Below are 126960 nucleotides of genomic sequence, written 5' to 3'. Positions count from 1 at the left end.
ACAGGAAAGTCAACACCATTTTCTCTCTTCCAGGCATTGTGGAAGTCCCAGGAAAAAGGAATCATAAGAACACTCATTCTGCCAGCACAGCAGCACTGGGAGGACATTGCCTGTGGTCAGCACTAAGAGTGAAACTGAGTATCTGCAGCCAGTTCCCAGCAGACAAAATCTGAGCAAAGCCAGGACCCATGTCTTCAATTCACTTTTTTAATGTGAGACCAGGTGAGATTTAATAGCTCTGTGTTTTCCTGCCTCTTTTAAGAGGCAGTCTATGCTCTAGCATGAAATAAGTTACCAAAGCAAAAGGACTGGCTCAGAACCCATCCAAATGAGAGAAGAACACCACCTTGCCATATGCCAATAATGTAACATAACATTAAAGCCTCAGAAACTGAATTCTCCCCTGAACCAACAACTTCAGTGCCTCCCTGCAAGGCTAGAGCCCATGCTGGCACAGCAGCTATAGGCAACTTCCCCTCAACTCTTCCACTCGTGGCAGTTCTCCACTCCTGAGAACCAAGAGGCAATCTGATTTGTGAGCTGCCAAACCTGGCCTGAGCCCCAAACAGCCATGCTTAAATGCAGACCACCAGCTGTCTTCATTTGCTAAGGGACCAAATTCAATGCCATGTCTTTTTCCTCAAAAAGGTTTGAGTGGGGGGTCGTAAATTTGCTTAAACATTTAGTAGATTCTTTCTTCCACCTTCCAAACACCTCTGCCAAAATAATAATGCACAGAAAGAATTAATTTAACAGTGTGGGGGAAGAGGGTCACTAATAAAAAGAAGCGTGTAACACACGGCGTGGAAAAACTCAGCGGCTGAGCTGGCCAGCGCAGACCACGCTGGTGTAGAACTGGTCTTCACAAAGCATCACAAAGATGCAGAGCCCTTGGGCAGGGGCCCAACAGGTAATATTGCACCCAACAGGTGCAATATCACAGGCAGGCCTTGCTGTTGGCAAAGGCTGGAACCAGGAGAGAGGGACAAATCCCTGCAAAGGTACCCGTGCAACAGAAGAGGAAATTGTCTTAGGAGCAGCAGTGGTTTTCTTGAATTCAAATCCCAAAGCCCCACTGAGATACAGACCTTCTTTATTAATTTAACACCATGGGCTTTTCAGAAATGTTTTGAAATTGTTATTGATAACAATAATGCATGTGGTGGGAGGCAGCTGTAGTCCTGTTGAAATGGCTGCATTCCTTCTCTGTCCCCAGCCCTTTTTGTGGAGGGAATCCACCTCCTTTCAACATCAGAGAGTGGATTTGGCCCCACAGTTTCTAGGAAACAAACCCTGTCCCCCTCTAAAGCCAATGTTTTATTTTTTTGCAATTTTAAATGTATTTCAAGGAAGCCAAGTTTCATGGCCATTATTGCACAGTTAATAACCCTTTGGAGACTGCAGACATGTGTTATATACATCTTCCTAAGCAGTCATTTGGCTCACTGCCTGGAAAATGCCAGCATGTGAAGGGTTAAGTTGGCTGTTATTCAGCCTTCTCTTCAGGCACCCCTCTCTAAACCCTTCTTGTCCTGGTCCTGAGGGGCAATGATGGCCTTGCAGGCAATGCTTTCCTGCCCAGTACACTCTGATGACTTCCCCACTCCCTGCAGCTCCTCACCTTGCTGCAGAAACGTTTTCCTTTCCTGCTGCACCAGCACTGCTGTTGCAGAATCTGGCCAGGTTGATCAGGCACAGGTTTAATGGGTGCTGCTATTATTTATGTCAATGCCCTACAGATAAAAAAAAAGAGTTTAATGGCAACTAGGAATTGAGAAAAGCTATTTTATCACCTAAAACAATCAAATAAATAAATAAAGTAGCTGTAAAAAAAAAATAGGTTTCCTACAGATCAGGTTTTCACAGTCAGCTAGGGGCTTAATCAGTGTTTCTTCCCTGGACAGAGGGTATTTAATGGTGTGCTCCCTCATGCAAATTCTCCACTGTGTATTACCATTCAGGTAGTCCTCAGCAGAGGTTCTTGTAAGGACTCTCCTTCCACTGCATGAATTCTCCTGAACTCATGCAAGAAAAATCCTTCTGGGACTCCTCTACTGAGTCCAGTTGAAAATGACAGCCCATTCCTGAGCTCTGGGGATAAGGAGCAGAAAGAAGTGACTGACAGTGGAGATGACCAGGGACAGCTGAGCCTCTGACACTTGTGTACGTTCAGGAGAACACAGCCTGCTTCAGTTAAGGTAAATCTGTGACAGCTTTCCTGGCCCTTTCTTTCCTCCAGGATGGAGCTTGAGGAAGATACACAGCCTGGCAAAGGTTCCCTTTAGTCCCTTTAGAGAGTTTGCTTCTGTTGACGTACACCTGTCTCACAAACAGCAAGTACAGCACTGCAAAAGACCTCCTGCAACTTCCTGTTGCCTTGGTACAGACGTTTTGAGGGATCAGGGCACAGCAGTGTCTGGAACAGGAAATCAGATTGCTCACATGCCATTGTGGGTGAGAAAAAGCAGGAAAAAAAATAAACAAAGTTCTCCCAATCAAGTAACACACCTGCAGAATGCTGGAAAATCTGCTCCCTCCCTGCAGGAATCACTTTATGTAAGGAGATTGGAAATGTAAATGTACCACCATGTCCACACAGACCATGCTGGGATTTTGAAACACGGAGACAAGGCCAGTCCAGGGCCTGTTTGGTATCTGAGATCGGTGTACAGATAGCCATCACCCAGGCAATAATAATCAGCCACACGTCACCCCCCAGGCATGCAGGAACAAACGGACAAAGGAAAGAGCTGTCAGTTTTTGAGCCTGACCTTAAAGTTCAGCAAGGCTTTTAATGAAGTCCAGTGTTGCCACCTCGGTTGACGTTATCAGGAACACAGGAATAGCTGGCACTTTCTTTTGTTCAGCTTTATGGTTTGTTTGGGTTTTTTCCTCTCCAGGCCGTGGCTCCCTCAGTCATGACTCTTATTTCTCATTTAATTGTTATCACACTGTGTTTGACCCCATAACAGGCTAGGAAATGTGAGCTGCAAGAGGCCTACAGGCTCACTGACCAGGAACAAATGAAGAGGGTCCCAACCACAGGATTATTTTAAACAATCTTTTCTCCAAAATTGCTGCGATTTCTTTTGTGTGTGTGTTTGTGTAGAGAGATGTTCTGCATGCTTGGAGTTGACAACAGCAGACACTTTCATGCAGATGCCATCTTCTTTTCCTGGTTGTCCTTCAGCTGGTTACATCCATAGCTGGTGTCCTCCCTCTCACACATCTCCCCTCCTGCCCAGCGCCTGCCTTGGACACCGATTACCCCTCAGAATAAATATTTCATATGAGGTTCTTCATTCTCCATATTTCCTTGCAGCAAGAGCAAGCAGCCAGAGGAGATTTGTAACTCAAGAAGGCAGTGCATGGTTTGGAAGACAAATAGGGGTGATGCCAAGGGTTTGGTACTGCCATCTGTGTGCATGTGTACAGGGACCTGGATGTGGTGGCCCAGAGCAGCTGCACAGATTTAAAGTGGCTTCTTTCCATCGTGAAAGTACTAATAAGGGAAACTGTCAACTTAGAACACTCTTAAATAATGTTTTCCTATTTCTTTAACACCTCTCCCCAGAGCGCTCTCTCCTCCTTTCACAGCGTCTTGGCCAATTACACTTACAAAGCAAACAGAAAACTCAATATCCCCATGAGCAGGGATTACCAGCAGTCAGGGGCCGTCAGCAAGCACTGTGGTGGGGGCACCGAGGTGGGTCAAGGCAGGAGCCTGCTTTCCTCCAGCCACGGAGGCACTTTCCCCTGCTCCTGTTTTGCAGTCACAAGGGCTGCAGAAGAACACAGCAGGATATGAAGCAGTGTGGTGTGCCAAGACAGCGTCCTTCAAGGACAAACATCACTTGATGGTGGCACGGAGGTGAGGAAGGACTGTGCTCCAGGCCAAGCTCCACCATCCCCCCAGCCTAGGTCAGTAAATCACCTCTCCTCTCTTGTGGGATTGAAACAATCCCAACCCCATGTGCTCATGTTATCACTGCTCTTGATGGCTGTCATCTTCTTTTTCTATCTCATATTGAAGTTGCTCTCAGGGCCCTTCACATGTATGAGTGGTGATGGGACAAACAACGTAACAGCACTGTGTTACCTTTCCTTACTGGAATGAACCCACGTTAGTGCAAGTTTTCTTAATTACTCCCATTTTGGGTGCAGAGCTGTGCACGAGCATCGCTGTAACACTGCTCTCAGAAGGAGTGCAGAGTTCACAGCCTAAAACCTCCAACAGCCTGGAGCTAGGCTTAAAGAACAAAATCAGCAATACAATTTTGCCTGAGCTCTCTCCACCCTTGGCTCTGCTACAGTTCCCCACTCCGGACAAGCCAGCCCCTGTGCTCCCTTTCCATCACTCTCAATCATATCAGCAAATTCCCTAGCACTGTCCCAGAAGGATGAGCACTGCCAGCAGGGAGGGATCTGTACACAATCCTGGCCAGATAGCCTCCAGCATGCCATCTCACAGGCTTTTGAACATGCTCCACAGCCTGGAGATGCAAACTGTGGCTTTTGGTCAACTATTGTCACATATTTATTTGTTCTCTGTCCAAGGGGTCACTTTAAGCATCTACTTAGAAAAAGTCCTGTGTTTTGGGCTCCTGAGGTGACCTGAAGCAACAGAAACATCCTTATTCTGATGAGACAAAGGAGCAGGACAGGCTTGAGGTGCTGTGACCATTCCAGTGCCAGCAAGAGCTCTCTTTATACACAGCAAGCAAGGAAACCTGATTGCCCACACCTGCAAAGTCTGCTCAAGAGTCTCTTAGCTAAGAACTAGTCAGAGGGCCAGTGCGAGGGAGCAACCCTTCTGGAGACTGAGACACATCCTGCTTTTTAATCAACTACCAATACCTCATCTCAGAGCGTTTCTGGCCAAAATTGTTATCACTTGCAGTATAATCAATGGATATCAAGATGTTACAATCACAAAATAAACAAGAGAGTTAGGTGAAGTGGACTACAATAATAAGAGAGAATAAATGGAAGGCTTACCCTTATGCTGGGCTCACCACAAAACACCAGAAGGAGGGATCTCCAGCTCTTAAATAGGTCTAGGAGCCTATTTATATATATTTATATATATATTTATATATATATATAATTGCTTTCACCTGTGCTCCTCTGGCTGACTCATGGCTCGCCTCAGGTGATCAATCAGAGGTTCAGGCCGTGACTCAGTAGTTCCCATACACTTGCAAAGTCATACAGTGAATCAAGAAAAAAATCAAGATCCTTCTCTGACACCAGATCCTCTGCCAGCAGAGCTGACAGTTGACTTCAACTTGATAGCAAGTATTTGTTCACAAAGGCAAACATATTTGGAAGTACTGTAGGGCAATAGCAGCTAGACTCCTACAGGGATTGAGAGGAGATGTGCTTTGGTCAACCTGGCGGCAATTAGGAGTCCTAGCGCCATCTGTGAGCTGCGATGGAAAAAACCTCAAGCAGCTGCGTACCAGCACGTGGCAAACCTCCATGGGCAGCACGTACTGAGCAGGCAACCTTGACACTTCAGTCCCTGCCGGGACAAAGTGAAACCCAGCTATCTCCAGCTCTGACAGAGAAGCCTGGGGAGGAGATGGGGTCGGGTGGGAACCAGGGAGGCTGCCATCTCTGATCTACAGCGTTTGAGCACAACCACGCGCTGAGAGATCCTGGGAAAATGCTTCATTCCCATCAAAACAAATCAGCTCCCAGCTCTCTATGCAGCTATAGCTGAGCACAGCCTAACCAGAAGGTTGTGTTGAAAAGGATTAAAGACGATTGTTTATCCCAACAGATCCCATTTTCCTGCTGACAGTTGAGGCAAGTGTGGCTGCACGCAGGCCGTTTGCTTGGCTCAGTGGGTCATTTCAGGCAGGGCTCAGCACAGCTGTGGAGCCATAGGTTCTTCATCACACCTGCTATTGAGCCCTAGCCCAAAATTTCCTCCTAGCAACGGAGGAAAACTTCTACAATAGTGGTAAAGGAAGAGATACAGACCCTGAGTTGTACTCTGATAACAGTGCTTGGGGGATGACTCCTACAGCTCTTAGATTTTGGTCTGACTTGTCTTTTCTTTCTGCTCTGTATTTAATGAAAAGCACAATTTCAGTTCAGCATTTGACACTGCTTAGTCACTACTTCAACCCGGGGTGACAAACTCCTTATTTACTTTAAACAAGTCTGGGACCAGCTTCCTACAGGCAGCACTTTTCAGCAACACTTCCTGACAGTGCACTGTGGTGGTTCTGGAGGTGTTTTAAGGTACTGTTCTTGGACCACAAAACTGAACGTTCAGTCCATGGTTCTGTACAGCATATCTGTCAGTGATACAGCTCTCATTCACTCAGCAGCCTGTCACATACCTTGTCTTTTCCAGCACACAGGCAGCAGCCAGGCAGCTTGTCCTTCTGCCCTGGTAAAAGTTGGTGGTAGGTCTTCTTACAGAAAGCCATTTCAAGGCATTCACAAATCCTTGACTTGCTCTGACTATGAGATTTAAGGGATACAATTCATCACAGCTCCTCAGTTTCCATCTGCTTTTGTTTGAAAGGTGCCATGCCATGCCCAAACCCTTGTACCCTTAAACTTTTGCTTTATTTTTAGCAAAGAAGATCCTTTATATACTTGAGGTGGACCATCTGTCTCCTGAGAGGGGATGTCAGAATAACCCTCATGACCAGGGAGCTTTATCAGCCTTATTTGCATTGCAGGCATTAAAGATCCAGGTGAGCCTGGGGCTTCATTCGTAGGCAGCTGCAAGCTCTGTGTCTTGACAAATTACAAGTTTAAATAAACAGTACAAAAAAGTACAAGCAGCAAAGCGGAGATGATTAAAGATCCTTCCTTCCTATTTCCAGGTACAGCTCTGCTGCTAGAGAAGTCGGCAGGGTGGCTCTGCACATCAGCTCAAAGCTGTACTGGTGACAGCCGCTTATACGCCAGTCCTCAGGCACCGGCTCACCAGCCCTCCATACCGGCCCCAAACGCTGTCGGTAAGTTTTGTAGCGGTCGCTCACTAGCGATGTGCCGGGCACGTGTGAGACTGACCGAGTAGGAACTGCCAGCTGCAAGCAACATTTTTGCACCCCAGTCTTTAACAAAATCTCCGTGGTTTCAGGGGCAAAAAGACGGACAAAAAAGCTCAGCGGGAGCCCCGTCTGAGCAGGGAGCAGCGTCCTGCTATTGCCACCTCGTGGGCCCTTGCAGCAATAACCAGGTAACCCAACACGTGTTTCTTCAGTGTTGCTTTCTCATCCCTATTGCAGCCTGCGGAGACCAGCAGTGCTGCTCTGGGTTTTTTGAAGGAAGCTGTGAACCACGAAGAAGACCTGAGACATACTTACATCCTGTACCTGAGGTGTTTTCCTGCTGCTCCCTGTACTGTCTGTCATAGACTGGAGACCAGCGGTGGTATTTGCTGTGCATTTCACACTAGTGCCTGTGGTTCTATCATGCAACAACAGAGAGGAGCACTCATTCCCACAGCAGGCAGCAAAAGGTGTAAAATGAAGAAACCAGAGTCCAGTAACTGGAGATGAACCAGGGGATCACTGCCACAGCCTCCTGGCCTTGATGTGTGGCTGCTGAGGCCCAACCTCTGCTGAATCCCTCCATGGACCCTCACTTGCTTACTAGGACCCTTCTAAGGACTGTTTGAACAAGAAAGACATCTGCCCAGGTTTCCCAAATCCTGCTGCCTTCTACATCAGAACTCATCAGCGAAACCCCGACTGCTTAGGGAAAAGAAGTTATCCTGGCTGCAGAGACTTTGTTGAGAGTCAAAGACTTTTTTTTTTCCTCCAGCTTTGTTATTCCTTTGCTTTGTGATTATTAGTAATGTCGGTTCTGTGTTTTAACTGCTGCTGTGCTGCCCCAGCCCTTTTTCTTCATCTTCTCTGTCTTTGCTCCCTTTTCTCCTCTGGCTCAGCAGCCCTCTCGCTCACTCACACAAGCACAAGGTGATTATGATAACCACAGCTCATCATTTGCCTCTTCCTGGAAAACTGGGCCTCAGATTGCAGGCTTTAGCATCAGCAACTCAGCCTTTGTGAGATTTTGAACACTGCGGTAGGACAGGAGGCAGATTGCTTGCTGAAAGTGAAGCTCCTGGTTGAATGGAAGGGCACTGCTTTTGCAGGGTACATTTCAAGATGTACGTGCCTGGTTTGGGCAGAGGCAAAGGCAGAGCCGTATTCAGGTGAGCATCATGCAGACAGGAGGTTTTGCTTCCTGGAGACAGTTTTACCCTGGGCTACAAAAGGGGAGACACTGAGTTGTGCCCTGCTCCTGGCAGAACGCAGCTCTTGCTGTATGGCAGTGCCATGCTGCCGTTATCCTTTCATCCAGTCCCAAGAAGTCTGGATCCTTTTCTCATCTGCTTCACAGGGAAAGGCCCCTGTAAACTTCAGTGGGAATTTAGTAATCTATTTCACTGCTCAATTTTAACTTATTTTTAAACCAGGTTCTTTTGTGTTAGAAATATGGACTTTCCACTGCCTGAAACAACTGTGGGAGCTGCCACCCCAGCTCAAAGCACAGTAATATTCTATGGCTACAGGGATGTATTTCTTGTGCTTCAAAGTCAATGCGAGTAGGGTTTATCCTTGTTATTGCACTTAATGTTTCTGACTTTGAAATGATTATGGGGTCTCCTCTGAATGCTTTATGGGGTAACAAAACTCCAGAAGAACAGGATTATTTCCAGCTGCGTAAATAGAAGATATTTTCATAAATCTTCAGACCATTGGAGTATCAACAACATTATCCTACACGGATTGTTATGACTTTGTATTTGCAGAATCATATGTTGAAGCTTAGACCTGTGCCTTCAACCTTATCTTCTGCTGAACTAGAGACTTGAAGTAATCCTACAGAGGATGCTTCAACTAAACAAACTCTCTGAGCCCTGCTGGAAGCCCTCTTTAGTCAGCCATGGTGAAGATCACGTTACTTTGATCCCCTCCATTTCCTTGACTGGGAATCCTGTTCTCTGAGAAGGGATTAATGTCAGGGCTTTTACCTTTCTTCTGTCACTTACGATCTGAAAGTGTGGATGACAGGATGGAAAGTGAGATTGTTGTTCTTCCTTCAGGAGCCCTACTTTTTGGTCAATGATTTCCCCTCTCCCCTGTTATATCCCAGCACTTTGTGAAGCTTTCCCTTGTGTGATGAACCAAATAGCTTACACCTCAGCAGACGTGCTGCTTTGGCTTTACACTGCTTCTGCCACAAGTTTGGAGCAGAGATGTGGCGTGGAAAAACCTCTGCTGGCCAGGTTAAGCAGCCACGCACGTAACCAAAACCTGCAAGTTGCAAGCAGGATGGAACACAAGATGGGCAATGGGCATCCAAAGAAATGCTCCAAGTTCCTCACCCAAGGTATGCCTAAATCCTGCAGCACAAAGCAGCTGGTTGTTGCACGTGTGAGCAACAAGAACATCTGAGCTGTAACTTCATGGTAACACCCTTCCTCCTTCAAAATGTGTTTCAGAACACAAACCTGCCTCTGCTTTATAGCAAAATGGGAGAATGATTTCCTTGGGCTGCTGGCTTCATAATCACCTCTCAAGTTTTTGGCACTGGCTGCTCTCAGAAATGGGTGACAACTGCTCTGGCCATGTTTGGGAATTTCTGTAAAGCAGAAGCAACATCGGGCAGAAACATGGAGACAGAGTGAGAAAATGTTCTCCACTACAGAGCCGGAGAAAGCAGCCTTTAAATGAATTTTTCATTCCTACTGTAAGAGAAGTTTACGTGACGAGTTGTCAAACCCTCTGCTGACATTTCTTCTCCTTCTTCAGAAGGAAAGATCACCTCCCTTGCCAAGGTGCTGGTCAGTCACGTGCCACTTTGCTGTGATACACACTGCTTACTCTCTGTCCTCTAAAGCATGGGCAATAGGTAAGTTTTGTTATTTTCATACACAGAAATCACTCTCTCAGTGGAAATACAGATGTCCCATCTGTCAAATCAGAGGTGTTTACCTTCTGACTGCTAGGTCCTCACCTTGGGCAGCCAAATCTCAAACCCTACAGGCAAGAAACAAAAGCTTGGCTCATATAGCAGAGATAGAGCAGGAGGGAGCCTATAAAACTTACTGGAAAATGAGAACAGACATTTTCAGTGATTTTGAACACGACCAATGAAATCAGCTCAGAGATGCATTCTTGGCTCCTTTGCTGTTCTATGTTGAAAGGCTCCCCAGCTCTTGGGCAGCTATCAGCCATCAAACCACCTCTCTTTGGCTGTTTTACAACCAGGCTGTGCTCTTATCCTCAGCATGGACCTTCATTTCTGCCTGCTGATTATCTGTTGTTCTTCTAGCCCACAGCTGAGGGAAGTGCCTGTGGAGATGGTGTTTTTCTTTCTAAATCAGCAAGATTTTTTTATTATTATTATTATTCTCCACAGTTTGCAAGCTGCTTGTAGCCAAAACTCACAGATCTCTGCTTGATTTGATTTCTATCTACTTTGTTCTTACTCATAAGCTTAAAAAAAAAAATAATAATAATAATAATAATAAATCCAAAGTATTCTGCCACAGTTCATTATCTGGGCTGAAACACCTTCCCTTATGTTTGTCTGCAAAGAGAGGCACGGGAAGAGATGGCAAGTCAGACCCTCTGATCTCTCCAACTAGGGAGACAGAAATGGCAAGAACAAGAAATATGGAACAGCTCTTCAGCTGGCACTAATTATCACAGCTCCCTGCTTTCAGCAGAGCTTTTCTGCTTTTTTCAGGTTAAGATCCATGCCTGAGTTATCTGAAGTGTGCTTCCGACCAGGCTTTTGGGCAGCAGTCCCACTGCAGTCTAACTTAGTCTAACTGAATTTTGTTTTGGGATTCCTGTCAGTGCTTTCTCTGTGCTTGTTTGCTATGCAGATTTACCAAGCTGCTCTGGATTTGATTTACAGATCTCCCTTGCTCCACAGAGCTCATTTTGTCAATTAGTATCATTCAGTATAGTTACCTTTTTTGTCTTTAATGTCACTGAATTTGGGTTATATGGGTGCAGTCTAACTGCACCTCAAACTGTGTACGAACATAGGGAGCAAAAAAGATTCTGGTCATGTCTGCATTTATCTCTGTATTTCTCAAATGCACATAAATTCAAAATCGGTCCTACTGTGCACAATAACAAGAAAATGAGGAACGATGTAAAAATGCTGGCATTATAGAGTAGCTCCTGCTGCACACAAGATCACTGTCAAGTTGAAGCATAAATCTTGAACGATAAAAACGATGACGTAGCCATCAGATTTGCTTCCTCTCCATTTATGAATTGTCCCAAAAAAGAATTCTCCAATTTACCTGTAATTAAAACATCACTTAGCAAATGCCTCTATCTGTGCCATAACACACTTTGCCCAGTTTGCCCTGTGGGAAGGAAGCCTGACTTGCTGTACATCCTGCAAACTTGCTCTTAATCTCTGACCTGCCAGGTCAGAAAGCTCATGTAACAGTCACTGTTATCCCTTAAGAGGTGGGTGGATTGTCCAGCTGCTTGCCAGGCCTGCTCAGGAGCAAGATTCTTCCTACAAAAGTGGTTTGAAAGCCTTTCCCAGCCTATGGAAAAAACTTGAGAGAAAAGGGAAATCCTAACTGGGTGCTGACAAGAATGCTAGGAGGGAACAGAAAGCAGAGAGGACACTGCAAAGCAGGGACAGCAAGGAAATCCCCAGACAGATACCTGCTTTAACAAAAGGGTTTTATTTGTAGTGTGCAGCCTAAGTGACTGGGCAAATTCAGTGACATTAAAGACAAAAAAGGTAACTATACTGAATGATACTAATTGACAAAATGAGCTCTGTGGAGCAAGGGAGATCTGTAAATCAAATCCAGAGCAGCTTGGTAAATCTGCATAGCAAACAAGCACAGAGAAAGCACTGACAGGAATCCCAAAACAAAATTCAGAGGAATTAAATGGAGCAGAGGTGTTTCTGCTAATGCTGATGGGCTACAACTTCATGTTCTAGTTTACAATTCTATCATAAATATTTTGCATGGGCAAAGAGACACTGCAAACTCAAATGCCCAGTGTGAAGCATTAAGGCAGGCCTCACTTTGTGAAATGCTCAGGACGATGTGTGACTCTGCCATCTCCTGTTGCTGTGCATTACCTCCCACCGTTTCGCGCTGGCTTATTGAGGCAGTAATATTTCCAAAGGATGTGAAGGGCACTGAACAGATTGAAAATCTCAAAGCATCGAGGCATTCATTTCTTTAGTCGATTAGTGGGAACTATTTTCCATTATCTCAGCTTCTTGTTTCTGAGTTTCTATCAGCAAACAGCAGAAAATTACACCTGTGTAATTTCAGGAACAACCAGTGTGATGTCAGCACAGCACACAGCGTCCTGTCCCACGGCCACAGGCTGCTCCCGTTTCTGTATTTATCTGCAGCACCTGGTGCTTTGTGCCAACAACTCGGTTGGCCAGGAGATGAACGCCCCGATGGAATTCCATGGCCTTCCTACTTCCTGTACCCCTGGATGCAACGCCATGGAGTTTCTTGGTTGTTTACTGCACTCATAATCTTTGCCTTCCGGACATTCTTTGCTTTCATATTCTTCCGTACTCACTCAAAACATGCCTCAACGTTTTAAGTTTAAAGGTATTTATCTGCCTTTTACTCTCCCTGTAAGACCCTAATTTCAAGTAGGTTTAAAACAAATGTAATTACGTTGCCTGTCTGCAATCCAAAATTTTATCTAGGCTAAACTCCAGCAGAGCTAATTGGCTTCAGTGGGAGACTTGTCTGAGTAAGAAGGGCAAGATTTGGCCTCGAAGAAACTATAAATCCTGGTTTAAAATTCAGTAGTTGTACAGAGGCTCGCTCCTGTGACAGCACCATTCTTCGTGTTTCCTTCCCTGAATTCCTTTCCTATTCATAGTAGGAAAGCTTTCTGGCATCAAAATCAAATGATAATATCCTGGCCACCTCCCAAAATCCCGTTGTGTCTTGTGGAAAGCATCGTTGTCTCCGCTGCTTTGAACGGGAGTGTAAATCCTCCAAGACATTGGATTTCTACCCTTTTTTTTTTAGGAAAGGCCATTTCTTTTCATGTATGCCATAAACAGGTCCCGATAAGCAGCTGTGACCCTGCCAAATTTACCGGTTGCTTTAGATGATGTAATAAGTACTTAAGCTTCCAATAAATCCACACTGCAGCATTTAAGGTATTCTCTACAGCTGTGTAAGGAAACACGATGCTGTGCAACAACTACTGAGGGAATTTTGCCTGCTCCACATGAGCAGCTCTACTTATCTACAAGTGCTGCACAGCTTCCTTCCCACTACTGCCCATCTCCAGTCCTTCTCAGAAGCTGTGGCCATACTCCTTTCTTGGTGTAATTGCCTTTGTGGTAAACACAAAGATTTGGGGAGTACATTGTCCAAAATGTAAGTAAAAACTTAAACACAGCCTAGTTCAGCACCTCAAGAGATATTTCCAACTGCACGCCCCTCTAACAAAGCAGTCCCATAGTTTTTTTGCAACTGTTCAGAAAAAAACCTTTTTTCTTTGTATCTGAGATCCCAAATGTTTCCAATTCTTACAAATGCTTCAGTTGCTGAATTATATCCCCATTTTCTCAAGATCTCCTTGGCAAAGAAGTCGCTCATATTGTGCTTCCTGTAGGTCACCAAGTGCCTGCTGAGCAGCCTTAAGGGGAAAGGAGCCTTTCCAAACCGAAGGCTCTGCACTGGGGATGTTTTAGCTGTGGTCTCCCCAGTCTCACAAGCTACTGGATTTCTTCCACCAGACGGTCTCAGCTACTGTAGAATCAAGAGCTCTTCTCACCTTTAAAACTTGTGACAAATCAATTAGCATCCAGTAAGCCAAATGCATCAGGTACCACTGTTCAAGGGAACACGGGTCTCCTTGTAAAGCCCCGGCTCTAAAAACTCTGCACTAGCACTAGAACAAAAGTGCAAACTGATGAAGTGTGTGTGGTAAGGGGAACCGAGACGCCATGCTCTGTTCTTACACTTCTCACAGACTCACGATGCTCTCAGCCACCTGCCACGCTTGGCTCCAGCTGATGCAATTCACTATTTTCCAAAAGGGCAGAGATGGACAGATTCTGAAATCAGATGAATACACTGCACTGATGATGTGACATTCCTCGCTCGGCCCACACTCTCCCAGTGACCAGATACATGCAGTGAATGCACAGCAGCCACAAAACAGACTTGCTCCAAGGCAGTCATCCGACGTCACTGTGAGACAAACTTACACAAAACAGGACAGAATAATCCTTAATCTTCTGGGCTGTAAATGTGTTGAGATCTCGGGTGTTCAGCCACGCTGCGAGCAAATAAGAAGTACAAAAGAACCTGTGAGAAGAACCAATTTTCATTCACTGCACCTTCTGTTCTAACATTCAGGATGGCTGTGATGAAAGACATTTATGAAACCTGGAGCTCAGGGGAGAACTGCTGTGTGATTTTCTTCACCGGTACGTTTCAAAACATCTCTTCATACGGTATTTGAACTACATACAGCAGGCTCTAGAGATAAACCATGCTTCTACAGTAAAGCAAACTCTCTGGAAGCAAATTGCTTGAATTCCTCCACATTAGCTTCCATCAAGATCAAAACAAGATCAAACTCGTAAAAAATAGCCACTTTAATGAGATTTTAAACTGAAAAGTAAAGATACAACGTTAGCCAACCTACACCGCTGTCATTTTTCCCTGCATCGAGTAACTCTGTCTCCTGATGCAGTTCACACTAGGTACCTCCCATGAAGCACCTATGAATGAAACTGCTTGATGAAATTGACGATCAGACTGAAAAACAGTTAAAATCAATGGGACACTAAACGATCTGACACTTCCACCTTGTAGAGCACTGTGAGAGTGGAGCAGTCTGTGTCCAAGCACCTTTCCAAATGCTAAGCAATGATTCAGAAAGTGGGTCATTAACACATTTTGTCATCTTATGCAATTTTCCCCTCCCCGTTTACTGGGCTTTTTTCCAGGCCCAGTAGCCAACAATAAATCAATCAGTGTCTCCTAAGCGTGTTGACTTAGGTTTTATCCCATAAGTTGGGTTAAAAACAGAGTAGAAATCGCTGCAGGAGGTGAGGCACGAGGGGGCTAGTGGTGACTGCTGGTAAGGAGATGTTTGCCTGAGCCACAGCCATTCTTATTGCCGTTCTTTGTGGACTCCTCTTCATTATCCGTTACAGAATCTTCTTCCTCTTCATCACTCCGGTCATCTTTCAAGTCCTATGGAGAAGAAAGCACCATGAGCATATTCTGTAATTGCAGTATTTACTGTCAGATAAGCTGCCAGATTGCTATTAGTGCAATCAAAAGGCCTGTGAGTGCCACACAAGCAAGTTACTTCTTACAATCAGAACTGTGTGTCTGATCTTTACGAAGACTTTGCAAAAGCAGTCAGTTAGCTTCATTAGTCAGGAGCTGCCATTTGTAATTGCAAGATGAAGAGATGGTGCAGAGGAGTTTCAGAAAACGGAACATTCTGCCTTCTTGGAAATTTCCCTCATCCTCTGAAGACAAAACTCCTCAATTTCTTCAGAAAATAATGCGTGAGAGGAAACAGATGAAAGGGAGTTCTCAATACGAGCCTAGCAAAATTGGCCCCCCAGGCCACCTCCCAAGAAGATGGATGTGATGCTGGAGGACAGGCCAGCTAACACCAATTTAATCTCACAGAACCTAAAGTTCCTCAGACAAAATTACCTCTGTTGGCCTGGCCCAGCCATTTGACCTCTTCCTGCTTGTTTTTGCTTTCCCTTGTAAAGCATTACTAGTAATCCCTGGGTGCTGTGGGATTAATTAACGATCGTGAAGTGTGGGAAAGATGAAAAGGGTATTGTATAAAAGCTAATCATGATGAATGGTCTCACTCAGACACAGTAGTTCAGAGGCTGCCTGCTTCTGACAGGTGTAAACTAAACAGTGACTGGCTGTGCGAGCATCTCCTGGTATTAACGTCACTCAGAGAGACTTACTGACCCTAAAATGCTGTATATATCACACCAGTGTTTGTAAAGGGAAAGCCATGTCTCTACACAGCTTTGGGTACACCTATACATCTTCGCCGTATCATCCTGCTAAGGGAATTGCCAGGGAGGAGGGGATGGTTGTTTCGTTAGCAGGGATGAAAGGGGGGCCAGAGGCAGCCCGTCCTTGAGCAAAGTAATTCTGTGCAATTTGCATGGTACATAACATATCCCATTCCTCTCTTTTATTTCTCATTTTCTGCTATATCATAAGACCTTACAATACGTTCAGGACTTTGGTCCAAACAATCAAGGCTTTGGCATTTAAAACAAACTCCCTGAACCAAGCTCACAAGAGCACTGCCTGCCTCACGGAAGGAGTGATAACTGCACTGCTGCCTCCAGGTAAAGATGCTCGAAGTCAAATAAATGCTTCCTTCTGTCCATGCGGGTGACCGAGAGCAGGAACAAAGCAGGCACTTATGAAATCTCCCCTAACTCCCACAGTTTCCTATGTTTAGCAGCCACCACCAGTGGCTTCTTTCTGTGACTTGACTCACGTCTCTTAGATTCAGTGCAGCGTTTGAACACACACAACACTCCAGGAGAAAAAAGACACACAGAACACACTGCTCCTTTTGCTGGCTTTGAGTTTAGCAGCTGATAGACTCACACAAAGCCCTCTAGTTCTTGAATTGGAAGAGATGGGTAATCACAGTCTTCCCCTCCCCAGCATCTCACGATTTAATAGATGACTTCTCATTTAAAGTCAGGAGTTTCCTGCAGCCGAGGATCAGACCCTAACCCCTCACACTGTGGCTCACACTCTAAGCATGAACACCAGGGTATCCAGCACGTTCATGGAAATTCCAAACTCTAACAGACAGCTATTGGTGGTGCCAACATTCACATACTGAGGACTGCAGATCCTGTGGTGCCTTTTTTTCATGCACAGGTATTCAGCCTGCAGTGCTGTCTGGTGAAGGATGATCCAAGGCTTTTCTTCATCACAGAGGAAGCTGCCTCTAGAGCCACATGCTGGATGCGCCAGGTACGTCAGCTCTTGCACAGACAACCTGCAGGCTGCCTGTACAGCTACACTGCAGACCACTCCTTTCTGGACAAATTTATTTTCCTTGCCATCCATCCGGATCTCAACCTCACACAGGCTCAGACTGCATGCTCTTCCTGCTCCTGGAGTGGCGAGATGCAGAAAAGAGAAAGCAGTGCTGCCCTTCTATCTGCTCCCTGAATGAACCAGCAGCTTCACTTAGCCTGCTGGTCTGGAGGTCTTTCTCCTCACCAAATTCATACAGAAAAAATAAACGACAGCTCAGTAATAACTCACCCCATTGCAATCTCATAACCCTTCATATATTACATTTCTAGTAAAACATATAGGACTAGAAAGAAAACTAAAGCTCCAACTGTCTCATCAGAAACTATAAACCTCCTGGAGCTTTTCTTTTTCCTTTTCCATAACAGCATACAAAGGGTATCAAAACAAACAAATCTTATTGTAAGTACTGTAAAATAAACTTGGCATGCCATCAGTTAGAGAAAAGGAAAGACAGCCTTTCTCACACAAACAATTTATGAGGTTCTGCCTCTTTCAGATCACCTCTGTTACTCCTGCTGGTTATGTGTTTTGTATTTACAGTTAAAGACAAATGCCTGGGGTGGGGGAAGTTACTTTTTTGCCATCAGAAACATTTCAGTAAAAAGTGCAAAGCAAAGCAAAGCACACAGCAATGCAGCATCTGCTGGACTCCCCACAAGTATTCTCATCTCCTTGAACATTCTCCAGCTGCAGCAGAAAACACACAGGATGACAAGGGGAGGAGTGCTTTTGTGCTCAGTGCAAGTGGACTTGGAGTCCATAATGTTCTTGAAATCATAGCTCATTTGGAGCACCTTGCTGTGGCCCGCAGAAGTTGATGGAACTCAAGAATGTGCTTAACTGGCAATCTGCTTTACCTTGAGTGGTAGCTGATATGACACTGACTCCTGTCTTCTATAGGAATGACCTGGTATTTCCAGCATGGAAGTGGAAGCTCAGGTAGGATTTACTTTCCAGGTTTAATACCATCAGCGTGGTTGCTATCATAAAAGGCACAATGTGTAATAATTAAAAACATGTAAACATCACCATCCAGCACACTGGAAATCCTTGCATTTGAGACGATCTCTTATTTTGAAGAAGCAGGAATTGAATTTCTTTGTCATCTGAGACAATCATTATGGAGCAAGTTTGTTTTTATCAGGGCAAGAGTTCTGAATCCTAATACAGATCGAGAATAAAAGCTTCTAAATAGAATCTACGTTTTGTTTCCTTCAGTCACAACCCTGCTTCCTCACCTGGCCCCTCTGAAACCTGCTTTAGAAGAGTCTGGCTGTTTTTGTTTAGCTTGTTTAAGCAAGGGGAATGCAACAGAAGTCATGGCAGAGCAGAACTTGACATTTCTGTAGTTTCATCTGTAACTGCAAGGCCTGACGTTGCTGTGTATGCTACTGTGTAGCACAGCATTATAAGCATATTAAGACACCAAAAATAAAGTTTGTGCCCCGACCTTCTAAGAATGAAGAAATATGTAGCATTTCTAGGATTGGGCCTTGCTTTAATACTAAGATGTTTTCTCTGACATTCTCACATCATAAGTTAGCGCTGTGTTTTCCAGCACAACACTGTGCTGCCTGTCCCTGAGCAACAACAGATGAATGTATTACCAGAAACACAAGAACTGGAAAACTGTAAATGCAACTGAGGCCATCAGTAATACTCAGTGCTTTGGTTTAATGGCACCAGCTGAATTTATTACACTTTAAGTGGTTTGAGGTAACAAACAAAATGGATGTGCATATTTTATGTTCTGGATGACTAACCAATTTAATCTTTCTAAACGGATGAATGGTTTCAAGGTTTATGAGAAGCAACACTAATGCTATAAAGTCTGCAAGAGAGCCATTTGTAGTGAAGCCAAAGCTGCAAACTTTTATAATCTTTTTCCTTTTGTTTAACCCTTCCACCTGCTGCTCAGTCTGCCTCTTTTAGTTAAATGAACCGTACGTGCTAAGGTAGTTTTGGCTTCTTGCATTTCACTTCTGCTACAATGTGCATCATTCAAGCCATTAGCACTGCATCTTATTACACAAACAGGAAGGGATCTTCTAAGAGGATTCACCAAGGAAAAAGGCTTGAAATCAAGCTAGAGGTAAACTTAAAAGGCTATTTCCCAGCCTCTTGTAGGCAGAACAGCATTGGTCGAATCTCAATCTAAGCTAGCTTTGCAAGAGTGTCTCTCAATAAAGCATTCAGAAATCACTTCCCTCTGACAAGCTTTGGTGCTGATCTCTTTCTACTACAGCTGCTAAGAATGCCAGGAGAAAGACACAGCAGTGCTGGAAGGCAGACAGCATTGCAGCTTCGTGCTCCCACGTGCTGCTGCTAACATCTGGTCCTGAAGCTCACTGGGCAGACACCATCCTTCTCTCCTGCTCTGCCTCACTGAGGCACCCAGCACCTCCATCCACAGGCATGATGAGATACGCAGCCATGGCTTTAGATCTGCTACTCAGTAGTTAAAGTGAAAAGTGTTAAGAGCAGAGGGAAAAAAAAACGTGCCAAACAGTATAAAAAAAAACAGGCAAAAAATATATTGTAGCTACATGGATTGATCCTACAAACAGTGAGGAAGGCTTAGCAACATGCCTTCTACGTTCTCAGAAGGGACGGGGCACTTAGTAGTAAATGCACTGTTAGCTCCATGCAGGGTAGTACAGCCCATCAAGTGGAGATCTCAACGTGTCAGCAGTTCCTAAAAGGACACACTCCAAAACAGACAGATCCACTGAAGCATCGCGGAGAAGAATCTGGTAACCTTGCACGCTTTTGCAGCACATTCAGATCCGAGCAGAGGAGGTTTCTGCAAGGAAGTTCAGCTACTACATTTTTTTCATCCAGCTTTCAACCTGGCCTCTCCCTGACAAAGGCACGTACTTTTTGGAGGCATTTGCAATAGCTTAATTTGGCATTATGAAGGCAAAGTCTCTGCTTTACAAATTCAAGGTGTAGGCTTGGGCGTATCATGGGGGGAATGTCTGTTCGTCTCCTTGTTCATCTGAACAGAAGAAAAGGACGATAAGAAGGCTTGCTGTGCCATACATCACACACCACTGGGCAGGGACATGCCTTCAGCCTGAACTGGCTACAGCTAAAGCCATCAGGAATCCCTCAGTAACTTCTGACAAACTCCGTGAACGACATCAATCTCAGCACTGTAATACCTGCCACCAAAAGTCCACTCAGAGTGAAAACCCCTGCAGTACATGCGTACCTGGACAGAAACATTATTGAAAATACTAATAAATAAATAACTGGCAGTGACTAAATCCTGAGCCTTTTACTCAATCATTTGCTTCTTGATGCAGAACTTGGCATGGAGGAATCCTGCCAGGTACATTGGTGTCCTCATTTTTTTCTGATTGTGTTAAAAAATAAAAAAAGACATGCATTGACTCTAGAAACCCTCTGACTCCCATTAACACCTAAAACAGTCATAATCCACGAGCAGTTACACTATTACGAGTGGTATTTCTTAGTACAATTGGCAGACTTAAATCCTAGATTTCTATACCTTCAAAATGCCACAACGTTTCAACGTGTCCAGTAAATCTTGATTACAGCTTTTATTCCTAACGTTATCAGCACGTTCCAATGTTCAATGGCTCCACAGAAGATCCTGTATGTGAGTAGCACGTAAATCACAACACAAATGCCAGCTTCTCCCCTACAGCTCCACCCAGCAGCCAGATCTCCCCAGGCCAACATACTGTGCAGAGGCAGAGACCGCCATGAGGTCCAACAGCTGCCTTGCCCTGAGCTCATCCACACTGCTGTAACTGCACCTGTTTGAGGGCACCACTTTTTCACTCCGCCAGCACAACCCCAGCTGCCATCCATCCCTTCTGCAGCTAACAGACCTCACCCTGTAATGCAGGCTGCCAGTCAGCTCGCTGCAAATTGGCCTTAAGAACAGCCCTGTACCTGAGATCAGTTGGATCGTATCCTTACACAGGCATATGCTAATGTGATTAAATGCTAATGTGATTAACGCGTGCCAGGACAGACATCTTTCCTCCTTTTATTGTTAAAATACAGATCACAGCAGACGGTTCTGATAAGCACCAAGCCCACAAGCAGCCCATTGGATCTCATGAACAGCAGGAATGGTCTCTCACAGAGGTGGTAGGGCTGCAGGAAATACATTTGGGCCTCTCAGGTTAAGGTAATTTACTTCCACACAGCTGACTGGATTTCTTCAGCCAGGTACTGCCATATAAAAAGCAATTCACAGCTGACCCTGGGATCATGGTGTTCTGATTCCTCTACTCTGCCCTGGTAAGACCTCATCTGGAGCACTGCGTCCAGTTCTGGGCTCCCCAGTACAAAAAAGACAGGGATCTCTTGGAAAGAGTCCAGCGGAGGGCCACGAAGATGGTGAAGGGCCTGGAGCATCTCTCCTATGAGGAAAGGCTGAGTGAACTGGGTCTGTTCAGCCTTGAGAAGAGGAGACTGAGAGGGGACCTGATCCAGGTCTATAAATATCTAAGGTGTGGGGGGCAGAATGGCGAGGCCGGACTCTTTTCAGTGGTGAGTGGAGACAGGACAAGGGGAAATGGCCAGAAACTGGAGCATAGGAAGTTCTGCACAAACATGCGCAAGAACTTCTTTACAGTGAGGTGACGGAGCACTGAACAGGCTGCCCAGGGAGGTGGTGGAGTCTCCTTCTCTGGAGATGTTCAAGACCTGCCTGGATGCCTACCTGTGCTACCTGGTGTAGGGAACCTGCTTTGGCAGGGGGTTGGACTCGATGATCTCTGGAGGTCCCTTCCAACCCCTACAATTCTGTGATTCTGTGATTCAGTAAAATTTAGATTTGTGAATTTTCAAATATTTATTTTTCTCCTTCAGTCAGTATTTCCCAATTCTCAAATGTATGCTTTGTTAAAATCAGGGTGCCCTAATTCTCATACTTCAGGAATGGTTTCATTTAAACATCTACAGCCACACTGCCTACATCTTGACTTTTCAACATAACCACAATAAATTCCACAGCACCTGCACACACGGGAGCAGCCTGCACTACGGAGATGAAAGCCATCAGCAAGGTCAGCAACCACTGGCTCAAATCAAAGAGATAATAAACAAGAGAGATAATAAAAAGTGAGTCCAAATAGATAGAAGGGAGCTACTTTCCTAACAAATAATACCATAAAGTTGATGAATCTCTAAGATCAACACATTTAATTTGACTTCAGCTGACATGACTTAATAAGCCTTTACTTTCCTGTGGAGTCTAAGCAATATATATTTGGATTCATGCAAACTGCTCTAAATTTCCAGCCTGGAAGACTTTCTTGGCAAATATATTTCCCTTTTCAGCTTATACACACCAGGCAACATAAATAATGCTGATCTTCAGAGGCACTGTTGGACTCTGCTTTCTGCAGTTAGGCGATGAAGATGCAGAGCCTCTCGATTAATTGCAGTGGACATCTCACAGGCCAAACTCATCTTACTGAATCTCTCTCTTTTTTGGAACTCTCACTCCCCAGGTTTTCCACTTTGAGTTTTCAGAAGGAACTCAAAGACGTGTGAAAAACAAATGAAACATTGCATTAATTTCACACGTACTGAAGAAAGCAGCCCCATAAAACAACACATTACTGTTAGAGAACATGCCCAGGATTTTGATGGAAGGAGTAAATTTAACTTGAAAAGTGTCACTTGCCTTGTCACTCAGCAAAGCACACCTGTGACTGGAGCTGTAACACCTCAGCTGATCAGAAGACACAAATCATTGCTTACAGTTAATCAGGTACTCTGTGGTTTCAATGAAGTCTGCTGGCTGTGTTACTGAAATCCACTAACTAAACCTTGCACTCAAGTGCATGCGACTTTACGATAATGTCAAAAGCCCAGGAGGTACTGAATGAGTCATAATGTCCCACTGCTTTTTGAATTATTCCAATTTTAAATCCACAGTTGGCAAAGAAACAAAGAACAATATAATAGGCATTTGATGCCGTTCTGTATAGTGAACTTCTTTTTACCCTAGCACAGAATTTGTATTAAGCCAAGGAGTTCAGCGTTCTGAACCTTTATCAGAACATGCACTTTTATTCCTTGCAAATGTTTCTTTGGCTACAGGACAGACGATCAGACACTCACACTGTTCTCACTTAGAGGTGTGATGCTGCACTTAGGATGAATGCTTTGAAACAACACAGCTGCTGAAAAGCATTCTTACAGAGCCTCACAGCACTACGAAGCTAACCTGAAGCTATGAAGAATGCTCCTCTCTCCTATCCAATGTGTCCATCAGGAGCTCATTTCTTTTTGCTGTGAGGTGTTCCAGTCCATGTGTGATGTACCTCAATGTTGGCCCCACACTTAAAAATTACTCATCTGATTTTCAAGTCACATACCTGATACAAAATGTCTTTTGCATTCACAGCAGCATGCATGATAGATAAAATCATTGCAGTACAATATTTCTAAGCACTCTAACGTTAAGTATGGATGCACAATTCTTCAAGCAGTACCTAATGAACAAAGTTCCTTACGTAGCATTAGAAGTCCTGAGATTTGTGTTTTTAAGTCACCAGGAGAAGGGCTTATTTCACAGGTGTTCAGCATCCTGACTGTTGGGTATTGCTCAGTGCACCATCCAGGACCACCCTGGTACCAACAAAAAGGGAAACAGATCTCTCCAGAGGAAGACCTGCTCCACCACCTTGCTGCCTGCAACACTGCACACAGTGAATTGCACCCTCTTTTCTTCCACATTTACAGTGGGACCCTTTAACTTGAGCAAGCATAGCTTTTACATGGCCAAAATTAGGCAGGACAAATCCCACCCTCGTATGCTTCAGATCCTCCTGCATCACCCCCTGATGAGAGCGGTACACTGACCAGGTTTGTTGGTGTATTTTCTGATGTGCATGCTGTGCCTGGTCAAAAGTCATTAACTGTTCAGGAGTCAAGACTGCTCCTTTTAAGATTTCCTGCCTTCTTTGCTACAAGGATTCTTAAGGATTATGGAGCACTTGCAGATCTGCCTAGGGAAACGTTTACTTTAAATCCAAGATACGGCAATTTTATTTCTGAATTGATATTAATCTATCATTAAGTAGCTTTATTTCAAGTGTACTTATAAAAATAAAAATTGATTCAGCAGATTGCAGTACTATACACCCCTCTGAGAAAGTCTGAGAATTATTCATCTAATAAGAAAGTCTCAATTCAAACCTCCCCAACATATATTAAAAATAGCAAATGAAAGCATGAAAAGCTCTGTAGAAGACCTAGGATTTGTTCTGTGAATTGATTTTTGGCAACTGGAAAAATAAATACATATGCACACTATTATATATATATAGTTTTAATATAGGAGCACTTATATAAAACTAGCAACAAATGGAAAGTTCATAAATATTCTCTAAAATTAAAAGATATGAGCAGTTAATAAGAGAAGCCAGAAAAGCTGACAGCAAATGCTCTTCTGTGAATGCTAAGGCAAATCCGTGAATTATAAAGCAGAAGTTTTACTGTTTGTCATTTATCTGAATTAGAAGCCTTCACAGGAAAAAAAAAAAAAGTGTCATTTAAGACACAGATTTACTACAAGTAGAGCTGTCTCGTGTCAGACAGACATGCAGAGAGGGCTGGTGGTGGTTGTTCAGCCAGATCCATTGCTGGTAAAAACTTACACAATCCCACAGACTTCAAGTAGAGCTGCTCATTTATACCAGCTGAGAACCTGGCCCCGTCTCAACACCGCAGACTTCTGTGCTTCTGCTGAGCTGGCCAGGGCAGGAAGCTTTGCTTTCAGCATTACATACAGTTTCGACTTTCTTAGAGGCAGTGGTCATCTGCATCTCCTACTGAAGTAAAACTCAGAGATTTGGAAACAATAAACTAGCTAAAAGATTTTTATACAGCACATTGGGTACCAGCACAGCCTTGTTCATGGCACAGCTGATAGAAACACAGGCAGCATCCACACACCTGATTTGATGAGATATGGCCAGAGGACCAAGTCTGCTCCTGCAGAGCCTTATTATGTGTGCACAGTGGAAGAGTACTCTGTCCTAACACTCCCGTCCCAATGTAGGTTTACAAGCCCATCAACTGTAATCAAATGCTTGGAAATTCTTTTCCTCAGTTTCTCATTACTTCATTCCTCCATAATGGTGTTAACAGTCCTTATAACAGTCCTTAACGTGCATTTTCTACACTTGATTTTTATGTAATATACAAATGAAAGGTGGCGTGGAATAAGAGCCATTCTAAACAGGGCCAGCTTAAAGAAAAATAAAATCCAAAGAACATGGTTGCTGTTTTGGAGTGCAAGTTGCACATTTCAGTCTAGAGTACAACAAGCCTCCCTGGAAGTCACTGTTCAGCTGCTGATCCCATTTCATAATCTGGAGTCAAAAGCAGAAACTTAACCAGCAATCTGCCTCCTAACTGACAGAGCCAAGGGAAGGCCAAGGGAGCAGCTGGTGCTCTTGGACCAGCTCGTGACAGCTGTGAAGAACCAGTGGGGTTTCCTCTTTCACTCCCTGCCGGCTTGCTTACTTTGACAACAAATGTTACTGAGTTCAGTCTTGATTTCAGTTCTCCAGCAAAGATAGGAGTCCAGAGCTCCCCTTTTTGCCTACCATCAGGAATACCAGCCAGCAAACATCCTACTCCTTTTGCTTTCTCCTGCCTGCCTCTCAGCCCTCCTCCCCAGACGAATTTGGCAGCATCAAATGAGACGTGTAGCCAGGCTTTGGGCTTAACTGGAATGCAGTAACAGAATGGGAAATACACAGATGAAACAAAGTCATAACAGGAAGCCATTTCCCTGTTCAAGGGCTTGAGCCTTCATGCTGCTGACCTGGCTGGCTAGCTCCCATCTCCAGGCTATTAAAAAACCTCACATCTCAAAAGCAGTAATTTGAATCAACTGGGAAGATTCCCAGATAGACTGATCTTCATCTGAGGGAAAGCTTCCATTTGTCCTGCTTAGATCCCCTCATAAGCCATCCTCATAAGAAAAACTGCTATAAACATTTATCCATAGAGAACCAAGAAATTCAATTTCTCCACAATCCATTTTCCTTTACAAGGGGGGAAAGGCAGCTCCTATTAATCCAGTTCCATCTAACTCGAGTCTATGCTAACCTTCACTAGGAGGACTCAAACTCTGACACCCAACAGGTACCAGCCCTTCCCAGTCTAGAAGGTAACCACAAAACCTCCCTGTAAGCTTTTCAGCAGCTTCTCAACCCCAAGCTGTCCATGAAATTGCAATTTACAAGATTATCATTATCCTCTCCAGTAAGTTACTGCTTTTAGGAGAACTGCTTGGAATAAGGCAAGAACATCTCTCTGGTCTGCTCTGTGAACACTCTGGCTGCCACAGGCATGGTATGGGCTTAAAAAAGTTCAGACAAAAAGGAACCAGAACAGAACTTGAGCGCCTATAGTTAAGGGAACGAAACCCTGCCCCCTGATAAACTCCTGTAGAATCACATTTTACTGAAATGAATGACTTCTTCCTGTGTTAATTCCCATTAAATTTCATTTTATATACGTATATATATATATTAAAAATGAGATGATGCCCTGAAAACAGTTTTCCACTGCTAAAAAAAAAAAAAAAAGCCACACAATCTGACTTCTTAGAACTGGGTCAAGCACAGTGCATGCCAAAACTCAATATACATTTCATTTCATACTTCATTTTCACATCCCAGTAATTGCACGGTGCACAAAAGGCTGCATACGATTAGGGTCACACTGTGACCTTTTGCAGATGAAGTTAGAAGTTGTGGTTTATGAGCTGGGAGCAGTCAGGCTGAGTTCACCCTCGGTGCCTCCCCTGCACACCAAAGAGCGCACAGCTCAAGCACATGAACGCTGGTTCCAATTTTATTTGCCACGAAAGAGATTTAAAATGTAACCTCTTCAAAGGCCATTCTACTTTCATGTTACATAGGGCTCTCTTCCCCCCATGGTTTTAAAAATAGGATTTCTGTTTAGGATGGAATATCACAGGTTATTGCACAGCTCTACAAGGTCTGCGCTGCCGCAGCTGTCAGAGCAGCACAGTGCTGGTGGCTAACAAAGGCAAACCCACAGATCTCAACCACTGCAGATCCACGGTCTAACTGTGAAGGATACAGCCCTGATTCCAAAGGTAACTAAGGAAAACAAAGCAAGTGCCATTTGGTGTTTAAAGTTGTTATACAGAAGTCTCAGCTTCCATGGAAAAATGTTTAAGGTCCTGCAAACAAAAGAACTGGAAAAATCATTGCTTTAAGTACATGTGCTGAGGGCCTATGTGTAATGAACATGAAAGCTGTCACCCGAATTCAGAACTCAAATTTCATGCTGTCAGGTCCCACACGGTTACGAAATGTATTTAAGATTCAAGTGAATTATTAAAAATAGAAGTTCTATTTGATCAAACACACAAACAGAGGAATAAACAATAAGAGATTCCTGGACAGGGCCCAGGGCAGGAAAGTTCTGCAGCAGCTGAGGTGAGGCTGAACAGCCTCAGCCTAAATGCAGTCATGTGGCCTCTGGGAACTGTAGAACTGAATTTGAAAACAAAGGGTTATAGCAAGTCTCTAAAGAGGTAAATTCACAACAAATAAGGCCAAATGCAACACAGGGCAGCACATGTGCAGGTGTAAAGAAGCATTACTCTTCAATATAGGCAGTGGGGCATGTTTTACAGGAGCAGTCTGCATCCCAAGGGATTCTCAGGCCTTGTCTGTGTATTTACAATTAGAACACATGAAGTATTTGAGTCCATGGACACCCTTTTAGGAATACAGCATTACTGGTATACATCATTTTGATGCAGAAAAGGAGTCCTGATTTCAGGAATCATGGCAAGGGCTGTGCTGGCACCCCGCTATCAGTGCATGAGAAAGAAGGAAAGAAAGTTAACTTGAACTGGCAGAATTATCTCAGTACAAGAACAGCCTTCAGACAGCACAAGATGCCAAAGTTAAAGAATGAGTGCTGGCAGCAGCAGCAGAACCACAACAAGTATTTCACAGCTCTTATGACAGCCCCAAAATAGTATTTTCTTATCATTTTCAGCTATCTTAGACTGCCATGCACCATTCTTCAAACATTAACACTCACCATTCCCTTGGGAAGTTGGACTGAGTAAGAAATGAATACACCATGGACAAGAATACGTCCAACCAAAAAGCCTTAAAAACCCTTTTTAATGATTGCAAATCAAAGGAATACTGAAGTTTTTCTTTGAGAAAGCAACAAGTCCATAAAAACCTGTTCTACAGCAGTGCAGGATCTCATGGGTCTTTTCTTCTTTAGAAAGAAGAACAAACCAAAGCTGAATTATTAAGAAGCTCTTTGCCTTAATTTAGGACAGTCTAACAACAATGAAAGAGTAAGAAAATACCTTGCTGGTAACACTGCAGTCTGTAAAAAGCCTACTGTTACCTTTTGCCATTGATGGACTTTGCATCAGCCCCGAAGCATCTGAGTCATGCAGACACCATGCCCACTTCCTACAACTTACACATATTTTCAAGATTTAAAACACCGTAGTCTCAAAACCTTAAACTCAATTTGTAATGGTTTTAACATATATTTTACGTCTTAATTTGCCATAATAATGTGGCTATAAGCTGCTGTCACTCGCTCCCTTTTTCTGACCTTGGAAATAAAACGTTTAATCTCCATGGGATTTTCCTGGCGAGATATTTTAAATCAGTGCACATGTACATACTTCTCTATATATGTTTTTTCAATTTTCCTAAAATATTCTCATATGTGCAGACATGATGACTAGACATGTTTCAGTGGTTCTTGAAACCTGATACAAGTGGGTAATTTAACCATGTAATTGAACAATATTACAGAAACACACAGAGTTTCCTAGCAACAAAAGGCCTTGGACACCAAGATGGCAGCCAGCATTGCGATTGCCTGACCTAACTTGAAATGAAACCACACTGAAAAATGGCCTTCTTTCTCCCACTGCAGAACTGATCTAAGATAAATGGCTGCAGGTCTTACCTCGAAGGGCTTTCGTGCCTATGTCTCACTTATAAATGGGCTCATAAAATGCTCTACCATAACATGAACCCAAATGTCCTTTAACATATTATTGTTACTTTTTTTGTTGTTTTCCAGTGTAAGAACAACCTTTGATTTGAAAAATTCAATACTCATGTTCCCTCAGGTTTAACTCCATAGAAACAAAGAGCTTCCTAACACAAAGTCGCTGAGCACAGCTTAGTTTGCCACCATGGATTTCCCACTTGCTAGGGCATTCCTGGGCAATGAGGTTCAGAGCAGTGCTGCTCTGCACCATCAGCTCAGCTGCTGCTGACTGCTGTGCCTGAGTCAGCAGGACACAGAGGGGCAGAACCCTGCACCCATCTTTCCTTTTTTCTCACGTTCATTCATCTCTGGCTGCGGTGTTTACAAGGAGGAACATCGCAGGACTTCTAGCCAAGTTCTTCTATGTGAAGCAAGTCAGCTGAGTAGTTATCCCAGAGAGAGGGAGATTGTCCCCTTTATTAGGGCAGAGGAGGTGGCAGCTGAGATTAAGAGCTTCTGTCAATCCAGATTCACATCCGACCCAGGCAGGTCCTCTAACCTGTGCTTTGACAGCAGACAACAGCACCGTCCATTCAAAGCAAATGCATTGCAGCCTGCTGACTTTCAGACAGGCTGCTGACGTGGGCCAGGATGCCACCAGGAGACACCTGCCCCATGGAAGGATGCCAGGCCACGTAAATGCTGCACTGCAGTGCTGGTCACTGCTGAGCACGTGAACGAGGGGCGGCTCAAAGCATGGAGGACACTGATAAAATCCTGACTCCCTTGGTGTGCTCTGAGCTTCTTTGAGGCTCCCACAGCTATACATCAGTCCCTATTCCCACTTACAACATGACTTCATTTTTCCACCTAAAGTAGCTAACTTGCTTCGTGAAAAACATTAAAAATTGCCTATCTTCTGAATGGGCTCAGAAGTCTTGGGCAGAGAAACAAAACCCTCCTAACACAAGTATAATGGTTTGCTGCTATTTCACTAAAATAGCAACAGCTATTTGCGTGGAGTTTTCTGTGACAAATGCGTTGGTATAAAAATGCAGACTTACAAACACCATTCTTTTCCAAGTTGTCTTTACAGTTTTGGAGGCACTGCCTGCTTTCACAGCCAAGTTTGCCACCGCTATGGAAAACAGGCTGCACATGCAAGCCAGCTGAAGTCATGCAGACTGAAAAGGGCTAGGCCTGCTGCTGCTGCCACTGTAAAAATGTTATTTGGAAACCATCTTCTCAGAGAGCTGTATAAGGAATGAAAAATCCATGGTAGAAATGCCGGCTTGGTGCTTTTCCATTTTTTTGCAATGACTAATACAAAAACTGTCTTCTCTCAAAATAAAGCATTTCTGCCCCTTACAAAGGCATATAAGCACGCAGGGCAGGATGGCCTTATATAGGCTGCTCTAGTAACATCTTCTTAACCATGGTATCCAAAGACTTTTTGCAGTGCACTCACAAAACCTCAATCAGCATGGATGAAATATTATGCCAAAGCCCTTCTCTTCCTCGGCTGCAAAGCAGAGGAAGCTCCCCTGTTTTTATTACAAGAGCTGTGTGAGAAGGCTCACCCTTATTTCAGGCTCAGCATACAAAGAACACTGTATATGGAACACAAACCACTTCTAATTTCATGTTATTTCAGGTTATCAATCCACTTACCCCTAAGTTTGACTTCTCAGAAATGCTTTGAAAATGTTACCAAACATCTACAATTTAAGGATTCACATAGAATTTGTTTTCTGTTTCTTTCTGTACTGTTTCAGCCACACTGCTTTCATTAGCAAATTCTCCAGTAGCCTCACGTGCACTTCTTGTGGGACTATCATACCCAAGTTACTTTTCACAACCAGTACAAACTTCTCTATTCTGCAGTCAAACATCCTCAGTTCTAATGGCTAAACATTTCTTATCCTCTTTCCTCTCTACCTTCCTTCTTTAGATGTTTATTTCTCAACAAAACTGTGTTTTTAGAGATTTTATGAGATTGAAGACAGTATTAGAGGCAGACAGGATGTGTTGGTCAATGTGGCTAGTTCTGTCAAATCCTAACAGGTATTTGGACAAAAGTCAGAATGACGTCAAAATTCTGCCAAACAACAGTGAAATATGAAGGACAAACTGCAGCTCAGTGCAGAGACAAGGTCACAGTCAAAAAAGAAATGACAAGTAAAACACTAACACTCCATGAGCCTGACCATAAATAACTACGGAAACAAAATATGTTTTAAAAGCAGAACAAAGCAAGATATTCCTCATACAGATTTTTCCTTGATGTTCACTGGTTTGCTCTCTAACAAGGGTAGACCTTGTAAGTGCCATGTTCTTCTAAGAAAAACATTGAGTCTCCTTAACATCCAATTATTTGCATAAGACTTGTATGAATCTAGGAATGCTCTCAGATGAGGCTGAGATTGGCCAGTGGGATCAAGCAGAAATCTGACTTGATTGCCTGAGCTTTCTTGAGAAGTCAATTTTAAATAAAGTACAAATAAAAAACAACAAAATCATCCTTCAAAGTATCTAGTCAAGAAACTTCTCATCCAGACTCTTGTCAAAATCATCAAAATTCAGTGGGAGGCAAAACAAAAAGCAGTCCCAGCTACCACCAATTGAGGAATAAAGAACACCATCTGGCATACTGCAAAGCTCAACCACTGGGAACAATCATAATGGATTACCAGGCCTACCTGCACTGAATTGGTCACTGCATTTCATCACTTAGTCAGGCCTCTTCAAAGCAAGACCAAACCTAAAATACCATGATCTACAATTTGCACTTCACAGTTGTGTCTTATAAATAGATCAGCAGAAAAGCTAAAGAAAAAACTCAAAGGACTTTCCCTTTCAAAAAGGCTGTTTAAAACAACTAGTTTTTTTTTTTTTCCTAAGGGGTATCTTATCAATTTGGTTGAAATTAATAAACAAATTAAGGGTATGGAAGTACTCAGACAACAGAATAAGCTTGGACTGAGAATGAAGATATTCAGCTCTTTCTCATTTCTGGTGATAGCCAGAGTAATTGGCTGTTATTTTAGAATTTCATCCAGTACTATTAAAATCAGCAGCAGTCTTTCCATCAACTTCAAAGAGGCTTGGGTAAGGATGTTATTGAAATGATAGGGTCCGTGCCCGGGCAGCAAAACTGTGTATAATTGCATTTGTGCAGAGTTCACCACTAGTTATTTCCAGAAAGTAAAATACGGGATAGTTTCAGTTACTAGTGAAATGATGAATAATATGGGTAGAAAGGAATATCCCTATTTCTTTAAGATGCTTCACAACATTAGCTGATTCAGATAAAAGTAGACATAGCTCAGTAATGTTTTTAGTCTTGATAATCACAAGATTACTCTGCTGAATATGCTGAGGCTTCCTCAGCAAAATTAAGTCTCTTTGAAAAGCCATTTTGAAAATAAAAAACCTTTGAGCTTGATCTATTTGTATGCCATGGCTGAATAGGACTGTAGTTCATTATGTCATAATATAACATTGGATCAGTTTTGTATGGATTTTTAAGCCCAAAAACTGTGTCCAAGTATCACCAAGCTCAGATTTAGAGAGGCCTGAAGCACTTTAACAATGAGTTTTCTGTCGGATATAAAGATCTCAGCACTCACCTTTAATTTTTTTTATTGTTCTTATAAAGTCCAGGGAGAAAAAAAAAAAATTACTTCCACTTTGAAAACAGGAATTAAAAGAGTTCTACACCATTTTTGGGCTCCAGATTTTGGTAGAGTTCACTTATTTACCATCAGAACAAAACACCAGACACAGGCCAAAAAAAAAAAAAAAACACCACCAAAAAAACTGTACCTGAAGTTTTCATATTCTGATCTGTGACCTTAAAGGTGAACTTGAAAGGCAGAAAGCACATCTGAACATCTCTATACTTAGTAGATCCCTAACAAGAACGCTGACATGGAAATTCTGACATGGAAATTCAGGAAGACAGTAAGAAATGCCAAGTAAATCTACTGGAGGTGTTAATATAAGTTTGATGTTTCACATATCTTTCTGTGAGGCAAAATTGCTTACCTTTAAGAAAATGAACCTTTTCAAAATCTTGAAGATCAAGTAACCCCAATATAAATGTAAGCCTTGAAGGGTCAATAGCAGCCCATTGAATAAGAAATATGCTATGACTGGAGTGGTGGAGTAGAATGTAGGTTGATACAACGTGGCACGCAGAATCCTGAAAAAACAAAGGTCACTGTTATGATGCAGGGCTCCTTTTCTATGCTATTTAAAGCAATTTCTACTTTCACATTCCAAACTGATTAACTCTTCCCATAAAAATATTAAAAAGCTCTGCAAAGATGACAGATGAATTAACAAGCTGTGGCTTACCTATATTACGTATCTCTACCTAAATGCAGACTTTTAGAAGATAAGAAACTTGAGTCTTGCATGAAAGTATTCTAAATAGAGATAGAAATATATTTTTTAATCTTGGGCTCTGTGTGGTCTAGATAACATGCAGCACAGAGCTAGACTGTGCCATTTTTCATTCAAATTCTCCCTAATCTGAAATCCACATTCAGAGAAAATCCTGCAGGTTTTGCAACAGGGCTCTTTGTTAATTAACACATGTTTTGTCCATCTTGAGGTTTCAATTCTTCCATATTATTTTGGGCTTTTCAAGTCCTTCTAATCTCGTCACGTTTTGCTTCCAAGCTCAAGAACAAGAAGCTCAGTGAAGCAAAATGATTGGAGATCACTTGTGCAGTTAATCAAAAAATAACAAGAAAGCAGAAACGCTGATGTCTTTTTAAAAAAGAATACTACAGGAAATTAAAACCTTGTGCTGATCAGTGTTCAGAACTACTAATTTAACCAGCTTGTGTCTCTGAGGGTTTGTCCACATGCAGGGAGGGGTATGAAAGTAATCCAGAGCGAATCAGTGAAACCCTGGATGTGAAACACATTAAGCATTTTTTAAAAGCTAAAGATGTTAAGCATTAAGCACACTAAGCACATGTGTGGATACTCCAAAGCAGATTAAATCATAGAACTCCAAATTCATGTGAGAATTCAGCAAGTTATGATTCACGTGCACTGACTTTGTAAATTCATGGGTTCACCTTAACTTTTGAGTGCTTCCAATGTAGGGGAGTGATGCAACGTACCTCCCAAGAACTAGGAACTGAAAAGAAGACACTAGAAGAAAAAGTAACTGTACTTATAGGGGACAGACTGTCCTCTGACTTTGCAGCTCCAGCAGGAGGATAGGAATGAAAGACAGTAGCATCTCTTTGTTAAGTAGCTCACCCCCTCAAAGACACAGGACCTCATAGCATTTAACTACTAACTATGAAATGAAGTTAAATAATAGATTTAACCCTTTGAGTTGCATATTTTCAGGTGCCTGATTTTTTTTTTTTTTTTCACTAAACTATATGTATTTTTACTAAAATGCTAAATAAAATGAAGGGCACTAAAGTAAACAATAATGAAGAAGTCCAGCTTCTTCTCTTCAAGGTACAACCTACTGCTCTTCTTTACCCATCACAACCACTACTAACCTCTCAGTGGAAACAGGGATGAAATAAAAGGTCATGACTATGTTAAATATTGCTTACCAGAAGGGGAACAGGATGATTCTTGTGATGAAGAATGCGATAGAAAAGATGAAAAAAAGCATATTGCAGGTTTTCTCCCAGCGAGCATAATTAAACATTTTGGCTGCCTGTATTGAACACAAAACAAACATATTACAAATATTCCCTGAAATAAGTCCATTTCTGCATTTAATAAACAAGAACTTATCTTTCCCTAAGCAGGAAGGTTTCCTCCCTGTTTGACATACAGAGCAATCAGTTTACTAATACCTAATAAAGCAGCAACAAAACAGATTTCTTGTTTATATTTCTCCTTTAATCTTAAAAGAAAGGATTTGGTATAAAAAGCTGAAGAAACAGTTCTGAGATATGAAAGTAGATGCATCACAAAAACATGAAGTGCTCTTGAAAATAGAAGTTCATCCCTCACTGCTGTACCAGTTTCAAAGCAAAGCTGCTGGCCTTATCTACACACTCAGGAGCAGCAGTGACCCTTTGTACCAGCATTCTGGTGGATGCATTCTGTCTCTTACCCTCCTCTTTGAGGGCTGGAAGTCCTAGCTTCGGTTTCCATTTCACTAGTTAAGATCATAATTTCTGCTTCTCCCCTAGCTGAAACGTGCAACTCCCCATGTTTCATTGAGGAATCACCCTGGGCACTGTCAAGCAAAACAGCTGATCTCAGCAGTGAACACAAGCTCCAAATGCCAAGCCTCAGTCTTAAACACTGCTTGAGAGTCAGACAACTTCAGTTTGCATCTGAGTGCTGTTATTCCAATTATTGGTTCAACATTCTAAGGGCCTTGCAGTGAACTGAACAACAGTTAAGGATTAGAAGTAACCCAGCAAAAGCCTGCATTTAATTGGGACCAGCCCCAAATGTGTGACCCCACAATTAGTTGCTCCTACACAACTAAAAGCATATTAGGAGCAGAAATGAGTAGTGAGAGACAACAGCCTGGAGTACGCAGGCACTACCACCAAAAAGGCTGTGAAACTATGTTCTGAATCCCAGTGTTATAAAAACCAGAGTAATGCTGTTGAAGGAACTACAGAGTAAATTTGTCTTTTGAGAAACCCAGCAGCAGGTCTCCATCATTGCAGAACTGTGTGCAGAGAAATCCTAAAACATTTCTGAACATTGATATTTAGTCAAGAGAAGGAAAAACTTCACTTCTGCCAGTACCTGTGGTATCTCATTCAGAGTCAGCTTGAGTATCTCCAGCCAGAACTGAATGAGGTAGACATAGCCCTTGGGTCAACACAGGGGTGTGAATGCTGACAGAATTAAGACAGCGTGAAAAAGTAGCCAAGCTTTTAGCTGCTAAATTTGCTTGAGAACTGCTATCGTGACAAGCTGTTCACAGGCTAGCCAACTTTGTCTAACTTTAACAATGAAACAAGAACAAGCCAGGGAGGCATTTCCAGTCCTTGTACTGTTTTGCAGAACTTCTTATGCTTTTTTCTCATAATGGATTCTGTAACAGAATATCAGCTTAAATTATCAGGAAGTTTTTTTTTTTTAATCTTACAATTTATGACTGTAGAACCACGTCTCTGTAGGGATAGGGAGGGAGCATATGAAACTGATGGCAAAGATTGAAACATCACTGAACATAACCTGGGTGATAACAAAAAAAAAGAAAAAAAATAAAGAAGAAGGTCATCATTACCTCAAGCCAGAAATCTGCAGTATCATGCACAAACATCACCAGTGTTCCAATACGCAAGTAATTGCCACACCAAGAGCAACTCATCAACCCAATGGCTGCAAAGTGATGAACGACGTGAGCCAAAAAATCCTGTGAAAACATAAAGTAGAGCCACTTAAGTGCAGCTCCGGAGGGTCTCCCTGTGGGTGTGGATACTACGTCACACACACAGAGGGACCCTGACAGCCAGGAGAACAGGGAAGGGTGCAGGTGTGCCAGGGATGGGCTGATGCTGCCCTCATGTGGCTGCACCAAATCCAGTATCAGGACGGTGCTTTTATCAACTTCTTGTTTATCACGACCACTTGCCTTCCTTTTGGTATCAATCCCAAGTGTAAATAAGAGAGACCAGTAGAAACTAATCTCAGCCATGTAGTACCAGTATTGAGACGGCAGCATAGTCTGTAAATAAAAGAGTAATTTTATTAAAAAAACAAAACCAGTTAACTTAGAGAAGAGCAAAAGTGAATGCCAAATTCTTTTTTTCCCCTCACTTTTTTTTGTGCTCCTCTGCTGAGTCCTGTCTTAAAAAAAAAAATTAAACTAAATCCATGTTCTGGGCTTCATTACGAAGAACGTTCTGGGAGCCAAATATTTTAACCTTTACTCAGACCAAACTCCAAGATTCTGTAGTTCCTTCCCAACCCCCAATTTTAGCATGCTTTTTTCTGTGCTTTTGTCAGAGAACTCAATATAGAGTGCTTCTGCATTTAATTACAAACAACTGCAAATAAACAAAGCTCTCCATTTTGGCAAACAAACATTTTAGATATTCACACATCTTTGGGTCTAAAAAGTCATCTATTTACACTAAAATCCTAGCTATCCACATAGGGCACAAGAGAGCTAGGATGCTGAAAGAGCTTGGCTCCTCAATTGGTTAAATGTGTTTCCCAGGTGGCAGGGAGTGAGCTGGTTTATCAGGTCCCACAAGTAAAAGGAGCTGGGAAAACCCAGCTAGGAGGCAGGATTCTTTTTATTTTTGGCCCCTGGCTTGGAGTCAAGTAAGAAGGTGGCAATGTGATGTGCCACCAATTTACCAAAACAGGAAGGGAGCAGCATGCAAGAACCTCTAAAAGGTGGGCAAGGCAGCAGTTTGCTTGAAGCCATCTGTTAGGGGACCATGACTAAAATACTTCAGGAAGAAATCAGAACCTTGTCACACTTGGCATTGGTGAAAAAAAAAAAAAAAAAAAAAAAAAGAGTAACAAGCAGAGATTGTCAGAGCAGGGCATCACATTCTGCCAAACCACATCACTGCAGGGCTCCCCTCCACTTGTGCTGCTAAGCAATAGTGCCCAGCAGACACTTGGTAGAGGCTTGGTGCAGCCCTCTGCATACTGCTACTCTACAGTGCCTCAGACTCAAAGCATCATCAGGACTGGTGCAAGCCAAAGGATTCCACACTGAAGCCTCAAACACTGAGGGACTGCTGTAGACAACTGGTAGCCTGGAATGGGCCGGAGGGCTGCAGTGCAGCACAGGCACATTATGGTGAAGTCCTGAAGGAGTCAGCTGGACGTACCAAAAAAGTGGCAGAAGAGTTTGGTGCCACACCTCTCTAGGTGATGTCTGCTGGGAGGGAGAAGCACCTCTGTAGATTAACCCTTCCAATGGGGAAATACCTGGCACACCCTGAGGCCAATGGACCAATGCCAAAAAGCTCACCTGAAATGGATAGCCAACCCACGTCTGCCATATGTCGTACAACCAAGGCTTCTGGGGAAGACAGACGATTCAGACTGATCAGCTGAGCAATAAGTCATCCTCTTAACTCAAAATCCTCAATACTTAAGCATTTTCTAATTGGAGCAGGCTAAGAAAGTGTATTCTTGATAATTGTTCTCCAGCCATTTCTAAAGAGAGCTTAGATCTCAGGTTTATCATATTAGTTTCAGCTTTCTGGCTTCTTTTCAGGACACCTGAGACATTCCAGTTGATCATTTCATCATCCAAAGCAATGGGTGTGTTTTATCTCTGCAATTACTCAAGATGTGTTGCTACAATTATTACATTTTGATGTATTTACCAGCCACACACACTGGTTCATGATGATAAACTGTTTAGGGAGGAGAGCCAGATGAACATAGACACACTGAGAACTGTTCAATTGCTCAGGAGAAGCATTAATTATACCCCAGGCAGTGCTCACTTAGCTATGAGCAGTCTCTCTGTTGCTGCTGAGTCAGAAGTTGGGAGTAACACAACAATAAACAGCCATAAAGTGCACTACGACCCCAAAAAAAGCTGCCAGAAAAGTTGTACTGCTTCCTTTGAGGAAAACATGGCCATGTGATGTATTTTTAGGCGTTAAGGCACGTTGTAAACTTTCCTTAACAATGCTGCTTACTCATTATTTTATTTTACTGTTAATCATATAAGTTCATGAGTAAAAATTAAAGTCCCAATTAAAACTTCAGTGCAGCCTATTGCACATATCATATACATTAAACTTCTGAACCCAACCAACCACCAAAATCAGTGTATGAGCTTCAATGGGTGCCATTAATATCTAGAGATCAGACCTTGTTTTAAAAGATAATATCAACTATTCACAAAGTATACTTACATCATACAGAAATATAAATCCAGCAATGGAGGATGCAAAATAGAATGAAAATCTCCAGCTGCAAGATTGAAATGAAAAAAAGAACATTTTTGTTTCACAGACAGTATCAATTTTTTTTCCATAGATTTTAGAAAGTCATTGTACATTACAGATAATTTACACATGAATGCACCCTCACACTTTACCTTCAGGGTTGCTAAGTATTAACATTCAAATATTTTGATTAATAGCTAAAAAGTGAGTTTACATTATATAACACAGATCCCTCGCTTGTAGATCATGGCAGTAGTTCTCCAGGCACAACATGATCAAGGTAACAGTCATAGCAAATGCAATAAGTTCCCTAAAAACGTAGGTTTGATTACCCTACTGTAATCAAACATACTCTATCACTGCTCTAGAACATTCACATTGGACTGAACATCTCATAGCTCCCTACCACTAGAAAAAGTTTCAGCTACAGAGCTGAAACAATACTTCCCAATCCGATCAAATGTTGTCAACACTGTTAAAGTCAACAGTGACTTGCTTTAATTGCCAAGTAGATTGTCTGATATTTTTTGTTGTTAAAAGAGCAACAAAACATTGGTTGCTGAAAACAGGGGAGCCCTATAGAACTTAACAGCTACCAGGTAAGTTTATATTTACCTCACAGATCTGAATTAGCCATAAACCTCAACCCCTGACTAGCATTTAAGTTTGGTGTAAGGTTTTTGTGGTTTAAATCCATTGAAGAACATAAAACTTTCAGACTTTCATCACTGATCTGGTAAGTCAGCAAAGGGGTAAAAAGCTCCTGTGTATCCTAGTGAACCGAAACTGTGTTGTTATGTGTGTCAGAACAGGATGCTGTGATTTGGAGCCAGCAGTCAGTGTTGTAACCAATCTGGAACCTGTGTGGGAGGTACTGTCCCTGGGACTGGGTGTAGCTAGAGACTCAGCAGGAGTGTTCCCACTCCCACCTCTACAGGTGATGGAAAACTTCTTCCTTTGCCCTCTTCTGCTCTGCAGGAACAAGCCTGACCTTTCCCTGAGCGAGTCTTCAAGATCAGCAGGAAAATGCTGCAGGACTTCACATGCTGGGAGAGGTCACAATCACAGAGAAAGGCACACGACCCCAAACTTGGTGAGAACATTGTCCAGAACAAGAGAACAAAGGAGAACAGCAGACAGCCTCCCAGAATAGTGAGATGCTAAAAAGGAGAAAGAGCCTTGACAAGAACTCTGCTTTCATTGTTGGCACTAATGAATTGAGAGATAAATAAAAATGATGATTTTTGGGGTCTTTGGCAAATGGTAATGAAGTGTCATTTGAGAAACGATGAGCCTGGTAGAAGCAGCCTCTCTTCTGAGCCCTGTATTACCTGGAGTAAAAACTCCAAGCTACGCCAGGGTAGATTCAGGCTGGACATGAGGAAGTATTACTTTTCAGAAAGGGTGGTCAGGCACTGGAATGGATGCCCAGGGAGGTGGTGGAATCACCGACCCTGGGGGTGTTCAAGGAAAGACCGGATGTTGTGTTGAGGGACATGGTTTAGTGGGAGCTATTGGGAATAGGTGAACAGTTGGACTGGGTGATCTTTTAGGTCTTTTCCAACCTTACTGATTCTATGATTCTATGATTCTATGGAGGCTGTCCTAGGTGAAAGAACAACATGTTCAAAGACTGAGCCAATGTTTCAGAAGAAAAATAAAGAAAATGAGTACATGGGACAGTAGAGGCCAGCTAAGTCAATATGCATCGTGCCTGCAGAAGTCAAAAAGCAATTATAGAAGTGCCAGAAGATAGGCTGGTGATAAATGATCATTGTACATTTCTACTTTAAAGCATCTTTCCTAAGATTATGAAGGGAAAAAACACTTTATAACACCCACTGCACAAACAAACAAACAGCAGAAATTAGGAAAGCAAACGGAAGGGGAAGGTGAAACTCCTAAGTAATACCTCACTCAGAGTTAAAGGAGAGATACTGGGAAAAACACTGTGGCACATGACTGACTACACATGAGCTGATTCTGCTGTTATTTCTCCTCATATTTCCAGCAAGAGAGGTGTGAGGAGTCCAATAAACGTGGAACAGATTCTGTGTTCAGTGTAATATGTACGCATGCTTCAGCAGCTTCCTGACTGCACCATTAGCCCCCAGCCCTACAAGTATGTATATCCAAAGCACTTGGCAGTAAATACTCAGAGTGCTTCAGATTAAACTCGTCATCTGAACAAGACTGCCAGATGAGCACTACCTCGTTTTGCATTCAGCCAAGCTTCTTTATGAATTTTGTTAACAAAGCCCCAAGTAAAATTCATCCAAATTCACAAAATTTTACGCAGCATGTGCCTTATAAACTCTGAACTGCACAACAGTGATGTAAAAGGATCTTTCTGATTTAACTTCAGGAATCTTTTCCCTTGATTTTTTTTTTTTCCTCTTGAATGGAGTCTAACAAAAAATAATGTAGTGGGTGAATTTAAAGGCTCTTGAGTCTTTTAAGGCAAGGAGGTTTCACACAAAGACCTTTCCAAACCTCAGTATTGCTTAACTGGGAACACTAATAGCTTAAGTACAGTTTAGATCTGGCTCATCACATCTTCCTTGTGATTCATCAGAATGATCCTGGAGATTGCAGGATTTCAGAAGTGCCATAATGCTCATAACGCTGACTACCAACATGGGATAGCTCTGTTCCTTCTCTGTTGCCTTGAAAATTAAATCCAATTAAATTCACTGACACAAAGAGCAGAGCAAGGTCTCCAGAATTGCACAAGAAAAACCTGTTTGCTTCATTCTAACTTAAGCTGCTGAGCAAGTTTCAATTTTTGTCTTTGGCTGTGTGTAACTAGAAGAACGGACCCACGGCAGGCAGCTCTTATACTGATAGTAAGAAATCTTATTGTCACTTGACAGTTAACTCAGCCACAGAACAACAGCAGCAGACATGGATATCATTTGCCAAGACAGTTTGCTCAGTTAGGTTTCAAAGCAATGCACCTAAATGCCTAACAACTAGATTTATGCCCAGAGGAGATCATCAAATCATTATCATATTGATTCACACTGAAAATAATCTTGATAAACTACTCAACTCTGAGCTTTTAATCCTCATTCCTTAAGCTAACCTACACTAAAAGAGGTTAAATATTATGATCGCATGAATTGTTACCAAAGTAGTTATACCAGCTAAAAATCCAAGTAGACAGGACATTAGGAAAGTACTTTACACTAGTACAGTAAATTTCACTATTGAAAAATGAGCTATGTAAGCAAAGCCATGCTGCTCACTTGGGGACTTGCAATTCATATGATATTTTGGATAACACTGGAATAATTAGTAAAATGTTTACGTATGTGGAATTTCTCACAGATTTGTGACAAAACAGACTCAATGCTCTGCTGGTTTGTAATTAGATGCAGAAGGAAGTTTTGAAACTTTTTCCATATTCATTACAACCACTCAATTGCTCAACAGCCCACTTTCATTGGCATATTTGAGCTCATGTTCCATATGGTACCTTGTGTTCAAGTTGTGACACCTACTGCTTCATTAGGATGCCACAATTCCTGCTCCTGAACCAACATCAGGACACTATTATTCCAAGATGACAGCACAGATGCTTATTTAAAGCAGAGTGAATAAGTTCCCCTATGATTATGGGCACACACAGACATGCTTTCCTACTCTCTACATGTTTTTATCAAGCATTATGTAGCAGTAACCTACAAACAAGTCCCTTTTTAAACAGTGAAGAAAATTACAATATTTTAGAATCTTTGATCTAATATTTTTAAGCTACAAATCTGGAGAAACCTTACCAACTCCTTTAGACTTCTTTGTAAATGCACAAACACAAACCAAAACCCTCGTCAGACAGACCCAGCTTCCTGGAAATGAGCCCCTGCCAGGAAGGCACCTGAGGACCTCAATCACTGTTTTTCCCCAAAACACAAATCAATAACAACAACAAGAGTTGTGTCTTCTTACAAAGCTTCCTGGAACTTCCGAAGCACCGTTGGGATCTCAAGGTTTCGCCGTCTCCTAAACCACTTTTCCACCAGATGGACTGTGCAGTTGCACTTTTTGGCAAGGCCTTGAATCTCTGACTGCAAAAAAATGTAATAATGTTAGCAACAAAACCTACACTGATGTCATCTTCATTGGTTCTATACTTCACAGATTGGCTTCCCAGCCACTGTAAGATCTCCATTTAAAAATATTACTAATATTAACTATCCATGCCATTTTAACTTGTAAGTTTCCCAATTTAACTTTTGAATGACATTCACAGAAATCCTGTATTTCCAGGACACAAATTTATATTACTGAAGTGGGTACAAAATGCACAGGCCTACAAACCATGCTATTGTTTTTCTGGTAGCTTCTGATAATTTATAAGCTTGGGAAATCGTATGATTCTATGAACTTTTACTGCTAAGCAAGAGGTTTTGCTGAGGATAACTTTCTGAAGTGTCATGCATCACTGCACGTTATCAGTGTGTCCAATACATAACCTTATTACATAATTGCCAGATTGTATTTAAATGAGTCCTTCAGGTAAGACATGGCATCAAAGCGATCTGGGCTCTGTTCTCAAATCTGATGTTCTGCTATGCAACAGGGCAAGTCAGTTAATCTTACCCAGCAAAATCCAGACTGCCTTCTTTCAATGCCTAAAAATAAATTAAGGCTTGAGCAACTGCCTAAAAATTCGTTGGCCTCCAAGTGTCTGTGGTTTATCTGCACTCTGAAGGTTGAAGTGGCTCCGCTGTGCAGCCATGTCAGGTGCCAAGCACAAGGTTGTAGCTCCTGCTCTGGTGAGCTGGGGGTAATGAGCTGTATTCTGTTGGCCATGTGATTGCTGTGCTTCTGGGTGCCCAGAGCTCCACGTGCAGCTTGTAGGCTCCCTCCCTCTCCTCCATCCTAAAATGAAAATGGTGTGGGCTGATCTACCCTGAAGCTGCTGCAGAAATGGAGGCAGCATTCAACTCACCCCCCTAGGGAAGCAATTCACCCTGAGGCTAGCATGCAAATACTGGGTGGTAGCATCACTTTCTGCCAAGTTAAGTCCAGTTCACTTGGTCTCCTTCCCTTGGAGAAAAGCTCTGGTATGTAAGCAAAGGACACTTTGCCTGCTGGGGAGCACAGCACTGCAAACAGGCTGTCTATTCAGAAGGGTGTTCCACTCGTCACACAGGAATACTGACTTTGTTTTGACTGACAGTGGAGCCTAGATGTCCTCAGATGACAGCCAGGCCCCTGCATGCACTCTCAGACACACTGGTCCCTAAGCCAGACACCTAAAGGATGCAGCCTGAATTCTATGTACATTGAGAAATACAAAAATGCAAATGCTGTGCTTCCCTTCAGAAATTAATTGGCAAACTGCACGCATGCAAAAGGAAGTTATGAAGCAGAGATCAAGACACTTGTCCAGATAGAGAAGAGCACACATGTGAACATGAATACATCTATTCCTCACAATATGAAGCCAAAAAAAAAAAATAGAAAGTGAAGCAGAGTTAGAACAAAGTTTAAGGTATTAACAATCAGCTGAGCACATAATTATTTTCAAAACCAGTGTAGGAAAGCTGCCATTGTATTTGTAGTCAATTAAATGAGCTGTGAGATTGCAATCACAGCAAGGTACCTGTTTCTCATCAACAATCAGGTTGCTTCATATTTCAGGATGGTTAATGTTGGCTTTTATCTTTTACTTGTTTAAATTTGAAAATAGACAGCAAGGTAATGCATAGATATTTCTTTTTCATAAACCAGGATTAAGTATGCAGCAGTATATCAAAGTATGCAGTAACAGATCAAAGGGCTTCCATCCCAGAGTCCCAATGTCAATACATGCAATAAATATGATACCACTCCCCAACAACGGACATCAGCTGATGTTTTCTCCAGGCAGAAAGAGTTAAAGATGATGAAGCACTGATCTTCATTGGAAATACTTCCTAGAGTCTAACATACCAGAAAATTGAACATCTTCAACGTATTTTCTAGTTTGGATGCTATATACCCTTGCCAGCAGAACAGCAACATAAACCCAAATAAATTAAGTCATCTGTCAATCAGATGGAACTCATCCCATGTTGTCATTGTTGACCGTTTATTGAAACAGTAAAGCCTGTGATTTTCCAAGAACCAAAACTAGTACAAAAGAGTCTCTTACTTGAGATGGATGTCTTGAGCACTCCCGGAAATAACTCTCTAAAACAGGATTAGGCTGCGGCTTCACACGTCTCACATTCTTTATACCTAAGGCTTTTGCTAGAGGAATAGCAATGTATCTGAAAAAACATGCAATGAAAAGCTTAAAAAAAAATGTAACACAGTTACAAGACCTCAGCTGTTCTCACACCAGGATACGAATGAAGTAATTCTGAAGCATTTCAATTGTCCATAGGATATCACCATGCACCAAGAAAAAAAAAGAAAAAAAAAAAAAGATCTCACTAACTGATCCCAAGAGAGAACAATAGCACATAAGCAGCTACTTGAAAATGCAGATCCAATTACTGGAGCTTGTGGTCCTGAAAAGATATAAAGCTAAAGGAAAAACTCTAAATTTTGTCTTGTATTTTTTGAGTTCTGCAATAGTTAAGGGTGCACAAAACAAGAACAAGTGGTTCTTTATATGAGCTGTGCTGGAAGACTGCTTCTGGGATGCTCTCTTAGAGGCAGAGAGCCACTTGACATACTGTGATAGGCTGCCATGGCCCAGGAAACAAGATTCTCCACACAGCCTCTAGCACGTGGCACACAGCAGAGGGCTTCTCCTTCTCTTCCACTTTGCCCTCAAGGAGCTACAGAGCATGCCAGTTGCTTTGCCCTTCTGCTTGGGCAGGCTCTTCCAAGAAAAGCCCCTTGCCTCTACTGATATCAGCAATTGATTCTCTGCTACTTCCAGCAGTGGTCAGTTCTCATCATTCATGAGCAGATTCACTGCATGCCAGATGTGTGAGCTAATTTTTTCACATGAGCAACTTTCAATAGTAGTCCAGTGAGACAGCCAGGCAAGCATTTACACAGGAGACACTATGAATGTTATAAACATGTGATCCAAATTACTTTTGATCTCTAATATGAATGATTTTATCTGGCTCTGTGTCAAGTCTGTCCAACTTATGACATTCCAAGTTTCCTCATTCTATCCTGAAATAATTAAAAACCTACTAATCACTTTCTTTAAAGAGAAAAGTAAAGCTACACAAATAGGTCAAAACACTACAAATTTATCATTTTTGTAGCTTTCTTCTATGGAACCAACTTCTGCTTGTACCATTACAATTCCAGTTGCAGAAGCAATACAACTTGTTAGGGAAAAAAAAAAGAAGAAACTCATTCCTCAAGTTTGCCTCAGGTTGCTCCATTTGGACATCTGGGATTGATCAGCATCATGTGCTGATCCAAAAGGAGAGGTTTGGTTTGAAGGAGCAGTAACTATGCTTCTAAGGAGGAAAAATAAAGAAATCAAAATGTTTCTGGAGAGTTTGCAACTCTATTGAAAGGGCATAACTAGAGTTATCCAAATGCTGTTCTAGAAAAGTTGTATAGAAACACCTTTCTAGATTGGGCTGCAATCGCATTCCTAGCAGTGAAACTATCTCCAAGTTTTTCATCTTCCGCTGTTTTGACAGTAGGTATTTTTAGCAGACTACCAACTAACCTTCATACATAAGAATGTAATGATATCTTGTTCTCAAATTATTTTTTAGCATTACTGAAAACTAACAAGAACATAAAACTGAATTCATGCTTCTTACCTTTCAGTGAAGAACCGGATAATCAGCAATACAAAAGCATACGGTATTGTGGCATACAACTGTTGTGGCTTTGGAAAGACGAGGCCATCGCGGTCTACGAAATCAGCCCATGTGCAATTGATTGGCATCCAAATATTCTCCCACCAGAACCAGCTGTTGAGCGTCTTTAATATATGCGCCATGCTAAGCAAATGAAAAGATGGTTAAAAATTATTCCCCTCCTATTAAAAAAAAAAAAAAAAAAAATGCAGGAAACAAAAAATACTGAACTTTGTGAAAAGCAGTGGCTCCCAGCTGGCAGGACATTTCCTACAGATAAGGTACAAGCAAATAAAACAGGAGACTTGGGTCCCATACGAACGCGCTCACTGACCAGCACAGGTTGTGCTCACACTGCTGGTCTAGCAGAGGCACTCCATAGTGCTACTGCAGGCATGCAGGGGGATTATGTGCTAATGGAAGAGAAAACAGACCTCGATCTTTAGATCTTTAGCTGGTATAAATTAACATAGAATCGTAGAAATCAGTACTTCTGTTATTTTCTTGGTTGTTTGTTTTAAATCTGCAGTCTCACTTCTGTCATTCAAATGAGGTTATTTAATATCTGGTCAAATCTTTTCCAATAACTGCTTCTAATCTATCACACAAAGATACAAGTGACACAAATGAGAACTGATGTCCCCTAGGCCACTCTTCTCAATTTAATATAAGGGACTAGGAGGATGGGAGGAAGAAAAGGAGAAAGTCCAGAGGGCGACTCAGTCTTGCATTAGTGAAGGCATTTTGCTGCTGAGTTACTGCTATTTGATGTAGTACTTGCAATATGCATTTTGATCCCAATTTATAAACAGCACTATACACAGGACCAAGTATAGCAGTTACAGAGTGCAATAAGCATGTTTAGGGATCAGAACAAAACGTCAAAAATCTGTTCTTGAAGGAAAAGATTGTTTCACTAAACCCCCAAATTTTGCTCTTTTCAAAGCCTCAATTTCAACCCTCCCATTCTACATTATGAATGTAGATATGTTTTTGTTTCCCCTCATTTAATTGTAATATCTTTACAATTTGTCCAAATTTTTTTTTTACATATATCCTATGAAAATATTCTAAAATAGAATAAAAACAGAAGGCTGAAGTAATCTTTCTATAACTTCTATGAGAAATAAAATGAAATTTTCCATAATAACATTCCCTCAATATTTTTTTTTTTTTTTTGTTTAGGGGAAATAATTGATTTTATGAAACCATAGTTTGAATGAGGAAACAGTCAGGCTGGGAAATCCAGCCAAGCCTCTTCATCATGTCAGACTTCCCATCGGAAGAGCTTTCAGTGACCCATTTGCATAGGATCAAGTGACTAAATAAATCAGGCCGAGGACAGATAGCGGTTCAGGGCCTTTCATGTGCCTCCAGTACTGAATAGGGACAACACAAATCCAGGTTTGCCTACAGCCACGTGTAAACTTTCACCTGTGCAATATCAGGACACCCAGCTTCATGCATTCACACAGCACAGGCTTCCCAGATTTAGAGTCCTGAAACCCACTGTAATCAACAGCTAATGAGTAATTGCTGCAATCCACGGAGGGCTGTTTCCACTAATCAGAAGACTTGCAGCAGGTTTGTGAAACTGTGACTTGTACCCATCAAACAGAGCTGGGTTAACAAGCACAGTGAATTAACTTACCAGCCATGAACAGTAGTCAATACTGAAATATTAATAACTCAACCATTTAGTCTTTTTAAATGCCAAAAGGGGACAGTAAAATCTACTGAATGGATTGTGTGTATGAGCAAATGCAAAAACAAAGGATGAAGAAATCACAGTCGTTCCTTCCCTGAGACTTTATAAGCCAAGTTTCAGCCTAGAGCAATTCTTTACTGCTGAATTATAAACTCCTGGAAGTCAGGATTTATAATGGGGCTGCTAACAGACCCTTAATTACGGCTAGCAGGCGCCATGATAATGAAACAGAGCTTTGAAACATGACATTTTATGTCAGGCAGAAAAGCTTGCAGACATGCTCCCCTAGAAGACCAGGGGAGACATTCATTACTTCACTGTGCTCCTTTATGTATCTGTATTTTTAAACTAGACTGTGCATTGCAAATTCATTGCAAGTTATCACAAACTGTAAGTTAAATTGGCCACTATTAAAACACAGTGGAAAGAGTACTAACAATTAGACTACAGAAGGTGGGCTGTGACTAAATATGCACCCAGAACACTCAAACCCTACAAGGACCCAGAAACGTGCATTTCAAAACTGGATTCTTGGTATCTAAGCAATTCATGCTTTCCTTTCACACACAGTCATATAATAAGGCAACTACCTTCATAGGTCACGTATTAGTTAATACACCTTCATTTAAAGCTCATAAGCACGTCCTTAACTTTAATATCCAAGGAAATTCTGGAATTTGGGGTCCAGCCCAGAGCCCACAGATGTCTGTAGAAATCCTTGCTCAGAAACTCCAACTAGAGTCACAGAAAAGTGGGTTCTCTGAAACTCTCTCTTGTGTAAAACCCTGTATTTCAAGCAGGTTCTGCCTGGTGCACAGCAGATTAGACCATCCCTATTGATGGCTGTTCAAGAAATTCTTAGAAAACATTGATGAGATTCTACACCTGTTTGCACAGCTTGCTATGCTTCATTATTCTTGAACTGGACTTTTACCCTACACTGTTTTCACTACAGCAAGTCAGGTCATTCCCTGGACAGTTCTGGAGATTCCCATTTCTGTAACAGAGGTTATTCAGGTACTGGGGCTATTCCCCCACGATTTTCAATTACACTTTTAATAACTAATCATCATCCTAACCTCTCCACCCTAAAGGTTATTTTAGCAACCCCACAGCATGACCAATACCAATAATCCTGCTTTGCGCCTTACTCATCACATCTACAGCAACCACTGTCCCAGATGCTAACTCCCATTATCAGCTTTCTCTACCTTATGAGAGCTTCCATTTAAATTTTTTGATCATTTCACCCTTAACAATGGCTGTGAGACATGCAAAATGAGAGGCCAGAGGATGGGGAATAGGTAATAAAGAAGGCACACAGTTCATTTGTTTCTAGCAAGCTATCTGTTACAAAAAAACTATTTTCATTTGCTAATGCCCCCTCCTGATTACCAGGCATCTGGTAAAACTGTGGCAGAGAGACATTTCTCTCTGAAGAATCCCTTACTCCATGTCAGTTCACCAGGCAATAGACTGAATGGCAGAGAGAAAGACATTTTCAGAGCATTTCCAGTGCCGTGAGAAAAAGTTTTCATGTTGTGTATTTTTTCCTGCTGTGGTTTTCCCTATGGGCTATAGTTGTGGTGTCTTACAAGTAGAGCAGACACAGGCACTTGCACATACTTCAACTGTTTTGTCTATACTGTCTAGTTTTGTTTTAAACCCAATTATTTTTGGCAGCTTATTACATCTAACAGGTCAGGAAGACCAGTAACCTCTTCAAGTGCCCACAGCATGCATGTGAAGTGAAAGGCATTCGCCACTGGTATCTCCTGTGGTAGAGACAAATAAATAGGTAGAGATGTTTCAGCTGTCTTTTCTGCCACCCAGGAACAGGGCCTATGTACAGCAATAGCCATATAGAAAGGCATCACCTTATACAGTGCGTGAAATCTAGGTGGAACATGGGAGAACCAGTTTCTCAGTACTTGGGCAAGTGAAGTGTTGTGCAACAAGCTCTTTTTATACTGCCAAGAAATCTTCACCCCTGAGAAGTGCTGTAACTGCAGTTGTCAGGATCCAGGCTTGCTTTCCCACAACATCAGCATAAAACTAGAGGATGCTCACTTTTGTCAAGGGCCTGTGACAGCACAAAGACACAGAGAATAAGCCAAAGTGGTGGCAGCCCTTTCCAGTGCTGGAATCAGGCTGTAGATACTAGATTTCAAAGAAGGCCAGTCATTGTAGCTTGCATAAATTGCCATGAGTTGTTACTCTCAGAGTGTGCTGTCATACACACTCTGCTTCCAAAGAATCAGCAGCAGCTGCAAAGGCCCAGTCTGACTCAGGATTGGCTCTAATAAGAAATCTGAAACCTTGCCCAGCACAAACATCCTTTTTCTAGGATTGCTGAGCTCAGAACTTCTTCCTTGCAGCTTCTAACAGTGCCAAGGAAACAGCTATACATCACGTGTGAAAACAACAGCTTGGTGACAGATACTCTGCTCAACCTAGGGTGAAAATACCTACTACTTCCCAAATAAATGCTGCCACTATTATTTTCATAGAAGAGAAAGAAAGAGGTGAGGAATCATAGAATCACAGTGTAGGAAAGGATCTACAAGATCATCTAGTCCAGCTGTCCTCCCATTACCCTTGCTACCATAAGCCACTAAACCATATCTCATAGCTCCTCATTTTGTCATTTTTCACTGACAAAACTGGAATTTTTGCTATTCCTCTGAAAGGATCTGAGAAAAAAAAAAAGTCTAACAATAAAACAGATATTTCAGAAAACTGGAAGGTTCCCCTGTATCCTGGAAAATAAACACTCCAAGTAAATATATCTAATCAACTCCTTGCTAAGGATCTCTTCTGTAGCCTAATCTAGTACTATAACTGGGCTAGCATAAAACAGGAAAATCAGGAGTGGCTGGTTTAGGAACTGCATCCTTTGTAATTAAAGAAAAGCCTACACAGTTGGGAAGTACCAAAGTGAACCTTCCTTTCAATCTCTTTTCCAAACAACACTTATATTTTTACTGATGTTAAACAAAAAAATGACAAATTTTGCTTTGACAAAAGCCAGAAACTACGTGTTAGATTTTGAAAATCCAAGTCAGGAGCTGCTTTGAAGTTTAGTTACTGACTGCTACAGTATAAGGAATAAATAAAAAGAAATAGGCAAGTCTTGATTTTATCCTCCAGGCAAAAGCCCCTTCTTTGCAAAAACTGAATTTCCAAAACTAGAATTAAAGGAAAGTGATATCCAGATTCGAAGGAATTGTTAAAAGAACCTCTTATCTTCACTTACTGAATACACTGGAAAACTCAATAGATCACCAACACCAACATGCAAGTGAAAAAGTAGTTTCACTCAGCATCTTTCCTAGAATATCTACTCAGTACCACTCTGGAGGTGTAATAGAAAAAGGACAAACCAACAAAAAGCAAGAATAACATAAATTTCCTGTTTAATGCCATCGCTTGGTAGAACTGTTTAAGCTGGTTCAGTGAGTTTTGGAAAGAAAAAAATTATCAAGAGCATCATATATCAAAAAGATAGCAAAGCTGTTCCAAGCCATTGATCTTAAACATTAAACTAAAGTGGTTTAAAAGAGTAAATAAGATCAGAACTCTATTACAGCTTTTATTTTTGTTTTGCTTAAGACTAAGCAATAAACGCTAGAGGCAACACACAAGTTTCAGCCACAGATCTATGTTGTGCTAATACTGGGCAGCGTGTTGCCCAAAGATTCCCAACAGCATGAATGACATCTTACCCACCCTATGCATACAACTAATGGAAGCACAAAATGAAAGAGCTGTTGGACTTAAAGGTTCTTATGATGAAACACTGAAATACTTCATACACATAACAGAGCTGAATTAAGATCGCTATGAGACCCCTAACTTCAAATTTACTCCTTAATATGGACAAGTTTCAACTGTAAACAATTACAAGTCCCTAGTTAGAAGGCAATTAGAATATTTTGTTTCTTTTACTATTCTGTCACATTGCCTTGTAACTTGGTTTCTGTATCGTAGCAGGCCAAAATAGCATGAAGTAAATCTCAATTAAGGTGGCAAGTGAGTTTTATTACACTTTCCCTCGTTGTACAGGGGAAAGAGAATCAGGACTGCTTGAAAGAATTCATTTTCTGGGTGAAAGCTACCATACTAGTCAACAATAAAACCTGAGCGTATGTATTTGCTTCAGTAGATCTCAGGCAGCTTAAAAGAGTGAAAAATAGTTCTCACTAAGTATAATTATAGTGCAAACTATGCCTGTCTCTAAGCTTTAAAATCCCTGACACTGACAAAGTTGGATAAAAAGCTACGCAGTAATTTAGAGTTTAAGAAAAAAAATACAGTTCTATGAAGAAAGCTCAGTCAGAACTACATGTTCTTAGATGCTTAGCTCATAAGTTTGAGCAGACCTAGAGGGACACCACTTCCTTCTAGAACTCATTAGTAAAACTTGTCAGAACATAAGAGGCACTAAGTACAGCAGAGTCACAAAATATGTGAAGGTAACAGAACAATCAGGAACTGGAGAGAGGACCTGAGGGTGTAAAAGCAAAGGATGTAAGCTTCTTCAACCGGCACAGCAGATGACTCAACATTTTAAATTAGCTCTTGGGAATTGGGGAAAGAGGCAGCACCGGTGCAGTTTCGCTCTGGAGAACTGTCATTCACAGCTTCCTGAAAGAGGGGCTGGTGGACAGTCAAGGTCTTCAGCTATCACATACGCACAGTGACTCAAACTTGCATGCTCATCTCCTCATCACCCTGAATCAAATCAAGTCTGTTGTGCTCCACTGTTTTTAGTTCTCCACCTGTTGGTTATCCCCTCCTTTGCGGTTTAACCTGCCCATACATTCTCCACCCACAAAGCCAACTAGAGGAGGAGTCAGAACGTAACTGGTATTTCATTATTGCAGCCTCTGCTTGGCATCCTATTCATGTCATAACAAATGCAAGAGAGACCTTCGGTTAATGCATACCAGCATAGTCTCTTCATCAACAGCGGCACTCCAGCTGAAGTTTTGATCCAAGCTAAAAAGCTGGCTAAAAATAGATATGCAATACAAAAAGTAAGAGGGAAGAAATACACAGCATTACTCTATTTGAGTTTTATAGTGTTACTGTGAAATAACCACTTCTGGTAGCTGGTTTAAATGTGTCATTCACAGCACTAGACACCAGACCTGTAACAGGTAAGTCATACATAAAACTGTTAAACTGAGTTAGTTACAGAATAGCAGTTCATTTTAGAGAAAAAAAAAAAAAACTAGAACTAGCTTTTTCAAGCAATCTAAATTCAAAGTTTCCTATGCAAGCATTTTACATCATTAGCTAACATTTTTCCTACTCAAATTTTCCTCCTTTCCAGTTTAGAATTAAGTGTTCTTAGCAACACTTTAAATAGAATGATGATACAAGATGCAGAAGTACAACTGTAATCCATACTTACCTTCTTCAAAAAGAAAAGCAGCTCTCATAGGCTGGAACACTTAGCAATATAAGATCTCTTCACATCCATACCATCTGAATCTATTACAAGTTGTCATTATAAAGCTGACATGCTAACAGTTTGGACCATATCCTAATGTAGGGAAGCAAGAAAAAAAAAAAAGCGAAAGAAATTCCTACCTTTATGATGTTGCAGCCAAAGAGAACACGCACACATTAGCCACGAAGAGGCATTGCAGTCACTACTTCGACAGAAGTAAACACGCCCCATCTGCACAACTCTTTCAAATTCTTCAGAGACCCACCCACCAAAGCTGCACTTCAAGATTTCTGACTGAAGGCAATCCTGATGTCATGAGTAACTACTCACTGAAACTCAGGAGCAGTAATGCCAGGCGCCTTCCCGTGTGCCTGTTTCAACACAGCAGATGAAGAAATGTTCTAAATCACACGGTATTTGGTTGCACGATGGGAATTTGTCTCAACTAATGTTGCTCTAGACACGCACGGGAGGATGCTGATTGCACAGAAAGGAAATCCCAACACAACATCTTTAGATGCATTATTAGATTAAGTAAAGGTTTCAAAATTAAATCAGAGAAAAATTTCCCCTCCTACTGATCACCTCCTGAATGCTTTCAGCCTCAGTCAACAAAATGAAAGTGTTACAGTTTCTCAGAATATAAAGTGGAATTGCTGGAAGTCCTACAGCAGAGCAAAATCACACTAACTGAACATGTTTGGTCAGACATACCATACAAACATAGAATTAATTACTTGACTGCTATTTTTTTTTTGTTTTGTTTGGATGTGAGGGGGCTTGCTTTTAATTAAAGTTTTTAATTTATTTGCTTTTAATTCCATGACTAAGGAATAAGGCTGAAAGTCATTCCTCAACAGCTTCAAATACTGATCAACAGCATTCAGAAATACTGGTATTACTTAGCATTCTGAAGCATAAGGCATCTTAATATTGTTGGAAAGGAATAAAAAGGTGTCACAAGAAAGCCAGGAACATCTACAGATTTTAAATCTGCAGAGAAGTTCTATTAGCCCTGTCCGTCTGCTTGCAGCCAGCAGACAACAACCCACACAATAGGAACCGACATGTCAAAGCTGGACCCAAGTTTCACCTCTCCTGAAGTACTGCCTCTAAAGGGAGCTAACAGCAGATGGCTACACAGGAGTGCAAGATATACAAAACATAACTGATAATGGAGCAGTTTTTCCTCCTGCACCCTCACCCCACCCTTCGACTACAGGGAAACTTTCATCATTATCCCTAAGACAGTAATGGAAGATGCGATGCAGCAATGCTTGGATCCAGCTCATTTACTTTCCCCTAAAGAGATTCAGACTGAAATGTTTCGTTTGTTCAAAAGGTTTTTCAAGGTGTTCAGTATTGCAGCTGTTGCAGTATCAATAAATAACTGTTTCAGAGCTTCCATAAAACTAGGAGTGATATCCAATAAACTGAAGCACTAAAGCAATATTAAACAGGAAGGATTATTTCAGGAAGGTGGTATTAGGGCTCAGCTGCTCCTTTAAGTTATCTCCATAGTTTCCCACATCTAAACCACTAGCATGAATCAAGCAGAACACTTAAGAACACTCTGCCAATCAGGAAAGCCTACAGCAAGCTGATTCATATTTCCCTTGTCTAATACTGTGCCAGTTATGCAATAGGTAATTGGCACAAACACCTTTCTTACACTTCATAATTTCTTCACTCTTGCACTGCATTGCAAAAAAACCCCTTTCATTTGAATGGAGCAAATTTGAGACTGCTACAGATAACAGCAAACTGTTTTTACACAGTTTCTGAGGAGCCTTTTTTAGGTAGCATACGTTACCTACACTGGATTCTATAACAAGATTAAACACACTGCATGTAAATAACAACCGAACCATAGCCTCTTGATTAAAGCTGCCTATTGCACTTCCAATTACTGCCCAACTTTCATACAGTTCTTCAGTCAGTTATCTTTAACTTTGAAGCCACAGGAAAAAAAAAAAATCTTACTCTGTATTACTCATGGAGGGAAAGAAAAAAATGCAACTACTCCTTATCTGCAGTGTAATATATGTCACAGAATCATAGAATGGCCTAGGTTGAATAGGATCTCAAAGACCACAAAATGGCCAGGGTTGGAAGGATCATGAATCTCCAACCCTCCTGCCACATGCAGGGCAACCAACCTCCACATTTAATACTATACCAGGCTGCCCAGGGCCCCATCCAACCTGGCCTTGAACACCTCCAGGGACGGGGCATCCACAGCCTCTCTGGGCAGCCTGTTCCAGTGCATCACCAGTGCAAAAGTGTTCCTCCTAATACCTCACCTAAATCTCCCATCTTAATTTAAAACCATTTGTCATATGACTAACTAGATAACAGAGGTATGTGATCAGCCAAAATAATTATTGCACATATCACTGGAAAGGATAAATTATGTAGAAGATGCCAGCAGGGGGTGGGGGGGGAAGTAGAATAAAAAAAACCTCGGAGTCCACTTCTTTAGCTTCTCCAATAAATACATATATCAAATTACAACACATGAATTCAATGTATGTGAGTTTTCACCTGAGCTTTTAAGTAATTGCATAAGGAAAAAAATACCACAAATATCTCCTCCCAATACACCAAACTTCCCCTACAGAAAAGAGATGAAGTCATCCATTCAGGATCTCTCTAAAAGTTTTCTGCTCAAGAGCTTTCTTACTTGGAGGTACGATCTGACTTGCAATCCATACAGAGTTGCAAGTTAGTATTAATAATTAGAAATTAGTTTCTTCTATCTATCATAACTGAAGACTGGATATCTGATTACAAATAGAGCAAATGGTAAGGTTATAAACACTGTACCATACTGTCAATGCAGGACCAAAGCAAAAATACATTTGAACAAACAGGCTGAAATCCTCAAAACACTGAAATCTTAAAATACAGAACTTGATTGCATGAACTTCAATAAGAAACAGAATATTTGAGAATTTTGAGAATCTGTGGCTTGAACAACAGGACAACAATGGAACAGAAAGGAGAAGTCAGTAGTAATACTAGAAGAGTAAAGGCAATGGAGAGGAAAGCAGCAGAACAGCAATACACTGCCGACCCAAACTACCAGCTTTTTGATGAGGTGCCAAAAGAGGACCATTAATAATCCTTAACTACATCTTAGGTAAAAGGCTCCAGGAAGCAATACCAGCATTACCTGGGGACCACTTTCTAACTACATTCTTTCATACACAACTGAGGGATATAAATACCACAAATATGCTGCATCTCACAATTTTTTGGCTGTATTTCATTTAAATGCTGAACATGCGGTGTATTGATAAGCCTCCAGAGCTGCAGTTAAGAATCCACCCAAACCCAAAAGCACAGAGCTGTATGCATATATTAGTGAAGTTTCATGTAGTTGTAGTTCAGACAGCTTTCCTTTATATAAGCCTCCCAATCTTTGTTTGCAGATGATCCCTCATAAGATTATTTCTCCTTGATTTAACTCACTTTCTCCACATTTGTCATATTCAGCCCTCTAATAACAGAAGCACTGAATTATAATTTTCAAATCAAACTGCATATCCATAAAACAGTGAAAGCACATTAAAATATAGTTTAAAAAAAAACAAACATGGAAGAGTAACTTCTACTGCTTGCATTTAGAGGAAGCATTGCATTAAGACTTATATCTGTTAATCACAATCTTAGTAAAAAGAACTATTACAAAGCCTGTACCTTTTCCCTTTCAAATACAGCACCACTAATTTGCTCAAATAATACTTGCATGTGCAGGGAATTCGACAATCAGTTCAATCAATTTATTCAGGAGAGAGTTTTGAATTAATTTCCAACAGTCTACACAATGTGGGATTTAAAAAATTAAATAGATGATGCCTTGTTGATTCCTGGAGCTGGAAGTACTGGTTAAACAACTGCATGAAAATAAACCTCAGCAATTTGTAACACTTGCACATAAGACAACACTGCAAAGATCGCTTGATTACTTTAACAGAAGAGTCTTAAAGCATCAATGTTTATCTATCCATACAGAATAGAAACACAAAACGAGCATGTGCTTAGTGAAACTGAAAGGCAACCCCTTGCCTGTTTCAGTCAGTAAGAACTGCCTCCTCTACAGCTGTCTGTAGCTGAAAATTAGAGAAAACATTGGAATCACACCAGCTGAAACTTTGAAATGAGGTGAAGAAACAATCCTTTAGAAGAACTGACATTCTGCTTGGGATGATCAAATAATAGATTCAGCTCCAAGGAGGTGATGAATTTAAACACACACACCGTTTAAGAGTCCCACATTTGCTGCAGAGTGAGTCTGTGCCAATTGTTAATGAAAAACGAAGCACATCAGACTTTGACTACAGATCTTATTGGTTTAATCACTACGAGCTCTTTTATACAACAGACTTCATAATCTTTTTCACTGTTTCCTTTGCAGCTGTTGCTTCCTTCCAAGTCACTGTGAGCATTCGGAAGCTCTTTGAAGAAAACCTTTCAGGTTTCAAATCTCCAGCATCAGAATACAATGAGGGAGATTCTTGGACAACTCCCGACAGTTTGGGGATAAAACACCTTCTAAGGAGACCAGCATTCTGTAACACAATCACTTTTCAGGTTGTATGCTTTATTTATTTATTTTTATTTTATTCATTTATTTAAGTACTACGCATGTCTTCAAGACTCTTCCCTGGAAAGACATTGCTGACTAACAAAGCTTGTGTTTTGCCATACAGGTCAGTAAGAACCAGAAATGACTAAGGATTATTTTTTTTAATTCACCATGAAAGATTTTTTTTTTAAACCTGAAAACTATGTTTTATTTCTTTATTATTCTAAGTAAAACAAAGTCACCTTATCTTTTAAAGAATGCTTCCAATAGTAGACAGCAATAAACTCAATTATACAGCACTTAAGATGACAGCAACATGGAAAAGCTTAAATCTGAGATGTTACTCAACCATTCCAAGTCCGTGCTTGCTGTTGAGGCAGTGATAGTAAAAAGCTGCTCATGATCCTCTCTGACACACACAATTGGCTTCTAACAAGATTTCAGAGTAAGCCAGGGAATCTGGCAGTTGTATGAAGTGCAACAACAATCTACAAATTCAGTTGGACAACTTTCAGGCAGAATACAGAGAAGAAAAACTGTAAAGACTACAGTATTTTCACTCCTACTGATCCTAACAGGCTGTGATAAATACTTCACACTGGCTTCAGACACCATCCCAGACTGAATTTGGAAGTACAAACACCTCATGTTGCAATGATAAACTAAGGAAAAACCAAGGCTCCTTAATCCGAGCTTTACAAGAATATTGTAAATATAGAAATTCTGAAGGTTGGGTTTTGTTCTTGTATTACAGGATTAAAACTCGTATTACAAGTGTAAAAGCCAGAAGGCAGAGCAACTGTAAATACTGGAGGAAATCCAGTCTAAAGAACCACAAGAATGGAGTCACTGGGACCCACGTGGATTCAGCTGTAACTTCTCAGTCCCTGCAAATATCCAGTTTAAGACTACCCTTCAAAAAAGTACATCCTCTAAGCAACTTCTACTGCTGCTTGCCTTATGAAAGTGTAATTTACTCTACTGACGTGCAAGGAAAACTCACAACACAGATGGAGACTATCTCAGGTTAAGTGCTCAGATAAATAATCATCTCCAAACAGGGCATTTATCTCGTTCTCTATCTAACAGAAGAAAATGTTTAGATATCAGAAGCCAAATGCAAGGCATGTTATCCTCCTAATAACAATACTACTGACTTAGTTCAAAAGTTCTAATCTAACACTGGCAATAGGTTCTGTAGCTGAGTTAATTTGCTCTGTATAAAATCTTCAGAGTAAAGATTCAAAAATAAACCAAAATCAAAACCCAGAATATATACTTAATGGATTGAAATACAAACTAATTTACAAAGGTCATTTCCTCGTGCTAGACTTTCTGAATACACCCATAAAGGCACAAGTTACTGCACTGCTCACACTCATTTTGTGCAGAATAAAGAAAGAAAAACTTGACCCGTCAGTTTTACTTCATCTCAGTTCCTATAGGTCATAAACAGTAAAAGATCAAGGTATAATACACTAGGTAGCTAGTACATTTACAAATGCAGCAAATTCCTGTTTTCCTACCTTTCTTTTGCCATTTATATCATTAAGGTGTGAGAAATATGGTTGCAATCTGATTATTTCCAACTTGTAAAGTAGTTCAGTGAAACAGTGAGGTTACTTAAGTAAAATAAACTAGTCAGCAAAGCTCAGATGAGAAGAGGGGACAGTAGAAAGGATTTCACTGAAACCTAAGTACCTACACTGAGAATTGTGAACTTGAGAAATTCTTGTTCAGCTGTCTTGCCAAAGGCACTTCCCCTGTCTGAACTGAAAAGTTCTCTAGTTGTCTAGCACTGCATCTTTGAACATGCCCACAGGCTTCCAGTCCTGACAAGTGAACAACTCAGCACCTAGAGTGTAACTGCATTTAAACATTGAACAGAAACTGGGCATTCCTCTGGTCAGACAACTCAAACATTAGTTTTTAATTCAAGTGACTATAAACAAATTGAATTTTTCCAATCAGACATTCTTATTCCCCAGTGTAAGCACAGAATATTCAGGTCTACTACATGTCATATGATTTTGTATTGCCTGTACAACTTTCACTTCGAGATGACAGAGCAGTCATCTCAAAGAAGACCGAAGTTTCAAGTCAGAAAGAATTCATACCATTCAATGTCTCTGGCGAGCACTGTTATCTCCATCTAGATAGACTGTGAACTTCAATCCACTCTTCCCCCACTCTCAGTACATAGTTGATTCACTGTCTGAGAGCTCAAGACTAATCTGGAAGATGGCCACAGCAGTTTGGTGGCCAGAGCCACCTGTTTCAGAAACTGTTTATCTTCACATCTGTTTTTCACTACAGAGTTCCTGTAAAGGGGAAAGAGACAACTTACCTGGTCCTCAAACAGAATAGACCACTTGCCTTCCTCTTCTCCAAGAGGAAAACAGCTTCTTTCAGAGGTGACAAGGTGTGGGACTTACAGTACTCTGTCACTGGTATTTTCCCATTGCCTAACCCTCATAAGATCATTACAAGCTGCATGTTAAGTTTACCAACATTATGTGGCTTCCTATTTGGTGCACACACTGGTTTGGATGCTGTTCTGAACTTTCCCTAGCAGAGTCTTAGACACTTACTTTTCAGGTTATTCAAATTAGATGTAATAAGAGATGCAACCATTTAAGATTACATTCAACATCCACCTCATTGCACTGCAGATATTTAAATTTATAATTCTCTGCTTTGCAGATATATTTGATACTTACATGAAGTGTGTAAAGGAAGTAAGAATTTGTTGGAATTTCATTTCTCTTGATTTTAAACAATGTTCCAACAAAAGTTCTGTAAATAAGTAAAACATGCATTAGTACCATGCAAAACTTTCCTTCATAATTAAAAGGAGCATACCATGCAATATTAAGAAAAAATAGATTCAATTTTTACTGAGGTGGCAACATCATTGATTAGATCAAGTAAACAGGACTTCCTCAGCACTAGGTAAGCACTTCAACCAAGGAAAACAGATAGCATGGATTACTGGGATATTGGTAGTACCCCCACACGTTCACTTGGAGCAGAGCACAGATTCAATACACACAGTATGAACATTAAATCAGTCCCCAGCTGTAGTATTTTATTTCACTTAACCTCTTAACTGCTTAGAGTCCACAATCACCACCAATCTGGCAATCACTACTAAATTGCTACATTAGAATGATGTTAAGTATAACTGACAAGACTCTAAATATTGTATGTTGTTGATATTCTTTCAGATAAGTTATTTATTAGCAGTTTTTGCATTCCTAGCAATTACTACTGATACACAGTGCATAACATACATACCACAAATAAGCCTGAGACCCCGAGGTAACGGATCACGTCATTGAGCACAACTGCAGACTTTTTACAGTGTCAACCAAAACCACGTTCATCCGATTTCAGTTTTAATACACCGATAGGTGCAAAAAGGCCTTAGAAGTCATTCATCTCTAGTGCACTAGTCAGAAGTCACAAGAATACTACTTTGATTTATTGTGAATTCGTGTTCTTACTAATCTTCTCAATGTGACTCAGTAGTCTCAACAGTGCAGATGGATTATAAGGGAAAAGATTTCTTCCCTGCAATCTAGAAATTGCTTTTTGCAGTTCTTCCAAACACTTTGTTGATTTATAAAGCATTATTCTTAGAGGAACGATGTTATCTGAAGACAATATACATGCCAGACTGGATGAGGTATTAGATCCCTTTTGTTTCAGAGGCAACACTTCAGACTCGAGTTTATTCTGTTTATCATCTGTGTAGCTGCAAACAGCTTCCCTTATCATTGTCTCACACTCCTTATGTAAAGGCATCTGCTTTGTGTTTACTAAGCACTCTTCTCCAACTGATTCTAATTCAGAATCTTCTGAGCTGTCATAATTAACAAGTCTTTGAAGAGAACCCAGCAGAGATGTATTATCATCGCATAGCAATGAGTTAGACTGGTTAGACTCTGCAACTTCATTATCACCTTGCTCTGTTGTAAACACTAAGTAATTGTGAGAAGAAGCCAAAGGTATCAAAGTCTGTGATTCTGGTTCACAACAAGCATTTTGCAAGCTCACACCACCCATGCAGCTTTGTTTTTCTTGGTGTTCAGGCTTGATAGAAGACATTGCTTGAGAAGAACCACACTTGGTATCAAAATGGTTACAGATGCTTACAAACCGATGCCAGTCCTCTCGAAGAAGTTTCAAGTACCTCACCAAGTACTCCAGAAAGCAAGTTTCTGATGAAATCAAAAAATCTAGAAGTACTGTGGAATCAAAAGAGATTTTTTCTAGAAAAAATAAAAATATGCAGTGAGGATTATAACCATTTGCATGTGCATGGAAGTCCCAGCTTTCCTCCTCTTCCCAACTTAAATTATCTGCAGCATCCCACCGTAACCTGAAAAGTAAATTGTGAAAGGGATTAAATTCAGTGGAATTCTACAGTTAAGAACAGACATTTCCTGAAAATTTTATTCTTGATCTTTTTTGATGTTCTCTAACAGACAATAAATGCACACATGCTAGGCCCTACAAGTTTTACAGTGATTAGATTTCCAGGAAAATATTTCCAATAAAATTCTGGGGAAAAAAAAAAAAAGCACCTACAGGATTCCCAGCAAAGAAACTTGTTTTGTTGGATGAGCTTTCTATGCAAGATGGGTTTGAAAACTATTTTACAGTATGCAGTATTTTGAATTCCAACATCCCAGAGTCAGACTGTCAAAACATAAATATCAGGAAAAGAAGCAGTTTTCATATTAGAGAATGAACACAGGTGGGTGGTAGATCAGTTTGGGAAGCCAAAGCACCTAACGCAGGTTTTCTTAAACAGCATGTCCTTAATTCTAGAAGCAGCAATACTTAAAATATGTGAACAGTTCTGTGATACTTCTGTATTACTTTTGTAAACTCGAACATCCACCACATTGGAAAAAGAGCCTAAAAGTTATTTTACGTATCTAAGACACTACTCGCAATGTCCTTGCATTTGAAGCTTGAAAAATTTTATAAGTTAGTATACACTCTTGTATGTTAACTTGAACAATGAAATAGTGAACACCCAGGGGAAATTCACAAAAAAATCATTTCTGATGTTAGTAGTGACAGAATTTACATGGGTCCAAATGTGAGAGCACTACCTTGCCAGAGGTCCCTAAGTTCTTGAAACTTGATTACCAGATTGCATTTTTCACATGTGTAGAAAGAGAGCAGCTTTGCCTTTTATCTCTAGTTAACCACTACTTAGAATGTGAAGTCAATTATTCTTAATTACAGGATATGCTTTGGTATTAATAGGAATTTGTTGCACAACTCCTTCATTTCAATGAAAAAAACACTTAACCAAATTATCAGAAAAGTTAACAGCTCTTACACCGTCCATTACCGCATAATCCAGAGCTTATTAAAAATATTCATCCTTTCTATAAAAGTAATCAATGAAAGCATTATGTGCATCACAACAACCTCATTACGTTATCATTCATAGTTCAGTCAAATAAAAAGCATACCAACCTATCAATTTTTAAATAAATGAGTAATAAAGCTTTTGCAGCTTCCCACATGTCATCATCTTGCTCTATAAAAACCAAGGAGAGCCATTCACAATGATGTGCAACCGGGTGAGAGTGCAGGGAACACTTCATGTGATTCCTCCAGAATGCCAAGAGATGGGACATGGAACTTTCAAAGCCTTCTGAAAACAGGAGAGAAAAGGGAGGGGAAAAAAAACAACAACATCTTTTTGTTACTAACCAATATAGACATTTTTAAAAGTTAACAATGCAAAACACTGCACACATTTATCATTCCTAAGCTCAACTGATTTAACACAGCATCAAATTTCACAGATCATTTCTTCCTCCTTGGTACTAAAGTAATCTAGAAAAAAAATTCAGAAGACCACAAGCAGTTATCTAACCTTAAATCCTTTTTATCTTTAAGAACACCAACCTTTAGATGTCAACATTATCAACTAAGTTAACCTGCAGAAAATGAATTTACTTAATATATATTAGGCTCCTCCTCCCTTCTCTTTCTCCCCACAGATAAGACAGATAAATCCTAGGAACACAATTACCTGATACAGCAGTGTCCTTCTAGTGGACCTAGAAACTCCTGCAGCATGAATCCTCTTACACCTAAGCTTGCAGGTGCGCATGTATCACAAAGCCTACAAAAATGTGGCTATACCTGTACAGCTGTGCTTTATATTTTTCTCTAGCTCCCCAGTTAGGTAGCTCCATTGGCATATATCAAACTGAAGAAAGGGGAATTATAATCAGGTCATTACCACAGATGTAATGATTTAAAATGAGTACTTTCATTCCATAATGCAATTCTGATGTTCTAACAGCGCTGAAACTAAAAACCCCAGTGTGAAAAATACCACTGTACAGAAATCTGCTGCACTGCTTCACAGTCAGTGGGACCAAACTGCCATCTCCACAGAGTAAGAAGCCTGCTCGATAGCCTTAAACCAAGCAGTTCTTTATAAAATAATCTCATCACGGATGATGCAAGTTTTCAAGTGCACACAGGCTTGAACAGAAGTACATTCATGAGATGGCACTTCCAGCAAGGATTCTGCACTATTTGCACTGAACTCTCTCAACTAACGCCAGCGGTGCTCTTCCTGAAAATCCTCTCCTTCTGAGCACTGAACTCCTCAATGGGAAAAGCACCTCAAAACTTATGCCAGTTTAGCTTACCCATTAAAAAAAAAAAAAACAAACAAACTATTTTTATGGCTGAGGCAGACTCCTCTCCCTTAAGTCAAGAAACCTCCTTAATAATAATGACAAACTAGGACAAGATTCTTTATGTCTGAGTTTAGGCACTACTTTTTCATGTAATGCTGCACATATTCAATATTTAGAAAATAAAAAATAAGAGCAACACATCTTTACCCAAAGGTACTCTGTGAGAACTTTTACACTGCTTGAAGTACACCATAGCTTGAAGAGCACAGTTGCATCATTCATATAAACTGCAATTACTGCTTTTGAAAGATTTCCTGCAGCATGGGATCAATTTTACTAACAAAGCCATCATGTGGTTTTCCTTAATATCTGACCTTAAGAGTTGCTTCTCCTCTCAGAAAAAAAAAATGAAATATCTAATTATCTTTGTTATTAATAGTTACTATTCAGAATGAAATTCTCCCCTATAAATCAAAGCTATCTGAAAATTGCTCCCAAAATTGGAGTGAATTAAAGTTAAGCCACTGTAATCTGTATTAGTGAAAAAGATAGGATCAACAAGCTTCCCAGAAGGGAAGTTAGTCTATTAAAGCATTTTGGTGCTTGTTTTAACCGCTTCATTCAATAACACTCAAATAGAAGCACCACTCCTTTCACCTTGAAATGTCTCATGACACCTGTGGCGTTTGAATTTAATTAAACAACTCATTTCAGTAGCACAAAGTGGGAAAAGAAAAACTTTGTTCTTTGAGACGATTTTCCACAGACATCTGAAATAGATGTAACCCACTTTTATTCTATTCATTTGTTCTTAGAAAATCTCAGAACTTTTTCAGGAGATGGATTGTAAGTAAAATCTTCCTTACAAATACTTAAAAATCCTAACAACGCAGCTGGCATCACAAATGACATCTTCCACAATATGGAAAAAGTGGATGAAGATCCCTTGTAAAATTCTTCAGCTGTCTTGTACAGATGAATTAAAAATGGACTTTGCTCTAGAATGTAGAAATATAAAAAGCAAAGTAGCATTTTCATCTAGAGCTTCTCAGGTGTCTCAGTACACCGCAAAAATGCTGTAAAATACATCCCCATATAAAAAAATTGAATTGTGACATTTTGCCTCATCAACACTTAATTGAGTATAAGGAACATATCCATTCTCATTTGTATTGGACTAGAAACACTACCTCAGAACCATTTTACCTTTTTTGTCACGTCCTGTAATCCAGGACAGCATGCTGCTCTGATCATACAATTTGCACATCCAAGTTCACGTGGCTTAGTATCAGAAGACACTCATCATGTGCCTCTGAAAGGTAGACAGGCCAGTGGAAAGATGGAATTCCAGGATATCTAACAGGCAGTGTCTCCTTAGAGCACCCAAGAAGGCTAACTGGATACCAGTGGGAAACAGCAAGGCATCCTCTCCTGTCAGGAATGAGAACTGCACTCATTCCTCTGCCATCCCACTGTCTGCCTTGTGGCAATGCCCAAACACCAGATCTGCCCTTCTGCTAATCTAATTCATCTATTCAGTGGAACAAACATACTCAAGCTGAGCAGGAATGAGAAGAATGCCTAGCACCTACTAATTTCAAAGGGCTATATTTCTAAGGTAGAGTGAAGAAAACCACCACAACACTGTCAGCTCCCATGATTTCCCCGTCTTTTATTTTACAGCCTCATTATAATGTTTACCTCTTCCCCACCACTACTTTTTCTGTCCCATCATATTATTTGTCTGGCAGTGCCTTCAAACAAGTTAAGTGGTACTTAAAAGGCCCACCTCCAATTACAAACCAGAAAACCATCACCTATCCTTTCTTTTAGTTCCCCACCCAAATGGAGTAGAAGCTTGTACTATGAGCATTTTTTTTTCCCCAGCTGGAGAAAAACCTGATGTTCTCAAGCTGGTTCATCTATTTCAACTATTAAAATATGGTCTTAATCGGAAAAGTTTTCTATCTCAACAGCAGCTGTCACAAGCCCTCCTTATTCCAAGGCTAAGAATAGGAAAAACATAAGGAAAAAAGCTGATTTAGGAGGACACAGTGATGGTGATGGCAAACTCTCTGGGTGGGATTTTTTGTTCCACCTTCCTACAACCACTAATTCAGTACAACATGCTTCCAATCTTAATGAGCTGCAACCACAAATTTAAAAGCTTTACAACTCTTGCTGCTTAATGAACAAATCCAAAAAGAAAATATTACCTTTGATTACAGCCTCTGTAGCAGAGTTCTGACTCTTCAACTCCAGTGCTTTGAGCACAGCCAGACTTAGGGCTCTAAGGACAGTTTGGTCAGAACCACTTTGACTATTATCTCCAGAAAGAGCTTCACTGCCTCCAAAGTAGCAGGCCTTTCCACTGAGCGGGATTTCATTAAGCCAAGTCAAATTCACAACTCGCAGAACAGCATTGCTTAGTGCAAGCATATCCTCTTTTAAATATGGTTTTTGTAAGAATTGAGACCCACTTACAGCATCTTCTTGAGGCTTGTAAAGGACACATTTTTTAAGAAGCATAATGAACTTCTTCTTGATAAAATAGTGATTTGATGAGTTAATGACATTCAGGACATAAGATGTTTTTAAAAACAGTACTCTCTGGCATCTCAGTGGTAGCTCTAATTCAGTTCTAGAAGCCAGAAGTGCTTCAAGCAGGTCTACAAAACTGACCAAGTTGTTTGCAGCTTTAGAATAAGGTGAATTATAGAGTTGACTATCAAAATGATGTTGCAGAATGGAATTGTAAAATCCTTCAAGCACAGCATCAAGAGGAGCCAACAACTTCAAAACACCTACAACAACAAGAAGGTTACAGAGTTGGAGTTCCAGTATAACACAATCAGCTAAAGCATCAGATTAACAGAAAAGTGGTGACTATGATTACTTCCAGTTTTAAAGCATATCAAAGCTATGTTTTTAATTGCGTTTCAACTCTCTCTACAATGAAGAAAATAAGCGTTGTGTAGTCAAGCTGCTCTAGAGATTACCAGTAACATCCCTCCCCCTAGTGGGCACTGATATAGTGGCACTAGCATAGAACTACTACAGTACCTGATCCAGGTAACATTTTATCTTTCATTACACCCTTGATGACAGCCGTGAGAGTCCACAGACATTCTGCTACTTGGGTATGCATAGGGAACTCCAGAAGACTTTTCAAACTGAAGCTGAGCCAGGTGACATTTACTGCATTCTAATTAGATGAGTTCAAAAAAATAAAAAGAAACGCTTTATAGTTACTGCATAAATTAAACAGCAATACAATGATAATTATTTTGATACTCATGCTAAACTGTATTTGGATACCATTAATAATACACAAACTAAAACATAGAAAAGACACAGGTGGAAACAACGTATCCAACTGGTGCCTTTTAAGCACCTAGACTTGTATTTACACACATGAAGTCAAGGCACATACAATAGCAAGTAACTATGTTTTCCAGAAAAAGAAAACAAAACTTGCTAATGTTAGGCAACATGCCCCAAAACAGGTAATACTGAAGATTCCCAGGGCCCCCCGGGTCCTTTCCCCAGCTGCAAGGGAATACCTACAGAATGTTAATCAAATATATTTCTGTATTTTCTTGTTTAATATTCTAAGAAGCATTCATTGTTTGTTTTTTTTTCCTATTTGCTGTGTATTTAATGAAAAAATATTAGAGCTTCCATAGTAGCATCTCTGAACATATATTTCTTCTCAGAAGCACATCTGTGTTATTTCTTGTAAAGTTCTGTGAAATGGAAGTTAGGAATTCAGCTATGATCCTGTATGGGAGCTGCTGAGTCACGGCCTGAACCACTGATTGAGCAGCTGGGGAAAGGACCCGGTGGGCCCCGGGAGCACAGGTGAAGGCAGTTCAGCTGCGGGACCGGAAGGGATGGAGCCTGGTTGCACCTCTCTTAGATCTCATTTAAAGGCTGGCTGCCACTGGGGATGGAGTTCTTCCTGGAGATTCCTCCTGGGCAGAGCTTTCCCCTGTGACCCTAGAATCTTCTGGTACAGGTAAGCAATCCTTTTCTTTTATTGTACTTTTCTATTATGCTAGTCCTCCTATTATCACATCTTTGCTGTAATACCTTTCCTATTGTATTGGTCTGTCTGATTGCTACAACAATGTTCCTGACACTAAACACGTTTCAAAAACCGTGTGGCATTTTGAGGACACTAACAGTCTGTATGTTGAACATCACCAGACTGCAGCTCTGCTTTTCTGAAGGAGCAATAGAGACATGCAGGCAATAGATACCAGAAAGGAGCAGCACTGGTGTTGCTCTGTAAGTCTCACTATGAAAGAATACTCTTACTAAGTAATTTTAGATTATGGAGTAGTGAGAAAACAAGTACTTCTATGCCACGTAAGCTACAAAAAGTTGTCTATAAAGTCAAATGGAGAAACTTGTAGGTACATATTCATTAATTCATTTTTCAAGCTGTGTTAAGTTATATGATACTCACTTCTTCCTTCAGTTGGAAATATACAAGAGATGCTAAACTTTTTGAAGCCATATGAGATAACAGCTGATCATGGCTACCAAGAAGACAAACCTGCAGATATATAAGAAGAAACAATATTTAAGTAGTGTCCCTTCCATCTCTCTCCTTTTGCAGAAGTCTTCCCACAGGTTACAGAACCTTACCAATTTCGAGTCAACTTGTGTTTCCTTCAAAAGAAGGAGAAGAATTTCACAGTACTTCTGTCTTGTGCTGAATCCAATTTCCTGGGACTCTGCTTTAGCAACCAGCATTTCGATCAAAGTTAATTGAAGCAGCATCACTTCTCGTGGATAAAATGAGAAGTTCATGTTTGCTAAGTTATGTGATACATCATCTGCTGTAGGGATAACAGCATCCTGATGACTCCTAGCACTGTCATCAGTGGATGGCAGATCGCGCAATTCATCTCTTTCTTGTGACTGCCCAACACACAGATTAAGAAAAGAGGTGTAATAATAGCTTTCCTTTGGCAATGGAATGCCTGCCAGTACATCCTTATACATCTGCTGTAGCAAAGATATCTTCATTGTGAGAACATCCAATGTAACACAGAATGCTGTAGGTTTTCACCAATTATTTCTGATTGCTGCAAATCAGCTTTGAAGTTATTTTTATCCAGTAAGAGACAGGCTAATAGGCACTCCTCTTCTAAGTTACCTAGGAAAAAAGATTACACTATTACTGAACTTAACAGATAACCATAAAGATATGAAGGAACACCACACATTTTTAGACTCTGTACTACCATTATTAAACTTAAAGCACAATTACTCTGTAGTTAAACAACAAGTGATAAACTAACAGTTGTGCAAAACTCTATCCCAGTGCAATGTTCAAAAAGTTAAGAGTTACAATGTAGTGAAGAAATTTACAGTTCCAATACAATACTACTGAAAATGTAGATTTGCAGGAATTAACAAAAATAAAGATGACAATTTTCAGGGTCTGCTTCTGAAAGATATGAGAACTTCAATCAAATCTTTCTCTATCTTCTGCTGCTAAATCTGCTAAATCCTCATTTCCTTTGCAAGGGATTGCTTGAAGAGCAGGCATGACGTTTCAAGTGGGAATTTCATCTGAACTGACAATGTTTATTTCTCCACTAAAGGTGAACAGGACAATCTCACTCTATTTAAAAACAAAAACAAAACAAAAAGGGAAGGACAAGTCCTATATTTTGTTGCACACAGACTCAAGGGGAGTAGTGTGAATATACAGGAGAGAACTGGGCTAATTTAAGGAGGACCAAAGATTCATTTACCTCTGGACATGCAAAACTCTGAGCATGTAAATGTTGTAATCCAAAACGGTGTTTTTTATATAATACAGAAGGTCAACTATGCCTTTAAGCTTGGTCTCAAGTGTCTAATGGCTGAGAAGTTTTAAATCAAAAAAATTACTTAAAGTGTAAAAGGCTCTTAAAAGCATTTAAACATTCAGAAAAAGATTTAAAAGGAAACCTTTATCACAAACCTAATGGGATGTTTCTTTCAATTGCTGGAACATTCAGTGTAGCTTTACAAGAAAATCTATTAATAATTCAAATTTCTCCTTAAAGTGTGAGTAGCTAAGCACCCCAAAATTTCCAGTCAATATGCAAATGGCTAAAAGGGTGTCAGATCTCTCCAGAAAACAGATTCACCCATGATCACAAGGGTGGTTGTTGTTTTTTTTTTATCAGTGATACTACTCTATACAGTTTAAATATATTATCTAACCACTGCCCTTTTCATAAAATAAACTCGTTACCTTTCATCTACTCTGAGTTTAGGAGTGAGATTTATTTTATTTATGGGAGTTTTCTTGTATGCTTTTGGGATCCCCCTCTCTTTAAACCTGGCAGAGCCAAGGTAGGCTCCTGTAGCCATCTGTCTCTAGCTGGCTGCTGGTTAAATGTTAAGTATCACATCTCTTAAGAAGGGAAGAAAACAGTTCTGTCTCTTAATAAAGACTAGCTATTCCCTTTCTATGTTTTTAATCATAATTCCAGTTATCACACCAAATATGTTTAAAAATATTGCTTTCTAGGAGAACATTAACAAACTGAGGTTACTAGGGTTTATTTAGCTTATCTTTACACATTTTTAAAACTATCGAGCATTGAGGATTGTACTTTCATTTTCATAATGTGATTTTGTTGTTGTTGTTTTTGTTGTTTAAAACTATAACTGAAATATGCATTGATGAAATGGCTTCCCAAAGCCACAGAGTAGTAGGGGTAGACCAAGACCTGCTACCCAGGCTGCTGCTTACTGTCACAATTGAGCAGTATTTCTCTTGGTGTAGACTTAAGAGAATCTAAAATTACAAAATAAGCACTTCCCTGCAGGGAATAATCTCCAATTCCCTCTGCTGGGGTACCTTTGACAGTGATGGCTGACCTGGCAACTTCAAAATGTACCTCACCTAATCCATAGCAGACCTAAGAACCCTTTCCCACATTCCATGTTAGAGATTAGATCTGATACTTTAAATTCCCTCTTCATCTGAAGAATCTATTTGTGATTCTACTTGAGGTGGAAATTTATGGCCCGAACCATCGTAAAACTTCTTCACAAATCACTTAAAATATTTTATGTAGCTATTGTTCCCATCTTTGAGTTTTATTCCTTCCTACAAGAACATTTAACAACGTAAAATTATCTCAGCACATTTGCTTCTATGTGCAAAACCAACCTGAGCTGTCATTCTTCGTGGCAAATGAACAGATCTGTCATGCACAAATTCATGCAACGCAGAAAGGCTGTAAGAGCACGAGAGATTTAGAACTCCTCCAGCACACGCGCTATGAAATTTTTACCTTCACCACATGATATTGGTTGTGCTTTCCCTGATCCCACCATTGCACGTTTGTGTTATAGCATTAATTTGCAGAGCGCTTTGCAAAGAGGAGTGGTCAAGTCATTAAAAAAATATACGTGAGGGGCTTATTTTGAAGAGGTTTAACTTCGAAGAGGGAGATGTCAGACAGAATGAATTTGGCTCAGCCACAGTAAGAAGGCATGGTGGAAAGCTCAAAGAGTGAAGAAAAGCAATTGCATCCACACAAAGGAAATGACAGCCCCAGCCCTCACTTACGTTATTTATTTGTGACAGCATTGAAAAAAACAATTAAGATAAGGCCTCGTGGTGTCAGGCTCCTGCATAAACAACAGGAACCAGTTCTGGAGACCTTATAGTGAGATGAATCAGAGAGGAAAGCGGTATAGAAAGAAAGATGTTTTCCTGCATATCGTTCTCACCATTGCTTTAGTTAGGCTTTAAAAGCATAAAATCACGTGCAGCTGCAAAGACAGGAATGAGACATGAAAACAGGATGGAGAAAGAAATAACGGACCTAAGACAGCACCTGAGCCTGCCAGCTTTAAAGGCCTCAAACCCAAGCTGTGTACCTGCAGCGACTGCGTAGGCTCACCTCTGGTTAAACGAGCTCGTGCTGAATTACCGTAACCCCCTGTAACGCAACGTCATTTCCCTTCAGAGGCTGTAAATAACCCAGCGGCCTAACGCAACGCTTCTGCTCTTCCGCAGCGCCTTTGGCCCCTGCCCACCCGCCCCGAGACCTCAGCGCCCCTTCAGCGTTCCCGCCTTCGCCTCGCGCCCCCCAAGCCCCGCCCCCTCCTGGAAGCCCGCGGCCCGCTTAGTCACACCGCGCCATCCCGCCCCGTTGCTAGGAGACGGCTGCTAGGCGACCGCCGCGACTCACCCGCCCCCGGGAGACAGGGAGCGGGAAGGCCCAATTCTCCTCCGTTCCATCACCGGAACCACCGCGGCCTTCCCCCTCCGCTGTCGCAAAGGCCTCCCCGTTCCCTTTACGGCAAAGGCGGGGCCACGAGCGGCGGGCGGAGCCGCCGTCAGCGCGGTGACCAATCGGAAGCTCCGGCGGCGAGCGGCCGGGGGCGGGCCCAGCGCGAAGGCCTTTGATTGGCTGCGGCGGAGGTCAGTCCCTGCCCGCTGACCCCGCAGCGAGCCGCGGGGGGCGGCTGGGCGCAAAGTGTCCCCGCACGGCGCGGCCCCTTCCCGCGGCCGGCCCGGCCCCGCCGCCGGCAGTCAGCGCAGCGCGGGGGGCGGCCGCAGCGCGGAGCCCGCCGGCGCGCAGGTAACGGCTGCGGTGCTCCCCGGCCGCCCCCCGCTTTCCTCCCGGTGCCGCGACCCCGTGGCCTCCGCCGGCTTTCCCTCAGCCCCCTCGCTCCGCGGAGCTGCCCTCTCACCGCCTGTCCCCGCGGACGTGGGCGCGCTGCCGCTCCCCCCCCCCACCTCCGCCCCTCCCGCCCGTCCGCCCGTCCTCGGGGCTGCCCCGGGCCGCTCTATGCGCTCCCGGGGCGGTGAAGCTGAGGGGAACGCCGGTGACCCTACAGCGGAGTGCGGCCCTCAGCCTCCGGCGGTGCCTCTTCGGGCCCGGAGCTGCGGAGCGGGGACGACTCCGGATTTCCCGCAGCTCTGCTCGGCGGGGACTTCCTGTCCCTTCCTCCGCGCTCACCTCAGCCCCGGGGCTGCGCTGACAGGGCGGGCGGGCTCGGCCTCAGCGCTTCCTACAGAGCCCATCTCTGAGCTGAACGAGTCCTTCCTGGCTCATTGGAGGGCTTTTCCTGTTTCGGACTGCTGTTCCTTTAGTATTGGCCGCTGTGCTGTCAGTTTCTGTCGTTGTATGGCTCAGTTCTACTTTCCTGTATTTTTTCAGGTTTAAGCTGCCTTAAAATCGGGACTGCAAAGAATGGAATGAGACAGAAGAGAGAAAGCAACGCTCGCAAGTGCCCAGCAAGGTGATAATCTACTTGGAGTCATCCCTGCTGCACGGTTTACCTGGGTCTGCAGTCCTCAATGTGGCTTTGGTGGATTCTGTGGGCATTGTTGGGTCTCTTTGTTCTCCCAGAACCTGCGTGTTTCTGAGGTTGGGTTTAGAAGCTCTGAAGCCCAATTGAAGAGCTCTTTCCTCCTTGTAACGGTTTGTCATCTGAATCTAATCTGCAGACGTGTTTCTGATCGCAGGTTACTCCTTAACATGTGTTGGTGTCTCTTCAGCTCAGGTATGTCATAGAATTGTAGCATGGTTGGATTGGAAGGGACCTTGAAGATCATGGAGCCCCACCCCCTGTGTGGGCTGGGTGCCCCCCACCATCTTGGGCTGCCCAGGATCCCATCCACCCTGGCCTTGGGCACCTCCAGGGATGGGGAGTGTTATTTAATGTGACCTCACACAAGGCAATGGTGACGGTCCCTTCAGCCTTTTCTGCTGACATGCTGCTCTGGTTCTGCAGTTGTTGCTGCAGTAGGTCATGGTGATTAGGTTTTGTTGGTTTTAGTTGCACCGAACTTCTGTGTGGGTCAGGGTTTTTGTATTATAACCAAGCTGCAAAAATACCAGTGGATTTAATTGGATGGTGTTTGTTTACAAGTACTTTGTGGGTTGAGATGACAAAATAAGATAATGCCGTTGGATGATTAAGGGAAAAAATGAAAGGAGTCATCAGAAACTGAGCCCTGCCGTGAGAGGAGGATGGTTTGGTTTCAGAGCAAGAGCGGCTCGTAGGGGGAATTCCTGTTTTATGTGGCTGGGAGGTGAAGAGGTGGCCTTTGGAAGGGAAGAGAACAGGGGGAGGTTAATGTCAGTCAGTATTATTGTGCATCCCACTCTTAGGCGCTCCAAGTAATGGTGCTCATGCCTGTTCTAATGCAAGGTCTGCACTGACTCTATTGTAATCCATTTCAAATGTAGATGAGTTTGTGTTATTTTGGTAAATGTATTCTCAATATGGGTCCCACTGGTCCTTGTCTTGTTTTCAGAGATGTCACTGACTGTACCAAAATGGTTTCTGTTGTCAGAAATGAATTGCTTCTAGTGTTAGTTGCAGCAGAAAAAGTACCTGTTGCTGTGGTCAAGGGTGGATCTTTGTTCTGATGCATTCTCAGCATATGAAAGGTGAAAAAGTTGTTCTGTGTAAAGATTAAGTAGAAAATTGCCCTGTAACACAAGGACAATAAATTCTGAGGTATGTACTTTAAGAGCAGAGTGAAGAAATATTCTGTGCTATTTTGATAGCATACCACAAAACCAGATGTATGATGCTGGAACACGTAGACAGGCCCAGTGTGATTGCAGGAGTGGTTTCTATGCAGCTAGATAAGATAGTGCATTAATGCTAACTTTTCAGTGCAGCCATGGTGCACCTGCTTCCTACAGTGTTGGTTTATTATAACAACCTCTTTGTAACCCTGTCACAACCTCTGTCACATTGTGAGAGCTTGCATCAGTGTAGCTACTCAAACAGCACAACATCTTGGTTCTATGCTGATGAGCCATGAGGTCTTCTGAGAAATCGGAGTGTTTGTGACTTGCTATGCTCCTTCTTGATGTGAAATGCCAATGCAACAAAGTATGATCCAGATGCAGAGGCTGGAACTGGGTTCACAGGCACTGGGGCATGAGCTTCTGCCAGAAATGTACACGTGATCAAAACAAGAAACAGAGACAAATGATGTGCTGTAGCCTTCCTCTCAGGCTCTGGAAGGAATGCAGCACGTTGCAAGTAGAGCTATTCCCTTAGATTAAGTTGCATATCCAGTGTTTTTCTTATTTTTAGCCTCAGGTTACATACCCAATGTTTTTGTTTTTCCTAATTGTGAATTCTAAACCCTTAAAGGAAATGTGTGGAGTGAGAAGCTGCTTTCTGTTCCAGCATTTGCTTGCAGAATGATACTATTGCAGTGAAACACTGTTGCTTTATCCGCTGAAGTCATCCAATTAATACTCCCCAGTTTGGTTCTTCTAGGCCTTATTAAAAAAAATGCAGAGCAAATACACATCTTACAGAGACTGTTAAATAAAATGAGCTCCATAAGCAGCACTCTTTTTGCTCGTCAGCTGTGTCATGAGTAGTAGGACTGAAACAATTACTGTAGTGAGGTTTGGATTAGTTTGTGGATTTTTTTCCTGCTTCTGTCATTCAGTGAGAAGTTGGTGCTGGGATACTTTAGTGATAGCAAATAATGTTAAAATGGGTAAATCTTACACCTTAACTCTTGGTCTGAATTATTGCTTACTTTTAAGGCTAAGTTTTCTCTATGTTTGTCCTGTTTGAAGCTTGCTAATGGTAAGTCAGCAGTGGGGCTGCCTTTTATGCTCGACCTCAAAGCGTGCTGCAGGCTCCCTGCAGGTGCCTCATGCAGACTGGGGAAGGAGTATTGCAGCTGTATGAACTGATGCAACGTTCTCTCCTGCAAAAGATCTGTAGATCAGCACTAACACTGAGCTTACTAGGTCTGTGGCGTTTTCTTCACAAGGTCCCATTTGTATCCACAAGGTGCCAGCGTACAAATGGGGATTTTGAGGATGGTTTGAGCTGATGTGTTAACAGTGGGTGCTGAAGATGATGTCTCATCTGCTGTCCTGTTTGCAGACCTGCAGTTACTTGAGCTGGGTAATTTCCCCTAGTTCTCCATCAGGTCCAAAAGTCAGACCTCACATCTCACCATTAAATGGGTAATAGTAAAATGATACCTCTAAACTTAAGTTTTGTTCACCTGCAGAATGTAACAGCACAACAGCTGCTCGTTAGTCTATAATGGCAGCATGATTGCTACTACACACACCTGAAGCTGATGGAGCACTTTTAGATTAACTCTCTGTTACTTTAAGTATGTCCAAGCCAGAAGATGGCATTACAAGTGTTCTCATGAGAAATGTATAACTTTTAATGATCACTCATGAAGAGTGAAGCTTCTTTCCTTTGAAATTATTTTTTTGTGATGTTTAGGAGGATTAACGCATGATAAACTCATTGCTTTTGGTGGCAGGAGTTTGCACTAGCAGCTTGGTGACTTTCATTTTAGCCCCTTGGATGCCTCACTTGATGTCCAGGATATAGCAGCTAACATAAGATATATTCATAGAATAGCTTGGATTGAAAGGCAGCTCAAAGATGTCTGGTTCCAGCCCCCCCAGGATCATAAGGCCCTGTGAAATATTGGCATTTCATGTTTGTTTGTTTGTTTGTTTCAAACATTGATTGGAATATAAGAACACAATAACATGGTTGTTTGCCTTTCTCTGTCCATAGAGCTTTTGAAATAGGAAGCTAAGTGACATAGGAAGATGATAGTTGCATTTACATTGTTTGTCGAACACATACTGCCCATTTTCAAAAGGCCATTTGAGTAAAAACACATTTAGCTGGTTTGAGTTCTGAAAGGGACAGCAAAAGTGGGTTGTGAGAATCATGAATGCTGATTACCCTTAATCCATAGGACTTCCTTCTATGTTATTTCTTTGGTTTAAATGTGGTAGAATACTTCAGAGACAACTGTGCTGTGGTTGGTTCCATGCTAGACGTTAAGTTGTGTCATGAAACACTTTTCCTGCTTTGTACAGCTAGGTTGACATCAAGAAGTATGGTCCTCTTCCTGCTGGCTATGTGACCTTAATACTGCATTATGAACAAGTGCATATGCATGCTGGAATTTGTTTTCTGCATGATGTATGCAGTGACTTTAATGAAATGATGCATTGATTTGGAAAAGTCTAAGGTGTCTTAGATAACATGGTACTTTGTCAGCAGATAAGGAAGATGTTTCTTTTGTTTTTAGTGTGCTACTTTGCTACAATTATTAGTGTTTTAAGCAAACTTAGTCAAGTTAAGTAAGTGAGCTTCACTTTCACTAAATATAACTTCTTTTTATTAAAGTTACAGATCTTATTCTTGCCATATGCAGCTAATTTTCCTTTTGGGGGGAAAAATGCTTGTTACTTTTTTAGTGGAGCAATCTGTTACCTTGTCTGTAGTCTGTGAAGTCAGTGCAATTCTAATTTGCATCAGCTAATAAAAAATGTGTGGGTTTTTAAGTGGAAATCATGCAAAAATTAAAAAGAAAAAGGAAAAAAAAGAGAAGGTGAACTAACAACTGATCAACTATGCAAAAACAAGGCTGGAAATGTGATCAAATTAGGTCATGGCAGTGCAGTTTTGTGCAGGGCTGTGAGCGTGTCTGCAGACCTCGTGTGTTTTATCTCGAGAAGCAAAGCTCTTAGAAAACGTGCATAAGAGGGATGAAGAGCTTTTTTCCATCTTCTTTTTCTGAGCTATCATCAGCAAAGCACAATCATATGTTGCACGAAGTGACAAATTCTAAGCTGAAGGTTCAGTTCTTAAAATTGTTCTGATGCAACAGAAACAACTCCCAGTCTGCGTGATCTGCTATGCAATGAAGTAATTAATGCTTTTATTATTTGTTACATTATTGCAGTGTGTAAGAATGGGGAGGGTCCTCTCTCAAGGATCTTTCAGACTAAGTGGATGAAATGCCAGCTGGACAGATGTGTACGGAGAATTAATGGAGTAGTGGCCAGGAAAGGCTCGTGGCAGCGCTTTGAGCAGAGGTCAGTTGTTGGGACTGGTGCTGTTATTGGCCAGGAGGGAGGATAAGAAAGGCTAGGAACTGGATAGGGATGGGTACTGGAGTTCAGCGAGGCTGGATATTGAAAGGAAAGGGTTTAGGTGATGATTTTTGAGCTGAAGGTATTGCTTGTGTTGGGAAGGCGTGTTCACTGATCTGAAACACAGTGTATGTTAGCTCAAGTTGGTTGTGTTGAGGAAGGAAGGCTTACCTGGTGGTGCCGGAGGGCCACAGGACAGTGGATGGGAAAGGCAATGCTCTACTTTCTCAGGTTATATTCTTGAGACAGAGAAACACAAATGGGATGGAGATAAAGAACCAACATGATTTGGGAGGAGCCAAGTGTTTTTTCCTGGCATTCGGCTCCCACAGGAAAACATTCTGCTGTTGGGCAGAAATACATACAGTAACCTTTGCATTCTTTCTTGTTCCATAGCAGGAGCAGATAGGTGAAACTGTCAGAGAAGAGGTTAGGTGGTTCCTTCAAGGTTTACTCTGCAGAGAAAGCACATCTCTGGTTTCTATTATTTTCCACAGATTATTCTCTAGCTTTTTCTTCATCTTTGCAGAAGCAAACTCTTCTCACCCCAGCTTCTGAAGGACTATCTGATAATGGAAAAAAAAGAAAACACACATATTTGTGGCCTTTTTTGACATATCTACATTAAAATGTAGCACTCTAGTACTGGTACAGAGTAAAAACAGGTAGACCTCTGACTCTTACTATTGGCACCTAACAAGAAATATCATTCTTTTTAAGGGGTAGCAGGTTGTTTGACACGCATGGACACACAAGATTATGAATAGTGAAGAAAATGAAGAATGGAACATCCATCAAAGACTGACAACCTCTTATAAGGTAATTCAGGGACATGTTGAATTCATGCTTTTGTACTTGCAGAATCACTTAAGTTCTTGTTACTGTCATTTTTTCTCATGGCAGTATACAAATATTAATAATGTATAGGTGGGTGTTTTCCATGCTTTCCCATCTTAATTTTTTACTTGAACATAGGAAGCCAATATGCAGCAATCAAATTACATACTATTTTCTAAATGGGATTGGTTATAGTTGCAAAGTGTTAAATATTAAGTGCCCACTGGAGAAAGGCTTCCTGTAGACCCTCTTCCCTTCCCCAAAGATTGACGCTGTAAATGATGATTTGTAAATAGCATGTCTGAATGATCTGTGGAGTGGAGGTGAGCGTAATTTCCAAGCTGGCATGTGTCTGGAGCTATCCTGAAACCTTCAGTGTTACAGTTAAGCATTCTTGTAATTTGAATTTTATTGCTTGCCATAGGGGTGAGATAGAAGAGTAGATATTCACAGAAACTACACAAGTGATAAAAGGAGCTGCTTATGCTTGACTTTGTCTTCTGCTTTGTATGTTCTAGTACTTACGTACTTTAGTACTAGCTGATTTGAATAAGCTCTGCTAGTCACATGCAACATATGGGGCCAGTGCCAACTTTTTATAATGCTGCATTACAAATGTACCCACCAGCTGAGAAGTGTGATATAAAGAGCTTTGCTTTTTCTTAACCAACTGCCTTTGTAGGTACTTTTTAGCATATGCTGCTGGCCCCTTAAATGAGAAATCCATTTCTTCTTATTTGTGTGGTCTCCCTTTCTCTCTGTAGCATTCTGAACAACTGGGTTGACTTTTGTTTTCAGGATAGTAGGAGATCTTACAAGTACTACTCCTTTACCAGAAGGGCCTGTAAAAAAATGTGGGAGAATGTTTGTTTGTTTCCTTTCCATCACATATTCTCAATTTGAAAGAAGTTTTCATATACTTTTTTTTTTACATATTCAGAAAGTAGGGCTGTGGAAGAGTGTGCTCTGATATTTATTTTTTATTGTTGCTTTTGTTTTGAAGGATTTCCCCCCAACTCACATCTTTTATCAATCAAGTTCCACTGTCAGCTTTCACTTGTAAATCCAAAGAAAGGTCTTGCTTTATAGTTGGAATTCCATTCTAGATTGCACTACTAACAGCACTGTTAATGAAGTCAAGCTCACTGTCTTACAGGTGAGAGCATTCTGAAGTGCTAATTGGAATTTAGAACAGAGCTTAGCAAAAATGTATTAGTCAATAGAAATAATTCCATTGTCATTAGATTAGTCAAGTTTGATTTTTTTTATTTATTTTTTTTTAATATAGTGCAAAAGCTGAGCCATTGAGTTAGCAGGTGCCAGTTTGTGAATCCCCTTTTCCTCCAAAGCCAGATAATGGAGTTCATGCTATAAAACAAAACCAAGTCTGTACCTAAGCCATGTATGACCTATTGAGCTAAAAAGTTGTGTTCTATAGCTCTATGCTGAATTAGTGACTGTTGGCATACGTGCTATCTTGAAGCATCAATAAATGTCAATGGCAGGCATTGGCTGTATGTAATCTCTGCTTTTGCTGTCTCAGTAGGGTGATTGTAGCTACCTGTTCATTATTAGTTGCTATCTCTGCAAGCAGCACATAATAACTTTTTTGCAATGGGCACAAGCAGGTTAGAAGTAGAGTGAATAGCCCTTGAAGCCTTTGTCCAGAAGGATGGCAGTGATTGATGTTTTCACTTTTCTATTGTCTGTGTGCATATCTGGATCACAGGAAAACAAGCGCCCAGTGGGATATGAGGAGTTGATTGCAATGTCTTCTGAATGACCTATGAATCGTGAGGATTGAAATCCTTATGATATTTACATAAATGAAGGTGTAGGTGATGATGTGGGTTGTTATCCCAATAAAACGGGGTTGCTGTACATTTTAACAATTCTTTAAAAATTCCTTTTTGTCTTCAGAATCTCTCATTATACTTTACTCTTAACTTTATAGCAATCTAAATTCTTTCTTTTTCCCCCTTTTAAAATCTCCTAATTCATTGTTAATATCCACTGCAGTTGTTTCTGGATAATTGCTGTGACTTCTGTTGCCCAGCATTCGCTTTCCTCATTTCCCTGCTTTTATTCTTTCTTCTAATATTCCTTTCCATTCCAGGGGTAGTTGTTAATGGGATATGATGCGCAGTGCATGTGAAAATGCAAACACTTCACAGACTTTGTACTGTGAAAGAATCCTTAAATACCTGTGTTTTTTTTTCTTGTCCTCAGCTGGGTAGCAAGTAGAACTGCAGATGAGTGCTTTTCAGACAGAGCACAGAATATTATACTTATTTCTTTCCCAACATATGCTGGTATCTAGGCTCTTTTGCAATGGCTGTTTTAGAGACCCTTTCAGCCCAGCATTCTCATATACTTTATCAAGGTAATTATTAATTGAATTTTTCTGATACGTGTTTTCATGTCTCATGTAGTACCATGGTTGTCAGATCTTTGGAATATGAAGAACCTTTACAGTGTTTTATGTACTAGTAAGGAAGCCCAAAAGCCAAAATATGGGCAGAAGATTCTAATTATAAAAAAAAAAAACCAACAAAATATGAGGAGAAAGGGGGTTAAAGTCCTCAGTTTGAACATTGATGCTGCTGGTATTCCTGTGCAGCAGGTCACGAGAAAACATTGTATTAGTAATCTGAACGTATGTTTTTCAATTAATTTTTGTAGTTATTTATTTCTAGGCAGGGGAAAAAGTGGTTCAGCAATACAGCACTGTTCCATGCAACAGTTTAGAGAATGTATTCAACAGTATCTCTTGAGTCAGTGTTATTAACCATGTTGTGGTCTGAAATGAGTATTGGGTTCTGGAGATTCCTCATTCTCCTCCTCGTTCAGGTATTTTAACTGTGGCTTGCTGTCACTTCTGAAGAAAATATTTACTATTTATTATCTGCGAGTGTCCTCTTCAGTTACTGCTCAGTGATGTGAATCGTATACCAAGCTTTTGCTAGCAGTAGTGAGATTGTGCTTAATCTTATCCTATGTATAAATAACTTTGCTCTGCATGTAGGGAGTACGTCTGAGCATTGCTTTTTCTAGTACTAATTATTTTTCTAGATCTCTTTCCTGATCACAGTCTTAATTAATCCATGTTTTCTGTTGATTCAAGGTGACCAGTGTGACCTCATGACGCTTCTGTAAAAGCCAGACTCAGCTAGGATGTTACACCATCACTGTCGGAGAAACCCTGAGCTACAGGAAGAATTGCAGATTCAGGCTGCAGTTGCTGCTGGCGATGTTCACACCGTGCGCAAAATGCTGGAGCAAGGATATTCTCCAAATGGTCGAGATGCCAACGGCTGGACCTTGCTTCATTTCTCTGCAGCCAGAGGGAAAGAGAGATGCGTCCGTGTTTTTCTTGAACATGGAGGTGAGTTGCCTAGAGAGAAAAAACTTGGTACCCAGTTCACAGCTCTCTATCCCAATTCCCATTGTATGGCTTTCCAGCGTCACTTAATTGCCAGACTACTTCTGTTTGGTTGTTTTTTTTCCTCTCTTTCTTTGATGCTTCTTTTCTGTTTCTGTCTGATGCACGCTCTGTGAATGAGGTAATAGATTAGCTGTATAACTTAAAACCTGACATTGTTTCAGAATTGCCAAGTAATTGTTAAAAGAATGAATACACGTTATAAAAACAGGGCAAAGAGCTCATTATAGACTTAAACACACTCACAGGACTCACTATGGGCTACTTGTAGGGGCTGTTACTACAGGAAGGCAGGTCTTTGGGTTGAAATCTTAGGGAAGATTGTTTCATAATTCTCAAGAAGTTAACAAGTCACGTTAAAGGTTTGAGTTTCCTTGTAGGTTTTAACATAATCTGCTAAACTCTGTGAAAACATTCCTTTGTGCAAAGATTTTGGTGTTAACTGGTCCAGCTGAGTTCACACTTCTGCACCCACTGGTACTGAAGCTTTAAAGACTTGAGTTTTAGGTGATGTAATTGCATGAATGGTGCTCATTCCCCACAAATGGTACAGTCAGAATTTTTTTCTGTGTCTTCTTTTAAGGCCGTCTATTGCTTTAAAAATTGATGGGTTTAAGCCTTTAATGTGAGATGAGGAGGGAAAAAAACCAAGAATCAGATGACCTCCACGTTCTGTGTTCTTTAAGAACAGTATCCTTTACTCTAGCACTGTTCTAATGAACTTAGTTCTGAAACAGGGTGGCTTCCAGTCCTATGGAAACTGAAACAAATTGTCTTTTTGGTGCTTTACTTATCTGAGGTTTGGTCCTGGTCCCCTTGTTTAAGATTTCTACATTTGACATATGCTACGTTACCCTTAATATTGAATGGCAGTAATAAAATGTGGTGTTTGCACAGTTCTTGGCCTGTTATTTTAAAGCAGTAGTGAAACACAGCCTGACCATCTAGACCCCATTTATATACCTACTGCAATTTCTAACGATGTAATACTGGGAAGTTCTTCTATCCTTATTGGAGGTGAGGGGAAACCTACTGAATTGCACAAACAGCTTTAAACTCTGCTTTTTAAAGGAAATATATGTAGATAATCTGAAGTCGTCTTTAGTTTGGTAATTCAAAATGTATAGGCTGAGTCTCAAAGGGTGTGATTTTTAAGATGATCAAAAAACCCTGTAAATCCTACTTACTTTAATTATATAGGTTTTGCTATTAAATAGCTGCTGGCATAATGTTTTGTCTTGTTTTTATTTTTTTGTTACTCTTTTCCATATGAAGTACTGGCTGAGTCTGATGCCTGGTGAAAACTGCCTGTAATGAGACATCTTTGTTCTGCAAGCAGCCAAGAGTTTAATCACCAGGACTAGAAAGTTGAGTAACAAATAGTGTGAGGGTTAGTCATCTAAGCAGCTTTTTTCTGTAGCTGAGCCTCCGTTCAGAAAATTGGCACTGATTTGTGCCTTACCTTGTTTTCCCTCAAAACAGATAATGTTATTTAAAAAAGAAACCAACAAAACAAAACATAAAAGATAATAAGCATTTAAAACATAATAATGTCACAAGTGAGCCAATGAGTTGACTGTTAAAAGCAAACTTAATCACGCCTGCCTCATTAGAGAGAGGTTTGTGTGTACCTTTCTTAACAGCCTCCCCTTTCCTCCCTCTTGAAGTAGATTAATTTGATGTTGGGTATTAATCCCTTTGGACCGAAAAGATATTGCAATGAAGGGAAAAGTCATTTTCTGGTATGAGTCTTATGGTAAACTGCACAGAAGTGACTGGGTGCGTATTAGTAATAAAGAGGAGGCAGTAGGTGAAGTTGTGGAGAGAAAAAAGGGTACCTGAGAGTCAGTGGGAAGAAAGGGGGGGGCTGATAGATGTGGCTGTCTGGTGGTGATGGAGCTTAGAAGAGCTGGAACGATTTTCAAGTACAGAAATGAGAACATGCAGGACTGTTGCTGAGGGAGGAGTGCCATGCCTCACATCTTGGATGCTGCAGGAGCAGTGGCGTAGGCTGGAGTGGTAGTGGGTTTGAGATGGATTTTGGCAAATAAGCAATGAGAGAGACTCTGATCACTGACCTGGAAATAAGAGGTAGCTTCTTATGGGAGTCGTGACCTAGCTGCCTCATGCTTTTTCTCTCTTTTCTTTTTCATCATTGCTCACCAGCAAAGAGCCAGGGGACAGTGCTATACATGCAGATTGGCTGATGGGAGTGGAGGTGGTGTGGAACAGGAGGAAGAGTTTATTTTCTGCTAAACAAGGAGGAGAGGCAGATAGGGAAATGCCTAAAGTAACAACTCACATTTAGGAGTGAAGCCAGCAGAAATAGCAGCTAGGTACAGAGATAGTAGATCATATAAGACTCTTGTGAAATGCAGAAACTTGATCAGAACTCCAGGGGAACTTAGTTTTCATTAAGAAACAGGGAATTGGACTTAATGCACTTGTCTCATCTTAATGAAATGGAGATGCTACAAAGCTAGCTCTTTCCTTCCACACGAACAACCCAGAGTCACAAAGCTCAGTATGAGAGCAATGTAAAACAGGGGGGGATAGTTTTCAGTAATTTAGACAACAAACCTTTTTTCCCCCTTAATCCTTTTTTTTTTTTTTTTTCTTCTCCTTTCAAAACAATATAGAAGCAGACAATAAAATACTGGACAAAAACTATTTGAATTCCCAACACCACTGAAGTAGCAATCCATTGAAGCCTTGACAGTGTGTAGTTGCTAGCTGTCTCTGGTTGATGTTCTCTCAATGCTAATTGAACAGGACAGTTTCTTGTTACTTGCATTAATGCGAGGAAATGATTTGGGAAGGCTCCCAGAAATTAGACTGAAAAAGGAAGTGTCTAAATAGAGCTATTTATTTTTAGTCTTGGCTGGAAGGTATCTAATTTTTAGTAAGGTCATGCAGAATCCAGAAGAAATGAGTGAGTGCCAAATGCTCCTAAACCAACTCACGGTGGTTTTGTGTCTGAACAGTAATGCCTTCGTGGAGGTCTTGTGTATCAGTGTTGTCCTAGAAAATTCAAAACAGAAGATAAATGTAGCCATGTTTCTAAACCTTGTGGTCTGAATTAATTCCCAGTTGTGGGGGAGTGATAGAAATATTTTATGAAGCCAGTAGCACTGTGTTCTTGGCTTCCCAAATTAGACTGATAGAGCAAAAGTGTCCTGAAAGAAGGGAAACTGTCCCACTGAGCAGTAAATTGAAACTAAGGTTTTTAGACTCTTTCCTAATAACCTATATATTCTCTAGGTTACACTACTAGAAACAGGTCTCATTAACACTGGAGTTAATAGCTAACTGAGGTGCCCAACTTTAACATGAAATAAGATCATGAGCATCATTGTTACAATTTTCTATCTCAAATGAGATTGATTACAGTAATTCAGGTACCCTTAAGCAGCTCGAGGTTTATGTCACTGTGTTGTGCCGTATATTTTAAGAACATTAGAAGTGACCAAATGCAGCTGTTCATATTTCTAGATTCTGCTATCCCCAAATTAATGGGAAGCTTGAGAAGAAGTAACTATAATTGTCAAACAATCAGGATGGAGGCAAGATAAAGAAATGCTGGCAAGTGCTGGCTTCATCCCTTCCTAGTTAAATACGCTTGTACCAAGTACTTTTTTACCCCTCTGCAGAATCTGAAAGGTAAGCTAAGTGAATTCTTTCCCGATTCATTTCTGCCTTGCTTGTGTTCCGGGGGACAGAGATGCTTTACAACATGGTAATGATGTTCAAGCTTTTGAAAAATAATGAAAACAAAATAATAATCACAGCAGTCAAAGCTTTTAAGGCAGCATCAGCATCGCAGTCTTACTTTTGTGCTCGTACAGGGACTGAATGGATAGAAATTGTGTGCAGCGTAATGCGGGTCTGACTTCTAAAAGCTCTTGTGCAATTCAACAGTTTTGCAGGAGGTGGCAGCAAGACACTTGTTAGTAACTGTGGGTAATGTTTGGTCTTGTTAATATTGCTTCTTTACTGGAGGAGTGGTTGGTGCAATTAGGTCTCCCAAAGCACGTTATGAGAATTGGAATATTTTTATTGTGATTTTCTGTCATTGGGCTTGGTTTTGGAAGGTTAGTTATTTGTATTTCTTGGTTGCCCAGGTAAGACTTTTTTTGTTGCTGTTCTATTCTTGTTGAGATACATGTCTTATGTGTGCTCGTAACTGTTTGTTGAGCTTAATGATACAAAAGTAATGAAACTGTGGGAGGAGAGAAGGTGCTGAGGGATACTTAAAACTATAGGGAAAAGATATCCTTATTTTGTAAGCTAAACTGCTTTCATATTGCAACAACTTGCTTGTGAAATGCATACGCTGAATTTGGGGCAGATCTGATGGAATTTGAAAGTGGTACAGGCCAACCAGGCTGGAACCGTGTGCCTCAGCTGGGGGATGGAAATGATTGACCTGCATGCTCAGCATGGAAGAGAAGGCATAACATGAAAGTGCTTGTCAGTTCTATTTGTAACTCTTTTTTTGTTTTGGTGCAAAATGGCTGTGGCTGCTGCTGTCTCCATTATGTCCAGCTTTCTCCCTAAATCTGCCTTTCAAAATGCATCATCCTACTGCATCCTCCTGCCTGTTCTACTCCCTTTGCCTATCACCACTCAGGAGATAATCTGGAATAGTCTGAACAGCGCAGAAAGAGAGCCTGTGAGCAGCTAACGTTACGGGGAAGTAGTGTCACAGTCTTTGATGACTGTGTGGGTCATACTGATTCTGTGCTATAATATCAGACACCATCACAGAGCAGGTTAGGAATCACTTACTGAGCCCAGGTCTGCATTTTCCTGCCAACCTGTGGATTCTTCAGCAATTGCTTTAATGCAGGTTAGTGCAATTCTGTGGTATGCTGAAACTGTTTCTGCATTTCATGAAAGGAGGGCCATCTACCAAGGCACTAAACTTTCCTTAATCTTTCATTATTTCTGGGGTCCTCCTCTACTTACTAGAGGTGGTTCTCACTCTTTATTTTGCCACATGCTGTTTTAATTGTGACTCCATTAGTTTGTACGTTTGGTTTTGGTTTTTTTTCCCTTGGTCCTTTCTTTAAATCTTAAATTCTGTGGATGTACTGGGTTACCTTTGCAGCTGTATTCTCAACTCTGTCTTCCCTGCCCTATTATTTTGGTAGGGTGTCTATCTCATTGTGTTACCTGAATGTGGTCGCAGGAGGTCCATGTTAGAACGCTCATCCCTGTTTTGTGATGGCACCTTTGCATTTTCAGACCATTGTTAAACTAAACTAGCTTAAAGTTGATATTGTGACTTTAGCTTGCTTGTATGGATGAGGAAATGGCAAAGAATTCAATACCAGAGCTGCTGCAGTCATTTCAATAGATGCATGGGCATATTGAAAATGTCAGCTTAATGCAAGTCTTTTATGCAGGCAGCATCTTTTTTTTTACCAGCTGGAAAACTTATTAGGAATGTGCCTTTAACTTGCACGCTGCAGTTTATATTCTTTACCATCCACCAGACAGCATCTGCAGTTGTGAGAATGGTAACAAGGCAGGCACCTTTCTGTCACTAATTAGTTGCTACGTGGGAAAAATCAGTTGATTTAGAAGTCTGGGGGATTAAGTAAATTGGTTTAGTTATTTTATGCTTCTAAAGTCATAAATTAGGTGAAGATTTTGTCCAGTGTCGGGGCTGGGGGAGTATCTGTATGATCACTTGTATTCTGCACTAACTTTTCTCTTGACTCCTTCCATACGTGGTTGCTTACATTCTTGTAAAATCTAAGATTTTTGTAAAAACTATAAATTCAGAACAGATTGATCATTTATAAAAACAAACTTTATCAAGATAATCTAAAATAACATATATCCTACACGCTTTGGAAATCCTGCAGACCACAGAGAAACATTTTACCTAATACAGTATTACACCCTAAAAACAATACAATCCTGCCAGACCACAAAACATCCGCAATTTGGGTCAGCAGATGTTTCTACACATGCTTCTTTTTAAGACCAAGCAGCAACACAAGGGAAACTTTATAAAAAAAAAAAAAAAAAAAGTTGAACATTGAGAAAGAAATGTAATATTACAGAGCTGGAGGAAAACTGGATGGACAGAGAGATTTGGGTAATTAGCCTGAGAGTGCTAGAAAGATGTTGAAAACTATTTGTCAAATGGAAACATATGTATATGAAAGAAAAGTTCTTTTTTTGTTTGTGTAATTCTTTCGTAAATATAATTTAGCTTTTTCTTTACAATAGCATTTGGTGCAAGAGTTGGTTTGAAGTACAAAAAATCCTGTCTTGCTGTGCTTGAAAAGAATAACATTCAATCATTTGATTATTTGTTTGCAGCACTGGTTTACCCCAATGCCTTCTAATTGTTTCTTAATTTTATTTTAACTTCAGCTGATCCCACGGTTAAGGACTTAATTGGAGGCTTCACTGCTCTGCATTACGCAGCCATGCATGGCCGAGCGAGGATCGCGCGCTTGATGTTGGAATCGGAATATAGGAGTGACATTATTAATGCAAAAAGCAACGACGGTTGGACTCCCCTCCATGTAGCAGCCCACTACGGCAGAGACTCATTTGTCCGGCTCCTGTTGGAGTTCAAGGCTGAGGTTGATCCGCTCAGTGATAAAGGTACTACCCCGCTTCAGCTGGCCATTATCCGCGAGAGGTCAAGCTGCGTGAAAATCCTGCTGGATCACAATGCCAACATCGACATTCAGAATGGTTTCCTGTTACGCTACGCTGTGATCAAAAGCAATCATTCGTACTGCCGAATGTTCCTTCAGCGAGGGGCGGACACAAACTTGGGGCGCTTGGAGGACGGACAGACGCCCTTACACTTGTCTGCTCTTAGAGATGATGTGCTTTGTGCACAAATGTTGTATAATTACGGAGCAGACACTAACACAAGGAACTATGAAGGACAGACCCCACTGGCTGTTTCAATAAGTATTTCTGGAAGTAGCCGACCCTGTCTGGATTTCTTACAAGAAGTGACAAGTATGTATGTAAGAAAAGTTAATCCCTGGGCACGGTGTCCTCTAAAACCTTCTTTGAATTTAGCCCAGGAGAAAAATGCTTTCTCTCTGCCCCTTGATGAAACGCACTATAAAGTTTTTGGGAAGGTAAAGGGATTCTGGTACTGGGAATCTCATACTTGACAAAGGTGCTGATGTGAAGTATATTTCATTTGAACTAGTTTTGTTTAAGTATCAACAGGAAGCATTAAGTTTAAAAAACAAAACAAAACAAAAAACAAAACTGTAAAATCTAGTTTAATTTATGATCTTTAGAGTAGGATGTTTCCTGCTTTTTGGCTTTATGGGGGTCTTCTGCTGGGGGAGCGCACCGCAATTGCTCGGCAGTCATTGGCTTTGTCCTCTGGCAGCACAGTGCGGGCAGGGAAGAGCTTTGCTGCGTTTTGCTCTCCTACATTCCTTCTCCCTCTCACCTCCAGCAAACAGCAAAACGCCGCAGCTTATTCCTGCACGCTGAGGGGATTCGTGTTGCTGTGTGGGGCTTTGATTTTGTTGCTGTCTCCAAAAGATGAAAGATTTGAACTCGTCGTTACTTCTGATGTTTAAACTGAGAGTGTTTGCATCAGTTTTGCTTAATGGGTTTTTTGGTGCTAGACATCTGCAAGCTTTCCTACTCTTCCATTCAGATGTAATGTTGTAATGGTGTTTTTTATAACTATAGTATTAGCTAAAAGCACTTAGGAATTGCTTATTAACAATTAGCAGTTTACTAGCTCAAATATGATGGCTCGATAAATTATCATCCGGCTAGGATGATCTTTACACCAGTGGGAAGTGTGGGGCATTTCATGTATTTTTTTTTTTTTTTTTCCCCTTATGGTTCCTCTTATTTCTTTCTTTATGGTGGTTTTGGTTGAGAACTGAGCAAACCGTGTTTTCTGAAGGTCAGTGTGGGCTGGGGTGAATCAGCTGAGATCTGTTCCCACTAACTGACACGGAGAAGCGTTTGGAGTTTCATTTTAGTCTTCCTGATGTGCTGTTTTTGCATCTGTCTTGAAATACGAAGAGAATTTTTTGGGGAAGGTGGAAGTTGACAAAGTCAAGTAGTCACTTCTATTTTTTTATTACTTTTCTTGACCCCTTTTCATTCTTGTTTCCTCTTGCTTTTACTTCTGGGAGCCTCTTACTGTAGCACGGTCAGGGTTGTTAATAGATGATAGAATATCCAGATTTGCTTTTCTTGCTTTAAAAACATAATAATAATAATAACACTTAGAAGATATCCATAAGCACAAAATTTTAGATCTGCTTCAGTTTCTCGTTGTTGCTCCCAAAGCTGGAAATCACTCGGGTGATTTCAGCTGAGGTTGCAGACTCTGTACCTTAAGGGTTTACTTTCTCATTTCATTGAAGTGAGGCTAAGTTCTGCTACAAAAAAAGAGCAGCTTAATTTTGTGGCCAGCATAACAGCCCTGGAACTCTTCCAATTTTGTGCTGATGGAAGGAGATCTGGGAAAGCGGGGAGGACGAGTGCTGACAAAAACACTTCAGCTTTGTGCTTCTGAGCAAAATGATTATGAATATGTGTTTACAAACAGCTATAAACAGACTGCGCTGCCCTTATTATAAATCTCCAAACACTGTCTTCCACTGTTTTCATGAATAATCACTGCAATAAGACGGTGTAGGAGAGAGGAAATAAGTAGAAAGGAGCTGGGGCTTTGGAGCGGCGTTCCCAGTTAGATCAGCCCGCACACAGGGAACTGCTGAGCTCCGGCCCTGCAGCACTTCAGGAAGGATCTTGTTTCTCCATCCATTGCAATATGTATTTACTCAGAAAAAAATTACACATATTACAGTAGTATTTGGGCAGAGTTCGTACTGTAACTTTCTTGCAGCTGGTAGCAGTGCCTGGCTCTTACAGGAATGTGTTGGTTGTTTACTTGGCCATCGTACTGCAGAGTTTTACATGCTGATATAGAAATCCACAGCTGTATGTTCTATATGTGTGCCCAGAGTTCTGAGGAATGTCTCTGACAGTAGAACAGGAACTTGTTCCTAGTTGCATTAGGTCTAATTATTTAAGATTTCTTGAGCTTACAGATAATGCATTCAAACTCTGAAAGCATCAAACTGATGTGTGTCTTCTAATGAAAGCAGTTGCATGCTTCAGAGAAAAGGAATATTATTTAGCAGTCTATGTATACAGTGTAAGTTGCTGTGTTTTTATTTTTTTATCCTCAGAAAACATTTTTACAGTTGGGTCTACCAAAAGTGTGATTGTTGTTTGTTTTGGTAGATCCCATAAAGGTTAGTTATGGCATCCTGTAGCTTGGCTCCCTATCTGTGCACAGCAGGTAGGAAAGCACAGTCTCAGGCACCCCTATATTGGTTCTTGGTAGCCTGTAGGAGGATTGGGCATCTTTGGGTTTTGTTTTTTGATGCTGGAGGTCTGATATTCTTCCTGGCTTTAGGCAGAGATTCCTTTACTCTGTTGCTCTGTAGTTGTATCTCAGTATTTAAGCATAAATGTCGAAGTTGAGAGCAATGGAGTTTTTTAAAGTGAGTCTGCTGTTGGTCTGATGTACAAACAGTTGCTCGTATCTCCTTTTTTCTTACTCTTTGTTTAAAAAAATAAGTCTCTTTTTGGGGAAAAAAAAAAAAAATGAGGATGAAAACTGCTGAATATTTTTATCACCTTTCTTTTTCCTATTTTTTTTTCCTTTTATTTTCTATTTTCTGTATTCCAAAAGGTTGTGTTAGTGCCCGCTGTGGTGTCTGAGATCCATCTGATAAAGAGTGTTTTTTGGATATATTTCAGTTGTACCAAACCAGTCCCTGCCTCGTTAGGAGCGTTAAGCTTGGAATGCTCTAATGCAAAATCAAGAGATGCATTTGCTTAATACTAAATGAAAACTTGAAGGAGTGCATGTATATGGTAAATAGAAATCTGTTTGTTTATTATTATTTTTTTTGTGTGTATGCATTAGCTTTGTGTATGTGCATTGATGGGCCAAGGTGGGATATTGATGGAGAAGGGGATTTGTGAGTATTAAAACTTAAGAAGAGGATGCTGGAGGCAGGGGAAAAAAAAACATCAGCATTAGGGGAAATAAAACTCAGTCTGTAAGACTTATTTAGGCACTAGAAATTCAGTTCTGATCTCAAAAAGGAAGGGAAAAAGCATGAAGCTTTCCTCAGTTCCCGTAGTGCTCATGTAAGGTAATGGCTGCTGGGATAAGGCGGCGGAGGAGCGGCTGCGGGCTGCATCAGCCTCAACAGTGGAGCATGGCAAGTATGGTAACACAATCAGGGAGCTGATTGCAGGCCTGGAACAGAATCTAAGGCTCACCAAATGAAGGGAATTACAGATACTTCATCTGCATTCTGTTTTATTTTCCAAAGACTGAGTTATACTGGCTTTGAATAGGGAGCGTCATTTTCCTGTCTAGAAAATCTGTGTAGCACTGTGAGCGTGCAGAAAACTCAGACAAAAGTCCTGCTAAGGAGATCCTCTTTGTCTTTATCTCTTTGCTAAACAAATATAACTGTCACTTGAGTTGGATCTGTAATAAATAAGGTTTGAGAAACAATTTTCACACATTGCAGGTAACTGTTTCTTAAAGACCAGTGTAGTTCTTTATAAACTTGATAAAAACATAAACATAGAACTTTATAAAAACATGGCCCAAGTCCTTGTCTAGAGAAAAGGGGAGTAAATTTCCAATAATCATTTAACTCTCGAGTTAGGATTTCCTAGTGTGATATTTCAGAACGTAATTGCTAACTCAGACTGCAGTTAAAGCCAGCCTTTACTTTTCAGGCTCCCTTGTCTCCAAAAATAGATGAACAGAATTGAAATTCTTACTGAGACTGCTATGGAAGTTTATCTAAGACTAAATTTAAAGATTAATTATAAAATATTTAAAACAAAATGATGCAAACCTATAGTTTATTGTATTAAAAGTCTTACTACTAAATACACCTGTTATGCTCAGCATTGAGCTTTCTGGCATTCTGCTCTTCCAAATATAAATTTTCAGTCCCCAAAGCACTCCTCCTTGGTACGTATTTTCTGTGCCAGAAACAGTGAAAGTTAACACACATCTAAGAATTATTATGAGGAGTTATTTTTTCAAAGAGCACTGAATGTCCATTAAAGCCCTGCTATTCTAATAGGGACATACAGACCACAAAACCAAAGTGAAGCTTCTCAGAAAGCCCCTCTGATACTTAGTTAAAACAACAAATTACAAGCTGTCTTTGTCATGTTGTTGCTACTAGTCAAATAATATGTTCACTTTCTCACTGAAGACTTTGTCTTCCAATCATTCCAGAAATACAGTCCTGCATGTTATATTCATATATTTCAGGCCTGTAGATTTGTGATACTTGTTTGGTTGTTGGGTTTTTTTGTTTGTTTTTCTTTTTTCTGGCATTTTCCTCTGTAGTTACATAGCTGTTGTTTTGTAGATTGGTGAGTGGGGGGGGGGGGGGGGGGGGGGGTTGTTTTTTGTTATTTGAACACAGGAAACTGCATCTCCTGTGCTGTTACAGATCTCCCATTACAAGGACTGGCTGAATTCCTGCTCAGTTCAGTGGCCAGTTGCTGGGTGATTGCATCCCTGCAGTATGATCCTGTTGGCTTATGCGTCCTCGTCTGTGCATTCCCTGAGTGATGGTGTGTTAGACTGTGCTACTGCCTCTTGGAGTGTGAATTTCCAGGAGATAAGATCAATTTTTAATTTGTTCGTATCTTTCCTACCTTCCTTTACCCCCCCCAACTCTGGCAGCCCCCCAAGCTCAACCCGATGCTATTGCTAAGAGATGGACCCAGCAGTTAGCTGCAGGTATAAATACTTACCATCGAAATCTCAATGAACTCAGCTGCCACCAGCTATATATATACATCGGCTTTCAGCTTTCTTTGGCGTTTCACAAATCTTTAAGTTTCATTTGTAGCTAAAAAGAAACTACCAAATGGCTTCTTGCTGCTGCTTTCAGCCTTTCACAATTCCCCGGCGAGGCAGAGGCTCTGTTTGAGAAATTCCATTGCAAGCTTTCTGGGGAGATGTGTTTAATATTGCAGAGAAAACCACGGGCATCTTCCAAAATACAAAACTGATGTTCCTGTTCACTTGTGAACTTCTTCAGAAACTGCCTACATGCTGCAAACCAGTGACACCATTTGCTTTTAAAAGCGCTTCTCTCTTTTTTTCTTTTTTTAGTAGGTGGAACAAAAGATCAGGAAGGATTTCCAGCAACCTCTACATTTGTAATTGCAGTTACTCCTGAGTGCTCTCTTGGCTCTGTCTGTGACTTTGCTTTGTGCAGGTGCAGGATCTTCGGTGGAGTGTGGCAGGAATTCTCCTTCTCTACTCTCACAGTGCTTTTGCTTAAAACCTTGTGACAGTCTGTAATAATTAGTGTTGTCAGTGGAATTGGTCTGTATTCAAGGACTGGTAGGACATAGTACCTGTTAGGTGAGTTAGCATGTTGTCTCCTGGAGGGCACGTCTGCCTAGGAGGAATGGACTGGCACAGTTCTCAGTGGTGGAGCTGCTGTTATGCTGACATAGGATTTGCTCCCTCTGCAAAGAACCTAAACAGAACTTTGGTATAGGGAGCAAATTCCAACCTGACCTTCTGCAAAATGCATTGGGTGAATATTCCTGTGCTGTGTGTGGCTGGGGTCAGTGGTGTGTGCTATACAGGAGGATGGAGGACTGTATCCAAGGGGTATGCAGTTACAAGCATACGTGACAAAGGATTGTTGGTGGTTATTGAAGAAGCCTAACATTTTCTGGTTCTTGTTGTTTTCTTTTTTTTCTCTTACACCTGAACCCACAGATATGACTTCTTCAGATCACTACTGCCAGCAAAGCTTCTGCTACAGGCTGTTGGTATTGATGGATAAGTAGTAAGTTAGGTTCTGGTTGCATACTTCTAATTAATGCTGCGAAGATTTATGTAAGATAAAAGTTAACGGGACACCATTCATAAAAATAAAATCTTCCCCTTAAGTTTGATGTGCCAAGTGATATTTGTGGTTGTGCATGGAGTGGGAGCAGGTGAGCCAGGTTCTGATACAGAAGAGACAGTGCTGTGTGTTCCCTGCCACTGCATGTCCTCATTGCAGAGCTGTCAGTGCTCCTCTATTTACAGTGCATGTCCTAAAGAAAAGAAAGAAAAAAGCTTGGCTGATTTATCATGTAGGATGTATGGAAAAAGAAAACAGTGCAGAAAAGAAAAACTGGGAACTAGATTTTTATTTTTTTGTTGAGAGCTGTAAAGCTCACTGTTTACCTTGTCCCTTCCAACTCTTGGAAGTAACGCGCACAGATGTTAGGCAAACTGTTTGTGCTCGGTAAAGCAAGAGGCCCAAGTTTAGCTGTATTGAAATGGAGCTTGCTGTGAAATTACTTGAGGATGTAATGGACACAGCCATGAGCAGAGCTGGGGCTTGCCTGGAGGCCAGCTCTGTTGGGAACAGATTGTCTGCAGAATGCCTCGGGACTGCGGGAGGAGGGGGATAAAGCACAGAGTGGGAATTCACAACTAACTGTAATGTGTGCTTTTCTCTTTTTTTCCTCTTGTTTTTACCAGACAAGGCTAATCTATTAATGACATCAGCTTTGAAATCTGTTGTTTTTTTTTTTTTTAAGCAAATAATTATTTAAGGGAAAAAAGAAAATGAGAAGCTGGAACGTTGAGTACCTGAGTGAACACCTGAGTTAGGACAGTTTTTACATCCTGAAACCTGCTGTCTGTAGAGAGAGTAAAGCTGAAAATCAAGACCTCTTTATTTTATAATTCTAAGTTTTGTGTTTCTTGTGCTTCAAAGAAACTTCTTTAGTATTTGGGAAACTACACAAGTGTGGTGGTGGGGATTTCTGCTTCCCATTGCAGCACACGGTACAGGCAGTGGAGCAAAGAAACTATATATCTCTCCTTACGTAATTAATACTCTTAATTTATTTGCTTATCACCATGAAGCTTGCAAAATAAATCCTCTGAAGTATCAAACTGGTTTCTGTGAATTCCCTAGCAAACTTCCAGCTCCCAGCAGCTGCAGGTGTTGGCTTGTGTAACAGCCCAGCACAGCCCTGCCTGCTATGGGCCAGCAGCACCGCTGGGCTCAGGGTGTCCTTTTGACACTGGATCAGGATTTTTAATTTTTTCTTTTTAACATGATGGGAAACGGAACTGGTTTTATGTAACTGTTCTGCTTGACAGTGGTAATTAGGTCAATCTTACCTCTTGCATTTTTGTTTCTTCCTTTAATTCTTTTTTTAGCTTATTTGCCTCAGCAGCTTTCCAAACTTACGATGCGGGCTATAATCAGAATTACTGCTTTCTAATCACTTTTAAACAGGCTTTATTCATCACTTAACTTGCCTTACTTTGCCAAATTACTAATAACATTTTTCATTTGCCAAACTAAGGTTCACTGACATTGGTCAGTAATCCTTTATTTTTTTTCTCGTTTTCATTCAGATGCAACCAAGAATGAGTAAGTGTTCTAGACACCGTTTCTAATAAATCACAAATGCATTAATAACCCTGGAATTTGCAAGGCATGACCTAAGACACCAACAGCCTCTAGATGCAGCAACTGGTGCTTAACACTGGAAATGTCCATTGTTAACACATTCCCAGGAAATATTTTAGGCTTACTGGGGGAAAATGTCATATGTTTGATAATCGGGTCTTTTTGAGTTAGCTGATAACAAATTTCTTCTGGGTATTTTGTCTGTCCTGTTTTCCTGTCAAGTAATCCACAGGATATTAATTAAAAGGCATTAATTTCTGAAAGCAGAAATCATTGTCTTATAGCTGTTTTGTGTATCCTCATTCAGAAAACAAGGCTTTGTAGTCCTTCTTAGCCTCTGGCTCTGCTGTTTGCAGTTAAATTGTGAGGAGGTGCATCTTTGAGTCCTGTTTGCATTCACATTTAAAGCATTAGAACTATTTCTTTATCATAATTAGGATCCCTCTGCTTTGTTTCTTATAGCAAACAACATATCTTTCCTTGAAGTTGAGCATTCAGTTGTTGTCTAGATAGTCCAAATCCATTCCTTGCAGTGGGAAGAGAATTTGCTAAGAAAAAAAAAAAAAACAACACCAGGGGAGCAAAGTAATTGCTGACCTGTATTCGAAGCCATGGCTGAAGTATATAATTAAAAATACTTATATTTAGATACTGTGGTGATAAGTGTGGTGAAAGTATTATAAACTGATATGAAGGGAAACTCCAATTTTCATGCTCTGTAATTTCAAATCTGATTACTTTAAAAATGGACCAAGACTATTTTCCTGCATTACTTCTGCTAGCTTACCTCGGATAATTTTAGTGCTTAGGATAAATCCAAGTGTATACCTGTCCATCAGCCCGTTTCTATAGAAAAACCCACACAGAGTAGTGGGGGAAAAACAAAAAAAAGAAAGGGGAACTGGCTATAAGGGGCAACTGAAACCAAGTACCGAATGCCCAAAGTAGAAAACAGGAAATAGTTTCATAATCTCTTTACTCTGTGCTTAGCAAGAGCATCTAATAAACTTGTAATGTCAAAGTCTATTGAGCCAGGGCTGCATTGGAGCTGACTGCCAGCACTGTCCTGGTGGAAGGCAGCTCTGCCCTGCAGCCCTCCTTTTGAATAGGGCTGAGGAGCTTGTGGCCAAGTTGCTTTGTTCGTACACTTTTGGTGTCTCTCAGAGAAGCAGGCGTTCAAACAGCTCAGTGCAATTGCCTTATGTTTCTTTGCAAAAGCAGTACTGGGTTACTTTTGGGTTGGTGATGGGTTATCTTGGTACTGACACCATTGTACCAAGCACTCTGCATTGGACCATTGCAGGGTGCAGTAGCTGCATAACTACTTTTGCAGGTCATGATGCAGCCAATAATCAATTATTTGTTACTGGGGTGACTTCAAAATAAATAGTCTAGAATGAAGAAGGCAGGCAATGAGCATTGGATTGGCTCCTGGTGGGGAAATTTTTAATTAGAGTAAATGTTTAATTAGAGTCAATGTCTTCAGCTTTGAAAGAGGCACCAAGCATGAGTGGAGGACGGGGTGATATGGAGATATATAAAGCTATGACTGCCACAAGAACTATTATTCATCACTTCTTTTGCAACTGGAAGAATGCAAGGCACTCAGCAACACAATCAGGAAGCAGATCTAAAATAAATAAAAGCACTTTGTAGTTTTCCAGCCGACGCCTCGTTACATTGTGAAATGTGTTGCCACAGGATGTTTTGGATACTAAAAATGTGAATGGGTTCAAAAAAACATTAGACAGATGTACAGGGGGCACAGCAACTGCAGGCCTGGATCTTTAGGAGCCTTGCTACAGGAAGGCTGTGTGCTGAAAGCTGGAGGGGTGTATTGGGACAGGGTTTCTCAATGGCTGTTGTTCTGCTCTTATTTTTTCTTTCCTTTCTTGGATCCATTGCTGGGTACAATTGGGATGCGAGGCTAGATTAACTTTTCCTACGTTATGGTGCATGGAGGATTGTTTCTCAAGGTGGGAACCAGTTGTTTTGGAAAACCCTTGCTAGAAATCAGCGTGATGTCTGTAAAGCTTGTCTGCTGTGGATTGTGGTTAACTCATTTTCATCCCTTTTTGCTTGATGGGGCTATGGCTGTGCAAAGCCTAAAGGCTTTGTCTTTTCATTAGAAGGGAAAAAAGCAATCTTCAGCTCTGCCACGCGATCCTCAAATAACTTTGGTAAGCCTTGCTCTCCTAGGGGGCTGCCTCTTCCCACTGCAGATGGCATACAAGTTCACGTCTGAACGTTTGAAAAGAAGCAAGACTGTGTTTTATTTTTTCCCAGGTGACACAAGGATAGAAAAAAATGCACAAAAATTGAACAGATTAGTTCTGCTGTTCTGCAGACCCTTGACTGTATGCTGCTGCCTCGGGGGAATCCTCACGTGGATTGAGTCTCTTTACACTGACATCAGTAAAATTACGTGTGTGTAAATGGCAGTGTTTTCAGGATTCATCCCTTGATTTCACTGAATAATTATCCATTAGAAAGGCACTAATTTCCCCTTCTTACTTTTTCCTTTCCTCTGCCCGCGCTGTTTCCTTCTTCCTCTCAGAAGACAGCAGTTCTGTTATTTTACTGAGTAAATTATCTCTTAAAGCATGTTTAAAATCATTTTACTTTTGTGTTCCTTTTCTCTTTTCAGGACAGCCCAGAAACTTGCAAGATCTATGCCGAATTAAAATCCGACAGTGTATAGGCCTTCAAAACCTAAAACTACTTGATGAACTACCCATTGCCAAGGTTATGAAAGACTACTTAAAACACAAATTCGATGATATCTGATATCCATGAAGAGAAGAACTCTGAGCAAGATTAGTTATATTCCAGATACTGAAGAGGCTTGTTGCCTTGCACAAAGTATATCCTATGCAAATTCTGATTTTTCTGTGAAGTCAGAAGGCAGGTATACACTTCCTTGGGTTTTTTTTATGCCACATGCTAGAAGGTCTTAATTTTTGGTTTCTTGGTCCAAGTTTACAAGGTCCAAGCTTTCTATACGATGTTACATTTTAGAATTTGCTGTTGGGTTTTCAGTTGTTTGTTTTCACATTCGGTGTGCAGACTTGCAGTGGAGGTGGGATGTGGCCTAACGACGGAGGGGGGTTGCTTTGAATTGGCATGCTGAGCAGAGGTTTGATAAAAGTCTGGAAATCAAGGTGCCAGTCCTGCAAAAGATACCCATAGACCTCTGGAGACCTGTGGTCTGTTGGGGCTTTTTTGTCTCTACCAGGGTGGATGTTTTTGCAGGGTGGGGGAAGAGTTGATAATCAAAATGTAATTGGGTACTGTATGAGAATAATTTGGGAATTTAAAAAGTAACAATATCACTCATAATATCACTATTCAATTCAAGCATCTTTTTATTTTGCCCTCTTCCTCTTTCCTGTGGTTCAGATGCCTATCAAATTCAGCCCTCTTTGCTGACGTTCCCTGTAGAGTGGGCAGCTCTTTTTGTCTCATCCTAACAGTGATGGAACACTATGAAGAGGCACAGCCTCTTTATTTTTCACATTAACTTTAAAAAAAAATCTGGACTTTTGAAGCCAATGTATTGTTTCTCATACAGTGCCTCCTGTGCAATAATCTTTCTGATGTATTTTCCCTTTATTGTGATTTTTTTTGATTCCTTCCCCCGCTATTCCTCATCTAGTCTCAGTGCATTATCTGTGAGAATAGGAACTGCTGCCTCGCTGCAGTGTTAACAGGACATGACTGAGATGATGGTGGCAGTTGCTGTTCGTTATTAACCCCTGAATTTCATGAATGTATAACCTGCTTTGTTTCACGTTCGGTTGGAATTTTATCTGTGGGTTCTCAGCCAAATTACATCCATTTTAAAAAAGTAGGAAAGAAATTGGCCAGGCCCTTCATTTTGAAGGCATTGATGAGTTCTGTTGTTGTTATTGCTCTGAAATTCAATTTGTTTCAGCTTAGAGAGTGGGAAGTGCACGTAAGTGGTGTTCAGCTTATATGCACACAGACAGGAAAGCACCCTCTTCGTACTGGAAGTTTAAATTCTGCAAACATCAAGTGATTTTTTAGTGATCTAAAAGCAGCAACTGAAAGGAGTACTGAAATTTGGCTACTGGATGTGTTCTTCATGCTAGGTATTAAAAAGATCTGTTAAAGAGTTTTTGTTTCTGATCATAACAATTGAAATTCTTGCTATCAAAGAAAGATTGGGCCAAAATTTGAAGTTGTTTCACTCTCTTTATGCTCAAGAGATTACGGAGTCGTCATATGCCAGTGTCTTCTCCTTTTGCCATCCCACTGACTCCAGAAGAGCCCCTCTAATGTCAGGAGTGTTTTGTACCCATTATATCAATGGAAATGGGGAGATGGAAGGAACCAATGGTGGCTTTTAATTTTAACAGTCACTTTCAAAATATTTAGTATTAAAAATACTTTAAAAAAAAAAAAAAAAAAGAAAAAGAAAAAAGGCAGAAGTGGGTTTAGTCACATTGTTTCTCTGCTGGTTCATTTTAATACCTTGTAACCCTGGGTTGCAGTTCCTGAAGCAGGAACCTTTTCACTGGTAGTGGATGCAGCAGAGCTGTGGCAGCGAGAAGGCTTCTCCATCCCTGCTGTGCCCAATGGCTGCATCAGGCTTCCAAACCATAAGTGATTTTGGAGATTTGTGGCTCAGAGGATTGGTGATGGGATGTAGAACCTCTTGATTTCCAGCTTGCACCAGTTCCAGTGTAGCCCACTCAGCAGCACGTGAACTCCAGGTTAATGTGAGCACTGGGAGCGCCCATGGCTGATCCCACAACTGCATCACCTGAGCCTTGGCCACCTGTAGGGCTTGTTGGGACTCCAGCCAGGTGATGTGTGAGGGCAGAGTGTGTGGCTGGGCTGTGCATGTGAGTGTGTGACTGCCCATAGCTGTGGTGGAAGCAGGACTGGTCAGCCCTTAAGGTCTAAAGGCTCTGCAGAACTGAGACACGATGAAAACTCAGAACTGGCAGGTTTGAAGCATGAATTTTCTTTTGTAACACAAGATCAGAACCTTAAAACTGCTTCTTGTTTTTTTTAAATACTTAGTATTGTACACTACACTTGTAAGTTGGTCTAAACCAATATCTTTTCCCACTGAATTTTTACAGTAATATTTTCTAAGGTAATCTAGAGTATATTTTAGTTGCAATCTATATTAAGGCAAATTATTTGTTCTGTTTGTTGCTGTGATTGAAGAAAATTATGGAAGACTTGTTGGTAACAAGAATGCTATTTAATGAAGAAATGTGTAATTCCATTATTTATTGTTTGAGGTTTGTTTTTTGGTTATTTAAGTAACTGACATCTAAAGGGAACACATACATTTCAGGCCAGTAAAAAGCCTTTAGTTTAAATTCATTTTCATCCTCTCTCCTTTCCCTTCCCCACGGCGGAGGGAAGCCCTCAGCATTTCTTATATGCCAAGCCATCTCTTGCAGCTGGTTTCTCTGACCTCAATTCAGCAAAGTGCTGCAGCACGTGTATCTCTGAGCCTGCTGATAGTCCTGGTTGCTATCTGAAGTTATACGTGTGCTCAGTGAAGTAGGGTTACTCGTTGTTAATCCTACCCAAATTTCATGTGGAATCTGGTCTTTTTTTATGATTTAAATTATCATGCACAAATACTTTGAAGAACTAAATGTGCTTTGTTTTTCATTTGGACTGGAATGTGGAAAGAGAAGTGCATAATACAGATTTGTTATGTAGCCTAGCTCCATTACCGTAAAATTCACAGTTGAACACTTTTAATAAACCTTAAAAAAATTGGCAAGTACACCAAAGAATCAATATGAGTAAAAGACTCTGATCGTTAACAAACTGCAAACCTCATCCTTTAAAACAAAGTGGAAAGTTTTTGTAAATATTTGTTTATAAATGTACAGCAGAGTAAGAGTGTTTTTTTAGATTATTTAATTACCATATTTCTAAACTATTTACATTATAGACAATACTTGTTAGTTTGAAAAGCTCTCGTGTGTTTTTTTTGTTGGGTTTTTTTTTTTTTTTTCCTTGTGGATTTGTTTCTGGCTCTTTGGGTTTCGTTTTTTAAATTCATTATCACTCATGCTTGGAATAACTTTGGCTTCCTTTGGGATAGCGTGGAAAATTCTTCTTTTCTGGCTCTAGTTGGCTATAGTAGGAGAACACATCTGGACAAACTCATCAGAGAAACACCCCGAGGCAAAAGAGAATATGTAGCATGTTTACTAAGGAAGACCTGGATAGGTGAAAAATTTGGGATCCCAACTTTCTTAGTTAAATCTGTCCAGGGCCCACAGTGACGTTGTGATGAGCAACTTGCACCCTGCCCACAAGTCTGGCTTCCATGCAACTCTGTGTTACCAATGCCATGATGTATTTTGTTCTTCCTTTGCAATGTAAGCTTTTGCTTTTGGATCGACTCAGATTTAAAAGAAAAGAAAAAATATTTGGATCTGGTTTAAAACCTTCTTTTCATTTATGTTCTGTTGATTTCCAATGTAATGTTTTAATAACATGATACCACTTTACACATCTCCTCTCAATGTTTGTCCGTCTCTTCTACTCCTTTTACCGTCTCCTGTGCATGTGATGTTGCCAGTGCACTGGGTGGGTATTGCAGTTTGCCCTCAGTAGCAGTTCAAATGTCTCATGCAATAGAATGTGCCTTCTACCAGGGAATAAGAGCATAAAACTCACTGCACACTAGGGCTGGGCTTCAGAAGGGAGAAGGATCTGCTCTCACTATGAATGGTGTTTGGGTTTTCCCTGCTCTGATTCCAGTGTAACGGCTTCAGGGTTTTCCAAAAGTTCTGCCTTTTCTCCCAAAGTTCACATGCTGGCTAAAATGCAGAAATTGCCCGTACAGAGGTCATGTTTTACAGATGAATCTGGTTTGTGTCCATTTACTAATAAAAAGTTGAGTCAGGGGATGTATGTTCCTGGCACACAAATGGGAACTGGAAGCAATTGGCTTCAGTCATGAGTGATATACAAGCCAAAGTTGCAGCAAGGTTTTGAATGGGGAAAAAAAAAAAAAATAGAAAAAAAAACAAACCCAAAACCTGAAGAAGGAGCAGAGTAGATTTGAAAACATAAGCTGAAGGGATGGGGGGAGATGTTTTCCATTGCCCAGTAGCACACTGCACAAACATCAGTGGAGTACATAAGCTGTACAGTCAGCAGTTGTGTTTAGAACTGTTGATGATGGTTCCTAACAGACCGGCCACTGGTGTGTTTACTAAATGCTGTTAAAGACTTTGTTCCTGTTTATGTATCATATTTCCCATTTGAGTGTTCATTTGTTAAGTTTAAAACAGTGGCTAATGTTACTACTTTGTAAAACAAAATTATTTACAAGCTGTTGACAAATGGCATTGTTTAGAGTATGTGGCCTATACCGGTGCAAGTGGGTGATAAGGAAGTACACTTACATAGCAAAACACCTTTTTTCTTCTTACAACAGTATATGGCTTTTTTTATTTACCACAGTTTAAAGCTTTTGCTTCTTTGAGAGCAGAAGTGATGGAGCTGATGAAAATGAGCGAAGATCAGGGAGCTGAGGTCCGTGCTGCATCTGCCATGTGTTTCCCCAACCACTTCCACTGAAGCATTTAACTTCTTTGCTTCTGCATGGGTTGGGGCTACCGTGGCCTCAAAGGCTTTATACAGCTCTTTGAAACTGGGTAAGTATTGAAAGGTGGAAGTTTGTTCCGTATCACTACCATATTGAACCTTTTCTGTATAGCTGAACTTCTTGGCTCATGTTATTAACTGAAAGAAAGCTTGAGAAGTGATTTAATCTCGCAAGAAACAAGCCAGATATGTGCATTGCTTTATGAAACCATGCTACCAGGAATCCCTCAGCCAGTGCATTCCCCAGGGATCCACAGTCTGCAGCTGGAGCAGCAAAAGCTTGGGATCGAAAGCTGTGTTGTCTTTCTTTGGGAAGTCTCCAGCTGTCTAGCAAAGAAATGGGAACTCCAGCTGTTTCCTCCACATCTGGGCTCTCCAATGCTGCTGACGGCTGTTTGTGAGGTCCCAGGTAAGTTTTGAACACGGAAGGTTTATCTTCATGTTTGCAGGAAGCTTGTGTGATGCATCTATGGGGGGTAGATGCATCCTAAAGGGTCTGCAAGCACCTCTATGGCTTCTTGAAGCTCATTCCATTTTTCTTTATAATCACATTTATGTAGTCTTACAGCCAACATGCTTGAGAGCTACAAGTGCTACTGAGAATACTTTTCCCCAATCGCTGCAGTGTTTTGCAGACCTCTCAGCATCTGTGAGATATTCCCTAAATGGCTGGGAAAGGGGGATGAAAAATATTCTAGAAGGGAGATGCTGCAAAAAGGAAATTTAAGTCTGGAAACAGCTGACGTACAGTGAATAGAATCTAGTCATTGTTCAAGGACACAACATTGGTCATAACGCTTCCATTCTGACATGCAAAAATGGGTCTATTTGCAATCTATCAGATTATTTTCTGTCAGTTCCATTAACTTGTTCCTTGTATTAAATTCTGTCCTCATTTTTTTTTTACTTATGCCACTGTAACTCATCTGAAGCAATTGTCACTTCCCAGTTAATCTGGTTTAAAGCTTTTATTTTGCTCTTGGGGTGGTGTGTGCCCTGTCCCTGGAGACACCCAAGGTCAGGCTGGTTGGGCTCTGAGCACCTGATTGGGCTGTTGATGTCTCTGCTCATTGCAGGGCAGTTGGACCAGATGACCTAAAGGTCCCTGCCAACTTGAATGATAACAAATATTTGACTTAAATAGCCAGCTTTCAGTCCTGCTTCTCAACTTGCGACCTAATGAGGAGAATATTTTTGAAAAGCATTTCCTAGGCTGTTAATGCAGCCTACATTCACAACACATTTGAAATACTGGGGTGCAAATAGAGTAGCATCTTGATGGCTGGAACAGTCAAAGCTGCCCTGTCACTAACATGTCTAAGCCTGAAGTGGGGCTGTTAACAGGACACGTCTTTGTCCTGTTCAGCTATGTCTATTATTTGTGATTTTTAGGCTCCCATCTGTTATTACCTGACTATAGCATTTACATGGTGTAACAAATGTCTTCCAGTACTTGATTTTAAACCTCAGAATGCCCAGCTGGGGAGTGTGGGCTATTGAAATGTGACTCCCAAGCCATGCATCTCTCCAGCAGCTCAGCCCAAGCTCCATCCCCTAACTGTCCAGATACTGCTTGCCTTGTCATGGGTTTAATATTGCTGCTGGGAAGCCAAAACAAATTTTTAGAGAGCAATCAGTCTGAAAACAGTGACTGGGCTGTTTGGTAGGATGGATGAGGTTGGGATGTGAATTGTATGTGAGAAAGAAAGAAATGTCTGGTATGGGGCTTGTCAGGCTTGGGAATTTGAGTCCCTTAGTGTAAAATAATCTGCATCAGTATTTGAGTCTGTTCCATTTCTGGTTGGGTAAGCTATCTGTTGATTATGGAGCCAGAAAAGCAATCATTTTGGTTTTGGATGGTTCAGTCTTCAGTCCTGAGGAGCAGGAGACTTTGATTTCCTGCTCCAAACTGGGCATGGCAGTTAAGGATGGAGATTTCAACTTCTTTTCTTTAGTGCTGTCATTACAAGGTTGTAAAACTGTGACAAATTTAATGAACACCCAACAAAACCCCCACATGGTCTCCAAGGCTTCCCCAGCAAACTAGTAGTGACATACCTGCATTTTTAGTACTGTGCTCTGTATTCTGCTTCTAGTTGGTTCTTATTCAAGTGCATGAAAGAGATTGATTTTCCTTCAGTCATTGGTTGTTTGCAGCCACTATTAGCAAACACTTCAATCAGTTCCAAGTGAGACGTTCCTTAAAGGTGATCCAGATCAGGGCAATTTCAGTTTTATCTGGGAAATGGCTTCAGATGTCCTCTGCTGCTAATTGAGACTTATGTTTTGTGTTCTCTTCTCCCCCGACCTCGGGTACAACACTGGTTATTTTTTCCCACAAGCCATTTTGCCAGAATTTTCTAAAATCTACCATTCTGAGGTGGGGGAAATCCTTCAGTAAACGTGAGTTGCTTTCACAAATCTCTGGCCCACCTTCTGTCTTAGCAGCAGAGCAGATTTTAATGAGAGCAGACCCCATGTTTTAAAGGGTGTTCTTGATTGCCACTACATTTTACCCAGATGTTCAACGTCTTAACTAAACTTTGTTAATTTGTAGTTGTCTTGTCAATAAAGCAGCTTTTTATCAGATGCATGTAGCATAACAGTTATTAGTTATAAACATACATACAGCTGAGCTTGCTGGCTTTGAGCATTTCCTGTGCTTTGTGAATACTTGTATAATCTGTTATGCAGGCTCAGCTGTTCTTAATTCTGATGTGATTCATATCGTGCTTAGAAATTTGACATTCTTGGCTTGTCAGAAATATTAATATATGTTAGTGCCATATCTCCTGAAAATTGACATGCTTTTTGCAGTGCTTTAATTTTCCCTTCTTCATATTGCAGCATTCCACATTGAGCAACACAGCATTGTTTGCTTTTAAATTTCCCTCTCTCCCTCAGTCTTGAGAAACCAGAAATAATTAGATTATATCTCTCTCTTGGCTCGCAGAGTTTTCACTTGTAATGAATTATGCCATGCAACACCGTATCCCTCCGGTGAGAATTTGGTTGTCATTGTTACGAGCTACATCTGGACTGGATAATTCTTTGTACTTTGCACTACAAAGACTCTTTGCCCGTGGCTTGGAGTTGGGAACCATACCTCGTCAGCATGTCAGAATGACTCCTTCTATGGGCATGGCCATGCTTGTCCTTTCTGCTGCGGACAGAGCTGTCACACAGATGGGAACGTGGCCATGGAGCTTTAAGGTGCCACCAAACTGCCTGGCCTCAGGCTTCTGTCTGCTTTGAACCTGATAACCTGTCTCAATAACTGGATGCAAATTTATCTTCAGGACAAGGTTTGAATGCAACTTAAAGGTCCGTGTGATGGCAAATCAAAACCCTTTGCTGTTCTGCTACTCCTGTGTTTAATTATCCCACTGTAGAGGAGCTGAAGCTTTTGTTTTCAGGTTGAGTCTTTTGGCTGGGAAGTAACAAATGTTCCTGTCTCTGAAGTCTTTCATCTTGCTGATGATATCATTTTCTTGTATAATCGTTGGAGTAGTAAATGATTACTGTTCAGATGTCCTCTTTAGAACAAACTTTAAGGCATTTCTCCTTTACTCTCTGTAGTGTTTTTGTTGCTGCTATCTTTTATGCTATTCACTCAATGTTCGTATGTATGCACCACCAGTTCTGCAGTGAAGCCATTGGGTTCTGCCAAGGCCTTTTAAAAACAAACCTTTGGAGCATTCTCTTGTTGGTGAAGTGACAAAAAAGCAATGCCATTTGGTTGTCTGAAGAAGAAAGCTAAATCTAGTGAGATTTTGGGGTTCAGATGTTGTTGTTTTCCTCCACCTTATCTGCTAGGTCAGGAGAACATCAGGTGTTCTAAGCAAAAGTGCCTCTGTGTGCAGAAACCTTGGAAGTCAGTCTAATTGTTTGCTCCTAAAGTGTTTCCTTACATAAGAGCCATACTCAGAGCTGGTGCTTAAAGAAGCATAAAGGTAGACTGATCTTGAATTTAACTAATATTTAAGATCTATGTTTATCTGTGATGTGGAAAATGCACAGCTTGCTTTTGAAGTCTCATTTCTCTTCTTAGCTTCCTGTCTTCATCCACTTCTCCCATCTCTATTTCCAAAACGTAGTAAGCAGCAAAGTCAACTTCTGAAACAAAACCAAACGAGAAGCTACTTTGAATTGAAAACTTGCATATCTTTGTATACTTTCAGAGGGCTGGGTTTGTACTACAGAGTGTAAATGAAGCCCAGATACGTCCCCACAGCTTTCTGTTGGTCTTTATGTCGAGTGATCTCTTGCAAAGGCAGGAGATAAGCTGCCGCTTAGTTGGGTTGCTTTGACTCATCTGTCACACCAGACCATGCACCTTATATGCATCCTATTTTAAGTAGCATTTATTCTCTAAGTAGCCAGTCCCAGCTGCCTCCTATTCCTGCAGACCCAGATGTGAGTTGCAGCACTATTCTCCCCAGAATGATGTATTGCTATCGTGACCTTGCTTTCTGCTCTTACAGAGGCTCATGGCCATAAAAATCACTTTGTTTGAGAGCAGTGGCTGTAACAAATAAGCTTAGCTAAACCATCACTTTTTCACTTTTACTGATTTCACTCTCTTGCTTTATGACAGAGGTTAATACGGAGAATTAGATTTCAGTGACATTATTTAAACCTCTTTATCCTTGTCTAATTAAGCCAAATACTTTAAAGATGATTCATATTGCTTGACGCCCTTGCATCCAAATGCTCTTTCTTTTAGATGGGAGGTAAGGGAGAAGTGCAGGCTAGAAATTCAGATCACCCTTCAATCAGCAGGAAGCTCTGCTCCATCCCGTGTTGCAGAGCAATGCCAGTGGGCTTTGGAAGTCTGGACAAGGTGTGGAGGCAGTGATCTTGTTCTCCTTGTACAAAAGCAGCTGGAGATGTGTTTAAGTGACACTTTGCTTTCAACTTGTTTGTACTCATTGATGTTCTCATGTGATAACCGCCTGAAGGAGCTGGGAATGTTCAGCCTGGAGAAGAGGAGGCTCAGGGGAGACCTTATTGCTCTCTATAACTTCCTGAAGGGAGGTTGTAGTGAGCTGGGGGTCGGCCTCTTCTCTCGTGTCATCAGTGATAGGACCAGGGGGAATGGTTTCAAGCTACGGCAGGGGAGATTCAGGCTGGACATGAGGAAGTATTACTTTTCAGAAAGGGTGGTCAGGCACTGGAATGGATGCCCAGGGAGGTGGTGGAGTCACCGAGCCTGGGGGTGTTCAAGGAAAGACTCGATGTTGTGTTGAGGGACATGGTTTAGTGGGAGCTATTGGGGGTAGGTGGATGGTTGGACTGGGTGATCTTTTAGGTCTTTTCCAACCTTGGTGATTCTATGATTCTATGATTCTATGATTTACCTGCTTGCTTAAACTTTTAGCAACTTCCTCAAGTCCCCACTGCTCGATGCCCTGTGCAACGTTTCTTACACTGTAGGACAGCTGTGTTCTCGTGGCACAGTACTGTGGGTTTTGTCTCCTGGTCAGCACAGAGACACTGAAATGAAAGCTATCTGCCTCAGGTCTGCATAAAGCTCCTGTGCTTTCTGGAGGTGTGACATGAGTAGCAGAGGCATGGATAATGTGGTGCTTTCCCTTCCTCCTCCCTGCAGGATTTACTGATAGAAAGAGCACAGCACTTTGTTGATGTGTGTTGCTGTCTCTGCTTGCCGGCTTTTCACAATGCTGTGGTCAGGAAGATGACAAGATAAAAGATGACTAGTTTAAATTTCCTCCCTCTTTTGGAAGAGCAATAACCCCCTTTTCTGATTATGTTTCCTCTCCCCTCTCTTGGAAAGTTTGACTCAGAGATCCATTACAAAGGAAACAAATTCAAATGAATTTCTATTGAACCTTGAAAAGCTGCTTTTATGGAGTTCTTTCTGGAGGCTTTCAACAGTGGTGCTTTGGCAGGAAGAGAAGACAAAACCGATGCTCCTGGTCCTAACGTCGGTGTCTGCGGTTTGCCCTTGGCTCTTGCCCCCTATTGCAGATGGAAAACGAGAGCATTGCTCATTCTTGGGGCTATGACGTGGGATCTGACTCCTCAGCAGCCGTAATAGTGAGAATCTACCATTACTGTTAGCTTATTGAAAAAAAAAAAAATGCCAACAGCTTTACTGGTCTGGTGGTGAGAGGAAAACGAATAGACTGAATGCAGTGCTTTATTTTCCTGTCCCTTTACAAGTTTCTGTTCTAAGTAAAAAATTTGTCTATTCAGCCCTCATTTTTGGAAGCAAGTTGAGTGGTGGTGGTATGCATTCAGAACAGCTTTTGTTTCTTGTTTTCTGCTCAGAGGAACAGAAATATCCAACAGATGAGATACCTGTTCTGGACCCCATGCTGTGTGTGCTTCAGGAGCAGCGTGGTGCTTCAGCATTTGCTGCACTATCTGCTGAAAAGGAGAGCAGCCGTCCTAGACTTGCATTAGGAATGTAGAATAGACGTGCGTGCATGAACAGAACTGTCTCTGGTTGCAACAGTGTAGGAGTTGTAAGGCAAAGCTAAGGTTCCCTCAGCTGAAATGTCTTTGTTTTCCCTGCAGTAGGACTCAACAACTGGCTGAATTTCTTCCCCAGTTGCTCAGGAGTAGCACCTGGCTGATGTTTGAGCCCTGCTTTCTTCCTCATCCTTCCCATGCAAAATCAAACCCTTCTGCTGAAGGCCTGGAAATTAAAACAACTGCATTTTTTAAAATCTTTTTTAGGGTCATCAAAGCCTCTAGGTGGTTAACATAAAGGACATCAGACTGCATCCTGCCTGTTAAGCAGCAGTAGTTGACAGAAGTGAGATTAGGAGCAGGCTTGGGCCTCTGCTTGCCCTGGAGGAGTGGTTCTGTGCAGGAAAATCAATCGATGCATTGTGGCATTGGCTGGGCAAGGTGTTACCTTTACATAAACAGGCTTCCTCTGGGCAGCTGTGACACTGAGTTGCTGCTTTCAGTGCTGCCTCGTGTGCTGCCCGGCTGCAATCTGTCAAATGTGCATTTCATGGCTTGTACAGAGTTCAAAGTCTGATCTGAAGTCATCCTGCTGTCCCACTGCTGGTACCAGCAGGTTCTGTTCAGGTGCAATGGCTTGGGATGGTGTGGCCAGTCCTTATTCCATCTGTTTCGGTTGATTGCCTTGTCTTGAAAGGGAAGTTTTGAACTGCAGCCATAAAAGATGTCTACCTGGTTTTGGATGTGAATTATGGGCATCTCAGACCCAATTGTCAACCACGAGGTAATGCTCTGGAGCTCCAAATGTCTCCCAGGGGTCAGGCTGTCATTTTGGTAAGTCATGTTTCTGCTGTAGCTGTGCCCAAAGTATCTGGAGATTTTTAGAAAGATGTTTTTAGAAGTCAAGAGGTAATCCCATAGACGGTATGTCTGCTTTGTGTAACGCTCAGCTGTGTGTTTGTGTTTTATCAGTTCTCAGAACAGCAGGTGGGAATAGGAGGATGTATAATGGAAGTAAAATGAGACCATGAAGTTTTTTTTTTTTTCTTATATAGACATCAGAGCTTATTTCTCAAGGTTAAAATCTGACAAGCAACTCCTGTACCTGTCCTTAATTATATACCACCCTGAATTCACAAAACTCAGCACTTCAGTTCTCTGGTCTCTGTAGCTGGCTTTATCTGGCCCAAACCTGCCATTTCTCCTACTGAAAATACCCCATCAAAAGCAGAGGGGGTGGAGGAGATGCTGCAGATAACCTTTGAGTGAGGCATTACTTGGTCCTGGTGTGGGTATCCCTTGTTCGTGGCACCCCATGAGGACCAACAGTGCCTCCTCTGGGCTAAACCCAGGAGATGGGCCATCAGAGACAGGAAGGACGAGATCTGAATGGGATTTGTCTGTGAGTGCTTTACTTGCAAGTTGCTGTGCGAGGGTGAGAATGTGCATACTTCAATATGTATAATTCCATAATGAAGCATGCTCTCAGCACTCTTTAATTTAAACGTTTGCATTCACAGTTCTGCCTTCCAGCTCCTTTAACTTAGGGCCGTGTATTTACAGCGGTTCAGTGAATCCTAAGGGTTTTCCCCTCAAACCACCATTTCTTATTGAGAGTTTCTGGCACTTATTTTGAATAGAGGCACAGTGCTTAATGCATTGCTCCCTGCCTGACTTGACTGCAGGCACTTATTTGCATCCACTCTTTTTGTAATAACAGAATTAAAGGGCGTGTTAAAAAGACTTATGAGCAGCAAATGAAGCAACGAGCAAAAAAATCATGTTTGTATGCAAATGCTGGAAGTGCTTTGTCACGGTCTGGGATCTATCAGCTCTCTCCAAGCTTCCAAAGCTGCAGCCCAATCCATCCTCTGTGCTGAGGCTTTGTGCCAAAGCCTGGTGTAGTCCCTGGGTCTTCCCCATTGCCACACTAGGCTTGTATGAGAGCAGAGACATGTGCGATGCTACGATCCCACCAAGAACTCCCCTATATCAGAAGGATTTTTCTCTTTTACTAATAAAACCTAATAACAAGAGCTGAAGCGTAACCCAATCTTAAACATCTCTGCATTGTTTTCTGTCTGCCACTGGCTTGATCTAGTGACCTCCATACTGCAAGCACTGAACCTGATGGAGCCAGCCTCTCTAGATGGAGCTGGAAGAGATTAACAGCTTGTGTAGCTTCTGGCAAAAGAAGAGGACAGGAAGCATGTTGACCAGTGTGCCAAAGCTGCTTCCCTGGGGGGATATGAGTCTGGGCTCACAGTGAATTATCCCTGGAGATTGCAAGGAGGTGGCTCCCATCCCTGTCCTGCAGAGAATCATGGAATTGTTTGAGTTGGAAGGAACCTTTTAAAGGTCATCTGTTCCAACTGCTCTGCAAAGAACAGAGACATCTACATGGGGCATCCCTTGTGCCTGTGGTGCCTGGTGGAAGCTGAGAGCCCTGGGTTGGGCTGGAGAGTTTCACAACAGTGTCCAACCAGTGCTGTCACCTTTTCATGATGAGGACTTGCAAGGTGCTGTAGTGCTGAGAGGGACGAGTGAGATCTGTGTTGGCTTTATGGCTTCTGAGCTGTTGTGCTGACTCTAAAACTCTGCTTTGCATTATAGGGTAGGCAGATCTGTATCCCAAGAGATGGTCAATGTTTGGCTCTTTTCCTCAAGCCAGACAAGCAGGAAGGATGGTCCCTAATGGGAGCAGAGGAGGAGCAAGGAGACATGTGGCAGAGCAACCTGGAAAGCTTGTCTACGAGCTGGGCCTGACTCCATCCAGGGGAGGGAGGAAGCTGATGCTAATGGCTCTGCATGAGATAACAAATTATACACGAGCATGTGTTTTCTGTATTCATTACAATATGTCATGGGGGTGGGGAAACAGGATGTATAGTGAGCGCTTATTTCTGGAGCCTCAGGAGAGCTGCCCAGATGTGGAAAAGAAGTAAGGAAGAAAGCTGGAGATAAAGGAGAGGACCTCCAGGGTGGGACTGTAAAAGCTGGTCCAGAATAGGAGTCATTGTGTTTTGCTCAGCCACCAGCTGGCTGCAAGTGGCAGAGGAACCTTCCAGATAAGCTGTGGACAGTAGGAGCCTAAATAAGGAATTTGTTCCAAAAGCGTGAAATAAAAAAACCTGAAGGATGCAATACAGCCATAAATAATTATTTAAACGAGATCTCCTCGGAGCAGCTGCTGGGTAAACTGTCCTAACGTGAGCCTGAGGTGCGGTGTGAAATATGGTGATAGCCTGCTGTGTGTTGATAGTTGTTGTGCAGTAATCCTAAACAGGACGTCTGAAGAAACACCCTTGTGATTGCGTTGCCGTATGCAGCCGTGCACTTGAGATCTTCCTGATCCATGTGGTTAGGTGTCAGAGCTGCGTTACTGACTGACCTAACTCGGCGTGCTTGATCGCTGTGTGCTCAGAACATATGGTTTTGAATGAATTATCACAGTCCAGTCCTTCCCTGAAGGCACTCCCAAGGCCTTCTTCCTGCTCTGAGCACTCCTCTGTAAGAGGTGGAGGTGCTTTAGGACTGAAAACGCTTTCTGTGCAGCTGACCTACTTGCTTTGCCTGGTGATGTTTCCGTTTTACTCTCTGCTCTGCTGAAGTTTTGCTGTGCTTTAACTTAATCTCTGATTCTGCTAAAAACCAGAGCTCAGGACCTCATCTGTTGCCTGAGCATGTCAAGCTTTCGTGCTGTCATCTGAGGGCATGCTCTGCTTCCCCACTATTTCTGGTCATTTTGCAAGAATCCAGATGCTGCTGCTTTTACTAGGTAATGAAAGCCCAGAACATTTTGCTTCCTTGTGAGTAATAATGCATTTTAATTGTCCTGAATTCAGTATGCCTAAAGTCATTTTCTCCCCTCCCAAAGCACTATAATCCTGTGGGACAATTTAGAAACCCATCCCCTGTTCTCTCTGATCTGTTCCCATGTCCTTCGTGTCCTTGTCTTTCTCACGACTGGATTCCCAGAACAGAGTTGTGCCTTCGTGAAGAGCTGTTGGCCAAAACTTCTCAGATGTAGAAAACTTGCATGCTGGAAAATGCCTACGTCTTGTCAGCTACTTCAACTCTCCGGGCCAGGAGAAGAAAAAGCAAACTTTGCAGAATGCAGTCACAAAGACTTCTGATTGTGTTATGGGATGGTTGCTGCTTGCTCTAAGCCTCTTGTTGCAGAAGTAGGATCATGGAGTATCCCATGTTGGAAGGGACCCATAAGGATTGAGTCCAACAAATCATTTCTGTCAGACTCCTCCTTTCAATTTGACTTAAAGAGTTTGGAAGAGAAGAAGAAGCCCAAATTATTACTTTTCTTCCCCAACCATGCCTGAAGTTGGCTCAGCAGAGCTGTAATTAACAGATGTCAATGCAACCAGGCTCATGTTGCAATTAATCTCTTGGAGTTCTGAATTGAATAGAGTTGCCCAATGGACAGAACTTCCCAGTGTCTCAAAGGAGAACAATGCTCATCCTTCCTTCCCTCCAACAAGGGTGAAGATAATCCATACATCTACATGTCAATGGAGTACATGTCAATGACTTCAGCTAAATACACGAATATGACAGATTTTATCCAAACTATCTTTTAATTTCTTGCTAATGTTGGAGTCAAGTGGGTGGATGTGAGTAAATCAGCAGAGAGCTGTGAAGCTTGGGCTGATGGGCAGTGCAGCACAGCTGACAGATAATAGGATGATATCATCCATTTCCTGGAAAATGAGAGGATTCTGGCCAGAGCATTCCAGACCCTGTGTGCTCAAATGAGCTGGAGAGTTCTTGGAATATTTTAAACAGAAGTTTCAGTAGTCCAGGTGTGACATGATTAAGGATGAGTAACTTCATGGCAAGATATGATTCAAGGTCAAGATTTCTGGGAACTTTTCAATAGGCAACAATAAGAATTGTAAGCGAGGGGAAGTGAAAGTTGTGGTCTAGAATTAAGAATTACAGGCAGGGAATGAGAGTTATGGTGTAAAGATTTAGGGAAAAGCTTTGTGTGATCACTAACTGGCACAATATTTGTTGCTTTGGGAGTGGAAAGCGTTGTCTGAGCTGTCCTACCATCCAGTACAAGAATGTTTCCAGTCAGAGTATTTATTTATTTATTTATTTCGGCTCTATGAGAATTCGAGAATTGGAAAGGTTGAAGCAGCCAAAAATTCAGTGAGGGAGGGGGAAGATTGGGAAACTGGGCAGGGCACGCATGGCTAGCAGGTGGGCTGGAAGGAGACTCCATGGTTGAGCTTTAGAAATGATGAGTCCTGCATTCCTCATAATGGGAAAGAAGACTTTTTGTTACTCCTATCAGTTGCCTTCCACAGAGTTTGATGCCTGTATTCATGCAAAAAACATGGACAGAGTCCTTATGAGAGACACTCAGGATTCCTACTGGAAAGAGATTAGAGCCTTTCTGGATACCACCAATAACCTGATAAAACAAGAGGGACTTTACTTGCAAGTTGCTTGGTTTCAGATTTAAAATGAAGCAAAAACAGGACAAGGAATTTGTTCCTCTACTTCAGTGGGAGTAAATGTCTGATAAAGACACGAGGGTTTCGTGCCTTGGGATGGGAGGACAGAGGAATTCTTCTAGCACTGAGATTAAGGATTGCTGTGAGCACAAACCTGGAGAATGGGCTCCCATAAGGACAAGCTGTTGAGCTCTCCTACTGAAAGACAAGAGTCATATAGATGTAAAAAGTATGTCAACTTTTTGTATGTGCAGACAGCTACAGATTAACATAGTAACACATCTGGCATCTCTCCATTACTGTCCTTGGAAGCATAAAAATAAGCTGGGTCTGTATGTGCCCCATCCATCACTGAAATCAAGGTGCAGGTATGCTAAGGCAGAACTCGCCTGGCTGGGCTGCAGTTGGTTATTGTGACTCGAAGGATGATCTTGAAAAGATAAACACACCCCCACCACCCCAAGTGAAATGTCTCATCCTAATAGTATTCTGCACTTAGCTTATCTGGCAAATGTGAGCTAATCTTTTTACACCCTTGTACGATCAGTTGGCCAACAGCAAGTATATAATTATCTTTGTGCTGGCTGTTTTGACTGCATGTTTACAGATTGTCTCCCATAGCAGACATTTCACGTGGGTGGATGGGGACAGGGAGGATCAAGAGCTGGCTGGGATGAAGGACAAATCATGTTCTGTAAATCCCAAAGGTGGGGGAATGGCACACAGGAGAATTCTGTTGGTATATTTAATAGTGGGATTCCAGCTCTTGTGGGGCTGGCAGTTATGTGCAGTGAGCTCTGCATGGGTTAATGTAGGAAATGATGGTGGGATGTTCACGGTATGTGAGGTGGGAGCAGAACGTTTTGAGAAGGAATAAGAAACATGGTAAAAGCCTTGGAGAGAACAAAGGGAGTGATAGTTGTTTGACCTAAAGCTGGTAGCAAAAAAGGCCTGGAGTCAGCAGCTGAATTTGTAAATAAGTTCCTGGAGCTGTAGATGGATGGGCCTTGCTAGGAGAGGGCTCCCAGAGCCCAGCTGCTCAATGTGGCTCCTGGCCAGGTCCAAAGTGCACTGAGGATGGACCTTAATTTTTGAGTTTAAAACCAGTCTTCTGTAAAACTCTGAAGCAGTAATCCTTCATGTCAGGCAATGACTTAACACGGTTTAATGAACTTGTAATGGGGAAAAATGTCTAAATTAGTTTTTGAAGCTCTTTATTGAAAAGAAGTTAAAATGCAGTTGAATAGCAAAGAACCAGGCTACATGTTTATTTGGCTAATGGGTTTTAAAATAGAGCTGTCTTGAATTCTTGCACGTCATTGAAAAAGTGGCAAACAAAAGGGGGAAAGAAGAAACCTCAGTTCCTTCAAAGGAGGAAGGAAAAGAAGCAGGCTCTGAGTCTCCCACATCAGAAGCAGTAATGGCTGTAGCACATCAGAGACATTAGAAGATAATCTCTTTGGCAAACTAGACAAACGTATCAGCAGTTTTCAGTTTTTCCCATTGGAAGGAGGGTGGGAGCTTAAAGGAGGAAGAGGCCCCAAAGCACTGTTGGTGCTCCAAAGTGCCATCCATATTCAGCTGGGATTAAGTGCAGGGTGTGTGGACGCCCAGATCATCTCAGAAGCTCTTTCCTTGATCATTTATTATCATTTTTTCACTCATAATGGAGCCATCTCACTTTGATGGTATCTAGTGGTGGTTACTTAAAGAAAAGTGAGAACAGGATGTGTATTCATGTCTCTGAGCTATCCTTGTGGCTCTTGTTCATCTGTTGTATCTCCATCCCAGTGTTCTACCATCCCTTGCTGTGTCATCTACTTTACTTCCTCTGCTCTTTCTGTACCCCCTTATAATTTGGCATCCAAAACATCTTGTGGCAATGAGTTCCACAGTCAAATGACCATTATGTAGGAAAACATACTTTCCTTTTCTGCTCAATTGTTTTGTTGGTTTTCCCCTAAATTTTTCATGTTATGAGAAAAAGTGAATTATTTCTTATTCATCTTTCCATTCAGCTCATAGGTACAGTTGCTTTCACACTTCACCTCCAGTTCTGCTCACCGTTCCCATATTCTTCTCTTTGTACACACTCTTTTTATTTACCACTTATTGCATTTTCTGGGTTTATACAAACTCCTGTAGAGAGAAGGGCAATTCTAGAGCTGGATGCAATGCTCAGGGCACTGGTGAGCTGTGGGTTTATATGGCAGAGCAACAGAACTTCTTTTGCTGGATTCTCTCTGCATTTCTAACAGCTGCTGAGTGTTGTGCTGATGTTTTTAAAGAATTACTCACGATAATGACAAGACTTTTTGTTCGTAGTGGTGATAGCTAATTCAGTCCCCACCACTGTCTGGGTGGCATTAGCAGTTGTTTCCTCCATGTGTGTTACTTTGCCTCTATTGCCATTGTGGTACAAAGGCAGATGAACTCCATGGTATCATAAATTTTTTGCAGCACTTCACAGAAGGTTCTAGTTTTGACTATCCTGAAGAATTGCACATTGTTGGTAAGACTGATTGCCTTTCTGCTCACTTTCACAATCCGTTTATGAATGCTGACCACTCCCAGAGTCTCAGCCTCCAAGGCTGAGGCTAGGAAAGGCTGAGGCTTGAGCTTTTCTCCCTGTTTGTTAGGCCTATGTAGAGCACACTGAGACTGAAGGAACGGGCTGCTAAATTAATAGTGATGAGAATGGGGCATGGACTGCTTGCACGCCCTGGGCAAGGAGTGGGACAGAGGAGATGCTCTGAACCAGGTACAAGTGGCACAACTGGAAAAGGGACAGAAGTGGGCTCAGTAGAGGTGACTTCTATAGCTATTCTGGGAGCTGGCTGTGCCTTCCTGTGGCCAGTTTCATCAAACCACCCCAAGCATGGCCCAGGAAAGCCATGCGGCACTTCAGTGGAGCAATGACCCGTGGGCTGTTTGGGTGGAAAGTGCAAAAGTAAAACAGAGGTGCTTTCCCTGCATCCATGAGCAGCTACTGGGGACAGGCTCTTCTGGTGATGGATATGCTCTTTGTGTTTGTTTTTTCCTCCGTTAAATACAGCCAGCCACTGAAGTAGCTACGTTAAGACATCTTTTTGCTATCTGGGGACTTTCTTCCTCCATCTGCTCCTTTGAGCATGATTTGCCTCTGCTCCAGTGGGGTGCTTTGTTTTCATTTGGTTAGTTTAGCAATTTTGGGTCATTTCTTCTCTAACATCAGGCTGTATGGGAGGGCAGGACCCCTCCTGCATCTCTGCAAGGAAATTCATATGGACTGAAGCAGTTTTCTAATAAACAAACTAAATGGACATTTGGGGTAGAAATTCATCTTTTTTGGTATAAACAAGAGAAGTACATGTGTACGTAACAAGAAGCGGAGCTGGGACGTGAGTGCTTGGACACCAAGGCCAGTTGCTGGATGTCCACTTCAGCTGATGATGTGATGGTAGACGGGGATTTACAGAGCTCAAAGAAAATCCAAAGATTGAAATGAAGAAATGACTGATCAATCTTCATCTGAGATAAACATTTTGATGGGAACAGCTTTGTGACTTAGGGCGTTTGAAAGTCCCAACTTAAGGGATGACGTAGTCTCAAAAGGAAGAAGTAAATCACTGTTCTATTTCCTATATAACACCACCAGCAGGTAGAGTTAGCGAAGCTAATCCCATACAGCTCACCCTGCAGTAAACAAGGATCGGGTTCCTATGAAACACAAAAGACCTGCTCCATTTCTTCTTGTGCAATAAGTTGGTTGGGAACGCCAATGTTGCTACCATGACCCAAGGGAAAAAAAAATGCTTCCACAAACCTGCAACCTCTTTAATTGTTTAGCTTCAGAGTATAGCACAGGATGCAGTTTGTACCCAGGGCAGCTGTGTTTGGCTTGATCTTCAGCTGTGTGCAGCTATGCATCATGAGCACTTCACAGGAATGAGTTTGGTGCTCGCTGTCAGAGGTGTCAGTTTTGCATTTTGGAAAGCCTTATTTGTGCCTCGCAAAGAAAGATTTAAATCCCATTATTCCAGGAAGTTAATGTGCAGCATTTCTTCATTTTTCACCCCCGCTTTCCTAAGGGACATTCCGCACAGCCCCGGTTAAAAGGTACCTCTTCAAATAATGTTTGTAAACACTGCCGACATCCTCTGCCTCCACTCCCCAGAGCGGGCTGTCTGCACAAAGCCTGCTCACAGCAAAGCTGCTTTTCTTCCCCGCTTTTTGTCTTTTGTGCTCTGAAAAAGCTGTCAAATTTCTTTGCTCATCTGCAGTTTCTTAGTGGGTTTTGTGTGTGTGGGTGTGTGTGTGTCTGGGGGGGGTTTCATCCATTCTATTACCACATGCAGCTCAGTGATGCCATATTTCTAGTTCTAATGCATATTTTCCCTAACTCAAGCTGTCATCTAGAGATTACTTTTTGTCATGGTGTAAGTTTTAAACAAGTATCATGGTGTTTCCAGCCTGGTCATGAAAGGATCAGAGCGTGCCTTTGTTTCTGCTCTCTTTGTGTACCACAAACCAGGTTGTATGGAACTTCTCCACCCCGAAGCTTGTGCAGTCATCATGACAGCGAATGTGAGAGCCAGGAGAATGCATCTGGACTATGACTGCTTGGAGACACAGGGTCAGAAGAAGTACTAATGATACATGTGAGACTATGCACATATGAGTGCATGTAGCCTCTTCCTAGGCTCTGCTGAGGTCTGACATCTGCAGAAGAAGGTAAAATGTCTCCCAGATGGCTTTCTGCCACCCTGCCCATTCCCTATGCGCTCTGAAGCTGGGTTACATTTCTAATTCACAGAATTCTGTTTTGGGGAGAGGAAAGAAAAAAAAGTCTCAAAACTCTACATTACCAGGCTAAATCTGTGTTCATATGCATGGCCAAGCCTCTTGGAGCATGTGGTACTGAGGGCAAGTGAGCCATGCTGGGGTCTCTGGTAGGTTTGCACTGGAGAAAGCTGTGCTCGTACCTCTTTTGCCATTACTAGTCTGTGATAACCTTTCTTCTGGAGTCAAAATCCATATGCTGCAATCCAGCTGATGGATGCGTAGCTGTGGATGGAAAGGATTTTGCCCTGGCTGCCCTGTTCTGCTCCCTTCATCCATTCCTGTAGCTACGGAGTGGCTGGAAACAAACCTTGTTTACAGGGTTCTTGCTTTGTTAGGTTGGCTTTCAGCAGTCCTTCCCACTGATCACTGTTCTGTCTAACTGCAGGCATTTTCATCCTCTGCAGAGCAAGTCTGCTCCTGAATGGACTTTTAAAGCTCTAAAGCTGTGGTTTAACTTGACTTTTCAATCCCAAGCATCAGATTTCCAGTGTCAGCCCAGCAGTATGTTGCCAGACTCACCAAGAGCTCTGCGTTCTTTGTTCATGATGCAGGTGCATGAATGGTAAAGTCCCATTTAATGACTGTCTCCTTTGCTGCTCCATTCAGGCACCCCTTACCTTTCTAATTTTCTTCTCTTAGAAACATTAAAGCTTACTAATGAGTTCAGATTTAGGTTTCTTTCTTTTATTTCTTCCTTGATTATTTCTAATCTGTTTGTGAAGCAATTTGGTTGGCTGGAAGCTTTCCATGCAGTAAGGTGTTCTGGTGCATCTGAGCTGTGCCTTCCTTTGCTTTCTCCACAGGAGCAGCACTGAAGCTGTCAAGCAGTATTAGTCATGCCACAGGTTACCTACCCAGTGGGATACATAACAGACATTGTTCGAGGCAGGAAAAATCTAGGCCTTATTCCCTCTAGATATTAAACCCTTGTTCAGGGCAGAGATGATGATCTATTTGGAAAGCAAACAGCTCCCTTTCTAATATCACCAGTGGGTGCTTTTCCAATATCCTGTATAATTTAGGGCTGAAAGCACCTGTCTTCTCAACCAGATGCACCAGGTACTGAGGCATGACCGACTGAAACTCAGGCACTGGAATTCCCTCCTGCTGAGTTATTTCTTTGGAGATAATCTACAGTCGCTATTTATATGAAGTCAGATTGCAGATAGCCTTTTCTGTAGGTCTGCTGAGGCTGAAAAGCATTCTCCTGAAGCAAATGGCAGTAATACAAGCGTGTGCATGCAACATCACATCTCTGCAACCGGGCATCTCTCAAGAACCGGTAAGAGGAGTGGGAGAAGGGCATGATGCAAAAACAGCAAGCGCTCTATTTTGGTTTAAAAGGTGGAAAAGGAATATGAAACGTGAGCTGATTAGCTGGCCTCAAAGGGTAGGAGTATCCAGCGATCGCCTGCACAATGGTTCATCATGATATCAGCCTGACAAGGCCAGCCCTGGTGACAGCCAAGGGGCCATACATTTCTTGAAATAATTAAGCAAAAATATCTCACACATGGCTTCTCCCTGAGAATGCGGCCTTATCGGGTTTCAATTTTATTTTGGTTTTGTTCTGCATTATGGCTTGTTCTTCCCTGCTTAGGGTTGGTGGTGGGGGCTGTGGCAGGAGAGACTGAGGAGGGAGAGGGAGAGCAAAGTACGCTTCACTTATTTCAAGGAAATACATATGCCTTGCAGGCAAACAACCACTCTGAAATATTTTCATTGCCAACAGTGATTATATCTCTAAATGAAGGTTGTATTTACAATGGATCTGTATGCTCAGGAGTTGATGTATTTCAGTGATTGGTTCTCGATGTGTGATGCTAATGCAGAAGCTGGAAAGGATTGGAATGATGAGAATTTGCTTTCTTTCTGCTAACTGGGCAGGTAACCTTGGCAGAATGGCTTTGTCTTCCTTCAGGTCTGAAGGCACTGGGAGTTCTGATAGATGCTGTGAGCCAGGGCAGCAAAGCTGCTCATGTCACCATGGGAGTGCCTGGGTATTTCTGATAGTGCTTACATGTAATTATTTATTATTGAAGTGGCTGCAGAAGCCGATTGAGGGCAGGCCTTCCCATCTTCTCACATTAACAACCAGCGAGGAATAACAGGATGAAAGGAGGTTCTCTTTGAGTTTTGATTTGGTTCCTCTTTCAATACCTTGAAAGTGAACACGTGGAAGTGATTGGCTGCACTGTTTCACAGCAGATGCTGGAGCCTTTCAGCAGCTTCAAACTGAGCAGCTAGAGAAGGCTGTGGGACTAACACCACTTGACGTGACATGCTGCTGATGGGTTGTTTTGTTGTTGTTGTTCAGGGGCATAAGAAGCACTATCACAGAGAAATCTGGTAACACAGATCATGGGTGTAATAGCATATCCAAAAACACTCACTGGAAACAAATGCCAAGCTTTGGAAGATCCAAACAAAACAGACACAAACATCTCTTCACTTTCTCCCTTGTAACTTTGTCCTTTTTTTTTTTTTTTCAAGTTCTGAATTTTAGATCATTGTGCTTAGTGATATGGAAGATTTGCCTTGGGCATAACGCAGAGATGTTGGGATCAGTTGGTCCACTGGGTATGGAATGTGGAGCACAGAGTAACACGCAACCTAAGTGTTCATAAGGCTTGTGCTGTTCAACCCAATACCTCACTGCTGTTTCTTAACCAAGCAGAAATCCAAGGAAATTGGGTTGCTTCACTCAGTGGTGCTGAGTGTGCAGAGTTTCTCAGCTGAAGAGGCTGGAGTTTGTATCTTCTGGTGTTAAGAGTCAGTCCTCCTGGGGTAACTTGGTGTATGGTTTTGTTGATGACTTTGGAGGCACAGCCAGCATCCCCATTACTGATCTGATTTCCTTTGGACCATGCAGTGGTAAGAAGAGTTGGAACAGGAACAGATTGGACCCAACTAAAGGGATAGAGATCCTAAAAATACGACCAAAAAGGCAAGAGAGCAAAATTACGAAGTGTAAGGAGGAAAATGTGGGTCCACAGGATACAAACCTGTATTGAATCCATTTCCTTCACTCCTACAGAGTGGGGAACTTTGATTCTTAGATGCCAGTCAGGGTGAAATTGGTCCCACCTAGCAATGAGTAAATGCTGAATGTTCTGCTCATCTTTCTCAGAGTGTTTTGTCTTTTTTGAAGGGAATGCAGTGGAATTAGGCTCAAAGATTGGTTCAAGTGCCAGAGGACCCTGCAGAAGATCAAGTATTCAGAAGAACAGCTATTTTCTGTAAGTGGACTTAATCAAGCACAGATAATGGGGAGTTAGACCATCTTTGAAAACCGTGTGTGTCACATGAAAGGATTGGAGACTTACTGTTATGAGTTTATTTAAGTGAAGTGAGATTTAGCTTCTTGTGGATTTGAATCCTTCTAGAGACTAGGCATGGAAAATTAAGAGGGATTTTTCTGAGGAGCTGCCTGAAGGCATTGCCTCTGTCTTGGCCATATTTATGCACACAAAAAGAACCAGAAACAGCGTTGTTGGCCTCTAAAACTTCTTTAAGGCGTTGAATAGAGGCTTGTGTTTCACTGAGAGAAAGCAGGATGTCAACTGCTAAAAAAGCAATTTTATGTTCTTTATCATGGGATGTGATTCCCTGAATCTAATTTAAGGCTTTGAAGTATTCTGAACCTACTTACATTATCACCAAATCCCCTCCAGTTAACATGTTCAGGGAAAGGCACATATCTTAAAAGAAATAGCCATGCAAGGAGCCTTCCCCATGATAGCTGAGACTTTCATGTGGACTCTGCAAAGCGTAATCTAAAACTTCCTTGGCTGCAATTAAGTAAATCTTGTGTCCTACAGCAGTGAGATAATATCTCCACAGAAACGCATTTTAGAAGTTTCCTGTTTCCATTGTGTTCTCAATCCCCATGGGATAATATTCTCATTCACTAAGTCCTGGGCCCTTAAAAGAAAAAAAAAAAAAAAAGATAATTAAAACAGGTGTGAGTCAATGGGATTCCCCAACTTTTGTTTGACTTTTGCTTAAGGAACATTGTGGCATGCCCAGTTCATTTGAGCAGTCTGGGGAAATGTCGATGTTTGCACGCAGTGAACCCACAGCCATGAGAGCCTGGAGAGGGAAGACGTGGATTCTTGGGATGCTCATCAGATGCTTTTATTCTGTGCTTTGTCTGTACTGGCAAAGATTTTCCCCATCTCTGTCCCACCTAGTTTGTACTTGGCTCTTCTCCCTGAGGAAATGCCGTCCCACAGTGGGTGAGCCCATACCTCGTACACGTGGGCTCATCCCTAGCTCTGCTCTGACTCCAGCAAACAACTCTGCATGCCTGAGTTTCTCCAACCGCCATGAATACTCACCAAAAGGTAGAAGGGCATAAAGATAATGCAGCAGTTGCCAAATCCTTTTTACCCACCAGCTCAGGAGATTTTAGAGCTAAAGCTGTTGGATGAGCAAAACCTTTATCCAACTGTTCTCAAGAGCTCAGATCCACCAGCTCAGCCTTACCCGCTGCTGGGTGTTTCACTGCCTCCCTCATCTGCTGGGGTTGTACTCTGAAGTGCATCTTAGGAGGAGACCACTGTGCTTCTCAGAGTGTTTTGGGTCTGATACTCCCTCCCAGGGAACGGGAGGTGGAGAAAACGGTCCATAAAATTTCCATCACGCT

The 126960-nt window shown here is 41.5% G+C and overlaps 3 protein-coding genes and 1 long non-coding RNA gene across 15 annotated transcripts; 2 read left to right on the top strand and 2 right to left on the bottom strand.

The window, feature by feature from the left end:
- The first annotated feature begins 6434 nt into the window (after positions 1-6434).
- Positions 6435-8503, top strand: LOC125698429 (uncharacterized). The gene is made up of 3 exons (XR_007379188.1): positions 6435-6716; positions 6849-6983; positions 7109-8503. It is a non-coding gene; the product is annotated as an uncharacterized LOC125698429 (long non-coding RNA).
- A 6104-nt stretch (positions 8504-14607) lies between these two features.
- CERS3 (ceramide synthase 3) lies at positions 14608-61937 on the bottom strand. 6 transcript variants are annotated; one of them, XR_007379187.1, is made up of 13 exons: positions 61824-61937; positions 61247-61322; positions 46731-46913; positions 45137-45254; positions 42943-43061; positions 38962-39019; positions 38061-38111; positions 36702-36794; positions 36354-36482; positions 34702-34808; positions 33158-33314; positions 17944-18066; positions 15151-15226 (listed from the first exon to the last, which is right to left on the bottom strand). XR_007379187.1 is itself a non-coding variant. In XM_048956726.1 (12 exons), the coding sequence occupies exons 2-12, from the start codon at positions 61285-61287 to the stop codon at positions 15095-15097; spliced, it is 1188 nt and encodes a 395-aa protein (XP_048812683.1). In that variant the 5' UTR covers positions 61288-61322; positions 61824-61937; the 3' UTR covers positions 14608-15094. The 6 variants fall into 6 exon arrangements, 5 of the variants coding, with proteins under 5 accessions (XP_048812683.1, XP_048812684.1, XP_048812686.1 ...); XM_048956726.1 differs by lacking the exon at positions 17944-18066 and having other exon boundaries at positions 14608-15226; XM_048956727.1 differs by lacking the exon at positions 17944-18066 and having other exon boundaries at positions 14608-15226; positions 60644-61322; positions 61824-61861.
- Positions 61938-62009: 72 nt separating this feature from the next.
- Positions 62010-73263, bottom strand: LINS1 (lines homolog 1). Its single transcript, XM_048956724.1, has 7 exons — positions 73138-73263; positions 69866-70379; positions 69684-69773; positions 68276-68417; positions 67429-68016; positions 64026-64206; positions 62010-62910 (listed from the first exon to the last, which is right to left on the bottom strand). Exons 2-7 carry the CDS (start codon positions 70247-70249, stop codon positions 62010-62012), a joined length of 2286 nt encoding a protein of 761 aa, XP_048812681.1. The 5' UTR covers positions 70250-70379; positions 73138-73263.
- ASB7 (ankyrin repeat and SOCS box containing 7) lies at positions 69182-104479 on the top strand. Of its 7 annotated transcripts, XM_048956735.1 has the most exons (8): positions 73753-73821; positions 74404-74485; positions 74712-74749; positions 78963-79095; positions 79873-79971; positions 83114-83374; positions 89822-90427; positions 100604-104479. In XM_048956735.1, exons 6-8 carry the CDS (start codon positions 83164-83166, stop codon positions 100741-100743), a joined length of 957 nt encoding a protein of 318 aa, XP_048812692.1. In that variant the 5' UTR covers positions 73753-73821; positions 74404-74485; positions 74712-74749; positions 78963-79095; positions 79873-79971; positions 83114-83163; the 3' UTR covers positions 100744-104479. The 7 variants fall into 7 exon arrangements, with proteins under 7 accessions (XP_048812691.1, XP_048812693.1, XP_048812692.1 ...); XM_048956734.1 differs by lacking the exons at positions 73753-73821; positions 74712-74749 and adding an exon at positions 69182-69230; XM_048956733.1 differs by lacking the exon at positions 74712-74749.
- Positions 104480-126960: the final 22481 nt, after the last annotated feature.

Source organism: Lagopus muta, chromosome 10, assembly GCF_023343835.1.
Source record: "Lagopus muta isolate bLagMut1 chromosome 10, bLagMut1 primary, whole genome shotgun sequence".
In the NCBI taxonomy this organism is placed as follows: Eukaryota; Metazoa; Chordata; class Aves; order Galliformes; family Phasianidae; genus Lagopus; species Lagopus muta.
The sequence above is the reverse complement of the archived record's forward strand: the minus strand, read 5'-3'. Positions and strand labels throughout refer to the sequence as shown.

Excerpts from the sequence above, each read along its gene's own strand:
- LINS1 (XM_048956724.1), bottom strand. The coding sequence starts at position 70,249 with ATGAAGATATCTTTGCTACAGCAGATGTATAAGGATGTACTGGCAGGC. Across the intron at positions 68,017-68,275 it reads TAAAATGTTACCTGGATCAG|GTGTTTTGAAGTTGTTGGCT; the intron begins GTACTGTAGTAG and ends TTGTTGTTGTAG. Across the intron at positions 62,911-64,025 it reads ATTTATTTAAAAATTGATAG|GTTACGGTGGGATGCTGCAG; the intron begins GTTGGTATGCTT and ends TTTACTTTTCAG.
- ASB7 (XM_048956736.1), top strand. The coding sequence starts at position 83,164 with ATGTTACACCATCACTGTCGGAGAAACCCTGAGCTACAGGAAGAATTG. Across the intron at positions 83,375-89,821 it reads TGTTTTTCTTGAACATGGAG|CTGATCCCACGGTTAAGGAC; the intron begins GTGAGTTGCCTA and ends TTTTAACTTCAG. Across the intron at positions 90,428-100,603 it reads TTTCTTACAAGAAGTGACAA|GACAGCCCAGAAACTTGCAA; the intron begins GTATGTATGTAA and ends TTCTCTTTTCAG.
- CERS3 (XM_048956726.1), bottom strand. The coding sequence starts at position 61,287 with ATGAAATTCCAACAAATTCTTACTTCCTTTACACACTTCAT. Across the intron at positions 43,062-45,136 it reads GCTCAAGACATCCATCTCAA|TCAGAGATTCAAGGCCTTGC; the intron begins GTAAGAGACTCT and ends ATTTTTTTGCAG. Across the intron at positions 39,020-42,942 it reads CGGAAGTTCCAGGAAGCTTT|CTGGAGATTTTCATTCTATT; the intron begins GTAAGAAGACAC and ends TCAATCTTGCAG.